Source organism: Orcinus orca, chromosome 5, assembly GCF_937001465.1.
Source record: "Orcinus orca chromosome 5, mOrcOrc1.1, whole genome shotgun sequence".
Lineage (NCBI taxonomy): Eukaryota > Metazoa > Chordata > Mammalia > Artiodactyla > Delphinidae > Orcinus > Orcinus orca.
In genome coordinates, this window is record NC_064563.1 from 72,452,211 (window position 1) to 72,577,936 (window position 125,726).

Here is a 125,726-nt window from a genome sequence, read left to right on the forward strand (position 1 = left end):
TACTGATTTTATGCAAGAAGTACCTTAAGCAGAGAGAACATAAGTAATTTGGCCAAGAGTGGTAAAGCTGGGGTTTAAATCCAGGCAGACATTCAAAATCTCTAGGCTTAAACTTCTATGCTGTATTCATCCATAGACACTCTTTTTAGTCAGATTAGTTACTAGTGAATTGATAAATATTATTAAGCATCTATAGTTAACAGACGTTTAACCCAACAGCTAATTTACCTATTTTCCTATGTTTTGAGACATGTCTTACTAACTAAGCTTAAATTAAAAGAAATCTCATTTCTCATGTGGCTTTCATAAATGCAGCTGCTAAAGTTAATAGGAGAAATAAATTTGATCAATCACTTTGAGTTTCCTATGTGATGTATTTTTTTTTTTTTGAGTTTACTTAGGGCATGCTTTCTTTTTTGTGTGTTTGTGATGTATTTTTTTTTAAAGGAGAATATTCCTCCTTTATCTGAAGACTGTCACTCAAAAAAATACATGTCAGTAACAGATTTAGCTTTCAAAATTCCATTTTTTGTTTGTATCCTGCCACACTCTTAAAATGTGAATTGAAAACTGTGTGGGATGAATCCAAACACTACATTGGTATCCTCTTTAAACACATGCAAAATTGCTCTAGTGGTACTTGTTTTATCTAATATCATGTTTGGAGGGAACATACACATGGTTTTATAAACACACATTTTAGTCAAATTGCATGTTCTAACATCAGCATAATATTTGTGTGGTTTTGCAACAGCAAAGTCCAAATAAGCTCCTTAGCCTTCTAACCTCTGGAAAGCAAACTACAGCATGATGCACATCAGACATTATAAGTTATATTTCTCTGTTGTCCATTAAAACGCTGGCATATATCAGACAGTTCGGTGAAATTCAGACCAATGCAAGCAGAATGAAACTTGAACTTGTGTTTAATGTCACCTAGGTTTGAATCACTTCCCTTAGTTTCCCTACAATTTCCCTGAGGCTTTCCATTTGTATGTCTTTTAAAAATATATACATTGCTCATTTCATTTCATGATTTAAAAATACTGCTGTAAATAGAGAGTTGCTAAATATACCACACATACACCACCAATTTTCAAAGCAGGGAGACAACATTCCGAGTACGAGAAAAGCCCAAAGAAAAGGATAAGCATGTCACAGCATGTTTGGGAAACATGAGGCAATAAGCTTAGCGGGTGCAGTGGGTGATTGTTAAAAATGAGTAGAAAGAAAAAAAGCAGAACTTGTATGGAGTCAAATGATAAAATCCTGGAAATTAAATTGAGGTGTTTAATTAATTAGTTAATTAATTTTAATAATACTTCGAGTACTTAATTCAGAAGGCACATTGTTATGTGCTGATGATTCAGATTTGAACATGATATTATACCTGCTCTCAAGGAGCTCAGAATTTCACATGGAAAAAAAATGCATGAAAACAAGGCAATACAGTATGATAAGAGCTATAAAAGGGGCATGTTTAAAATGCAATGAGGATTTAAGGTTAAGGCTTATTCAATCTTCCTAGGAAAATGAGAGTAGAAAGGCTTCGCAAAATAGGTTTCAGTTGGTCAAAGCGTTAAGACCAAGTAATGGTTTACTGTGCATTTCTCATGGAGGGATCAGCAACTACAAAAATCCAGAGGCAGGTATTTTAATTCAGATGGCACACTGTCAGGTAAATTTTGTTGCTCCCTTCTCTTTAAATATCACAACGACTAATAAAATATACTTCTAAAAATAAAATTTTAAACAGAAACAAGTTTGTGTTTGACCAAAACAAAAATTTGCAGGGACAATTGTGGACTTCAGCCAATGTTTTCTACACCCTGGTACCAGAATCAGAGTGAGGTAATTAATTTCTCTGACTACAGGGTATGTATGTATGTCAAGTGATGCAAGCCATGTTTATTCTATTAAATGAGAAGCCAGGATTGGCTGTTCCAATCAACAAGAGAAAGGCTAAAACACTGTGACCACTTGTAGTGATTACTTAAGTAGAAATTGTATATCTGAGTTGCTGAGAGAAAGAATACAAAGCCATACACAAAGGACCTGTGTCAAGCCATCTGGGGTTCAGTGAATGAATAAGTCTTTTCATAGTTTTGTCACAGGAGAGTAGCACTCAGTTGTAAATATAGGACCTGGTTCTGGATTGGGGGATGAGGATACAGGAGTGCATCTGCAAAATAGCTATATTGGATCCAAGGACTACAGATATCAAGAGCATTATAACAAACAACAAACAAAAACCTCCCACTCAAACTAAGCCTGAAAACAAAAGGTCTAAAGCACAGAAGGAAAACTAAAATTGAGAGAGCAACTCTTAAAAGTCCTTTTTTTTTTACATTAGTATTTATTTCATGGATGCAGTTTAGACACTCACTAATGAACAAAATTAGAATGCAGACAAATATACAAATACCATAATAAGCATTATCAAATAAAATAATTGGCACTAGTATTATAAGCATATTAATGGGCCTGGTGAGAAAAGTCATGAAAGAACACTGCAGCCCATGGCATTTTTCTTTTTATCAAAAGAAAACACTCAGTAGCACCATAATGGTAATACTTAAAAGAAACCTAAGATGGAACATTTTAACTGTTAACTGTTATCACTGAGGTTAGCCTGTTTTATTTAAGTGAATTATACTGGAAGTTAACAGTACAGGCAATATTTTGGCCAACTTCTGTTTATGGCAGCTGAACATCTTCCATAAAGAAAAGCAATGGAAAATAAAGCCAGCCATATGTGGACCCCTCCTTAGTACTTGGTACAAACTCTGCACTAACCAGAATGACCTTTTTGACTAAAACCGTATAATGCTGAATAAAGGGTGTTTGAAATGCCCATGTACTCACACATATGCACATACACACGCATCTTTTAAAACTCATTTTAAAGTGACGTGAAAATAGAGGTATGTTGAGCAGAATAAACAAATAAAACAGAAACCCTGGGATGTGTAGGGTTGTATACCCATCTACTCTGAGAATGTCTGCCAAACCACGGAGAAAACACTTTGATGACTACACGTGATATGGGAGCATAAGGTGAAGTTCAGCAAACTCTCAAGTTGACATCTCTCAGATAAAACTGGGACCCCCAAAGGGCTCTACGGAAAGTAAGGGTGAATCAAACACATGACACAGACAATGAGAATTTGAATTTCTTACCTCTGACACTAGATGGAAAGGGAGAAAAACGTGATATCCCCCTAGAAATCTTTTTTTAAAACATTTTTAACGAGGATAACATGCATATATTAAAGTTCACAAGTCTAAACTATACAGATGTTTGAATTTTACATTTAATCACAGCAGAGATGAGAATACAGAACATTTCCATCACTGCAGAAAATAACCTCATGCCCCTTCCCAGTCAATACAGCCCCTATCCCTGGGGTAACTATTCTTTTGGCTTCTAGTATTATAGATTCGTTTTGCTTGTCCTTGAACTTCATATAAATGAAATCATACAGTGTGTCCTGTGCGTGTCTGGCTCCCTTCACTCACTGTGATGGGGAAAATAATGAACCTCTAAAGGTGTCATCAATCACTTCAGCTAAAGCCAAGGACACATTTCTTATCATCTTTTCCAGTTGAAGTTAGGTGCCTGCAACAGTTTGGAAGAGCCATGTCAGGGTATCTTCCTTCGTGAGGAAGATGCCAGTGGTGGATCTTAAAGAAAAAGATCATTAATGTATCTCTTTCTGCGGGATTCTATTGTTCCTTCCACAGGTACCTGGGTTATTATTTCACCTCCATTGCCACAAAGTTGGTGTATCCCATTGCTATATCTGTAACATTTTTTTCAGCAATCCCCAGCTTATGCCATACCTGTGGTCTAGAAAGTTCAAGTGCAAGAGGGACAAAGGCATTTTCATAAAACTTACAGAGGTTCAGTATGTCACGCACTTTGGCTCTTGTGTGCTACTTAGGGGTGTTAAGTGAGCAGCATATGCAACCAAGTAGTAAATTATTCCCATGTCCATCCAACTAAAGGATACAGGTGGCTGAACCACAATTAAGTTTGAACATTTTTGTCTGGGTGGCCACTTGAAGGGTGAACCAAACAGTCCAGCCTGGGTTGCCGTTAGGGGAAAGAAAGAAGCATGTTCAAGAATAAAGAGGGTGCAATCCAGAATTTTCAAAATAGGAGTGACCAGTTTTCAATATAGGAGATCCTTTTCTTTTTTTTTTTTTTTTTTTTTTTTTTTTTGCGGTACACGGGCCTCTCACTGTTGTGGCCTCTCCTGTTGCGGAGCACAGGCTCCGGACGCGCAGGTTCAGCGGCCATGGCTCACGGACCCAGCCGCTCAGCGGCATGTGGGATCTTCCCAGACCGGGGCACGAACCCGTGTCCCCTGCATCGGCAGGCGGACTCTCAACCATTGTGCCACCAGGGAAGCCCTAGGACATCCTTTTCTGAGAAACAGCCATATTTAGTGACCACATTGCCTTACTAAACTGTGTAGCTCATGAGGAGCTGAGAAAGATGAGTCAGAAATATTTTTAAGCCCATATCTGAGGAGGCTGTTCCAGTGCTCGACAATTCCAAATACCTGTGAATGGATCATAGGGATCGTGGAAGATATTTCAGTTCCCTTGACTGTACGTCCATCGAGTCCCCTCCTCCTGCAGTGTGGCCTCTCTTACCATGGATCAAATGAGTCAACTTTGAACAGAACTAACACATCAGACATTCAGTGGTAACCTCTGCATTAGAAATATTGGGTCCTATAATGTGTGCTCAGTCCACGTGATGGACGTGTTTCTGTATCCAAAGCAATGGCAGTCTAGGCAGTGAAATCTTCTTCAACAGCTAGATCCATCCAGTCTCTAAGATTGGGCCCATACCATGGGCATCTATATAAGTGACCCAGATAGTTCAATCAGCAGCTGCAATTTGTTTCAACAGTTCATGGATCCAAATAAGAGTATCCTAAATCTGCTAATCTGTGGTTTTCCAAGGGGAAGGTCAAAAAGCTAGACCAAGGGCAACAGAATCAAATATAACAAAGTTCCTTCAGCAGAGTATGGCCAGAGCTATGAGAATGGACTTGAATTCTGCCCACAGAGAGGAACAACCACAATCAATTTTGCTTCTACATTACTAGTACTACGGTTGAACAGTTGCAGCAGCCCAGAACACACTGGTGAATAGCAGTTTAGCTCAACCGCCAGCGTACCAGGACTAGGTGTTTAGGAGACCTCTGTGAATCAAGGGCTCCATTGAGCTAGCGACTTTGCTTGAGGCAGTGGAGTGTAAAATAAACTTTCTCCCAAGTGCACAAGGTAAAACTGAGATGCCTCTGGGATGAAGTTAGCTGCATTCTTGGATATACCATTTCCATTTGATGAGCAAGATATTTTGAGGCCTTCCTACTATATTATTTACTGTATTCAAGTTGACATATCTTATCAGACTATCAGGCTGAAGAGTAACAGGAACCCATGAGTCAGGTGTTTCTGTGGAAAGTTAATAGCTGCCTTTCAAAGTGGATATAACTGCTAGACATGGAAGAGAGGCAATCAGTCCAGAATCTCAAGGGGAACCTCCAAATGGAGGCTGCTTCATTTGCTTGAGTCTCCAACTGGCAAAATCATCTGTCACAGAAACTTGTAGCTCAAAGTTGTCATTGGGATTGTGGGGCCCCAAAGATACTATCACTTCTCTACATGTGACTCTGTCCAATTGAGAGAATCCACTTGGCCACAGATGGAATTGAGAAATAAAAGCATATAAATATCAATTCCTATTATATATTCAGGTGTATAAGAAATAACAAAAATTCATCGAGTTTGTCCAAAGATACCCTTCTACAAGGTCACCTTAGTTTCCCTTCCACATTGTGAACTCTGCTCAAACTTGCATAAGGTGAATCTAGGCACCCCCTCCTGCCATGGGACTGGGTAAGATGCTGATTTGTGGTACCTGTGTCAAATAGAGCCATAAAAGTATGAGTTTCTCCTTTTCCTTATGTTTTTTAGTGCATTGAAATCGGTACATAAAATGGGGGTGAATAAAAAGAAACGAAATTGAGTTATTTGTAGTGAGGTGGAAGGACCTAGAGTCTGTCATACAGAGTGAAGTAAGTCAGAAAGAGGAAAATAAACACCGTATGCTAACACATATATACGGAATCTAAAAAAAAAAAAAAAAAAAAATGGTTCTGAAGAACCTAGGGGCAGGACAGGAATAAAGACGCAGGCATAGAGAATGGACTTGAGGACACGGCGAGGGGGAAAGGTAAGCTGGGACAAAGTGAGAGAGTGGCGTGGACATATATACACTACCAAACGTAAAATAGATAGCTAGAGGGAAGCAGCTGCATGGCACAGTGAGATCAGCTCAGTGCTTTGCGACCACATAGAGGGGTGGGATAAGGAGGGTGGGAGGGAGATGAAAGAGGGAGGGGATATGGGGATATACATATGCATATGGCTGATTCACTTTTTTATACAGCAGAAACTAACACAACACTGTAAATAATTATATTCCAATAAAGATGTTAAAAAAAAACTGTATACAAAATATTGTTATTTGTATATTCCACAAGCATTTATTCAATACCTTCCGTGTACTTCAAATTATAGAAGGCAATGCCAAATGATTGGAAAAATACATTCTTTGGAGTAATGAGACATTAGAATACAAGGTAGAAAGCAACACATTGTAAAATGAGAGAGAAAGAAAAAGAAGAGAGATTGTATGTGCTTGGGAAGATCCCAGAAAGCATCACGTTAAAACAAGATGTTTCCATTTGTCTTCAGCAAATGTCAACCACAATGGAAAAACATTAAGACAGCTAAGTATAAAATACTTCATCATGACTCTGTTTGCATGGTGTCAATTCTGTATGTTTATATAGACTGTTTTCTTGGTCTCATGAAAAAGATTTTAATAAATCTATAAACACAAAAGCATTGAAAACCATATTTGCCACAAGATACCAAAGTTCTTAAATATTAGTGATTTGGAATATTACTGTGTATATTCCCATCCTGGATTAGTTCTCTTTTTGAGATTTGGGGAATTATTTTCAGACTCTCTGTCTTCAGAAACTATTGATGCTGTATGACTTCAGCAGCACAAATTAGGTCCATTCCCCAAATTGGGGAATTATTTTCAGACTCTCTGTCTTCAGAAACTATTGATGCTGTATGACTTCAGCAGCACAAATAAGGAGTAGGAAGGTAAGCGCTTACTTCAGGAGCTCTGTTTTGACTTTCACAAATGGGAAGGGCTAGAGGTGGCTTTATGAGCCAATTACAGTTCATTTCAGGACTCCTCTTGCCTTTAGTGTATCTCTGAAGAGATATTCTCCAGAAGATGTGCTTTCCTTCTTTAAATAAGTGTATGCATTCCTGTGATGAAGGGAGAAGCAACAAAGAAATCCTGCTCAATTAATACATGCTGGAACATTGCCATTAATGAAGGATAAATAAACCTCTATAGTCGTTCATTTGAAACGTCAAGAAAAGCAATGGAGTTTTTAAAAATAACAAACATTTATTTAGTTCCTATAAGGTGCCACAGTTTTAGGCATAGGGGACCTTGTAGTGAAAAGGCAAATGGCCCATGCTCTCCATGCAAGACATTTTGCAGGTGTATGAGATGTGGGTTACAGGGAGAACGGAGGCAAGAGATTGGAGAGGAGAGGAGGTAAAATACATGCACTTAACAAGTAAAGAAATTTCAAAATGTAATTTCAAATAGTGGCAAGTGCTATGAAGACGATAACTGAGGGAGATCTGATAAAGAGGGAGTTGGCAGAGACCTTAGGTTAGGTGGGCATGAAGGGAGCCATATATAAGAAGGTGATATTGGAACTGATACCTGAGTTATCACTTTACAAAACAACAAGTCAGGTAACAATTCAAGCACAAAAGCAGTAAGGGCAAAGGTCCTATGGTGGAACACAACTTGGAAGATTCCAGAAAAAAAAAAGACTAGTATAACAGAAGCATGGTGACTGAGGTGTAGGATGCTCCAAAGTGAAATTGTAGGGTTTGGCAAGATCAGGTAAGATGATGTAAGCATATAGAAGCAGTTTGGATTTTATTTTCTTAAAGCTCTGATTTGAAGCCATGGTAAGGATTTCTGTATACTTTTGCATACACTAGTGAAAGGAAATTTTGATGTTTATATTTATTCAAAAAGCAATTACTGAGGAGCTCCTATGTGCTACAGTGTGGAATTGGAGTAGAAAGTAGACAGGAGGATAGACAGTACTTACTCTCTAAGAATTTATAGAGTGATCGAAGAAAAAGTGCTAAAAGTCCCAATATATTATATTACATTTATAAAGTATTTTGGATAGTCTAAAAAATGATATAACTTCCAGATGGTAAGATCTTTTCATATAATATGGCATATATATTGATCCTTGAAATATAGGTACGAATTGAGTGTATGGAAATGGGGGCATGGGTAGGTTCTGGAAAATGCATTAAGATAGAAGGAAAAATACAAGACCTTTTATGGAATGCAGGGCATTTAACCAAGTGTTTCTGATACTGGCCATATATGTCAGGCAATGAAGGGACATTAATTAATTCTCTCATTTATTCAGTGAATATTTATTGAGCAAGTACGATGTAGGAGGTGTCATACTAGTTGCTAGAGAACAGTAGTGAATGAGATAAAGTCCTTGTTCTTATGGAGCACTCCAGTAGGGGGAGACAGACAATAAACAAATAAGTTAATATAGAGTACAAGAAGACAGTAAATGCTATGGAGAAAAATAAAGCAGAGAGTAAGGGAAAGCAGTTTGTAGGTACTTAAGCTTTTACAAAATTGATCGAGAAAGGCTTCTCTAATAAGTGACATTATAGCAGAGACCTGAAGGACATGGGAGAGTGACTCATACAAACATCTGGGGAAGAGTATCAAAGCAGAAGAAGCAATAGGTGGAAATGCCCTGAAGTGGGAACATGCTTGGAATGTTCAAGAAAAAGTATAGAGACAGGTGTAACTGCAATATTGGGGATGAGCTGGAGAGTGATAGGAAATGAGTTTGCAGAAGTGCTTTGGGAACAAGGGGATTTAGACATGAAGCACCTAGGTGATAGCAAGTTGGGAAGCCACTGGAGCACAGTGAACAAAATGGTGGAATGTTCTGACTTTCGTTGTCAAGAGATGCTATGACTAGTGTGGTGAGAAGGCCCAAAGAGGATGGAACAGAAGCAGAAGGCTATGGATATTATCCAGGTGAGAGGTGTTTGTGACACAGATCTGGATTTTTATGGAGGAAGTGATGAGAATGGTCAAATCCTGGAAATACTTTGAATGGATAAAATTTGACAATGGGTCAAATATTGATAAAAGAGGAGTCAGATTGACACCAAGTTTTTTAGCACAAGTAACTGGAAGAATAGAGTTGACATTCACTCAGATGAGAAAAACCCCAGAAGAACAGGGATTTGTTAGGCAATCTACATGTCAGCTGTAGACATAGTTTGAGATGTCTATTTGTAACTAAGCAGAGATTTTGATAGGCAGTTGAATGTATGGGTCTAGAGTTCAGGGCAAAAGACTGGGCTAGAAATAAAAATTTGGGAGTCATCAGGAGATACATGGTCTTTAACACCTTGTGACTGGATTATATAAACCATGGAATAAATCTAACTGAGAAAAGAAGGCTTGGCATTGAGTCCTGAGGTACTACAGATTTAGAGGTCAGGGAGAGGAGGAAGAATCAGCAAAGAAAGGAGTGCTAATGAAGAAAGAAGTAATAGGGGAGTCAAAAGGAATCAGTGCTGCAATAACTTAATGAAGCAAAAAGAGAGGAATCAACAGTGACAAATATGTTTAAGTAATTTGAAAACTGAAAAGTGACCATTGGATTTGGTATTGGGGAAGTAATTAGTGACCTTGACAAGAGCTGTTAGAGTAGACTGGTAATAATTAAAACCTCACCAAAGTAGGATTAAGAGAGAAAAGATAAAGAAGAAATAGTGAAAGTTAACTCCTCTGAGAAGTTTTGTTGTAAAATGTGCCAAAGAAATTGAACAGTAGCTAGAGGAAGAGATACAGTCAAGAAAAGTTTTGCCTCCTGCACTGCTGGTGGGAATGTAAACTGATACAGCCACTATGGAGAACAGTATGGAGGAAAATAGAACCACCATATGACCCAGCAATCCCACTACTGGGCATATACCCTGAGAAAACCATAATTCAAAAAGAGTCATGTACCACAATTTACAATAGCCAGGATATGGAAGCAACCTAAATGTCCATCGACAGATGAATGGATAAAGAAGATGTGGCACATATATACAATGGAATATTACTCAGCCATAAAAAGAAACGAAATTGAGTTATTTGTAGTGGGGTGGATGGACCTAGAATCTGTCATACAGAGTGAAGTAAGTCAGAAACAGAAAAACAAATACCATATGCTAACACATATATATGGAATCTAAAAAAAAAAAAATGGTTCTGAAGAACCTAAGGGCAGGACGGGAATAAAGATGCAGACGTAGAGAATGGACTTGAGGACATGGGGTGGGAGGGGAAAGCTGTGGCAAAGTGAAAGTTGCATCGACTATATACACTACCAAATGTAAAATAGTTGGCTGGTGAGAAGCAGCAGCATGGCACCAGGAGATCAGCTCGGTGCTTTGCGATGACCTAGAGGGGTGGGATAGGGAGGGTGGGAGGGAGGCTCAAAAGGGAGGGAATAGGGGGACATGTGTATGCATATGGCTGATGTGCCTTGTTGTGCAACAGAAACTAACAAAGTATTGTGAAGCAATTATACTCCAATAAAGACCGATTAAAAAAAAAAGATTGCCTGAGATGAGACATAGGTTAGTCTAAATTGAATGCTGCTGGAATGGTCCAGTTGAGAGAGAGAGAAAAACTAATGAGAGAAAACAGAAAAGGAGAACTACATCAGTAATGTATTTGAGTGGTCAAGGAAGTTGCTTTCTAGCGCACCAGTGGTTTACCCATACTAATAGGAGGGAAAGCAGAGTATATTGGTACTAATATTTACAGGTGAGTAGATGGGGTAGCAGAAGTTTGTAGACAATTTTTTTTATAATTGCTTTCTTCTGCTTGGTGAAATAGAAGGCAATTTTATGAGCTGAGAGTGAGGCCAGGAAAGAGGTGGTTAGAGAAGAGTGGTTAGAGAAGAGAGAAGATTTAGAGGAGTCCTCTAAGGAAGTAGGAAGAAAAAAGTACATTTCCCTAAATGGACTATAGGTCAGGATAAAATGTCTGTCTGAGATTAGCAGGCTGCATTTAAAAGTGGTATAATTAAGCAGAGCATGTAGGTTTTACTCATTACGATTGCAGGGTGAGTGATGATTTTGATCAACTTTAATTTTGTAAAATTAGTATGATGTGAGGGGCAGTATGATGCATGGATGGATTCTAAGCTATATGAAGACAAAAGGGGTATAAGTACAGTGAAAAGGTGATAAGATCTAAAAGGCATAGTCCCTGGAGTATTGGAGTTTAGATACAAGGTAGACTGATTTAGAGCTGGTGGGTTTGAAGATGTTACAGTTACTCGCATTTGATAAAGTCTAGTTGTTTTCATTAAAGTGAATAGTCAAAGACGGACAAAAAATAGATTATTTACAAAGCAGTAAAGAAATCAGGATAAAATGATTAATTGCCAGTATAAGGAATAAGGACCACAGACTTAATCTTAGAGTATGTAAGATGCTCTGAAATTCTTAAGAAGAAAAGTGACATGATCATTACTTTGAAACAGGTAATCAGAAAGGAGCATGGAAGGGGAATATATGTAGGCAGAGACTGAAAGCAGGAGAAAAAAATTAGCAGTCTCATGGAACCATGAATAGCAAAAAGACGAAGGAGAAAACTGAGGAGAAGTCGGGTTGTGTTTTGCTCTTAATGTAAAGAAACATATGGACTGGATGCATTGTCTCAAGAATTTGGCATTCAAACCAGGTAGATAGGCATGTAAATAAATAATTTTGACCAGATGTGATAAATGCTATGCCATAGGTATGCAAAAAATGTTATGTAGATGCCAAAAAGAAATTGAACCATTCTGATGATCCTGCTATGAGCAAAATTGAGGGATAAAGGAAAAACTTAATTGAAAACATAAATTGTTAGCTGAAAGCTGAGTGGTAATTTTCCAGGTAGAGTAGGTAGAACTGGGTGTGCTAAGTAGAGAGAAGAGGAAGCTTAATATCTAAGGAGTGTAAAGAATATGACGTGTCAAGTATGTAGTGCTGTTTGGGATTAGTTTGAGTATGGATGCTAGAGGAGACATCATGGGAAATAAGACTAGACTTAGAAGTTGAAGCCAGTTGTGAGTGACTTTGGATTTGCTCTTTTTTCCTGCAGGTAATGAGGATTCACTAAAAGTTTTAATTGTGTACTTTCAGAGGTTGTGTGTGTGTGTGTGTGTGTACAGTGAACATGTGCACATGTGTCTGTTTAAGACAGTGCATGACGTTCCTTTTATTGCATAAGTCTGAACTTATTTGGTCACACTTTGATCTCCCATGAAATGAGTGACAACCTAAACTTGGATTGTAGTTACAATTAAAGAGTGTAAAATTAGCCTTCCTTTCTAGTAATCCAATTGGAAACATTGGTCTCATCACTATTACACTTTAACAAATGAAACTGATAAACAGTTATGTGATAGGAGCAAAACCAGAGCCTGGTCAATATCATCAGGGGTTTAGATTCTCTTTGAATCCGCGTCTGTAAAGTGGCAGATGGGAGATGGACATATTTGATAACTCTAAGGTTTGTTCCACATCTAAAAGTGTGATTACTCCATGCTAAGAAGAAAAAAGGCAAACTATACCCTAAAATTTCACTATGAATATCCACATATCAGAGAAAATAAAAATCAAAGTAGCCATCTTCTTTTCCCAAATAAAGAATAAAATGTAAAATACAGTTGTCCAAAATAGAAATTGGTTAATATACTATTAGGCCAACATTGAATAAGTACACAATCATATTGAATGCTAGTACATCTATATTGATTTTCAAGGATAGTGTGGAATGTTGCTGTCTAGTCTGGTTAGCGTAATTTTGTTGATGTTCAGTTCTTACTGAATTTATTTCATTTGAATTCAGAGAAATAAACCAAAACTGTAAAACAAAGCCAGCAAGTTTTTCCTGTGTTTATATGTTTATGTAAATTTTGTGACAAAATTTTGTGACAAACCCACAGCTTTCAGTGGGTGCATGAGGTTTAAGTGGTTTCATCTCAAACTGGAACCAGATGTGAGGACTGGTGAAGTGACCAAATGTCATATTGCAAAACCAAAACAAAACCACCGTTCACTGTCTTCATCTCTGCTAAGCACCAAAATGATGTGTTTCAAGGACCAGCAAAGTTCTGAATGAAATTTGTCTTCATTGGGAATTAGGACTTAATCCAAAACCAGCAAAGAATAAAATCATCAAGGGATTGGGGTGAAATATTTGAACCATAGATTTCAGAGGAGACTGCTAATTGTTGACCAAACCCATGGAGCCTTTTAATTAATCATATGGAGGTATTTTCTCTGTTCTATTGTACAAAAACCATATTCATACCCATTTTAATATTCTGCTTCTTTATATCCCCAAGTGAGACTACTTTCCTCTTTTTTTTCCTCTTCAGTCTCATTACTAATCACTAATGGTCCAGCTCAAATTCATTTATGAAATAACACTTGCCATGAAGACTCCATTCTTTCACTAGAAATCATTGAATTCCCTTACTTTATAAATGGGAATCTATGTCTCAGAGATATTTATTACATTATTATATGTAAATATTTGATTATATAAAGATACATTACATATATAAAGGTTTGGTAAAGTCATACTGTTTATTGGAGATTTATAATTCCTCTAAATTTCTACAGCTTTAATTATCTATAACACAAAATATATTTGCCATAACTAGAGAAGGGTACCTCCCAGTTCATGAACATTCAATTTGTGAACAATATAATCCCACGTTTAACATTGGGGGAGCTACCTATTAAAAATTCTAAGATGTGAGAAATATCCCCTGAATGCTACAATCTGTTGTCTACACTGATGCTTTCTTCATAGTTTCAGAAATATGGGGAGAGCAGCACTCTTTTTAATGTCTTTAAGGGGTTTCAAAGTCTGAAACTAGCACTTTAGTTTTACAGGTCCTCTACTATTGCACCATAAGGTATTTTTATTCCTGTAGTATTCAAACGCCCTGAGTTTTCTAATTCCTTCTCATCAATTATTCAACTAGAGAAGAGTAGCAAGATAAATTTTACTGTTCACTTGACATGAGCAAAGTTTTCAAAATAGGTAATGTCAAGTCACTTGGAATCAAGTAGTGACCTAGGAGAGAAAATAACACAGTAGCCTAAAATTGTCATATATATATATATATATATATATATATATATATATATATATATATATATAATACATTATATATATATATATGTAACCTCACATATCATATAAACTAAAACTCAGAAAAGTAAAAAAAAAAAAAAATTGTATAAGATCACCCCACTATCTCATAAAGCTCCTCTCTACAGTGGTGATTAATTCCTTTTAAGGTTGTAATTGGTAATCTTCTGAAAAGACAGACAAAATATTTGTTTCCTCCTCTGAAAAATGTAAAGGGCTTACAACACATGGCATGAAATTAGGACACCTAAACAGCACCCAAATATCTGTAGATAAGTAAAGCCTTTTTACATCCTGGATCTATGGTGTGATATATTCAGGATGTTGTTGAGGTCTCAAACACTCTCTAACCCAAACTTATAAAGAGCTCCCAAGTGAGTGTTTGATTTCCTGACTTCCCCTAGGGGTAATGGCCTCCAATACATAATCCTTCAATAAACTGGCTAATTTAAGTAAACACCAAAGTTGGCAATGGTCAAGGATATAGGGATTTAAGGTAATAATAGTACCGGCATATGAGGCCTTAAGGAGCAGGGATTAATATTCCAGTAAATTGGCTTCTCATCTCTTCTGCAATTCCATTCTCTGAATTTTTAATTTGAGTAGATACCATTATCATCACTTACATTGACTATTATTCAAAAAACATGGAATCGGACCTGCATTCTATACTTTTGTCAGTTTATAGTTCAAATAGTAAACATATATTGATCACCTAATATATGTCAGGTACCACGCTAGGCTCTGAGAATATAAAAGTGAAAAGAGTGATTTTCTTTGAGGGGTTTGCATGAGAGCAATTTCAGAAAACAGAGAAGACTGAAGCAGCAAATTACAACGTTCATTTATTAACTTATAAGTAAGAGAAGCAGCAAAAAAGAAAAAAGTAACACCTTACTTCTACAAGGCAAACATTTGGTTGCAGAGATCAAATGCCTCCTGAATAAAGACTTTGTTAGTTTATTTATATAAAATTGTTATAAATATGAATATATAAAATATATTCATAAATTAGTTTATTTATATAAAATTCCAAATCCCAAGTCTAGCAGGTGAAAACACAAATGAAAATACATAAATTTTCATCCTTTCGTATCTCTAAAGAAAATAGGGGTGCAATTTGTTCTTTACAATATTGATTCTTTATGAAATTACAAATGGGCAAATGAAGCACTGCTCCTTTATTATAATATACTTAAAAATCTAGCAAAATAGATGCTTAAAATATATAAACTTTGCTTATTTATAATTATATATCTATATATACTTAAATATCTAACATATACTTAAACATACAAATATAAATGAGTAATGTTTATAGCAAAAAAAAGGCTGTAAAACTGAAAATCCGGTACTACAGAGGGAACAAGAAAGTATATTTAAAGATATATTCTGACCCAGAGGAACTAATATGTCCTATGTTATGTAAACTCTTCTAAAGTATTCATTGTAGATAGAAAACTGCTCAATCATTATAAGATACTAGATACCAAAACCACCAACATGCGCATGCACACGTGCGTGCACACACACGCACACAAACACTCTAAACAAAGTCCCATTTTTATACTTACATTCAAAATCTCCTAAATAATGTATTTTTAAAAATCTGACAAGTAGTGAACTAAATGTGCAATGTATTTTGTAAAAATAAAAAATTTCCCAAGAGTACATCTTCTTCCCCTCATTTGATGTTTCTGTATTTTGTTAGAATTTGTTAAATATAGATTAGAATTTGCCTGACATATGTTATATTTCTTTTTTTTTTTTTTTTTAGGAATAACAAATGTTTATTCAGAAATGGGTAACACAGTCTCCTCCATCCCTTAATGCCTCTTCCTCTCCTTTTGAACAAAAGAGACACAGATGGGGAATGCAGGGGGGCATATGTTATATTTCAACTTCATTTTCAACTGTTTTAAAAGTTGTAAGTGTCTCTTCAGAATAGTGTTTAACTGATCATTTTTGTTAGTTTTTTATTAACTCATTAGCTTGACTTTACCCAATTCAAAAGTGTCTATCTTTGGAAGGGGATAATTAATCTTTTTATATTCATTGTAATCCTTATCTGTTGATCCTATTTCTCTCACCTGTTTTTTCTGTAAGTATATGGAAATATGGAAAAGGGATTGTGTTTTTTTGTTTCTTCCTTTCATATATTTTGTTGAAATTTACAGAAATTTTTCTTCAACATGTGTACCTCTCGTGATATATTTACATCATTGTGATATATTTATATATCTAGCCTGGGGCCTCCTTATTTTAGTGTGAAAGCAAATAGTTTTTGTGAGGTGTTAAGTGCTGAGCCCCTCCCTGATGGCAGAAAATAAGCTGAAACATCTCTTTTGTCTGTAAGGACTTAAATGAGAGGGTGAACCTGCAGGAGTTTGGGGAAAGAACATGGATAAATAGTACCAGATCCCAAATTTGGATATCCGAGTCCCATCCAAAGAGCAACTCAGAGATTAGCCAGTGACATGCAAGCATCAGGACAAAGGGCTGAAGGAAATAACAGGACAGCATACAATTGCCCAGGTCCATGCAGCTATTGGGCAATAACTCCAGCCCAAGAATGTCTCATCAAATGCAAGATAAAATTATAGTTACAACTCTGATTATTCAACTTAGTGTTTGACCTTGGATGCCTCCCTTTATCCTTTTAAACATCATAAATTAAAGTGATAATGTTTTATAATTAACTAGAACCTCTTCAAAACTCAAATTCTTGGGCTTCCCTGGTGGCGTAGTGGTTGAGAGTCCGCCTGCTGATGCAGGGGACGTGGGTTCATGCCCCGGTCCGGGAAGATCCCACATGCCGCGGAGCGGCTGGGCCCGTGAGCCATGGCCACTGAGCCTGCGCATCTGGAGCCTGTGCTCCGCAATGGGAGAAGCCGCAACAGTGAGAGGCCCAACTCAAATTCTTGACAAAACTTCTTTTCTCAGACTATGCTGCTTTTGTTTATCACTTAGGACAACATGAATTGGAAATTCCTTTAGAAAAGAGGCCAGTTTTAGGCTATTCTAGGTTTGTTTCACCTGGTTATCATTTTATCCCATATTTGAGAAGCCAGAAAAGTACCTGGTACAGTACTCACTCTTTCCTGTTCCCCTCAGGTGACTTTGAAATGATTGCACCAGACACAACTTATGGGTCCCCCATAAACTTTCAAACAATAAAGCTGTAATTTTAGGAATAGCAGTGAAGTTACCCTATTCTTTTTCTTCAATTAGCTAGAATGTTTGGGGCTGGAAATCTTTTTGGAACAATCCCTCACGCCTAGTTAGTCTTGCTTGTCAGTTTATATGATAGGTCTCTGGGTGCCAGAAGACCATGTCAACCCTGGAATGTGATTTTATGAGGAAGCGCATTTAACTGACAGTGAAAAAAAGGGGTTAATAACAATCATGTGCATGCAATGGTCCATTGAGCTGACTGACTTGCGAGCATGGCATACTTTTGAATGTCAACTCAACTTGTAAAAAATCTTGTACTCAAACACTTAGGTCTGTATAATAATTTATAGATACAGGTTAGAATACCATGGAGTGCTTTGGAAATTTATTTAGGTAGACTTTATTCCAGGAAAATCTCATCATGTAAGTTTGATAACTAAAACAGTGTGGTAAATGTTCCAGGCAATTGCCTGCTAACTTGAAATTTTGTACACTCAGTATAAAAATTATGGCCACTGAATTTTCAAGAAAAAAAATGAAAAAGTTTTAAAAAATTTTCTTCTTGTAATTCCACAGTATATTTATACTCTTAGCTCATGGAATTAATAAGAAGAATGGATTCAGATACCATCTGACCCACTCTCTTTTTTTTATATTAGAAAATGGAGGCTTAGAGGGGAGAAGTGGCTAATTTGGTTTTACAGACAATTACTGCAGATCTACGAATAGAACACAGCTTTCCTACACCCAGTGTTCTTTCAAGGCACTCCAGATTATACTAAGCTAATTGTACATAAATGTGGTTATGTCCAAGAATGCAAAGTTTCAACCTCTAGTTCTGATATATTAACTACTAAAACGAGACAAATTCTTTTTTCACTCAAATAGGGTAAATTAAGTAAAGTTTTGAAAGAAAATAACAATTTCCAACATATATAATCATTAATAGTCTCACTGATTAAGAAAAAAACAACGAATTTATCTTTGAATTCTAATAAAAATCAGATTTTTAAAATAATGAATTTTAAGTATGAAAGGAAAATAACCAAAAAAAAAGAGGAAACAGGTAGCCTTCTAGGGATATTTATTCAAATGTAAACAAGCACCCTTTTAACATGCCATATCTATGGAGTTGGAACTAGAAATGATAGAGAAAAAAACTTGGAAGAAAACGGCTTCCTCACTGTGTCTTCCAGTTTACTGGGTTATACTCTGTTGCATTATGGTTTACAATGCCATGCTGAGCAATGTATAGGGCCAATAATTTCTTTGACATTTTATAGTTAAATAAATTTTAGGTTTATTCAATCATTCAATCATAAATCATCCAGCTTGATTTGGATTCAAACTTATTCAAAGTCAAATCAGTTCCTTCTATAGCAAGGGCGTGTGGTGGGGAGGAAGCAACAGCGATAAATACCACAGAGGATGTTATTTTATACGAATTAGAGTATAAACCTATATTTTATTTGCTCTTATTCAATGAAATGAAAAAATTGCCAACCTGAAATGGTAAATACTTATAAATTTAATCTTTTTTCTACCTTTTTTTTTTTTGGACTTTTGTTTTTAAAGATAATGAGACTGAAAAAGTTGTTTTTAACATAAAACAGAAAGTTTTATGGAAATATTCAGAGGAAATTGTGACTGTTTAAGAAAATGTTGCTTCAGGGTAGTGACACCACAGGGAAGGGATTTCTTCAAACAATCCCTTAAAGATGGTTGAGGTTTCTGACCCTTGGCTCTGTGGACTTAGATTGAGGTGTAAATTTTGTAGACCAAATTTTTTGCAATAGATAATATTAAAGGGAAAAATAAAAAAAGAAAATATATCCAGAGTGTTTCAAATTCCTTTATTTTCATTCATTTTGAACTTTTCTACTAACTGAAGGTCATTCATATTCAGAATTATATAGCTTCATCTGATTTATCAAACTTTCTCTTTTATAGAGGGAACTATATCTAAATGTTAAGATATTTGTATATTATTTGCATATTAATTTATGGAGGTCAGAAAACAATTTTAAGGTAATACTGCTTTTTCCTTTGTTCTCTGAATCTTTCCTCCAGCCTGTGCCACTCATGTAAAACCTGAAACATTACTGTTGCTGAAATAAGTGTTTTGGGTTTTTTTTTTGAATGAATGAATGAATGAACTCATATATATTCAAGTTTAATCTTGGAGAAAATGTTTGATGAAAGTATCACTAATAGTATTTTTATTATTATCGCCTCTAAGTAATATGTAAAAATTCTTTACCAGGGTCAGAGTGGATAACAACAACCAGTGTTCATTGCAAATTTATTCTGCATCAAATTCTTTGTTAAAATCCTTTCATAGGAAAAAAAAAAGGAAAAACATCCTTTCATAGATTATTTTATTTAATCATCAAAACGACCTTAGTAAGTGGGTATTATTAAATATATCCATAATGAAACTGAGAAAGCTTAAGTAACTTGACATATATTACAGAGTTATCAAGGAGCATAGCTAGTTAGCAGCAAATATGGAATTTAAACTTAAATAGTACAATTCCAGTGCCCTAGGCTAGACATTATCAGATTATTTTTTAGGTTGGAGGAATCGATCTATTTAGGAATGGTGAAGACGGACATGGCAGCCTGAAGTAAATGCCCTTTATGTAAAATTTTGAGTTCTCTTACATAGGCTTAAAAGATATATAAAGCATATACCAAGCTGAATTCCAATGATGATTTAAAGAGAATTAAAAAGCAATAAGCAATGTCTAGTTAAAACAATTCTTTTGTTCAGCTTGACTTTATCAATTTATAATTTGTGAACTTACGATCCACAGTGTTCTGTCTGACGTTTTGCTTTCCTTTCTTGCCCTTGTAGTCTCTTCTCCAAACATCAACAGAATGATCTTTTAAAAAAATAAATCAAATCATCCCATTTCCAGATTTAAATCCTCTAGTGGCTTCAGTCACGTTTAGAATAAATCCCACTCTTTACTAGGCTCTGCAAGGCCCTATACGAGCTAGCCCTTGCCTATCTGTAATAATCTATATTCATTTCCTCCTTAGTCACCTTACTTTCCAAACACTAGAATCATTGCTCTTCCTAAAATATGCCCAATTCTTGCTCTCCATGAAAAGCTCTTCAACCTCAGATTATTAAATGGTTCAATTCATCATTTCATTCAGATCTCCACAAATGATATCTCCTTAGAGAGGTCTTCCCTCAGGAATTTTTAAAAAACCACCCCCAACCTCATCACTCAATTCCCTTCATGGTTTTCACTACCTGCTTATATGACATGATAGTTTACTTTTTTACCTATAAGTTCCATGGGGGCAAAGACTTAAGAGCAGCAACTGTTCACTGCTGTGTGTTCATTAGCTGTATGTTAGAAAATAAATTTTATAATCTTGAAGTATTACAAAATCATTTTTTAGGTCTAGTCAGACACACTTGTTCATTTTAAATCAGATTGAATAAGGCGTTGGAGTATAAAGATGTTTAGGAGACAGCAAATAAGTTTATGAAAGCACATTTTAGTTTACTCATTAGGTCAAAATCATCTTCTAATTTTTATATATTCTAGCCTATATTTTTGCTTTTGCTAGTGTTTAAAGGAGGAGGAATGATAGATAGATTTTATTTCTCAATACTTACATATTTCAAAGTGAATCATAAAATAGCTGAACCTCTTTGATTATTTCAAATAGCTACAAATGGAATAATAAGGATAGATGTCTCAGCAATGAAGACAGGGCTCTCTGGCCTGTTTCCGTCATTTGCAAAATTGAGGAACTGGACCTAATGTTCTCTAAGACCCATTTGGTTTATTGTCTTACAAATTGAATATAGTAATTTGAAAAAATAAATCCTCATCTGTAACTCTAAAATATCAAAAATAATAATATAATTTTACAAATTTAATTTTCATAAATTATAACTATAAATGGCAATAACTTGCAAAAATCCTTTTTGATTAGTAAATACTACCACCCAAATCCTCCATTTAACTAACTGTGTGACATTAAGGGAGTAGCTTCACCTTCCTATGACTCTATTTCATCAATTGCAAAATGGAATTAATTATACTATACACCTTATAAGGTAGTTATTAAAATGAAATGGGCTAATGTGTGATACAACATTAATGTAATATGTAGCATATTATAAGTGCTAAATAACATAAACATAATTAATTAACTTAAGGGTTTAAGCTTAAGTTAAAGTGAAACATTCTACCTAATCTTAAGAATACTGATCAACCTCTACACTCCTTTTTGAATAGGAGTGGGGATGCGGGAGATATTTCAAAAAATAAACTTATACATAGAACTGATTTAATTAACACAAATTCTGAATCCTTTCAGTTCAGACAAAAGCAATAAAACAAGTAAACAACATGAAGTAAAGAACACTCGTGGAGTATGAAATTTTGTAAAGTCAATTTCTTAATTATTATAATAAAAGAGAATATGAATTATTTGCAAAGAAACTTCAAAGAATAAGTACAAGAAATAGAAAAAAAAGACAGCAGAATATAAAAGGTAAACTAGAAGAAATCAGGAAGAATATTGAAAATAACAATGAAAAAAATATTAAAATTTGAAAATACACTAAGATTTTCAAGACATGGAATAGATAGCATTAGAACAGTAGCAATGAGGTAGAAGACAGATGAGTGAACATGCAAAACCAAATGGAAAAAAATAGTGACAAAAATGCTGAAAGACAACAGCTATAGAAAGCAAACAAAATAGACCCAATCTAGACATAAATGGTATTTCCAAAGAAGAGAAAAATACATAAATGGAATGGAAAATACATATGTTAAGAGAGATGCTACTCAAGTGCAGGATAATATGGCAAAGTAACAAGGAACCCTGACTCCATCTACCATGCTAAAGCTTAGACACCAGAGAAGGGGGTAAGAAAATTTATAAATCCCAAATGATAAAATAAAACAGAGCATTATAAAAGGATAATAAACGCAATATAATATAACAAAGATTTCTAAATTTAAAAAATTTTTATCAATTAATAAATATAATACATCTTAATCTAATAATATAAATATAAACTTACATAAATAATTTGATAATTAATAATGAAAACGTAAAACATTCCTTATAATTTTATTATTTTATACAAGATGGTAAAGGAATATCATCAAGAACATGATAAATAGGTTTCAATGGAAACTTGCAAAATTTGAAAACCTACATGGACAAGATAGAAAGCTATAAAAAAATTGGACAGTTGACATATCAAATAATCATTTTGAAAAACCAAAATGGCAATCAGAGAACAACTCCTCCACATTCTGAAAAAAATCCCCCAACTAACACAGCTGTATGATCAATTCTCACAAATTTGCTTTAACCACATTGTTATTAAAGAGAAAAGGGGGGGTGGGAGGAGCTGTGTGATCTGTCTTGTAAGGCCATATGAACCTAAGCCCAAAAGTGGAATAAGAATAGCACAAAAATCATAGGTCTAGTTCACCTATGAAAATAGTTGCAAAAATCCTAAATACAATGTCTGATAATCAGACACAAAATGCTTTAAAATAGTATATTTAGTTCAGTAAATTTACCTTTGAAATTCAGATTATCACATTAATGAAGAAAAGGAGAAAATCAAAGAATTTTTCAATAGATACAGAAAAAGCATTTGATAAATATTAACAAGTATTTATGTTTAGAAAAAGAACTTAAAGTTAAGAATAGTCCAAAACTTTCTTAATTTGATCAAAAACTCAGGAAATCTCATGATTCTGGAAAATCTTTAGTTAGCCATATATCTTTTTTTTTTTTTTTAATTAATTAATTTATTTTGGGCTGTGTTGGGTCTTCATTTCTGTGCGAGGGCTTTCTCTAGTTGTGGCAAGTGGGGGCCACTCTTCATCGCAGTGCGCGGGCCTCTCACTATCGCGGCCTCTCTTGTTGCGGAGCACAGGCTCCTGACGCGCAGGCTCAGTAGTTGTGGCTCACGGGCTTAGTTGCTCCGCGGCATGTGGGATCCTCCCAGACCAGGGCTCGAACCCGTGTCCCCTGCATTAGCAGGATGATTCTCAACCACTGCGCCACCAGAGAAGCCCGCCATATATCTTTAAGATCAGAAATAGGATGAAAAAGCCTGTAGCTCAGGTCTATGATTGGGGGAAAAAAAAAAAAATCAATAGGTGAGAGAATGATAAGAAGGGAAGAGACAAAACTCTCGTTATCTACAGGTGATGGAATTAACTACTTTGAAAACTCAACAGAATGAAAAATATTTTAGAATTAGAGAGTTCCGTTGCCTTCTAAATAAAAAAATGAACTTAAAAAAAGTGTAAGAGCATTTTTTAAATTAAAAACATTATTTTATATTGGTAACATCCAACTGGAGTATATATTAGATACCATTCATAATAGGAAAAAAAATAGGAATTAACTTAACAAAGAATTTACCTTGCACAGCAATTTATGGAGAAAAAAATTAATTATATTAAAGGCCATAAAGGGCATAAACACAGTCTAAACATTAATTTCATGTTTATGGATGGAATTTTTAACACTATAAAGATATCAATGCTCCAGATTAACCTATAAATTCAACACAAATTTGAATCAACATCCAACAGGGCTTTTTTGAGGAACTCAGAAAAATTATTCAAAAATTTACCTTGAAGAGTAAAGGTCCACAGAGGGTTATTTCAATTTGGAAAGAGAAGAACAAAAATTTATCCTACCAGGTATTAAGATATATTACAAAACACAGTAATAAAGTACATCGTGCAACTAATTCAGGAATAAATAACCAGACCGAAAAAACAAAACAACAGTGGACTTAGGAAAATATCCATGCACACATGGATTGAAGGTGAGTAGAATGTAGAGGTTAAAAGTATGAATACTGGAGCCCCACTGCTTGAATCCAAAACATGTTTCTGGAACTTAATAGTTCTGTGACCTTAACCTAACTATTCACCACTCTGTGCCTCCGTTTCCTCTTCTGTAAAATAGGAAGTAAAAATAGTGTCTTCTTTATTATTTTATTATTATTATTACTATTATTATTATTATTTTGGTGAGAACATTTAAGTTCTACTCTCAGCAAATTTAAATTATACAATACAGTGTTGTCAACTACAGTTACCATATTTTACACTAGATCCTCTGACCTTATTCATCTTATACCTGAAAGTTTGTGCCCTTTTACCAACATGTCCCTGTTTCTCCCACCTCCGCCTCAGTCCCCAGCAATCACTTTTCCACTCTCTGTTTTCTCTGAATTTAACTTTTTAAAAAATTGTAGATTCCACAGAAAAGTGATACCATGCAGTATTTGTCTTTCTGTGTCTGGCTTATTTCACTTGGCATAATTTCCTCAAGGTAAATATGTAAAGTGATGGATATGGTTAAATAAGTAGATGAGAGGAATCCTTTCACGATGTGTATATATTGCAAATCACCACGATGTATCTTTTAAATATTTTATAATTTTTATATCAATTATACCTCAATAAAGCTGAAATTTTTAAATATATATATAATATAAACAAAAAATAATGTCTTCTTTATAGGGTTTTTATAAGGATTAGTTGAGTAATGCACTTAGAACACTAGTGGGCATAGAGTGAGCTCAGTAAAGATTAGTTATTATTAATACATATCAGAAAGGAAAATGAGCACCCCTTTAGCAGATGGTGTTGTGGATACTGGCTCATTATCTGGTAAAAAAGACACTAAGAACCCCAGGTGAATTTTTTAAATTAAGTATGAAAGATAAAATTATAAAGTTAATGAAGAGAATTTCTTTTTTAATTTTAAAAATATAAGTTATAAGATATGCACTTGATAAACTTGACTACCTTAAATTTCAGAATTTGTGTTCATGACTGATGCCATAGACAGAGTTAATAGAAGGGAAAAAGACCAGGAGGAGATATTTGCAGCCTTTAATACTAGTAACAATCTCTAGACTATAAAAGGAGCACATAAAATTTATTAATATCAAAATCCACCAAAATAAACAATGACCCAAAATAACTGTAAATGGAAGAAGTTATACTACAAAATAAAGCTCTGTAAGCACCGAATTCTTTTACATATAAATAATATTAAACAGCTTTGAAAATTATGGCTATTGAAGAGGATGTAAAGTTATAAATCTTTACCCTGTAAAAATATCACTCAATAAAAATTTAGATGCTGGAAGTAAACAGAGGAGGAAGGAAGACATATGTACACAAATGTCTCATCCTTTTAAAGCAGGGAAACAATAGGTAATGTTCAAAGTTAATAAACTAGGGAACAGTTTTAAGAAACAATTATAATCAGAATATAGCTGCCCAAATTACCAGCAAAATATGAAAACAAAAGCACATAAAGCAAAGCTAACATAGACTAAAAGTAAATGAGATCAAAAGAAACACTGAAAACAAAATCAAATATAACCTTAGAAATCAGAAATATGGAACATGTGCTCAATTTCCAAAGCCTATCATCTACAATATTTAATATGCTCCATGTTTGCTACCTTACTGTCAGCATCTTGAGAGCCGGTTTAATGACTGATTCATCTTCTTGCCCAGTTCCATGCACACTAGTAGGCACTAAAAAATAAATTCTTGATTTATAATGAATGTATATAGAGTTCACCCTTGAACAATGCTGGGATTAGAGGTGCCCTACCTCTGCACAGTCAAAAATCCACATATAATTTATAGCGGAAGGAACCTTCCTTAGCGGTTCCTTCTTATCCATGGTTTCACATCTGCAATTCAACCAACCACAGATGCAGATGAACGATGTAGTCCTGTAGCAATTACCCCAGAAAAAAATCCATGTAAAAGTGGACCCAAACAGTTCAAACCCTTGTTGTTGAAGGGTCAATTGTATTTAGAAGCCTAGTTAAAGGGCTGCAAAATACTTTAAACATAGTATTCAAGGTTGATTAAATCCTACTTCTGATGACAATATTTTAAGGAGGTTTGAAGAACAATTAAGAATAATGTATTAACCCTTGTCTGAGTGGTTCAGTCTACTGTCTTAGCAGGAAAAAAAAATGGCACACTTAAATTGAGTAATTGGAGGAGGGTTTCAAAATGTATTCTTGGAAAAGCTATGGGTTTGATGTAGGGAAGCAATAAGAAATGTCACAGAGACTTCCTTGGTGGTACAGTGGTTAAGAATCTGCCTGCCAATGCAGGGGACACGGGATTCAGCCCTGGTCTGGGAAGATCCCACATGCCACAGAGCAACTAAGCCTGTGCGCCACAACTACTGAGCCTACGCTCTAGAGTAGTGAGCCACAACTACTGAGCCTGCGTGCCACAGCTACTGAAGCCCACACACCTAGAGCCCGTGCACCGCAACGAAGAGTAGCCCCCGCTCACTGCAATGAAAGAAAAGCCCGTGCACAGCAATGAAGACCCAATGCAGCCAAAAAATAAAATAAATACATTTATTAAAAAAAAAAAGAAATATCACAGTATCCTAGGACTAATAACAGTGGAGTTCTGACATCATCCTGAGTCCTGGGGGAAAGTGAGTTTTGAGAGCAGGAAAGCTACCTTTCTGGAGCTGTGACCCGCCATATAGGGAGCCGGCCCATTACAAGCCCTGAGGAAGACTGACCAGGGCAATAAAACCCCGAATATACTTCTTTCCCACTCACCGAATCTCCTAGAGTGCCTCCTACCCCTCAAAATCAAATGAACTCTAGAGAACAAGGATCCAGCTGATACAGCTTAGAGTTCAGCCTCCCTGAGCAAAGTGCAAATAGAGAAAGGTGAGTAGAGGTTCTGGAGGGGCAAACAGAAGCTATACAGCACAGACTCTACTTCCCAAAACTGTAAGAACAAGGTCTATGTCAACTGTTTTCCATGGTAGGCAGGTAAATATTTTTTTATTCATAAATACCATGTGTTGGATTTGAGCTTCTATTTGACCCATATTTACAATCTCTATCTTCTGTGTATCTAATATATTCTCAAATAAAATGGGAAAACTGCATTCTATTCACTCAGAGAGAGTTCTCAGCCACAGGTCTTATTTTGTTTTCCCTGGGTTAGAAAATTGGGTCTATGATCTAGTTTCTGGTCAATAAAAAATAAGTCATGAGTGACTGAGATAGTTCTCTATTCAGCAAAAATGTTCTGACTGTGCAATTCTCAGTACAGCAAAGATATATTTCTTTCTCTGCAAAGCAGATCCAAAGAAGCACCTAAAGAGTATCTTCTCTGTTGGTTACATGGGTAACCAATATTTTGGTGCCAAATCTTACATGACCCTTTTTACCACATTATTAATGAGGACAGATGTTTTGAATTGAGAATCACACAAAAGCCAAAATATGCTCCTGACCTTAAAAGACAGGATCAAACTTCCACTGTACTGTAATGTTTTTTTCATCCAGAGGCATTTATTTTAGGATGCATACTTTTTGTTAGAAGATTTCTGTCAAATGAATTGAAATACTTTCTTAGTCCCTCTTAGCTGGTTAAATCTGAGCACTGCAGAAACTTTTCAACTGGGCTCAAGACAGGCAGAGAGTATAACATAGAAGATATTCTTACCAAAGAATTGAATTTTAGGTCTCATGTTAAAAAGAGGCAGCCTGGGGCTTCCCTGGTGGCGCAGTGGTTGAGAGTCCGCCTGCCGATGCAGGGGACACGGGTTCGTGCCCCGGTCCGGGAAGATCCCACATGCCGTGGGGCGGCTGGGCCCGTGAGCCATGGCCGCTGAGCCTGCGCGTCCGGAGCCTGTGCTCCGCAACGGAAGAGGCCACAACAGTGAGAGGCCCGTGTACCGCAAAAAAAAAAAAAACCACTTCCAACAAACAAAAGCCCAGGACCTGACGGCTTCACAGGTGAAATCTATCAAACATTTAGAGAAGAGCTAATACCTATCCTTCTCAAACTCTTCCAAAATATAGCAGAGGGAGGAACACTCCCAACCTCATTCAACAAGGCCACCATCACCCTGATACCAAAACGAGACAAAGATGTCACAAAGAAAGAAAACTACAGGCCAATATCACTGATGAACATACATGGAAAAATCCTCAGCAAAATACTAGCAAACAGAATCCAGCAGCACATTAAAAGGATCATACACCATGATCAAGTGGGGTTTATTTCAGAAATGCAAGGATTCTTCAATATATGCAAATCAATCAATGTGATACACCATATGAACAAATTGAAGGAGAAAAACCATATGATCATCTCAATCGATGCAGAGAAAGCTTTTGACAAAATTCAACACCCATTTATGATAAAAACCCTCCAGAAACTAGGCATAGAGGGAATTTCCTCAACATAATAAAGGCCATATATGACAAACCCACAGCCAACATCATCCTCAATGGTGAAAAACTGAAACCATTTCCACTAAGATCAGGAACAAGACAAAGTTGCCCACTCTCACGACTATTATTCAACATAGTTTTGGAAGTATTAGCCACAGCAATCAGAGAAGAAAAAGAAATAAAAGGAACCCAAACTGGAAAAGAAGAAGTAAAGCTGTCACTGTTTGCAGATGACATGATACTATACATAGAGAATCCTAAAGATGCTACCAGAAAACTACTAGAGCTAATCAATGAACTTGGTAAAGTAGCAGAATACAAAATTAATGCACAGAAATCTCTTGCATTCCTATACACTAATGATGAAAAATCTGAAAGTGAAATTAAGAAAACACTCGCATTTACCGTTGCAGCAAAAAGAATAAAATATCTAGGAATAAACCTACCTAGGGAGGGGCTTCCCTGGTGGTGCAGTGGTTGAGAGTCCGCCTGCTAATGCAGGGGACATGGGTTTGTGCCCTGGTCCGGGAAGATCCCACATGCCGCGGAGCGGCTGGGCCTGTGAGCCATGGCCACTGAGCCTGCGCATCCGGAGCCTGTACTCCGCAACAGAAGAGGCCACAACAGTGAGAGGCCCGCATACCGTGAAAAAAAAACCTACCTAGGGAGACAAAAGACCTGTATGCAGAAAATTATAAGACACTGATGAAAGAAATTAAAGATAATACAAATAGATGGAGAGATATACCATGTTCTTGGATTGGAAGAATCAACATTGTGAAAATGACTCTACTACCCAAAGCAATCTACAGATTCAATGCAATCTCTGTCAAACTACCACTGGCATTTTTCACAGAATTAGAACAAAAAATTTCACAATTTACATGGAAACACAAATGACCCCGAATAGCCAAAGCAATCTCAAGAATGAAAAATGGAGCTGGAGGAATCAGGCTCCCTGACTTCAGACTATACTACAAAGCTACAGTAATCAAGAAAGTATGGTACTGGCACAAAAAACAGAAATATAGATCTATGGAACAGGATAGAAAGCCCAGAGATAAACCCATGCACATATGGTCACCTTATCTTTGATAAAGTGGGCAAGAATATAGAGTGGAGAAAAGACAGCCTCTTCAATAAGTGGTGCTTGGAAAACTGGACAGATACAAGTAAAAGTATGAAATCAGAGCACTCCCTAACACCATACACGAAAATAAACTCAAAATGGATTAAAGACCTAAATGTAAGGCCAGACACTATCCAACTTTTAGAGGAAAACATAGGCAGAGCACTCTATGACATAAATCACAGAAAGATCCTTTTTGACCCACCTCCTAGAGAAATGGAAATAAAAACAAAAATAAACAAATGGGATCTAATGAAACTTCAAAGCTTTTGCACAGCAAAGGAAACCATAAACAAGACCAAAAGACAACCCTCAGAATGGGAAAAAATATTTGCAAATGAAGCAACTGACAAAGGATTAATCTCAAAAATTTACAAGCAGCTCATGAAGCTCAATATCAAAAAACCAAACAACCCAATCCAAAAATGAGCAGAAGACCTAAATAGACATTTCTCCAAAGAAGATATACAGATTGCCAACAAACACATGAAAGAATGCTCATCATCATTAATCATTAGAGAAATGCAAATCAGAACTACAATGAGATATCATCTCACACTGGTCATAATGGCCATCATCAAAAAATTTAGAAACAATAAATGCTGGAGAGGGTGTGGAGAAAAGGGAACCCTCTTGCACTGTTGGTGGGAATGTAAATTGATACAGCCACTATGGAGAACAGTATGGAGGTTCCTTAAAAACCTAAAAATAGAACTACCATACGACCCAGTCATCCCACTCCTGGGCATATACCCTGAGAAAACCATAAAACACAGACCTACTAGAGAATGGACTTGAGGATATGGGGAGGGGGGAGGGTAAGCTATGACAAAGTGAGAGAGTGGCATGGACATATATACACTACCAAACGTAAAATAGATAGCTAGTGGGAAGCGGCCGCATAGCACAGGGAGATCAGCTCGGTGCTTTGTGACCACCTAGAGGGGTGGGATAGGGAGGGTGGGAGGGAGGGAGATGCAAGAGGGAAGAGATATGGGAACATATGTATATGTATAACTGATTCACTTTGTTATAAAGCAGAAACTACCACACCATTGTAAAGCAATTATATTCCAATAAAGATGTTAAAAAAAAAAAAAGATCACACCGTGGTAGTATGATAAAATAATTACATGAAGAAATTAGAAATTGTGAGCTCATTTAGAGGCTGTGTTAGTTTTTATGGCTGGCATAACAAACTACCACAGACTTAGTGGCTTAAAACAACACAAATTTATCATCTTTCACTACTGTGGGTCAGAAGTCAGACATAGGTCACACTGGGCTAAAATCAAGGTGTTTGGTAGGGGTGCCTTCCTTTATAGAGGCTCTAGGGGAAAATCCATTTCCTTGCCTTTTCCAATCTCTAGAGGCCACCTGCATTCCTTGGCTCGTGGCCTCCTTCAAAGGCAGCAATAGCAAGCTGATACATCTAAAGTTACATCTCTCTTACTAGCTACAGCTGGGAAAAACTCTTCACTTTTAAGAACTCATATAATTAATGTGAACCCTCTCAAATAATCCAGATTAATTTCTTCTCTAGGTTTGTACACTTAATTATAGTTGCAATTCCCTTTTGTCATGTAACTAACATATTTACAGGTTTTCATCATCTTTAAGATTAGAAAATGGGCATCGTTGAGTGGTCATTATTCTGCCTAACATTGCTTAACACTGGTGGTTTTTAAGAAAACGTCTTAGTAATATTTAATTTAGTGACCTTTTAGTAATTTTGTAATATGTAGTAATTTAGTAACTTTAAATTTAAACAGCTATTTAAAGTAATATTTAAACAAGTCTTTTGCAAATTTTATGTCTAAAAAGATACTGTGGGCTTCAAATTGTGGAAAGTCCTCATTATCCAAAGACACTTAAAATAAATCTTCTTAAAAGGGGAAACATATCCTAATAAATAAAAAAAAATCAATTTTAACTAAAATTAATTTGAATTAATTTCATTTCAAACTTAATTTAAGCTATAATACATGGTAATTCTTAGAATAAAAAACTGAAACAAGAATGAGTCTTTTTAAAAGTAATTTTTCAGCAAAACAGTATGATAGTAGAGTAGAACACTATTTATATTGATCATTTAAAGCAAAACAATAAATAAAGGCCTTTTGGCAATTAGGAGCCCATTTCTGATTAAGGAAACTTAGTTAATTTAGACCAACCCTTCTACTAAGGATAACTAAAGAAACTGGGATAGATGATAGATAAACAGAGACAGATAGATAAATGGATAGAAAAAAAGGTAGACAGACAGACAGATGATATATAAAGAGAAAGATAGATAGATGAATAATCCATTAGAGTGTCCTTGCAGAGCTACTAAGACAGTAAAGAATTGCCTATTCAGTGTAACTATGTAAGAAGGAAGGAAATGAGGCTCTGGAAAAATGAGTCTAGCATTTTAGACACTTTGCCCCTGGAAATATCTATTGATTCTTTTAAAGACTACGAAGAAGAAAACAATTTGAATCACATTTTGACAACCTTACAGGGCTGGGTGGATAAAAATTGGAGTTGAGGACCTGCTAAGGTGGCAGGTCTCTGTTAAACTTCTGCATATTTTTGGTTGAAATTTGAAAGAGCTATATCCTGGAAGAGAATGTGCACTCAATATAAACTGGCACTTTCAGGGACTGTAGTCCGACTTCAAATCAACTCAAAAATTTTCAAATATACATGGTCAAAATAATCAGGAACACATGGCCACAGAATGCATGAATTGCATCCAGCACAAACAAAATGTAACAGAAGCCTATTCAATGGAACTCCAGATATTGGAGTTGCTAGACCATTTTAATTATTCTTAATATATTCAAATAAATACAAGACGAAAATCTATAGAGTAGAAATTCTGCAATTAAAAGATTTTAAAACAAAATTAATAATTTAACAATAGAATTTAATAATTTAGACACAGTTAATAATATAATTTAATAATTTAGACATAGCAGCAGCCATATGTGAAGAGATAATAGATGAGAATTATCCGGTGATAAAATTTAAGAAGGTATGTGTGATCCAAGCAATTCTGACCTAACTATATTTTACTGATATTCCTGAAAATTGGAAACAATAACAGTGTGTAAAAGAAACTAAAAGCACACACACAAAAATTTTCAAAGGAGCAACAATTGGACTGAGAGCTGAATCCTCAACAAAAGTAATAAAATAAAATAAAATAAAATAAAAAACAGTGAAGTATACTTTTACAGTACTAAAATAAATAAAAATCTAGATTGCTATACCCAGAAAAATAAAATAAAACAAACATTTTCAAAAATTAATGTGAAATAAAATTACCTTCATATAAATAAAAATTATGAGAATTTTTCTTAACAGACAAAATGAATTACAAGGAGTAATTTTCAAGCAGAAAGAAAATAATTTCAGATGGAAGATCAAAGATACAGGAAGGAATGAAGAGCAATAAAAGTGGTCAATATCAGGCTGAATCTAGTAAACACTGACTATATCAAATAATAATAACGTCTTAGGGTACATAGAGAGAGAGAGAGAAAGAGAATTAAAATATGTAACAATTGCATTCAGATGAAATGTAGTGGTAAAAGGAGTTAAAGTGTTTTAAGTCCCTTGGATTTTTTTTAAGGTAAAAGTGACAATTAATTTAGACTAAGTCAAGGACACTGTATTCCTAAAGCATTCACAAAAAGAATAACTACAAATAACTTTCACCTAACAGAGAAAAAAAATGGAACCAGATAAATATGTAATCTCCCCAAAAGAAGCAGAAGGTGGAAACAAGAAAAGAGAGAGGAGAGATAAATAGAAAGCAAATAGGAAGCTGACAGATTTTAATACAACTATATCAATAGTTATATTACTTATAAGTAGATAAGTGCTCTAATTAAAGGAAAGATATAAAAATCAAAAAATAGTAATATACTAACTGCAAAAAACATTTCTAAAATATGAGTACTGCAAGGTTGAAGTTAAAAATTTGGAAAAAGATATAGACTACAAACACTAACCAAAAGAAATCTTCTAAGTTCTATCTGTATCAAAGTAGACTTTAGTACAAAAAAAGAAAATTTAGAAATAAAACCAGACACATCAAATGGTAAAAGGTTACCCACTAGGATCATAGAGAATAAAGACATAAAATATACATTTTGCACAGTGTCATTGTCTCAAAATATGTGAGAAAAAAATAACAAATGTACAAAAAGAAACAGACAAATAAGTGACAGGGATATTTTAAGGCAGCTTATTCACTAGCTGATAGAACAAACAGGAAAAAGAAAAACAGTGAATATAGAGAAAATTTGAACAATGTGATTAGCAAACTTGACCCTATTGAAATATATGGAACATTGCACCCAACACCTGCAGAATACACCTTCTTTCAAAAACACTTGGAATATCCACAGAAAATGACGAAACAAAATAATTTGAGAACACACTATTGGCATTTTCTTCTAAAGTTGAAATAACATGCCCTACCTTATGACAGAGGAATTCCACTAGTATATTAAAAAAAAATCATACATAGAGGCATCAAAAGACACATACAAAATTATTCATAGCAGCAGTATTCATAATGGTCAAGAACTCGGAAATACCCAATAGCAGAAGAATGGCTATTTAACTGACAGCACATTTATACACTGTAATAGTATATGGTAATGAAAATAAACTACAGACAAAGGCAACAACGTATTCAAGTATCACTAACCTAATATTTATCAAAAGAATTCAGTCAAGGATAATATATACTGTATGTTTCCACTGGTACGAAACTCAAAAACTAAAGGGTTTAGTAAAAGGTAAACTAAAGGTAATATTAGAAATCAGTATTATCATTATGTTTATTCAGAGGGAAAAAATAGTGAATGAAGGGAGAGTGGGTGCTGGCAATATTCCATTTCTTGAACTGGGTGATGATTACACAGATGTTCTATTTGTCATAGTTAATTGAACTCTGCAAATATGTTTTCTCTGTGTTTTTTTCATATATGTGTTATACATTACAATTATGTATGGGAATGTATAACTATATATGTATATATAAAGAAAAAATATATGCATATATGTATATACATATAATGGGGTAAGAGATGACATTACTTTCTCTAATTGAAGTCAACATACTATCAAGTCTCTGACAACTGATAATGGACAGCACTTGACCTTGACAAATAAAGGTGTCTCAAGCTCTTCTTTATAAAAATAGTCTATTTTGGGTAGTTAGACTAGATATAGCACCAGCTGTCCTCTCTTCTTTGGCCCAGATCCCTCCCCTCACACTGTAGTCAGCATCTCCTCTAAATTAATATTGAACACATATTTAAAGGCTATAATATTTAACCAGTGCTAAAATAGTAGGCTTCATAATACACCTACATGACTTGGTTGAGGCTATATATAAACTATCTGAATGTAACTATTCTAGTCCCAAAACCAATATTACTTCCTTTAAGTGCAGGTTTCATATCTAACGTTCCTTTTATTTTTGATTCTCTTGCCTAAAATAATTTACTCTACAGACTAGGCATTCATCAAATTTTTGTATTAACCATTGTCATATGATTTTTAAGGTAAAGTATTAATATCTACATGTTGAATAAGAGGAAAATAAAATTTCAAGAGATAAACTAGCCATGAGCACACAGGTAGAAAATGGCAGAGTTCATTTTCAAAGTCTGACTCCACAGCTTAGGTTCTGTCTTCCAAGTTCTGTACCCTCCCTAAACAGAAAGTTAGACTCAGAACTTTTTTTCTTAGTCCTCTCATTAAGACTTAAGAACATGTTCACAAGAGAAAGGACAAGAAAAATTTCCTCTTCCAAAGAGATTTGAACTAATTTTTTTACACATCTCAACCCACTCTGCTACTCAGAGTTCTTTACTATAAAACTCTTTGGTTTGCCATGCAAAGAAATTCCAGATGAGTCCCTACCGTTGATCCTCCAGACATCCCAAACATGTCTAAATTCTCTAGTTTATGCTAAAATATAAACTGCGTCCCTAATACATAAAAATGACATTTGTTTTTCTACCCCCAAAATAGAAATTTAACTTTGCATCATGTGAATTATTCTAGTATCGTTATTAAAAACTCATCTTTTCATCTATGTCTGTTCTCCCTCTAGCTGGTGAATTTCTCAAGAGAAGAATGTTTGTTCTGATTTTTCTAATCATTTTCAAAGCACTTAAAACAGTGCCTAGTACAAATAAACATTCAGTTAATGTTTTTTGCTCAAGTTTTCATAGAAATGAAGAGAATTAAGTCAAGTCAAAAGAGCTACAGGAAAATCCACTGTTGTGTCTTTATTATTAAGGTTAATTTTTTTGGCTTAGTTTATGCTAAATAATCAAGGTCATTTTCTTTCATTCTCACCTGCTTTTCATGTGTCAACATATTTAAAAAGGATGCTAAAAATCACCCCTAGTAATATGTGTAGAAATATTTCCTTAAGCAATTATATTTGCAAGGTTTTTCCACTTTTACCCTAAGAATTGGTAGTTGATGGAACAAGGAGGGCCAGTAATAACAGTTGCTAATGGTAACATATCCTGAGGACAAACAGGAGGGAGATCCCGGGAAGCAGCTTGGAGAAAACCATAGCGTTAAGGGAGGATATCAAAGTAAAAATAGAATACAAAGTAAAAATAGATGGTTAGAAATCACCATCTTTCGTTGAATGGATATCCTGGCAGTCAAAGTCCATAAACAGAAGCAACTTGAGCCAAGACTTCCTTTGAAACCACTTCTATTTCATGGAAACTAATTTTTAACATGCTCAGTGGTTTAGGAACATGAAGAGTCAGTTTACAAATCATTATGCACTTCATGAAAAGAAAAAGAAATTGTCAAGAATCCAGATTTTAAAAACCATATAATGGAGTTAAACATTATTAAGTCATGTGACAAATTAGAGGGACACCAGAGTAATTTCAACACAGTCAAATCATCAGCCTTCAATCTTCATAGTGATTACGCTCTCAGCTTACATACATCTCTGCATTACTGTGGTGTCTTAATAACATCTGTTAAAAATCCTGACATGTTGGTAATGTGAGGAGAGAACATCCTTCAGTGTACCTATGCCAATAAGCAAATGTCTGTTCTAGTTACTGAGGTTTTTAGTCTTTCTGACTATATATAGCTCATACTTCTCTGATCTCCTTACTTCAGAATAGAGTGTATTGAATAGCTCAATGAAAATCAGCAAGTTGTGATTATTAACTAATTCATATGTTGGTTTGAAAACCCAGGTCTATGATAAAATGCTCTAATAATAGGAGTGAGGCAAGTGTGCAATAAATCTGGACTTGGTAGGATAATTGCATTAAATTTATCTTAAGTATAAGGCAACCATCTTGTTATTTGTTAAGATATTTTTTTATTTTCCATTTCTGATATTAAGAAATTATACAATTATTGTATATTCTGGACCAAATATAATACCCTCTTCTTCTAGAACATGCACTTTAATCCACAAACACCTCTGTATGTGTTTCTCATCACTGAGCACTTGTACACATCCTTCAAATCTTAACTCAACTCATGTATCTCCTACTTTATGAAACCATCGTCCACTCCCCCAGGCAGAGGAAGTTAGGCTACTTCCTTTACGTTACCACTGAATTTACAGCAGCCGTAGCACTTGTTATAACAGTGTGCTTATTTTTCTCTTCTTTTGGAATGAGTTTCTCAAGTGTAGAAGTGGTTTGTTTAGCCTAGCTCTGGAACACAGTTGAGAAAAATAATAATTTGTTAAATGAGCCAATCTATCTCCCATAGTACCTCACACCAGTACCATGTATGCATTTCATTATGCTTCAGACACAGAGGAATATTTACCATTTTAAAACCTTTCACACTTTTTGTTACAATAGTTTGGTTCAAAGAGTTGTTTTAGTCTGCATGGCCCATCTCTTGACTGAGACAGAAGACATTCGTTGATAGACAGTACAGGACACCTGTTCTCTGTCGTCTTTAAGGAACTCTAGAGAACTGCCTCGGTTGCCAGAGCTTCTTCCATCAAGCGTCTTCATTTCCATCACTGCCCAGTCCTATGGTAACTTGCAATTACTTCTGAGAAAGACCAACCATTCATTTCCCTGCATGTTAGCATGTTGATACTTTCCAATATGCATATTATCTGAGAGTGAGACCACAATTTGCTCAAAGTTCAAGACAATCTCTACACTGTATTGGGTATGTGATTTGGAGCCAGCAACTTAACTTCACTTTGTCTCAAGTCGTCAGCTGAAAAATTATGATACTGAAAGTAACCACCTCAAAATACTACTTATTTTATAAAATTCGATTGAATGTGAAACTGCGATGATAGTCACCATTTATTGAATACATATTAAGCATTTACATTTGCTTTACATACATTATTAAATTTAATCATCCCTGCAGAATCACAGAATAAGTATTGGTATCCACTTTCTACAGAAATGTGTGTGTGTGTGTGTGTGTGTGTGTGTGTGTGTAGGAGACTATATCTAGTATAGTAATCTGGTCACAGTTAATTGAAATATGACAGGTTGGAGTAGGGAGATAAGACCCCTCAACTAATATGGATTTTTATCAAGTGTAATAATAAGGTTGTTAAGACAATAAACCAGCAATCAGCTTTCAATTGGGAGCTGTTTTTTTTTTTAACAAAATAATGTAAAATCTAAGAATATGTTAGCAAATAATCTGGTTTTTCATGCCAGTTCTTTGGATACTTTTCTTTCCAAGCACCATCCCCCTACTTTCTTCACATATCTTACTCCACCTGGTAAAGGAAAATAATAATTTCTATCCCCTTGTCAGATAAAGTATGCGTGAAAGGTGATTCCAGGTAGGACATGTTCCCTATGACTAAAATAGAGTTCAGAATGGGAAACTTTTACCTTGATAACTTGAAAATAGGGGAAAGATTCCAGAATTCATGCACCAAAGATTAAAATACAATGGCAAGTAAAAAATCAAATAGTCAATCCAAGTAGTAAGGTAACCAGTGGGAATCAGTAACAAAACCAACTTGTGATTTGAGAAACCAGAAAAACTAAGGATAAAAAGTTGTGGAGTAGACAAAACGGAAGTTATCTGGAAATGTTCCTGAAATGGAGCAAGCATGGCTCCAGTAGCCAAACACAAGGCAGGTAAGGGTTTTGTAGGTCAGGAGTGTTTGATTGAGCCTGAGAAGAACAGAAGGCATACTCATCCTTCATATCAGGAGATATGAACAGTGTATGCCAAAAATAAAGCCACCTTTTCAATTTCAGTTTCCATGTATTAGCTTGTCTACTTGGTCTGTCTACAGGCTCCTTAGAAGCAAACCTCTTCTTGAAGCAGATGCAAGCCTGTCTTTTAAAAGAAACATTTGGAGAATCAAAGTTTTTTCTCTGCCCCAATAAGGGTGGTAGAGAAAACAAGGTTTCTGAGAAAGTAAAAGCTAATTTTTTAAGGTTGTCTAAATAAGATGAAGTAATAATAAATGAATTATACTAATTATCATGTTTATACTCCCTTTTAATGCTTTTGAATTTATGCATAAAATGCTATATTTTGAACCTAGAATCAGTATTTTTAAATCAACTAAGAAAATACTAAATTAAATAAATCAATTTTTGCTTACTGAGTTAATTCAATCAATCAATCAATAAAGCTTTCATTGTAAGACATTAAATGTAGAAAAACATTTCCAACAGACACTTATTTCAGAGTAGTTCGATATACTAATAGCCCTTGCATTCCAAATCTCCAGTTCTACAGAGAGCTTCCTATCTGAGATCTTGAATTCTTTGGACCAAGGTAAACAGATACTGGGCCAGATTCTATATCTCTACGTCTAATTTTTCCTTCCTTAATCTAGCCTGCCTTGTTTCTAAAAAGAGACGTTTATACACATATGTCATCAGTATATCCTCTTCCATACACTTTCTCCTAATTTTCCCAAATACTTTCTTCATCCTAGCAGAAGTTTTCTGGAAGAAAAGAAAAGAAAGAATGAAAAGATACATGTGTAATTCTAGGTAACTTGCTCTAGTTTAAAGGGTGAGTAGACATTACTTATATTTGGGAGGTTTATGATATGTAGTTAGAATATGGGCTGTGAACACATCAGGTTTGAATCTCAGCCCCTACCACTTACTAGCTGGTGAACTCTACTAAGGCATTTAAGCATTCCATGCCAAAGTTACTTCTTTTCAAACTTATGACTAATAGTAATACCCGCCTCTTAAATCTACTTTGAAGATTAAACCTGATACGGAATGTAACACTATTAGCAGAGTACTGGCTCTGAGGAAGAACTGAATAGATGTTAATTGTTATTACTATTATTACCAGATGTCATATTTTGGTAATATGGAAATGAGCTATTCTTTGTTTCAATTTCTTTTGCCTTAGTCTAAATATCACTCTTCTGTACACAGGAACAGGGGGGTCATGAAGCTGTTTAGATTAGATAATCATAACCAAATAGATAATTAAATACATAGATAATTTTTCCTCAATAAGACAAGGTTCAATAAATCATGATTATTTAATAGTGTTATGCTCAAAGATCCATGAATAAAATAATGAAGGGAAATATGTTATTGGGAGTTTCATTGCTTAGTGAACTCAGAATCTTTGAAAACTTCAACATTTATTATCTTGACTGATTTTTACTTCCTTCTGTTTGTTTTATGTAAATAATGAAATTAATATTCTTCCAATAATTTAACCTATTTTTGTTGTTATTTCATGCTAGACTTTAAGTATGAGTAAAAAACAAAGATGAGATGATAGTTCCCCGGTGCTGCTCAGAGAGGACTGGACAAAACTGGGAAGTATTATGGGACAGACTGGGAAGAGGATGGTTTTTCTCCCAGATTTGACTTTCATTGCCAACTCTCTGCACAGTTAAACTCCAACTTTACATTCAGCTTCATTACCATGTCCACATTTATAATTAGATTTAAGGCTAAAGCCTACATTGTAATGAAATGTAGATAGTTCTGCTTCACTTTGGCAGGTCAGTGAATTCTAATACCTTGGCAGGCAAGTGAGTGAGAGTTTATTTCAGATAATGAGCAAGGTTCACAAGTGCTGAAACAGAAGTTCAATGTGAAGAGTAAGAAACAGTATGTTTTTTAATATTCTAAGAAATATAAAGGAACAAGGCTAAGCACATGTGATTTCTATTCAAGTAAATAGTTAGTGGTGATAATTGTAGGTAAGATAATTTTAGGGCTGGACTTTATAGCTTCATTTTTTTTTACATCCATGGAAGCTGAAAGATGATGTGAATCTTGACTATTAAAAAAAAAGTTACTTTTGTTCCTTTATGATTGTAATCGTGTGGACCTTAAATGCTTCTTCTAGTCTTGGCCTGTGGATGGTAAGATACATCCTTATTCAAAAAACATGTGTGCACACACCGAATGTTAGGGTGAGATCTGTCAGCCACTCTTCAGGCAGCCTGGCAACTAAAATAATATGACAGAAGGTAAATCTCTCAAATCGTGTTTAAAATATGCTTCTATAAAACTTTTGTTATACCATTTGGATAGCACCAATCACATGGAAATGTCATTATTTTTCAAATTAACCCTCTCCTCGGCAAGACCTTAAATTACATGAGGATGTGGGCTATCCTGTACAAACTCTTTACCCTATACCTTGACTTTCTCAGGACCTGGCACACAAAAGACTCGAAGGAGTGTTCCTCTGTGGAAATGAACACTCAATCATGTAGTCAATGTAGGCATATTTGCAAATAAGCAGTTACCTGAGTTGGTAAGTCAAGGACATTTGACAATTGGAAAATTCCTTCCAGATGAGGATCTGGAAGACCAGAAAATGTAGGACCTGTCCAGGACCTGCACAGGACAAGGAAGAGCCAGTCTCCCCAATCCCAATTACATCAGTCTGTGGAGGACCAAATGGAGGCAGGGGGAGGTCATTGTTCCAGTAAGTATCTTACTTCTAATCTGCAAAGGGAAAACCTGTGGGATATTTCTAAATTAAATCATGCTGGCAGCCAAAAGTCCAGTTTTGCAGAAGACCACGGGATATGAAGATTCTGCACGAAGAAAAAGGTAACTTGCTTGCCTCTGCTAAATATCTACTCACTTCCAGTGCACAAAGTCATAAAAACATTAAAAATGCTAGTGTGTGTGTTTGTGTGTTTGAGAGAGAGAGAGAGAAAATGAATGAAAGAGAAAAAGATTTGGATAAGAAAATATTTCCCTCAAATTATATTAATTAACTGTATGAAAATAAATTAATAGCATTTAGATTAGACATAAACATTAACTTTACAAAAATAAAAAGGAAAATATTACCTTTACTAATTCCTGATTATTTTTTTATGACTGAAACCTATTGCTATTCCAGCTAAAATTGACACTTGTCACTTTCTTGGCACTATGCACTTTCTATATCAATAAAAAGTAATGGCTAGGAATCTGGCCTCTGAACCATTCTGAACCTGTTGACTAACCTCAGTATACCTCAGTTTCCTTATTTTCAAAATGAATATAGTAAAAGGATTAACCTCATAAGATTATTGTGATGATTTTAAATAAACTGGTACATGTAAAGCACCTTAGAGCAGTATATGGTTCGTGGTGAGTGCTCAGTAAATGTTAGATATGTATTTAACATGTATTTAAATAAATAAAATATGTATCCTAAAATGTATTTCCAGTTCCTAAACATTGAGTTATAAACCCTTCCATATACCTCCTAACTTGAAACTTGAAAGGAAAGGAAATTCGGAGTTTAAAGAACTTCCAAATCATTTGTACGTCATTCCTTCCTTTGTCCTCAGTTTGAGTTCATTATTAAAAAGACAGAGAGAACTACCATGAAACATTTGTTTTAGCTTGAGAAAACAATGAAATCAAACGCAAAAAATTATTACTGTAGAGCCATCTGCTTGTGGTTTGAACAAAGCACTGTTATTTAATATATGGAGGTAGTCATCAGAGAGATGAGTGAAATCTGACAACAAATATTCTTGCCTAGGGCTTACATTTATACCTACACCTGTCTACCCCCATTTGGAATGAAAATATAAGTTTGTGAGCAAATATAGTTTAATAAGAGAACTAATTCTGAACCAAAAGAGATGAACGATTGTATCACATATTACATGTATGTTTTATTTGACCAGTGTATCTGCTTAGGTAACAAGATGTGAATTGATTATAGGGCAAAGATGAGCATTATCAAATGAAAACTTAGTTTGACTTGCCCAATATGTCTGTCAACCTCACTAGGGTACATGTTTTATATTTTAAAACTTTCATATGGTAATAACTTTGATCAATAGATGACAGGTTATATAAGCAAGCCACCTCTTTATCTATTTGAAAGTAAGTCTTATATACTTTTCAATTTGTTGTTGATAGAATCAAAAGGCTTAGGAGAACATAACTAGTTCTCTAATCTGAGATTAGAAGTGATAATCATTTCTTCAACACCTGTAATAGATCTGCTTTTTCTTAAGTACATTTTGATGTGGAGGATCTTCTTTGAGGGAAATAATTCTATCGTCAAAACATCTAAATAAAATGTTATTGACAGTCTTTTCGCTCCTATTGAATTCAAATCTCTCTTCCTGTACTTTGCGACCCAAGATAAGGATGAGGACTCTGTATAATTTTTTTGTCCTTCAAATTAAACATATCCATTCTTCTAAATGGTTTTTAGAGTAACTGTTTGCCAGGTGCCACCCTGACCTGGGTCCCCATTTTGGGACACTCTAGTTTACCTGTATCTCTCTCAAAGTATGATACACTCTGACAAGCATAGAGTAGAGTAGGATGATTACCTTCATCGTTTGGATATCATCATATTGATGTCAAAAGGTTTTAGGCATCCCTATTGTAGTTAATTTGCACTGGGTGTTTTACTTAGAGTAAAGCTTTGCTGTATCAGATGCCTAAGAGAGTTTAATAATCCTGTTAGTGGCTGTATGGTCAGGCCACCCAAAATGGCTCTTCTCTTGCTTTCTGTACATCCCCTGCTCAACCAGTCAGTGCCTGCTTCACCTACACCCTACTTACATGACTAGCCTTCCTACATACTTGCCCCAGGCCCCAGCTAGTGACTGTTCTTATCAAAGGGGTGGTGAGGAACATACCCTTCTGCTAGTTTCCCGGTAATGAGCCCACCTGACATCAATTCCCCCATAGCTGGTAATAATCTCCCTGCCCCCAGAGCAAAGCTTGCCGCCATGTCCTGACCTGCATCCGCAGCACCGGTGGGGTGTTGCTCCAGGACCTTGCTTCAGACATGTAAGCTCGCCCATCCATTAAACCATTGATATCTCTGTCTCTGACACCAGGCTCTTACTTCAGCCTTGAAGCTGGGCAAGCACAGGGCCTGTAGACCTGCAGGGTGCAGCCCAACAGTGGCATTTCCTACTTACTTAAGAGGTTCCAACTTACTTATCTTAGTTACCACAGTATATTAAACAAAATTTATTTATTTTGTGATGCCTGAGGCTTCTTCCCAGTGTGAACTCACAGAGATGAATTTAAGGGATGTATAATTCAGAGACATGACTTCTCCACAATGATGGAAGTTGATGGCCTAAATAGATGCATTCCAGGAATGGCAGGGATACCCAGGACTGTCACACTGACATCTCAACATCATTGGTGTAACACAGTGGAAAACAGTGTTGAGGAAGATTTCAAGAAGAGGTTTTGGAGGAGTCACTCATGAACACAAATCCCAGCTCTCGCATTTATACATGCATGACTTTGAACATATTCCAAACCTCGTTTCCCCATGATTTAATTTTGGATAATTCCTACCTTGTAAGATGTGTCTAGAATAGACGGAGAGACAATATAGTGTAGTTGTTAAAAGCATAAGCTTTAAGGTCAGAAAAATTTGATTTAAATCTTGGCTTTACCACTAACTAGTTTATTTGCTTTAGCTATGTTTTGGTTTCTTTGGTAAAAAGAGAATAGTAATTTCTCCTTCACCGTGTAGAAGTGAAAATTTAACAATAACACAGTCACATGGTAAGTTCTCAATGAGTTATGCTGATTATTACAATGACTGTTTAAAAAACTGTAATACAGTACCTGACTCATAGAAGGTCATCAAAAATGGTTATTCTTATTATACAGTGTCCACCCCTATAATTTCCTATAACTTTAACTTAAAATAATAGTTCCTGACTCAACATGAGAGACAAACACACTTGATATGATAATTGGTGAAAAACTTTCTAGAATATCAGGTAAGCCATTAGGAAAAGAAACCCTAAAAACAAAGATGCAAACAAGAGCTAATCAAGGGTTGAATTCCTCACAGTATAGTATGGAGTCCATCCTGGAGTTACTTGCATTTCAACTTTGCCTTGCCTATTAGAATATATGTTCCTAGAGAGCAGAGTCACAACGTCACAGACACAGCAGAATTCCTTGCACATCCAATGGGACAGGTAAATACAATTCTTTAATATTCAGAGTTTTCATCTATATAATGGTGTTAATAGTAGTTGCCCTATTATCTAAGAGTATTGTATCACCAAGAAAACAATTACTACAGCAGTAATATAACTTATAAACAGATTTGTAAATTTTGATGTGCTATTTGCTGATAGGTTATTATCATTATATCAGTACATCATTGTACTAATATAATGATAATCAAGTGATTTTCTCCTGGAGTATGTGTGTGTGTGATAAAATGACAGTTTGGTCTTCTAGTGTAGCTTCTGGTGTTTCCTACATTTCCATGTCCTTAAACTGATCAAGTCAGTAATTTGAACTGTTACAATTTAGCAGATAGAATCCTGTAGCTAAGGTAACCAGTAGGGGTGATCTTAATAACGGAAGGGTGTAAAGGGTGGAGGTATCAAATGGCAAAGGCATTCCATCAGGGTCAGCCAATGTTGCGTGGTAAAAACAGTTCTTGAAATAAGGCCAACGAGTCCAATCGAGGCTCTAGGCCCATAAAATAAAGGTGAAAGCCAATGCACTTTGGCTCAAAGGTGATCTGTAAACCTTCAGTTTGTTTTAAAATCTCCCACAACTGCAACTACATAAATACAGTGTGCCCTAGACATGGGATACATCCAAAATCAATGCAGGGACTTCCCTGGTGGTCCAGTGGTTAAGACTCCTCACTCTCACTGCAGGGGGCCCAGGTTCGATCCCTGGTCAGGGAACTAGATCCCGCATGCCACAACTAAAGATCTCGCATGCCGCAGCTGAAGATCCCTCACACCACAATGAAGATCCCACATGCTACAACTGAGACCAGTGCAGCCAGATAAATAAATAAATATTTTTTTTAAAAAAATCAATGCAGACCAGAGTAACATGAGGAGTTCTATAGAGTCTAGAGGTGGAAATAAGTCTTCTGACCTGGGAGATTAGAATATGGAAATGTAGCCTTTTGGAGTTCACTTCAGGATAAATACAAGGGAAATATGAGGAGGCTTGTGAATGCAGTTCTTACACCTCTGAATTTCATCATTAAAGGGATGATTTATACAGATGAAAAATGCAGTGGAAAAGGTAGGACAGGGCTTCCCTAGGGGCGCCGTGGTTGAGAGTCCACCTGCCAATGCAGGGGACACGGGTTCGTGCCCCGGTCCGGGAGGATCCCGCGTGCCGTGGAGTGGATGGGCCCGTGAGCCATGGCTGCTGGGCCTGTGCGTCCGGAGCCTGTGCTCCACAGTGGGAGGGGCCACAGCAGTGAGAGGCCTGTGTACCGCAAAAAAAAGGTAGGACATAGCTAAGAGACAGGCTTTGCAAATTATTTCTATAATATGAGTGCTTTATAAGCTGTTTTCATATCTAAAAAATTAGGATGATAATAAATAGAATATTGTCCAAAAAATGTAAAGGAATTATTGAAATATTGTTATACAGCAAAACAAGCATAACAATATAAGGAAGAAGACTTATGTTACCTTTTAGTATATAGGAAGCCACAAGACAACGTCACTTTCACAAAATCATGCAAAACTTTTAACTGTTTTTGAGACCATCAGGGATTTGAGGTCAGTAGATAACCAGGGTTAATAAATTTCAAATACTTGCAGTTCCTCTGAGGGGAGAGAGGGCATACAAATAGTTTCACCCTTGGTAGAACATTTGAAGAAAAGGAAGCCAACATAAGAGTGGTGAAGAACAAAAGAACCGTTGAAATTTTAACAAATTTTTAAAGTAAATGTGTCAGTGGCATGAGAGTTTAGAGTTCCCAGAGGCCCAAGATGTAAGTGAAATCCTCATTCATTTGCTAGGCCTATAATATATTAAAATTAAACACACACACACACACACACACACACACACACACACAAACACACACACACACACACACACACACACACTACCAGAGATTAGAATAAGAATAGGAAACAGTAAATGAATTTAAAGCTAGGTCAATAGAAACTATTTCAACTGAATTATAGGGAGAAAAGATATAAAAAAATCAGACCTTCCAAGAGGTATAGGACAATATCAAATGATCTAACATACATGTAATTAGAATAACAGAAGAAAAAAGAAAGAATGAAACAAAAAATATCTGAAGAGATAATGGCCATTTTTTCCCCAAAATTAATGAAAGAAAACAACCAGGAAACTCAGAAGCCCTCAGGATAAGTATAAAGAAAAATACAACTAAGCACATCATAAAGCACATCACAGGTGAAGAGGCTTCCAGTCAGACTACACAATACTAAAGAAGAAAAGCTATCACCTCAGAATTCTACCGTGAGCTATAATAAAATTTTAAAATGAAGATAAGTTAAACACTGTCTTGGGCAAAAATACTATGAGAAATGTTAAGGAAAGTTCTTCAAGCAAAAGGAAAGTAGTACTACTTGGAAATGTGAATCTAAACACACACACATACCCACACACAAACACACAAAAAGCAGCATCAGCAATGGTAAATATAAGTTTAAAAATTTTTTTAAATCACTAAAAATTATTAACTGTGTAAAACAAATATAGAAAAAAGAATTGGGTTTATAAAACAGAAAATTAAAATGTGTACGATAATACCATAAAGGATGAGAGGGATAACATGGAAGTGTACTATTGAAAGATTGTTACACAATATGTGAAGTGGAAAAATATGATTTGAAGGAAGGCTGTTGCAATATAATGATGCATACTATAAATCTATAGCAACAACTTAAAAATAAAACACAGGTATAAACTATAATCCAAAATAAAGTAGAACGAGAGGAAATAGATGAGACAAAAAATCCCAGTTTTTAAGACGGTAGTTTTAAAAATAAGTATATCATGTAAAAAAAATAAAGTATATCAATAATTGTAGTAAATGCAAATGATCAAAACACACCAATTGCAATTTAGAGATTGTCAGATTGGGAAAAAAATTAGCAGAAACCAATTCTATTGCGTTTATAGGAACACATTTTAAATGTAATGGTATAGATTGACTGAAAGGAATATGATGTGGGGAAAGATATACCATGCCAAAAATAATCAAAAGAAAGCTATATGAACATATTAATATCACACAAGGTAAACTTCAAAACAAAGAATTTTATTAGGGTTAAAAAGATAAATTACATAATGATAAAGAGATATGCACCTAATAAAGAGCTTAAGCATTCATAAAGCAAAAGCTGATAGAACTGAAAACAGAAATAGAGAAATTTCTCAATGTACTTGAAGACGTCAGCAAGTCTTCCTCAGTAATTGAAAGAACAAGTAGACAAAAATCATTAAAAATATAGATTTAAACATCATCAGCCAACTTAACTTAGCTGAGAATTATAGAACACTCCACTCAATAATAATAGAACGCACGTTCTTTTTAAGCCCACATGAAACGTCACCAAAGTAGACAGCTATATTGTCAGCCATAAAATAAATCTTGACAAATTTAAAAGAATTGAAATAAAACAAAGTGTGGTCCCTGAGTACAAAACAATTAAATTAGAAATCAATAACAGAAAAATATATGGAAATCACCAAATGTTTGGAAATTAAATGACAAATATCTAAATAACCAATAGTCACAATTTTAAAGAAAATCAGAAAAAGTTCCAAATCAAATAAAACCTGAAAACAGAGCATATCAAAATGTATACAATTTAGCTAGAGCAGTGCTTAGAGGAAAATTTATAGCACTAAATGCCTATATTAGAAGAAAAGAAATATCTATAATCTAAGCATCCATGTTAAGAAAATTGAAAAAGATGAACAAAGTAAACCCCCATCAGAAGAAAAGGAAGGAAACAAAACATAGCCAAAATTAGTGAAATAAAAGGATGAAAATTGAGAAAATCAATGAAAACAAATGCTGATTCTTTAAAAAGACAAACAAAATTGATAAAATTCTAGAATGACTGATCAAGAAAAAAAGACTGAAGAAAAAGAATGCCAGAATTAAGAATAAAATAGAGGATATCATCACAGATTGTACAAATAACAAAAGCAAAATAAAGAATAATATAAATCATTTTAATTTAATAATTTAATGAAATGGACATATGATTTGAAAAATGCAAACTATAAGAGTACACTCAGGAGAAAAAGATAAAATGATTAGCCCTACACCTATTAAAGAATTTGAAATTTTAGTTAAAAACCTTCCCACAAAGGCAACTAATGTCACAGATGACTTCATTGGCAAATTCTACCAAACATTTCAGGAGAAAATAACACAAATTCCATACAAACTCCTCCAGGAAATAGATGAAAGTTGTTATGGGCTGAATATTAGTTCCCCGCCCCCCACCAAATTTATATGTTGATATCCTAACCCCCAATGGGATAGTATTAGGAGGTGGGGGTATTTGAGAGGTGATTAGGTCATGATGGTGGAACCCTCATGAATGGAATTAGTGCTTTTATAAAAGACACCCCAGAGACCTCTCTCATACTTTCTGTCATGTGAGGACACATTGAGAAGTTCATCATCTATGATCCAGGAAGTAGGCCCCCAGTAGACTCCAAATGGTCAGACATCTTATTCTTGGATTTCCCAGCTTCCAGAACATGAGAAATAGATGCTTGTTTTTTAAGCCTTCCAGTCTATGGTATTTTTGTTTTAACAACCTAAAGGGACTAAGACAAGGGTATAATTCTTCCCAATCATTTTATGAGACCACCATAACTCTCATACCAACACCTAAAAAAATATATTTTAAGGAAGTGAAAAGCCTACCTCCTATCTCCCTCATGAATAAACATCCTTAAAAAGTTTTAGCACTCTAAATCCAGCAATGTAGAAAAAGAATAATACGTTGTGATCAAATAGAGTTTATCTCAGAAAAGCAAAGTTACAATTCACCTTCAGAAAACTAATAACAGAAGGGAACTTCTGCAGCTTGATAAAGGGCAGCTATAAAAACCCTACATTATCATATTTAACGGTGAAAAATGAAAGCCTTCTTCACCCCAAGATCAGGAACAAGGCGTGGATGTTCACCCTCCACTTCTATTCAGTATTGCACTGGCAGAGCTGGCTGAGGCAATAAAAAATTACATACAGGTTGAAACAGAAGATACAAAACAGGTTTTCTTCCCAAACAAGAGAATTTTATATACATAGAAAATCCTGTTTAATCTGTAAAAACCTACTAGAACTGATAAATAAGTTTACCAAGATCACAGAATAAAAGATCAATATACAATAATCAATTGTATTTTTGTAAACTAGGAATGTCCACTTGGAAATTGAAATTTTAGAAACTACATTTATAATAGCATCAAAAAACATCAAATAATTAGTGATACATTTAACAAAATACATACAAGATTTGTACAGTTTTGAAATTTAAAAACATTGTAAAGAGAAATCAAAGATCTAAATGAAAGAGAAACATACTATGTTCACACATCAGAATACTTTTTTTTTTTTGCCGTATGCGGGCCTCTCACTGCTGTGGCCTCTCCCGTTGCGGAGCACAGGCTCTGGACGCGCAGGCTCAGCGGCCATGGCTCACGGGCCTAGCCGCTCCGCGGCATGTGGGATCTTCCCGGACCGGGGCACGAAGCCGTGTCCCCTGCATCGGCAGGCGGACTCTCAACCACTGCACCACCAGGGAAGCCCCAGAATACTTTTAATATGTCATTTTTCCTCCAATTGATCTATAGATTCAATGAAATCCCAATAAAATCCCAGATAGTTCTTTTTTGTACATTGATAAGCTGATCTTAAAATCTATACGGAAATGTAAAGGACCTAGAATAGCCAAAAGAATTTTGTAAACTTCTAGAAGGAAACACAAGAAAAAAATCGCTACAAACCTGAGTGAGGGAAAGATTTCTTAGGGTACATAAAGCATGCTCCATTTTTAAAAGATGGCTAATTGTACTTCATCAAAATTATAAATGCCTGCTCTGTGAAACGAAACCATGAGAATGAAATGACAAGCTACAGAATGGGGAAAAAATTGCAAAACATAAATCATAAAAATTCTTGTATCTAGAATACATAGCGAACACTCACAACTGAATATTAAGCAAAAGTTTTAAACAGACGCTACACCAAAGAAGATATACAAAAGTTTATATATATACAAGATATATATAAACTTTTGCTTAAAAATATTAAGCAAAAGTTTTAAACAGACGCTACACCAAAGAAGATATACAAGGAAGTAAGTACGTGAAAAGATTCTCAACATCATTAGTTTTTATGAAAATACAAATTAAACACAATAAGATACCAGTATACATTTATTTGAATGGCTAAAGTTTTGAAAATGGCAATGACTGTCCAATGCTAGCAAGGATGCTGAGTGATTGGATCTCTCAGACATTTCTGGTGGAAATGCAAAATGGTAGAGCCACTATGACAATCAGTTTGACTATACCCTATCAAGTTAAACATACACTTGCCACGTGATCTAGGAATCCCATTTCTATGTATTTGCCCAGGTGAAATGAAAACATATATCCACTCAAAGACCGCTATATTAATGTTTATGGCAGCTTTATTCATAATCACCAAAAGCTGGAAGCAACTCAAATTTTCACCAACTGGTAAATGAATAAGCAAATTGTGGCACATCCATCCAATAGAACACTCTCATTATTAAAAAGAAACCAAGTGCTGATACATTTAACAATATGGATAAACCTCAGTCAGAAGCATTATTCTAAGTGAAAGAAGCGAGACACCAAAGACTATACACTGTATAATTTCTCACAGCCTTCTGGAAAAGGCAAAATTATAGGGACAGAAACCAGACTGGCGGTTATCAGGACCTGGGGGTGGGGTAGAAGATTGACTGTAAAGGGCAGGAGGGAAATTTGGGAGGGGGGGTTATAGACATGGTCTTTATCTTGATTGTAGTGGAGGCTACATACTGTCTACATTTGTCAAAACTCATCAGACTGTGCACTTTAAAAGGGTGCGTTTTGTGTATGTAAATTATCCCTCAATAAACCTGACTTGAAAAAAAGCATTAGGAAGTATGGCATAATAGTGTGGGTAATGGTGGCATTTGCAGTCTTGTTGATCTTTACAAAGGAATCCATTTGTATGTCTCTTAGCGCAAGTTTGAGGTTAAACAATGTGCTGGGTCCTTTATCTCTCAGGGTTTGACCAGAGGTAAACACAACAGGAGATTGTATCCAGGAAGCAAAGTGAAATGTCAGTGTTTGTTTCCTAGGTTCCCTCCCCTGTAGATCACTCTTGACTACCTGTGTCCCTTGATGAAATGTTCCACTTCTGCCAGGCAACTCCCTCTGTTCTGGGTCCCTGTAATCTCACTTTTAATCCTTCAGGTTTAGGAATACCTGGCTATTAATGGGGGTTCAGTATACTGCATGATACTTTCTGGTTCCTCCACACCTGCCCACATTAAATTATTCTCAAATTTCTCAATTTGAGTGTGCCACCTCTTTCTTGCCAGAATCCTGACTGATAAAGAAAGCGAGATTCAGCTCCTGTTCTCATCATCAATTTTAAGCTGTGAGCACTTGGGCTATCCCTTTCACATATTTGAGCTTTAGTTTTCTCATCTGTTATATATGAATAATAATACCTCATTAGCAAGGTTATTATGAGAATTAAATAATGATATGTTTTCAGTAATTCTTTTTTCTCTTTTTCATGTTAATCTCTTCATCTATTATTGGGTGTTTATTCTCTTTCTATTTCTTCATATGCTTCTATTTTAGTCTCTCTTTTAAGTAACAGAATTTCTTTATCATGTATAAATGCATAAGTCATTTACATAGGGCTTTATAATGTGCAGAAGCCCATATGAATGGCTTAAATGTACCATGGTTTTGTTCCTGGAATAAACTGTTGCTAAAGAACAGTTAAGTCAAACTTTTGAATTAGGTCAACAAAATCCACAAATAGGGTGGAATCTTTGGACTGTCTAAGCAGGGACAGATCTGGAATAAATCAGCCACAGATATCACTTGTCAGCATGCTAAGGGAGGCATTTCAAATAAGGGTAGAAGGTACGTCAAGAATATTGGCTTCTAGTAGCATTATGATGAATCCGTTAAATCTATATTGAGAGTTTCCAGCATGTGGATTCAAGTTAACATAATTGTTTTATGGCAGTAATGTCTAAACAAGGACACGATTAGGCTGTATTTTTATCTTGACTTGTGAACTATCACTGCCAACTACTCAAATTTCAAGCTTGTTGAGACATATGTTATCCCTGGAAGCCCTTCACAAAAATGAAGCATTTTACTGTCCCACCAATTCAGTGTGCTCCGGTCAGTTCTCCATCTAGATCTAAATTAACCATGTGCTAGTTCCTATACAAGCGAGTAGCATTTTAAATGCCTTTTAAAGCAAAACCAAAAAGAACAAATTTATTTCTATTTGTGCAAAAACGTAATCTGATTTGGATTCTCTTTTCCAGCTTTTTAAATAGTGAGACAGAGTGAAGTCGTGGGAAGAAAACTGGATATGGAATTACGATCTGTGTTAGAAAACTGGCTCTGCTGCTACTTCCTAGCTGTGTGATCTCATTAACTCACGAGACTCAATCTCTTTATCTGTTAAATGGGGATCTACTGGTGAATTAAATGAGCTAATAATCATCTGACAACATATTACCTTTAGGACTTAATAACTTATTTTTTATAATTCGTGTATGTAAAGTTACAAATGTGATTAGTAGGAAATGGGAATGAAGGAAAATTTCAGACACAAGCAGGGATGTTTTGGTTAAAAGGAAATTAAAATACTGGAGAACAAGAGCAAGATAAAAATGATTACAAGGACTGCATTTATAGCCCACATGTCCAGTTCAGTATTTATAGGTTTGTTAGTGACAGCCTTCCCAGTATAGCAATGTTAATTACAAAGTAGCTGTCAGTTTCACTGACAGGGCTGCCGCACCTGACTGAGGCTGAAACTACTCACCATTTCCATACATGATCATTTATTTAAGGGTCCAAAATATACATCAATAAATCAGTTTGCATTTCTGCTTTTGTTTCCCTAAATCTTAGTTTGAAATATCCTAGTGACTTTCTTTTTAATAAATCTTAGTGCATTTTATCTCCCAAATGTGAGTTGTAATTATCAGAGCTGGACTAAAACCTCAGGAAGAAGTGATGGGTCTAAGGCTGAACACAATACTAAATGTATACTTAAATTTTCCGGAGCCCATGCTCCTGTTGCTACTTAAATTCCATGGTCAAAGCAGTAGATAGAATAAATATGGAGAGGAAGAACAGGAGAAGGAAACAGAGAAAGAGAGATAGAGACTGGGAAAGACAGAGGAAAAAGGATGAGAGAGAGAGAGAGAGATTGAGGAGAAGCTTGGGAAAATGTTCAGTGGAAAATCTGTAGAAATGATGTAAGAGAAAGCAAAGGCAGGGATTGGAGTAAGGGGTGTATAACTGAGACTATAAAAACTCAGAGCAAAAACTCACCATCAGAGCTGAGTTTGGGAGAAACTGCACAGACAGGACTCTGAAGTGAGAATCTCCTGATTTTTCACAAGGTAAGTTAAATATAAAAGCTGATGAAGAGTTAGGCTTTTTCCTTTTAACTTTTTAAAAAAATTTCGCATACTTTTTAAATGTTTTGATTTTATCTTGATTTAGCTAAAGTCAGAAATGTTTTTGGAAATACTTTCCTCTCTAAAAATGAGTAAAAACTCTAAGATATTTTTGTAATGCAAACTTAGGGTGGAGATAATTGTTTGCTCAGGCATTTTATATTTATTATATTACTTTTGCTTTTATATTCTATTTTAAAACAGAGAGAAAGGGAACTCAAGATAATCATCCTATAAGTGTGTTAGATGTATTAATTTTGCTTTCATCAAATATATCCAGTGTTAGGAAATTCTTAAATGTACAAAGTAGCCTAATTTTAAAAACCTAGCTAGAAAAGAAAGTTTTTCTCTTATCTGTATTTCTATTACAATTGGAACTTAGGAAACATCCCTAAACTAATAAAATTCTGTATTCTATATTCTTCAAACCCATATTATCATCTGATTTTATGCTTACAAAACTCAAATAGGCAAGTATAATATTAATAACATAGCTTAGAGTAGACTTAGATCAATGTCTATTCTTCAGTATTTGAAGTGCTCTTGCTATTAAGTTATTGAAATAAGAGTTAATCTGAAACATACATCTGAGTTCTGTTTAAGAAGAAATTTAAAATTTTGTTTCAGGTTTTGACCTGTGGAAATAGTGTACACTCAATAAATTCAGTTCTAGCAAAACAAAATATAGCTCCTTTGAATTACAATTATAGATATTATAGGTTTAGGAATGAGATTATTATTTATTTCTGAGTTATCTTTCTAGAAATTAGATAATTTAAACAATGATTTATGATGATTTTAGTGCTCATGTAAGCTATAGAATTGATAGCACTATATTTACTGGTCTCCCACAAGCATCAGCACATTTTGTGTCTTCTCTTTACTTTGGTACTACTCTTCATCACTCTTAATAGAACTTTTCTAAGAAGAGCTTCCTGCAGATATGTATTCGTCTCCTCTTTATAAGTGAATTGTACTGTGGCTTCATTCAATAAGTTATTTAAGGTATTTAAGGTTATTTGCTTTCGCCCTTTATTTCTCAGGGTTTTAAACTGATTCCGATACAACAAATCATGGGCAGTAAAGAAGCAGATATGTTTAGTAGACTAGGTATGGGGACCTCAGGGTTATAATTTTAACTTCTTATTCAAATACTTTCAATGATTTGAACATTAATTAATAAAATTAGATTGGTTGAGCTTGTCTCAAATGAACAGAACTCAAAGTAAGCAGTCTCAAAATATTACCCCAACTGTGTCACTATGTAGTTGTGCAACTTCATGCAAGCTTAAGCACACAGTAGGGCTCGACAACATTTGTTATTATTGAAAGAGATGAAAGAACTAAAAGTGCCAGTGATACTGAATGTGAGAATGACCTGGGGAAGCTCCCATATCAGTCACTTTTCCCTATATTAGAGAATGAGGACTCAGTATCACAGAATCTTGGGGCTAATCCTTAGACATCATCTAACTTAACCTCCTTGCCAATATTTCATCCACTGTGATCTCTACACATCAGACAATGTTTGCTTAGGTTCAATGGTGTTATCAGAGGAACACATGCTTTGGCGTCAGGGAACCAGCTTTTTAATCCCAGTCCTGTCTTCAACAGCTTTTACTCAGCTTCCTAGGGGCATTTTTCTCTCCTCAGTAAAACTAGAGTCCGTGTGGGTACAAATGATGAGTCACAAGTTCCCTCCTAACCCTAGGCATGGCTCTACACAGGCCAACTCCCATGTGCCTAAAGATCTCTCTGACTAGAGATATTTTTAGCTGAGTCCTCCTTCTTTCTGCAAATAATTTTCAGGGTACCTCTCTGGAGCAGTGGTTAGCATCACCAGCCAGTAATTGCTGGTGCCTTGGCTGGTTTGAACTGGCTGTTGCTCAGCCTTGCCTCTTCTCTCTTATCAATGCCTCATCAGCTCTGGTCTCAGAACAAAGCACCCACTCCCTCCAGAAACAACCCCTCTGCCATGCCTCCTCCTCTTAATCCATTTTACATCTCTCCTTCATTTCCTCTCCCTCGGACAAGTTAATTACCTCTGAGTCTGGCTCTTTCCATCTATTGAGGATGGTAAATTCCACAGTTTCTAATGAGAGCCTCTTTCCTTTCTAAAACCCTATGCTCCTATGACACATAAGACTCTAAACATGTGAAAAATGCACCTTTAAAATATCACCTGGGCCACCACTGAGAACTTGGCTGCTGACCCACCAAGTAATAGCTGTGGCTTTCCATGGACCTCTCCATGGACCTTTCCATGGACCTCTCCATGGCTTCCCTGTGGTCCCACTTTGGTGGTTGCATTTCCTTGCAAACTCTGACTTGTCCATCAATGCTGGGGCACTAAGAGGTTTAGGAAGTGACATCTCCTCCTTTACCTCCTTGACAGTCCATCCCTCCCTGACTGCTCCCATGCTTGTGTAAGGTCTAGTTCCTGTAACAAGCTCCTTAATTCCTGTAACACTCAGGCTGGCTCTGCTTCCATGACACAGCCTGACTATGCTACACTGTCAATATTACAAAAACTATGGGAAAATCATGACTGTAACAACATAATTAATGATTTTTAAAAAAATATTTAATAGAGATATCTTATGAACTATAAAACAAAATATAAATCATATAAAATCATATTAAAATTCAATTAAAATTTAGTTTTGTTAATATAATTAGAGTTTGAAGAATAATTATGTTTTAAGTATAACAGATTTCTTCCCTCTGTTTTCTTCTCATTATAATATTCTTTGTAGTTGTATGCTAATATTTTCATAAAATATTGTGGCTGAAATTAATAATAATGCATAATATACTGTAACATTAAATGTTAAAAGCGATTGCCATTTATAATTCTCTTTAGTAAAATTTCCTTCCCCCAATCAATATTACTTTCTTTATTACATTTTATTTTCTATCACCCTGCTATAATTCTATTTTATTAAATAGTATATGTAAGTACAAAGTGGGGTAAAGGGTGAAGGAAGTGGTAGTATTCCACATTACCCTGATGCTAATATACGCCATGTTTAACTGCAGTTATCCAACTTTACCCTTTGAAAGCCTTTTTATACCACATAAAAATGACCTCCGTATCAAATGGCTAAACAAAATGTTTATGTGCAACTCTACCAGCTTTTCCCTATCTCTAGTTTTGAAGATTCTTATTTTTCCCATTATTCATTATTAGAATTAAAGAACAAATTCCCTTACCAGAATTGCACGCAATCATACACCAAGTTCTCTTGTCTTTCTAGATAACATAGTTTTATATGAAGAAACTTATAATAATTCAGGGATCTGAGCACAAATTCGTGTTTGATAAGGAGAAATCTGGAACATTACTGGTACAATGATTAGGGAATAATGAAGCATGTCTCTTTCATTAGAATGAGAATCTGTGATGTGAAACATTAATGGACATACTGGGATTTTGGCATGAACTTCATCATATATTACTGTAGGTGTAAAACTTGGGCAAATCTCTTCCCATCTCTAAGCCTTAGTTTCCATATCAATAAAACTGGGAAGTTAATATCTGTCCCACATTTCTGTTTACCTACTACATAGGGCTGCTTCATTCATTCATTCATTCAACACATAATGTTGACTCTCTCCCAGGCGTTATGTTGGGTGCTGAGATACAATAGTGAACATGTCATAGTTCCTACCGTCAAGGAGTTTACAGTAACATTTAAATAGTTTGTTAAACATACATACCTGGGCTTTTTAATAGTGGGATCTTACTAGTGTTATTGTAGGTTTCTGCCTTCTTAACTTTGTGTAAGAAAGATACTAGTAGTATGATTGAAAATTCCAAATAGAAAAAAAAAATTGAGACATTTAACAACAAAATTTTATGATTTTGGAAGGCAGTAGTGTCTGAAAAAGAACAAAAATGTTGCCAGACAGAATAAAATCAGTTAACATATGTATACCAGTAAATAATCATTCTTCCTGATTTTTAGCATTCAGGGAAATTCATTTCAAAGAATTTTTTTTTTTTTTTTTTGGCTGTGTTGGATCTTCGTTGCTGCACGCAGTCTTTCTCTAGTAGCGGTGAGCGGGGGCTACTCTTTGTTGCGGTGCGTGGGCTTCTCATCGTGGTGGCTTCTCTCATTTGGAGCACAGGCTCTAGGTGCACGGGCTTCAGTAGTTGTGGCACTCGGGCTCAGTAGTTGTGGCTCGCGGGCTTAGTTGCTCTGCGGCATGTGGGATCTTCCCGGACTAGGGCTCGAACCCGTGTCTCCTGCATTGGCAGGCAGATTCTTAACCACTGCACCACCAGGGAAGCCCCCCAGGGAAAGTCTTTTTAAAATGCAGGTGTCTGTCACATTAAGAACACCTCATCCATAAACATTTGACTTTATAAGCAATCTGTTTTGGAGATGGGAAAATGTTTATACTTCTACGAATAAGTTATACTTGAAGGAGCATGAAACTGAGAGTCTGAAAGCATTATATTGTTGTTCTGGCTCTTCTTCTAACTGGCTATGTGGCTTCGGAAAATTAACTACTGCCAACGGAAGAGCAATGAGAAATGAGAAAGAATACATTCCTGACATTTTCATTTCTTAAAAAAAAAGGAAATGTTAAATTTCTCAGTCTCAATTTGCACCTTCCTTTCAAAATCACACTCAAAATATAAAGCAAATACCCATCACACAATGCACTGAAAATAGCAAATTTCATAAAGAGCATTTTAAACAAATGGCTAAACACCATGAGTATTTCTCAGATGTATTTCTGTGAGAATGATATAGATGATATGTATGCTAGTGACAGAAACTACCAGTTGTAATTCAGTTGCTCTTGGGTGAAAATCCTCAGTGATTTTAAATCTAGTATTTGACTTTATGAGGATCCAAAACTAATCCCCACTTCTGAAGTTCTAAGTGCCAAAGCCACACTTAGTTCTCTTGTTTGTGGAGCCAATTGCACCATAGGCAGTGGAATTGCAGCACCAATAAAGAAGAGGCTCCAGCGTCCAAGTCTCTGCTTTCTAGCAGGAAAGTGTCTCAAGCATCTGGTTGCTTCTCTCATCAATGAAAACTAGACACAAACTTAATACCCTGTTCAAATGTCACTCAGTGAAATATCAAGGTTATCTGTATCATGTCAAACTGTTATGTATCCTCTTGATCGTTTAACATAAGCTTTGCTGATCGTCTCTATCAATGGCCCCAGATTCCCTAGGTGGTTGTTGAGTATAAGCTTTACTTTCCTTGGAAGGACTTGTCGTCAAACACTTGCCTTCAGCTCAGAAATAATCATTTTTATACCGTGTAGTTAATCTTTCCATATTATCTTATAGTTTTCAAAATGTTTCCATGCAAAATTTAGAGTCTCCATTGAAAAGTTCACCTATGACAAAATAAGAATAAAAATGATGCAGTGTTTTTTCACAGATAAATGTATATCTTTATATGTTTTAATAAATAATATTAAATATGAAAGTAAATGTTTTTATTGCTCTTGTTTGACAAAAAAGGCAAATCCATAATGACTTGTGCTATTTGTAAATTAATTAACTAATTTTAAATTAAACAAAATTAATTAATTAAAATGTGAGTTCATAAAATGAGTTTTATTAGACAATTTTGACAGTTTAAGCATCTTGCTCAAGGTTACCAAGCACAGCAAGGATACTTATCCCTATCCTTCAAGTCTAATTCTGAGTTTTTCCTCACCATCATAGAAATACTTTTCTGATGATCAATGTCTATTTATTGACTGAAAATTTTTATTTTTAAAATACTCATTAGTTTATCTAAAGATTTTTAGAAAAACATTGTGTGAAAAATATATGTACATATGTGAAAAAACTATGTGTATATGTGAAACTGGTGGTGTGTCTGATATCTGAAAATTTATATTTTCAAAAATTCCTATTTTGTAACCAAAATAGGAGCTTTTGATAATAGTGATTTTGTATCCACTAAGACTTGTGAGTACTCTGAAAATATTCAAATGATTATTTTCCTTTGATAGACTGTTAACTACAAATGCAGAGGAATAAGGAATCAATCAAATCTTTAAATTTTTTAACATTATGTGATTTTTAAAATTTATAACTGATAATGCATTAAATATTGTACAATGCTTTCTTTCTCTGACCCCAAAAGAGCAGATATAACTGCTGCATGCTAGGGAATCTGGATCCTCCCTCAGCTCTAACAATGTTTGTTTTGAAAGTATGGGGGAATTGAGTATACTATCTTAAGCATGATGAAAAAAAAATCCAAGTAAACATTTGAAAGTAAATAGATATAGCATATTTCATCCATTCTGGGCACATTTAACATCTCTGAAGTTGGAATGTCTTACACTTGATAGCATGGCGTAATTTAATCGGTAGCATTTTTTCTTTCTTAAAATACATTTATAAAATGGGATTGCTTACCATAAATGAAATCTTAAAATCAAAGATTTGAAGGCCCTGTCTTTTCAGCTAGAAATACTTAAAATTCAAGAGAAGCATATTTATGTGAAAACCTAGATGCAACATCTTATGCATAGACTCAGCTGATTTGAGGGACAGCAGAAAGGTTTTCCCAGCCAAACCTACACCAACTATTATCATTACCTACATACAGAGTCTGTGCTTCCACCAGAAAAGAGCTGGATTCAGAAACGGACTTTACAAAAGCTAGAAGCAACTTTAGAGGTCAGGGAGACTAACCTCAGTTTACTCAGTCTAGAGAGGAAAGGGTTTGTCCAAAATCATACAGTGAATTAGCAGCTGAGCCAAGTCAGGGCCTGAGTCTCAGAACCTCTAGATCAGGTCTCTTTGTATCACAGCGAGCCACACAGACTGTGTTAACCACTGTCCCTTTTAGGCCCGTCTTTAAAATAAAAAATGATAGTTATTCTGCTATCTACTATCCTGGAAGCTTTCCTCTATTATCAAAAAGACCTGGGTGACCATGACTTTATGGGGCAGGGTAAAGGGTACATTGAAGAAGAACTTACTCCGTTTTACAGATTTACTGCGGGACCAAGCTGATCCACCACTTGCCTAGAAGACCACCCCCGTTTTCAGAGAAAGAAGATTTGGGGAGTGTTGTGTGCAGGTACACACGGTCATTTCCCAATGTCAGAACTAGAGACCCTTCAAAACACGTCCTGTTAAATCTCACTTAAATGTCTGCAATGCCAAAGCAGAAGAAGAGGATTAAAAATAATAATAATTACTTTTTTAAAGTCCTTTATCTTTAATTAAGGCTTTATTTTTAATTTCTGTTGAAAATAGGGTGGATAGAGTCTATATGGAATAGTTCTAATCAAGAAATTATCCCAGAAGTTATCAAGAATCAACCCCAAAACTCAGTCCTTTTGTGAATTTCTAATGGTTAGATCTACTATCCCTAAGTCAGACGTTGTTGAAGAGAAATTTCCTTCGTCACCTGAGTGATTTGTTTTTCTTCAACACCAGCCCTCAAAGGCAGATAGTTTGGATCAGTGGCAACCAATCTTTTTCCCACAGAGCCCACTTGAGAGATCATTTTTCACAGTAACAATGACTCATTGCAGCACTGATTCTCAATAATGCAAACATCTTTCTTCATTTTAACAGACTGCTCATTTAATCCTAGTTTAAATATAATTAAACCAGTTACTTTACTGCTGGACTTTCAGAGCTTAATCTTCTTATAAGGCAGATCCCATGCCCACTGTCTCTTTTGAAGCTCCTCACATTAGAGAAATGTTATTCAAAAATTACTCAATGAAAAGTATAGTTGTACTAAAAAAAATTGCAAACACCTCCACTATCATGTATTCACACAATGAACATCCTTTGAGTGTTCTTTCTGTGATCTGGAGTGTACATGGGGCTGGGTAGATTTTTAGTCATGGGCTATATTTATCCACTATCAACAAAATAGGAAAACGGAGCTGAACCTGGTCTTTTCCTTCCCTCCCTATAATTTCCTCTGTTTCTAATTTTGTAGCAATCAAGTTTCAACTAGTTAATCAAATGTCTTTTGTGTGGCAGGTGCCAGGGTGTTTGTTTTCATTAGTGTACCAAATGCCATATTTAGGAACTTGGCCTTTTCGTTAACTGGCTGCAAGCATGGCTTTAAACCATTAAATGGGTGTATTTAAACTCAGCATTTATTTTTATATCTCCCTATCCAAATAATCAGGATGTGGTTATCTGTAAGATGATACATGATGACTTTTTTCCTATATACACCCAAGCACAAAAATATATGCCTCAGACATAATCATCAATATTACAAACACTCATCATCCTGTGCCTTTTATAAGATTGCAGAGATGAAGAGAAAACTGGTTAGTAAAATGTGCATAAAAATAGTTGAAGGAAATCCACATGGGGAAGCTCATAAAATTGAGCAATTTCACACTTTGTAACCTGTTTTTAGCATGATAAAAAAAAGTGGAAGAAAAACATCACAACCATAGTTTATCTTTGATTGAATGAAAGAGCTATTTTAAAAAAAAGATATGCCAGAAATATGAGCTCATTGTAAAAATACACTTATGTTTTTGATATGTCTTCCCTTTTGCTGAGGGAAGTCAGAGACAGCAGCAAAATCAGAAGGAAGAATGATTCAATGGCTGATTTTCTAAAGAAATAAGTAATGCAGTGTTTGGTTGGTATTTTTACCAGATAACTTTTACATTCATGCTTGTTATTTTTCTCCTGTCTCAATTTAGAGAAATAATCATGATTAGCTGATTTTAGATACTTATCAAAAAACTCAAATATTAAATATAAGTTTGTCAGAAAGAGAACACAGAATTTACTGCTCCCTTCCAGAAATTGTGGAATACAGATAAACAGCTAGTGAACAACATTGTATGACTAGATTGCAAAGTAGAGTAATTGATGACATAATGAAGAACTAGTTTAGGCTGCATTACATGAAAATTAAGATTATATTTGATAAATAAATGTTATAGACAATACTAAAATATTTTATCTCCATTTTAAGTATTAATACACATTTAATACAGATGTTACTCTGTCTAGGTCTTATTTGTCTGTATTCTAGCAGATACATTTATTACTAAAATCCACACTGAGGTTTCACAGTAACAACATTTTAAGGAAATGTCATAAAGAAAATCTTGGATCACACCAAAGAGAATGTAGTTATTAAAGAAATATTTAGTAATATCTCATAAATGTTCTTTCACTTACAAATTATAAATGCTATATGGGATAAAGAGGTTATACATGAATTAATCCAATCCTCTCAAAAAGTTCTTCTGAGGTCAGAATTACTCCTCATTTCACAAATATGGAAAATAAAGCTCAAGTAGGTTAAATGACACACACTCAAGGTCACACTATTTCTAAAGTAAATATGAGTCAAATCCAGTTCTTCAGATCGATCCTAGGATCCCTTTCTTTTTGCTCCCTGTAGGTTTCCAAATGATTTTTTTAAGGCAACAGAAGTTTACTGAAACTTCTCATTCATGAAGGATGGCCTGGGGGACTTCCAATGTCACGTGCTAAGTGGTGAAGTCGAGCCCGTTCTGTTGGTAGCTCACAGCCCGTGAGCTTCTCCCAGCAGGGCAAGGCCTTCTGCTTTAACCAGTGGCAAAACTGGCATCCCGCAGGCCTGATCTCGGTTGTAGATAAGCTTTAATTGGATTTATAGTTTTTTTTAATGTAAAAATTCATAAATGATATACCTTTGTGCTTACTACACAGAATTAACAAATGTAATCTTTTAACATGTTTGCTTTACTATGTATATAGAGAGAGATAAAAACTGAGTCCCTTATGTTTTCTCCATAATCTCATGTACTCCCCACCCTCCCCAGAAGTAATCATAGTCATGAATCAAGTTCCATTGGTTTATATTTTAATTATATGTACAGATTTCAAAATATATGAAATTGCTTTACGTATTTCCAATTTAGGTAAATGGTAGCTTGGCATATGTATTGTTCTAGAACTTCTAATCTCCCCTCAAATCTGTTTTTTTAAATCCTTGCATATAATTATACATAACATTCAGGTCATTTGTTTTGAACAGTAGATAACACCCATATTTAATTTATTTGCGTAAAGTCCATAGTATGAATTTACCTCATTTGATCAATCCATTTCCTCTTGAGTAGGGTACTTGAGTTGATTTGTTTTTTTACTACTATATAAAATGAAGCTATGAACTTTCAGATACATGTCTCCTTATAAACCTTGGCCCAGTTTTACTTAATTGTGAGTCTGTTTTTAAAATTTTATTTATCAGAGTTATTTAAATGTTCCAAATGCTAATCTTTCTTTTTTATATCTGTTGAAAATATATTCCATTTTTAATTTGGTTTTTATTGTAATTTGTTTATTGTATTTATCATGTAGAATTTTTCAATTTTGATATAGTGTAATTCGTTAATTTTTTCCATGAGATCTACCTTTTGAATCTTGCTCTAGAAATCCTTACATATCACAGGACATAAAGATAGCCTCCTATTGGAACTGTGGTGTTTCTGAAATTTTGAATTGAATTACTTTTAGACACAGCACATTCTCTCTTGCTCACCACAAATCCCACCAGGCCTTAGTCTCTCATACCTACTCAATTTAATACATTTCCCCTTAGGTACATGAGGTTGTAGTCTGTGGATTAGAGAGTCAAAGAATAAAGTTACACAAACTAGATTTTTCAGACTTGGCTTAGAATTAAATTATGATTATAGCTCTACAACCCCAGTCTAGGTTTCCATGGAGATGAAGCCTTGATAGAATTCATTCTGGGAGATCTACAGCTTCTATTAAGTATTATATAAGTTTTGCAGAGGTGCACTCCAACACATAGAAGCTGAATAATTTGGTTTATTACCTGCCTATAACAAACTTTATAGACATTTTTGTTTTCTATCTTGCCAGACTAATCAATGTTAACCATGATGTGTATGACCCTTAGATGCTGGACTGGAGATTGGCAAGTGCACATTTTATACTGGCTGCGACGTTGGTGGTCTGGAGCTCAGGAAAAGTGCTCTCAGTGGATGTCACAGCAGAGGTAATGGAAACTAGCTTAAGGGACCATACTTCTTTTATGAACATAAGCCATTTTTACTAATGTCAGAAGCAGGTGTTGCTGACAAGTAGGGAGAAGGTTTGATAACACAAAAATCAAGTAAATAGGCATTTCTTTCTATACCTTGTCCTCACCATGGATTCAGAGAAAACCAGGTATCTAAATGTTAAAAAAAAAAAAAAAAAAAGCTGTAAGTAACAACAAAGATTTGTATTCCATAGACCAAAAACTATAGGAGAAAATTCATTATAATTTCAGCCATATTTATAATTGAATCAATTACATGAAGATATAGTGCTTTTATGTGAAATTTGAAGTCATTTACATGTCACGATTTGAGTAGTTGGGCCAATATTTTATCACTCTACAGATGTTTTCTTGCTGCCAAGACTAAACTACAAAGGAAAAGAAATGTGAGGACATCGCCACACAGAGAAAAGTTAATTTGGCTCATTTGATCTTAATAGAAACATACATTCTTTGTGTTTCTTAAATAACATAAAGTGAGAATCTGAAATGTGTTTTACTGAAGGACAAGTTTTATACAAGTTTTGTGAATTTTTCCTGATGATTAAGAATATCTTTAGAAAGAAACAAAAATCTACTTTGTATATACGTCAGTTGGAAGAATGAACACATAGTTTTTGGAAGAAGCTCTGAGAGATAATAAAAGATCTCCTAAATTTGCCCTTTGGAGGTTTGCTTCCTGATCTTAGGAGTTTCTTTCTCATGATTATAACATCCTTCCCCTCTTTAGTTTCTATGCTGCCAGGCTTATGTAGGGAAGTAACAGAAGTTGAGGTTTTCTTTAAAGTTGTGGACTTTGAACTATGAGTTACAAAGAGCTATAGAGATTTTTAATGTTTTTATATGATGAAAGTAGTGTTTGGGGATAATTAACTTCATGGCAGTATTCACAACAGAATAGGAAAGAGAGAGAGAGAGGAAGAGGAGATAAATAAATTATATGGTGATTGAGAGTGTGCACTAAGCAGTGAAGAGGACCTGATATAAATCTCTCCTCATGGGAATCAGAAAGCGCAGGGCAAGAGGGGTTTTCCAGAAAGAACTGGCCAGACTTAGAGCAGATTTCACTGGTTTAAGAAAGAAGGAGCTCAATGACTTTAGGTCTTAGAGCTTTGAGGTGGACTCTAAGTATTGCAAAAGAGAATTGTGTGAGTCAATGATGAAAAGGCTTGGAAAGTACTACTGTTTCATTTTATTGAGAAAAAAATGAAGGGAATAGAAAGAGAATAAGAGAAGTAACTCAAAAATAAAGACAGGAAGTGAAGAAAAGGAGTCTTTCCCAGACCAAGAGTCTGGCAAGAATGTGACTAAAGGAGGAAAGGGAAGAGACCCCTGTAGTTATTAACCCTTCTTCCCACAGGGGAATAGTCTCAGGCTCTTGGGAAAGAAGTAGCATCCCCTTTACAACAAAATGACTCCAGATTGCTAGCAGGAGCATTTTCTGAAATGCTGTGACTGCGCCTGAGAAAGGAAGACAGACTTCACAAACCGGAAGCTTACACTTCTATGGTTTGGATGACATGCCAAGTGGCAATATGTATAAACAAACAAATAAACAAGAAATCTGACATGGGACAATAAAGTCCTTGGGATAGCTCTGACTCATCGTAGACACTCATTAATATGTGTTAGTAAATCACATGGGTGGAGATGGTAAGCTCCTTCAGGGCACAGACTGGATTTTACTCATTTTTGTATCTCTTGGGTCTAACGCAGGACCTGCACAGTGGATGTTTAGTGGTTTGAATCAGTAAGGAATGAATGAGTGGTGAAAAGAAAATAACATGAGGTTTAGATTTTTTCAGAAATCATTCAATAAATATTCAGCAGAAATTTACTGAGTACTAACTATGAGCAAAATACTGAGATAGGCATTGAATAGAGCAGATAAACGACTAATTAGACATAGTCTTTGCCCTCAAGTTATTCACAATCTAATAGGCAATACAAATATATTGTAGCTAATCTAATACAAGGGAAAATGTAATGATGGCAGTGATGAAAGAAGTATAGATAAAGTGCTTTTGGAGTAATAAGGAAGGATGCAGTTGTTACTGGGAAAGAATCTGAAAGAATAATCAGTCATACTAAATTTTAGAGGCAGGCCTCCTTTAGAGGAGTTTACCCTTTTTTTTTCTTTGTGTGTATGTGTGTGTGTGTGTGTGTGTGTTTAGTTTCCCTTTCATTCCTTTTGGATAAACCTCATCTCTATGTGTTTTTGTCCCCAAAAGTCTTTCTGGATCATAACTCATGAGAAATCAAGGTTCATGACAGGCATGTCAGCTAAAAATAGCAGAAGCCAAATGCAGATGATTGTATGTATTTTCTTCTCGTTAATGAATGGAATCACCTTTCCTGCCCTATAGGCCTTTGATTCTAGAGTCTTAGATGTTCAGTCACCACCCACAGTCAAGGAAGAGAAATCAGCCACTGATCTGGCAGCAAAACTCTTACTTCTTGATGAACTTGTGTCTCTGGAGAATGATGTGATTGAAACAAAGAAGAAAAGAAGCTTCTCTGGTTTTGGTTCTCCCCTGGACAGACTCTCAGCTGGCTCTGTAGATCATAAAGGTAAACAGAGGTAAGTGAACTCTTAGAGAAGGAACATTGTCATTTTCTAATTCTTCCACTCTGGGTTCAGAAACAGGAGTCCACATTAAAAAAAATACAATGAAAACCTTGTAGGTAAACAGATTTAAAAGTGTCTTAGCTAATTTCTGAGTTTAATGGCATCATTTTAGAAATAACGTTTAGGGAGCAAAATAACTGCTATGGTATGCACAGATATTTTTGTCAAAATGTTTTCTGAAGAAGATTCTGTTGCATGTAAATATAAAGTAGTTCTTACAAGACATAACAGCATTTGGGAAGCAAGGGGAAATGTGTGTCCTATGAGATAAATGTTCTGGTCAGTTGCATTTTCTAGTTAAGAAAGGTAACCACAATACCATTTTATTTTTACCCTTGTTACACAGCATTCCAAATGATGTGAATAAGTCCCCTTTCCTATACCAAGAAGGCAGTGAAGAGCTCTCAGGACCTGGAGTCAGGACACATATGTTTAAATCAAATTTCTAAGCATTTCTAGCCATGTGACTTGTATAAGAATCTTATTCTCTGTGATCCTCAGCTTATTTATCTGGAAAATGGGGATAATTACTTACCTCTATAAAAATCAAATGAGTACTTTGTAAACTGTTAACTATTATAACAGAATTAGAATAATTAAATCTCTCTTTAATCATTGAGTGTCAGTACTTTAAAGCAGTCATTCCAAACTTAATTCATTTTCTACCCCCTCAGTATCTGTTCCTCATGCTGTACATTTCACAGCAGCAGTGACACAAAAGATCACCCAATTCCCCAAAGTCTGGAATTTGGGGACTTTACTAGGATCCCTTTTGCTCACCAGGATTCCATTTGCTTACATTAAACCTTCCATTATTCACTAAATTCTCTAAATCCTACTTCTTTTATATGTTTAATATCTCCAGAATATCCTTTTACATTAAGGCTTTCCTAATTCTGGCCTAAATCATCTTTTTGACATGTTTTCTTTCTCCAGTCTTTCCCCATCTCCAGTCTTTCCCCATCTCCACTTCCACCACCATCCTCACCCCTTTATTGGTGAATGCATCCTTTACTCTGCTACCAGGGGGATCATCTAACACAAAAATCTTTTCCTGAGGGCTTCCCTGGTGGTGCAGTGGTTGAGAGTCCGCCTGCTGATGCAGGGGACACGGGTTCCGGGAAGATCCCACATGCCGCGGAGCGCTGGGCCCGTGAGCCATGGCTGCTGAGCCTGCGCGTCCGGAGCCTGTGCTCCGCAACGGAAGAAGCCACAGCAGTGAGAGGCCCGCGTACTGCAAAAAAATCTTTCCATGAAAAGTTCCCATTGCTTACAAGATAAAAGCAAACTCCTTAAGGAAATTCTATGAAAATTTTCATAATCTGGCACCTCGTTTCTTCCTGCACTCATTTCCACATCCTTTAGTCCAGTTTCACTTGGTTACTTGGAGTTCTAGGACACATTACATTTGTTCCTGGTCTGTGACTTTGCTTTTGCTCGATGATTCTTATCAATACAGGATGCAATTTGCTAGACTTCTGAAAGATTCTCAGAGTTACACTAGTAAATAAAATCATCACTTTGGGACTATAATTTATCCAACATGTACTTGAAAAAAGTACCACACATGTGTTTTGAAATTCAGATCGTATTCTAATTAAACAAATGTAAGTTAGTTCCACTTACGTTCTAGGCGCTGTGTTGGGCTACGGTGGAAAAAAGAAGGAAAATACAGTCTTTGTCCCTCAAAGAGATCACATACCAGTAAGAAACATAGAAATATTTATAACAAATTATAACACAAAGCAAGAAGAGAGGCAATTTTTAAAGAAGGTTATAGAAAGCCAAAGGTTAAGTGGAGAAAATATTGTGCCTTCTAATGAATAGTATTTCTTTGATTCCTGGATCTTGCATCACAGTCTACAAAATAATTTGAAAGTCAACATGTAAACATTTATGTAAATATTTATATATGAATTTATGATAGCATACATAGCATATACACCAAATATTTATTACATAAATCTTATAAATATATATAATCTACATTGAGATTCCATCATAACAATTTCTTTAGGAAGTGTCATAAAGAGATACTATTATATTAGGAGATATAATCTATCTAACATAGCTTGGCTTGTAAGAAAAGGAAATTGGCAAGCACTTATTCATTTGAACAGATTTTCACATATAAAGGCTAAAAATAAACTATTATAAGTGTGTAAAAAATTAGGGAATATTGTTCTCATGAGTACTTCTCGAGGAAGTTACTGGATGAAATTCTTCAAACAATCAAAATGACTGGAGAGGTAACATCATAAGAATTGGTGTGAACATAACTTTAGACTTAAAGTGTGATGATGGTTACAAAAAAAAAAAAGAGTGCCATGCGTTATAGTTATGCAGTCTGACAATATAGAAACAACAAAGTATCAAGCAATTCAGGGACAGTAGGGGGAGCATATGAAATTTAGAATGAGTTTTTGATTGCTTCACGGCTATTAACTGAGCATAAAAGGATATTACAACAAATAGTTGCTTGCAGACCTGGAGAAGAAGGAAAACGTGGAATTTTCTCTTTATAGAAATTGTACAGCTAAAGCAATGAAGAAACAATAGAATTAGTAGATGTAGAAATTCTCCTTTATAGAATTATTCCAGCTAATAAATGAAGAAGGAGTGGTAGTATTAGAATGTCTCTATTTTGCAAAACCTAATGAAATGATGGCTCTAGGCAGTGATTGTCAGTTTCTGCTAGCATCACAAAAGGAAAAACAGTGAGTCATTATATGCTCCCTGGTGGAAGAACTCAACACTACCTATGTAACAGAATTGGAAAAAAAAAAAAATTTCTTGCCTCTAGTTCTACCTGCCAATTTCCAGGAAATATAGAAGACAAAGAAATGACTTCAGAAACATTATAGGGAAGCAAACAGCAATTCAGACTGTAGAAAACAGCAGAATAAATAACCTAGTTTCTTCAATAAATAATTTACAAAGATTTGAAGAAAAACAAGAGATGGAGGAGGGATCCAAAAGATCAAAGTAGATTTAAGGGACTTATTAACTAGTCACAATTTTGGGGGGTTCTAATTCAAGCAATTGTCTGTTTAAAAATTAACATGTGTAAGAGACAATTGTGAATGTGCACTGTGGCTACTTAATGATTTTAAGTAATTATTGTCTCTTTTTTATTTATTTTTATTTTTTTTTGGCTATGTTGGGTGTTTGTTGCTGCGCGCGACTTTCTCTAGTTGCGGCAAGCGGGGGCTGCTCTCGTTGCGGTACTCGGGCTTCTCATTGCGGTGGCTTCTCTTGTTGCGGAGCTTGGGCCCTAGGCACGTGGGCTTCAGTGGTTGCAGCACGTGGGCTCAGTAGTTGTGGCTTTCAGGCTCTAGTGCGCAGGCTCAGTAGTTGTGGTGCACGGGCTTAGTTGCTCCGCGGCATGTGGGATCTTCCCCCACCAGGGCTCGAACCCGTGTCCCCTGCATTGGCAGGCGGATTCTTAACCACTGCGCCACCAGGGAAGCCCTACTGTCTCTTTTAAATATGAAAATGGTACTGTGGTTACATTAAAAATTAAATTTATTGTTATTTAAATATTTAGTTGTAAGTATTTGTCTGGGATTTGCTTCAAAATAATACAGGAGTGGGAATGGAATAAATGAAACAAGACCTACCATAATCAGTAATTGTTGACTTAGAATGATGCATACATGGGAGTCTATTATACTATTCTATTTTCACCTGTGTTTGAAATGTTTCATAACAAATTAAAGAAATGAAATGAAACAATAAGATAAACAAGAGATTAGACCTGGCAGAAGAGTAAATACATTCACCAAATGATAACGCTAAGAAAATGACTCAGAATATATCACAAAGGTATGCAGAACACAATGAGAAATTATAACATACAATTTAATCTAATTAGAGTTTAATGGTGATAAGTAGAAGAGAATCACTATTTAAAGAAATTATGGGTATTTTTTCAATAATTTTCCAAAAATGGTGAAAAAATATGATTTGCTGAATTCTGTAATAGCAGCAAATTTTGACCCAAATAACTACTACTATTTTTGAAAGGTTAATTGGATTAAGAAAAATTATTCTGTTATCAGGAAGTCAGGTAAGAGATGGCTTAAAAACGTGAACATTCAGGGCATGTTCTTGGGATGACTAAATAGCATGGTGTAGGTTCAGTATCAACCTACAACCTAAGAAGCAGGGTTAAAAATAAAATTGGGAAGGAGAGCTAGGACCAAACAGGGATGCTGTATTCAGCAATCATTCATATTGTTACCCTCTGGACTGTGCAGTACAAAACCTCTATAATCTTAGTGTCTCTGGAACCAGATTGTGATGGTCCCATTGAGTGTTGTATAAAGAAAAGATATTAGTAATTAATGATCTTCAGAGGTCAAAACTGGTCAATTTTCTTTTGCCTTTTTCTCTACCTTTCCCTTCACCTCCAGCTACTTCCAGAAGGTTGGAAGTGTTAAGGACAGCTAATGCCTTTGCACAGAAGTTTACGCATGAGCTTGAAAAATTGAGGATTTCCCCTAATCAAGACTCTATATTTTGTTTCATGACTACAGTTAGAATACAGAGACTCTGCTCCTTTGTACTCTATGGCTTAACAACAAAGGTGACCTCCTATATCAGGATTGTTTTATTTAGCATTTATTTAGAATGACATATACAAATTAATAGTTTTCTTTTTTACATATAATTTATGTCTTTTATACTTTTATTTTTGATAGTGGATGTTTTACCCCTTCGAATTAGATTCCAAGGACACTTCTTGTGAGATTTTCCTTCAGGATTCATTTTTTATTCAGGAATTCCTGTTCTTGGTCTTAAAGCAAACATTAAATTTGTCTATTAGAGATTTGGAAAACAATGGGAGATAAGTAATAGATATTGCATAATATATTTCTATACACATTCTTGAGTTTTAATTGAAAAATAATTTTAGATTTCTTTCGAAGTATAATGCTAACTCAAAAAACATTAAATGTTAAATTTTTCTATCATCTGTCGCAAAGATATTTGAGAATCATTTAAATGTATATGATAAAGTCACAGGACTAAAATGAATGTTTTCCTACATTTAGTAGCAAGAATATACAGTTTAGAGTTTTGCAACTATTTTATTAAAAGATTTCTAAAAATTATAGTAAATTTGCTTGGGAGAGCTGTACATAATGTTATTTGCTGTTCTTTGATTACATTGTATGAGATAAGAGCTTTGGTCCTTTAGTCCAGATAGCTTTACTACTTCTTTACTTGCTTTTGAATTATTCACAAGGCCAGGATTATCTTGTTACCTTACCATGCATGAACGTATACAAACACTTGTGATGTTCATGTATATGCCATCAATTTTTCTCCTTCTCAGGGCGTGCATTTTCTATTTTCTCATACTCACCGAGAGAAGGTTATAGGTCTGAGATCCATTTTCCATACTGTAGCCCAAAGATTTCACCCATAACTAAATCTAGGAATTCATAAGATCTTTCTGTGTCGTGGGCCACTGTGGACCCCTTCTCAGAATATTGTTTTTAAATGGACAAATGTCATGAGTTCAAAGGTTACTAATATATAGAAACAGAATTATCATAATACTTTAAATGAATTTGTAATATGACAACATATATGCTTCTTTATTAATGCATAAAATAAGATCTAAAAGACATGTCTAAATAACAATAAATTCAAGTAGTGCTGAACATAAAAACAATTTCAAAGTATCTGTAATGACAAAAATGTGATCCAAATGTATCTGTGATTTCTACTGTGACAAGGGTTTACTTACTACTAACACCCTTGTGATTTGTTCTCTACATTCATAAGTGAAACAAATGCTATATTTCAATTAGAGGATAATGAGACTAAAGGTGTAACATTTCCCATCCATGTTTATGGATCCTTGAATTACATGACTCCGGATTTTAAAACTCTGTCTCACGCATATGAAATGCATTATTTTATTTTCTATGACTATAAAATATTCAGAAAAGAAAAATTTTAAACTCTGCTTTTGAAAAGGTCCATAAGAGATGGAAATGTGAAGAATGAATGAACAGCTAGGGAGAAAGAAAAAAGAAAACAAACAAACATAAAAAATACCAGGGCAAAGTCCATGTCAGATCATCATAAAATGAAGCAAAGAACCATCTGTTGTTTCCTATTTTATACCATATTTAACATTTTTTTCACCTGAATATGACACTAGCTTCATTTTCAATTGGATGTGCAAGTTACTTTAATTCTCAGGGCAGGGTTATCTCAACTATGCTTTGAAGTTCAAAATATTCCTTCATTCGGTTCACTTGTTTAAAGCCTGAAGTTAATGGTCATTCAGCTTATGAAAAATAAAAGGAAGCAGCTATGACCATATCCCTAGCAAAATCGTATCTACTATTTGAATGACACTTTAATATTAGAAGGTATTGGAATTTTTCTAAAGGGTGGTTTCTCTCACTTCTTCACACAACCCTAAAAATGCCTTGTAAAATATTAACAAAAATAATAATACTTTATATCTGAATTTAATTAGGATAATCATTTTCACAACTATTATTGTTTTAATTCTCCCATTAATATTTTGAGGTCAGCAAAGCAAGTAATATCATTGTGTCAGTCGGGGTTCCTGCAGGAAACAGGCAGGAAACAGGAAACATTTGAAATAGGAAAATTTGAGAAGGATTTAGACACAGGAAGACTATTTACAAAAGGCTGGGTAGAAGCAAATCATAATGGATGGCACAACAGCCCAGGACCCTGGTCTGAAGAGTCAGATGCCTTGGGAGAAGCCGTGACCTTCAGTTAGGAGGAAGTGATCTTGCAAGGAGGCAGCGAGGGGAAAATTATCCTGACTTCACTTCCTCTCTCCTTCCACTCTCTCCTGCCAAGGCTGCCCATTAGGCCTGTCCCAAACCAAAGCCAGGGAGCACAGGCACTTTTCCGGGATCCAGAGAGGTTAGTTTCCTGGACTGAAAGTAGGGTGAGAAAAGTCAGAGAGTGTATCTGGAGAACAGATGGAAGACGCCCAGCACAGTTATATACATTCGATAGATTCAGGTCAATAAACACTTTGCTCTCTAACATTGTTATTATAACCACTTAATTGAAAGAGAAAACTCCATAGAACATAATTAGAAAAGCAACTTTATCCCTCACCCACATGCATTCAAACCCATTCAGTAGGAGTTGTTTCCTATCTCTTGCGTAAAAACACAGGCAGGTACTATGACTCTACAGGTCACACTGAAATAATAAAAATTCGTCTCATCGCTTTTATTAGAAAAACAATCATATTTCAGTAATTAAAATAATAAAAATAATATGTTTTAGGCCAAACTATGAATATTAATAATGTTTCTCCTTTTCAAGCTGGAAAGCTGCACTGGGAAGAGGTGTGTGGTCAGTTTGTCCTCACCCCTTCCTCTACCACACTGGGCTGCTTTATGTCTCCTCCAGTACTGGGGATGTGGGTGCAGAGAAGTAAAGAAAAGTCTTACTTGACTGATGCTATCATGACTTGACTTTTGTGCTCTCTGGCCTCAGTAAATGCTCAAAGATGATTCCTCACCATGGGCCGTTTTATGGGGTCACTGCATAACCCCCGTAGGGAACATTGACGTAAATATCTTGCCTCCAGCAGCGCTTCTCTTTCAGCAGGTCAGTTTTACTCCTCACCTTTATCCTACCCGCTCAGTTTCTTCATTTGACACCACCAGCAGCATCCTGGTGCCTCACCCATAACCCCTGACCAAAAGCCCTTCGGGGAAGTTTCCTTTTATCATTAGCCTAGGCCAACTCTACCCACACGCCCGCTCTACATCTGTTCCACAGAAAACCCACATCCTTGACTCTGGTCACTGAAAGTAAAGCTGTCGCTTATATAACCATTTCTTCACTCTGGCAGCAAGCCAATTCTTACAGCATCCTGCCCTTTAGATTTCATAGTCTGTTCTGTGAGGTCTACCCTGCTTCAATGGGTATATGTCAAGATTTTCTTGAAGTCCTTTCTCTATATGAAAGAAGAGGGAAATGTTACTGTTCTCCAAAAACTTGCTCCAGAGAAATTCTCCTTCTTTACCTATTCAGTATCAATCTTTTTATTGGATGAAGGTTGAGAAAATTAGTTTGTAACAACCTCCTTTACAAATAGTGCATAACTCTAGCACCTTACTTTGGAATGCAAGAGAAAATACCACTGTTTTTTTTTTTTTTTTTTTCCTCTTCAACTTTTCTAGGCCACAGCCAAAACTGAGATAGAAAGAATCCCATTTTAACATTCTGATACACTGGGTTTTTTTTTTTATTCCTAACACCCTAAGAAGATATTAGTCCCATTTTATTAGTATATTTTCACAGATATGATTTCCTTGGCATAATGTAGCTAGAACATCAAGTTGTTGAACTCCAAGTTCAATGACTTTCCACTGAAATAAGCTGCTTATGATAAAGAAATTAAAGTTATATGTGAATAAGGCACTTGTCCAAGGCCAGGAAAAGTGAGATTCACTTAGAATGCATGCATTAAATAAATCATTTTGAAAAACTGTACCAACGGTATATGTGTGTCTATCCAAAGCCAGACATAAGGTTCAGACTAAAGTTGAGAATAGCAATTCCAACTTCAATTTGTCAGATATGATTGCACTTCTTGATGACCATGCCAGAGATTAAAGGTGAAAATCCTAACATTTCACCTTTCTACTTCATTGTGAAGCAAGGTTGCAGGCTGAGGCCAACCTAGGTATCTCATGATTTTTGCTACTTTTTTCCAGCACTTAATTGTTAATACCCAAAGGAGGTAGTTCAAAATGGGCTCCATTTCATAGTGAAGAACACAGAGAAAGGATTCAGAATGTGGTGCTCTATTTCCATGTTTCCTTCCTCATATTTAAAAGCCTGTCTGTACTATAGGAAATGCCCTTGAGCATTGACCTTGGGTCATTTTTCCCAATAATTGTTCTTTACTGCTTGCCTCTTATACCCCAGCTCAACTCCATGGTAAAGTTCCTTTACCTTTTCTCTCTACTCTAACTCATATATGAAGGTTTAAAACTTTCTCCTAAAAGGGATAATACTTGATTCCATATATGGGCTTTGAAATGTACATTACCTACTCCCCCAAAAAGAAAATTCTAGAAGACATTTTTGTGTAAATTCATTTGCTGGATAGAAGTTTTGAGTGTCATCAGACCCTCAAAGAGGCTCATGAGCCAAGCAAATGAAAATCCTTTCTGCTCAATCCTACGGCTCTACAGTAGTTTCCAAATCAAGCATGCCTGGGTTACTTTACAGTGAAACCTTTAAATCTCATGTTTTGATTCCAGTGTTCCTGGTTTGTTTCTGAATGCTTGTTCATATGGCCCTTTCCTTGGGATAATACTTCAGAAGCTGATATTATGCCTAGTCAGCACCATCATCATAAGTTTAATAGAATCTATTTAACATTGAATTACCACTTTTGAGACAGAACTCCAAAAGTCATAAGTCAACTGTGTGCTAATGAAGTAGCAGTTTCTTTCATCATTCTAAACATATCCCATTTACTTAGTCATATTTCTCAGCCTCGTGTTTCCACGTAGAGAAACTCCAGTTAAGGAAAGACTGGCCCCAAGCCCCACCACTTTATGCACTCCCTCTCAAAGGAGAAGTAATCACGTACTTGATAGGTCAGTTTGCGAGGAGTAGTTGAGCATGTTCAGCTCATCCCTTTTCTTTCTGTTTTCATTTGATAATTATGACTGTGTAAATCTGTCTAATCCTCAGAGGAGATGTAAGAAAGTCATTTAAATGCAAATTAAAGTCTTATTCTACATTCAGCTTGATCAAAATGACATTTTGATTTCTCCACATTGATCTTTCGTATCTTATTTCTGTATTGTTTCTGAAGGTGGACTCAGGAAAAAAAGTATTATGTACTGGCCCCTAAAAACTACGTCATCACTCAGACTTAATGTGGTCCTTCATCAGAACATTCTGGAATTTGAATTTGAAAGCCTAATTGTCTCTTTTAAATTTAAACATGACTGTGGACTTCAATGATTTCTCTTTTCATTATTTACAGGGCCTTGCTGAGTCTCCTTCATTTTACTCTGTCTCATACATTAGTTTTTCCAAGCTCATATATTTATATCTAACTTCCTATAGTCAGTTATTAATTCTGTAATTTTAAATTGTGGTAACCAACATTGCAGGACTCAGGGGTCACCATTTGTTTTATTGTTTTCATATGCCCCATAAGTTCTTCCTGGAACCTCCAAACTTGGCTGTGATCTCTTCTCTTGTGGAATCCCAAAGCACTTTGAATCTTACCATGTTAGATCTCTATTGCTATGCAAACAAGTTACCCAAAACGTAGCAGCTTAAGACAATAATAAACATTTATGTTCTCACTCAGTTTCTGTGCATCAAAAATCTAGGAAAATTTACCTGGGTGATTCTGGTTCAGGGTCTCTCCCAAGGTTACAGTGAAGAAGTTGGCCAGGGCTGCAGTCATCTGAAGGCTACATGGGGCCTGGGGATATCCATTTCCAAAACGGCCCACTCGTAAGGCTGATGACAGGAAGTCTCAGTCCCTCACTAGCTGTTGGCAGAAGGCCTTAGTTCATTGCCATGTAAACCTCTCTATAGGGCTGTGAGATGAACTTAGGAAATGGCAACTGACTTCCCCTAGAGGGGGTGATCCAACAAAGCAAGGCAGAAGCTGCAATATTTTTCATTACTTAACTTTAGAAGTCATTTCCACAATATGCTATTGGTTACAGAGGTCAGCCCTGTTCAATGTGGAAGCAGACTGCATCATAGTAGAATTATTGGGGTTTATCTTGGAGCCTGGCTACTATACTCACCTAAGCTTTAAAGTATATTTATTTAATTCTGTGTTTTACTCATCTAAATTACTGAACTATTTAAATGAACATTCTCTGTTAGCCATTACTATACTTTCCCTTTTTGCTGTTACTCAATGTTGGTAGAGCTGCATGCCCTTCTTGAAAGGGGCCAAGCATTTTATTGTCCCTTTAAGATGTAACAGCAAATCAGACTATTGTTTTTAGGGAACACCCTCCACACTCTGATTCCAAAACAGTAAGCTGGATCAATAAAAATTGTTGTGTATCCTACAATTGGGGGAAAAAATGTTTAAGTTCACATGAAACGACTATTAAAATTAACGAAGGGGCTTCGCTGGTGACGCAGTGGTTGAGGGTCCGCCTGCCGATGCAGGTGACACGGGTTCGTGCCCCGGTCTGGGAAGATCCCACATGCCGCAGAGTGGCTAGGCCCGTGAGCCATGGCCGCTGAGCCTGCGGGTCCGGAGCCTGTGCTCCGCAACGCGAGAGGCGGGAACGGGAGAGGCCGCAGCAGGGAGAGGCCCGCGTACCTCAAAAAAAAAAAAAAAAAAAAAAAAAAATTAACGAAGTATCTGTTCACAAAATAAGCCTTAAAATTTTTAAAGGCTTGGTTATCATACAGAACATATTCTCAGACCATGACATAATTAAATAAGTAACAAAAGGATAACTAAAAAAGAAGCTACAGTTCTCAACTCATTTCATGAGAATAGCATTATCTGGACACCAAAACCATGTGTGGAGAGAACAAGAAAAGAAAATTACAGGACAACTTCATTAATAATTATAGATACGAATTCCTAACAAAAAAATCAACAAAACGATTCCAAAAATATATCGAAAAGATAATACACCAATATCATGTTGGGTTTATCACAAAAATACAGTACAATGTTGATTTGCTTTAGAAAGTCAAATAATAGAACTAATAAATTGAAGAAAAGAAACCATATCATCTCAAAAGATGCAGAAATAGCATTCAATAAAATTAAACATCTATTCATGATCTAAATCACCAGTGGACTAATAACAGAAGGGACCTTTTTTAACCAAATAAGGGACTCCTATTAAAAAATCCTACAACATATATTCTTAAATGATAAGCAACAACAAATCCAATAAATTATTGAAGGTCTTTATGGGGAACATTATAAAAATATACGAAAATGCATTAAAGATAAACTAAATAACTGATCTTGGATAGTCAGATTTAATATTATGAAGATTTCAATTTTCTCCAACTTGATTTGTACCTTAGATTCAATACAATTCCAGGTAAAACTGCAAAAGGATTTCCCATGAAATTTGACAAGGTGAATTTAAAATTTATGAATACTTAGGTGTGAATACAGAAAAAAAAGGACAAATATGACCCCTATGTCACTCCATAAATAACAAATAATTTTAAAAGGTTTAAAAATATAAATGTGAAAAGCAAAACTGCAAGAGGTTTTAGGACAACATAGGATAATATTTTTGTAACATTAGAGGTGATTTAATGAACAAAATGTAAAACTATTGATAAATTTCAAAACAAAATTAAAGATTTTCATAAAAGACACAATAAAGAAGATTAACTACAAATGGGAAAGGATATTTGCTCATAACTGACAAGGTCTAATATTCAGAGTATAAGAAATTCTCCTACAAATCAATATTGAAAAGAAAAACAAACCAATAGAAAAACAGGCAGCAGACTTAGGTACTTCCAAAAGAAGAAATCCAAGTGGCCAATAAGCAAAGGGAAAGGTGAGCAACTTCATTAGTATTCACGGAAAGCAAACTAAGAACACAATGAGATACAACAACAAAGACACTAGATTGGCAAAATTAAAAAGTCCACAATTGGAGGGTTGGCATAGATTTGAAACAATAGGAACTGTCATACACTGCTCTTGGGTGTATAAATTGGTTCAACAACTTTGGAAAACAGTCTGGAACTATGTAATAAAATTAAGTATAGGCATAACTAGCAATTCTACTTCTAAAAATATACTGTAGAGAAATCCTTAAATGTGCATTACAAACATGTGTAAGAAAATTTCTAGCTGAACAGTACATAACAATAACAAAAAAAAAAATACCTCAAATTCCCATCCATGGTAAAATGTATTAATAAGCTGTTGTATATTCATTATTCATTATTCATACAATGAAATACCATACAACACTGAACATAAAAGAACTACATCTACACATGACAACATGGACAAATCTCAAAACACAATATTTGCTGAAAGAAGTCAAGAAGTATTCGCACATTTCTTTCAAATAAAATTCTAGAGCCATCTAAACTAACCAAGAGACTTTTGAACAAAACATATAGATTATAAAGAAAATGAAGGGAGATATTAGATCAAAATTCATCCTACAGATTACCTCTGGGACGAGGTCATGGGAGGGATTCAACTTGGGAGGAAGAAAACTGAGGACTTCTAAAGTACTGGTAATATTTTATTTCTTAACTTTGTGCTACCAATAGGGATGTTTATTTTTTTAAACTGAACATAGGTGAATTTATAGACTCTTTGGTATGTACGAAGTGATTCTAAATAAAAAGTTTAAATATAAGTTTTATAACAGTTGTTTTAGAATGGTGAACATCTTTAGAAATTGAATTATCAAAGAATATAATTTTTTTTTTTTTTTTTGCGGTACTAGGGCCACTCACTGTTGTGGCCTCTCCCATTGCGGAGCACAGGCTCCGGACGCGCAGGCTCAGCGGCCGTGGCTCACGGGCCCAGCCGCTCCGTGGCATGTGGGATCTTCCCGGACCGGGGCATGAACCCGTGTCCCCTGCATCGGCAGGCGGACTCTCAACCACTGCGCCACCAGGGAAGCCCAAAGAATATAAATTTTAAAGAAAATCCTGTTTGGCTCAGGAAGTCTGTATTTTAGTCTGAAGTTTAAAATTATATTTAAAATAATCCATCCTTCTTATATTATTTTAATAGTTATTCTGTATCCTTAAACTACTTTCAGAATATTTTAGAATGGAAAAGGTGGATTGTTTTAAATGGATATATAATATAAGCCATGTCATACTGTTATTTTGTCACAAGAGGGACTAGATAGTCAAAAAGTACGGTTTTCCCTTTTGGTCTTAAAAATATTTTTCTATGTTAACATTTATGTTTTATACACTGTGTATTACTGTCAGTGTATGTGTTGTAGATTGTAGTATGGTTATATATATTTCATATCAGCAAAAATGTAAGAGAAATACTAGTTTACCATTTCACTTCTGAATAGATAGAAACTGTGTAGAAATTATTTAACTTATTAAGGTATTGTTGTTTTTCGGTAAGTAGAAGTAATAAATAGAATCCAAGTCAACATCCCCTGGTTGCTAATACTTTTTGGATCAAATCTGGGTGAAAGAAGGGAAGGAAAGAGTAGGGAAGAAGGAAGGAGAAAAAGAGTTTATTTTTGCTTTTTGCCATACCACAACTCCCTCTAGTTTACTTGACCAGGAAAAGTAGATTAACCATAGTAAAGAAAGAAAAAAATGTTATTTTCATTTATTTTACCTTGACTTTTGAAAATATACATTGGTAGTATGGACCAATAAATGTTCTGTTCTAATTTATAATGATGCATGAAACCATCATACTTCTCTTTAAGAAAGTAAAAGGATTATTTTTTGTGACACTATCCATTCTGCAGAAGCTTTGGGAGGTCAGTTCACATGTGAGGCACTACTATTTCCCCAGGTGCCATTTTCTTCCTCTTTTTATCAGTCCTTTGAACACCTGGAAGGGGCTGGTTTCTCACTTCTTCTGCTTGTCTGGGACTTTCCCTGAGCATTTTCCTCCATCCCGGGATGGCTTCTACCTTACCCCTTCCCTGGAGTTATAACGGGGAGTGGTCCATGAAGGAATTTAAGGGCTCAAGGAATAAAAATCACAACAGTTTAATGTTTTTATGTATTAACCATTTATACTCAGACATCAGCCCTAAATCATACAGACAAATGTATTCAGTTTTTTTTTTTAATTTCTATGGTAATAAATTACCACAAACTCCTGGACTTAAACCAACACAAATTATATTATCTTACAATTGTATAGGTCAGAAGTCCAGGATGTCCTCACCAGTCACCAAATACCATTCTAGACCAGCGGTCCCCAACATTTTTGGCACCAGGGACCAGTTTCATAGAAGACAATTGTCCCACAGTGGAGATGGTTCAGGCAGTAATGCAAGCGATGGAGAGCGGCAGACGAGGCTTTGCTAGCTGGCCCTCCACTCACCTCCTGCCATGTGGCCCAGTTCCTAGCAGGTCCCGGATGGACGGATACCGGTCCATGGCCTGGGGGTTGGGGGCCCCTGTTCCAGACAACTTTGATATGATTGATGGCTAGCTAGTGGGTGGCTCCTAAAATTCCTTCTGTAAGCTGCTATGGGATTTCCCTTTCACCTAGTCTATCAGCAGGATACAGAGGAAGTCAAGAGATTAGCAGGCTGTGCTCCTTGGAGGCTCTAGGGAAGAATTCATTTCCTGCTCATTTTAGATGTTGGCAAAATTCGGTTCCTTTTGATTGTAGGATGTAGGTCCTCGTTTTCTTTTAAGAATGTCTAGAGGCCACAGCATTGCTTGATTTGTGACTTTCTCCTCCATCTTCCTGACTAGCAATGGTGGGTTAGGTCCTTCTCTGATTGCAGCTCTCTGACCCACTTTTCTTCAGTCATCTTCCACTTTTAGGACTCCTCTGACTACACTGAGCCCACCCAGATAATCTAGGATAATCTTCTCATCTCAAGGTTTTTATTAATCCCATCTGCACAGTCCCTTTTGCTATGTAAGGTAAATGATTTACAGATTCTATAGATTATGACAAGGACATCCTTTATGGTGGCAGAGGAGGAGTGACCATTATTTTGACCACAAGGAAAATAACTGCTTAAGTGAGGAGTCTGTAAATCTACTTATGTGAATAAAAGTTATTTTAAAATATCATGAAGACATTTTTCTTTTTTTTCCCAACAGTCATTATTTATAATTACATCAGAAGACTTAAAGCACAACTGATATGCAAAGTTTCCTATGACTCTTGACCATTCACTCTATGCTAATTTTATAGCCCAATATGTTTCCCAATTGAATGTCAAGTTGAAAAATATGTAGTCAGTTTATTATCATGAAATCCAGAAGTGAAAACAATAGGCACCACTTAGGAGGGTGTGATTTTCAGAAACTTGAAGAACGGAGGCAGAGGTATGGATAGGTGAAGAATAAGCACTAAGTATTTTTTTTGTTTGTTTTTGGTTTTGCTTTTTTGCAGTATGCGGGCCTCTCACTGTTGTGGCCTTTCCCGTTGCGGAGCTCAGGCTCCGGACGCGCAGGCTCAGCGGCCATGGCTCACGGGCCCAGCCGCTCCTCGGCATGTGGGATCTTCCCGGACCAGGGCACAAACCCGTGTTCGCTGCATTGGCAGGCGGACTCCCAACCACTGCGCCACCAGGGAAGCCCACTAAGTTTTTTTTTTTTTTTTTCCAGATTTTCCCGTATTGGTCATACTGTTGTCTAAAAGACAGTCCTGTAAGATCATACATACAGTGCTATCTATATTGACTAGCAAAACGAAGGGCCAACCCGAGAAGGAAGATAGATGTGAATCAGCAGAAAAGAAGGCTGAATTAGATTAAAAAAAAAAAAAGAATAATAATAACATGTGTCTATTCCTACCAATATCATTGGAGGGTAAGCTCCCCATGAGGTTCACTTCCTTTTAATATCCTTGTATACACAGTACTAAGCACAGTACCTGGCATATTGAACACATTAAATAAATATTAACTATCTTCAAATTAATTGTTTTAATTAGAATTAAACAATATTTATAAATTTTTTTATGTGTAAGATACAGTAATAAAAGTCCCTCATGTTTCCATTGTTCTCTATACTTTTCAGAGCTTTTTAAATGAATTATTTACCTAATAATGACATGAGGAACATTGATAAGACCTGGTAGTTAAGGCAAAAACTTGGCATCAAGAAAAATGAGAGAACTTTGTCCTCTACTATTTGCATAATATTAAATACTTGTCATGTAACTGGCTCGTTTGTGGGTTCGAAAAGTTGCTAGGCGTTTGCAGATGCCTGTTCCCTTGGTTTGGGTAAAAACTCAGGGCTTGTGAACAGTAAAAATATTTTTAGAAAAAAGTTACCTAGATAAATAGGCATCACTCCCATCTGCTGTAGCCCGTGTGACACTATTTAAGCAGGCAGTGACATGCTGAAGAGCAGGAAATAGGTTTTAACCTGGAGGTCCCGGTGCTTAGCGCAGCTTCTCAGATAAAATACTAAGTGAATATAGGAGAAAATGAGAACCCTGCAGCGTTATGGTAGCAGAGACATTTGAGCACCTTCTGTGACCTAGCCCTGAGCCACACTCTGCAAGGATTCATTTAATCCTCACCCAGCATAAGAGGTTGTGGGATCTTAGTTCCCAGACAAGGGATCGAACCCGGGCCCTCGGCAGTGAGAGTGCAGAGTCCTAACCACGGACTGCCAGGGAATTCCTTCAAACGACAGTACAATCTTAAGCAAAAGTAATGTCGTTTCTCTAGTGCTTCAATCAGCCTGGGAAGAGTCTGCTCATCACTGATATCCAAAATTTCGCAGGATGGCAAAGGTGGAAAACTCTGCAAAACCACTTCTGAAACCAGTGGTTCTGTACTGAGTTATTAAAAATAATAAAAATTTACACAGGAGAGAGAGTTATTCAAACAAGTTTAACACTGTGATAAGAGCCCCAGTCCAGTTAACATTGTACCTTGTTGGGTTGTCATAATACTTCCTTAAAAATGTGTTATAAAGAAGGACAAATGAGAAACAGTTATAGTATATAATAAAAGAAATGTCACTTATAAAAAAAAAATCCTTGTCAATCTGACTGTACTTAATTATAGGTTTTTGAAAGCAAAGACTACTTCTGACTTATTGATCCCAAGACAGCCACAAAAGGAATCATACAGAGTAGGTACATAGTAAATGATAATAGGAAAAAAAACATAGACTTTTTTGTAGTTTTTATTTATTTTTGGTGTTTAAATTATTTAGTATAATACTGACAATATAATGCAAGTAATTAGAAAGAACAAAAGAAGCTATTGGAAATGTTCTGAAGCAAACCTTTTTTAACTCTTTAAGCTGTTGAATATTGACAAAGTTGTCCTGTGAGGTAATTAGTTCATCACTGAGATTTTCAAGTGATGAGATTTATCATTGCTGGTCAAAAATTGAAGCAGAAATTCTTACATTTGGTGCGAGAATTAACTTTAAGACTCTTTCCTATTCCAAAACTATTTGACTACTGGTAATGTTCTATTTCTTGATCTGGGTACGTATTGTGCTTATAATCTGTATATGTCTCATATTGTTCACTTATAAAATACTTATCCTCTTTTCTGTGTGTATCTTATGCCAATAAAAAGCCTAACAAACCTGTAAGTCAACTCCCTTCAGCTGTGAGATAAGTCACTTATTTACATAGCCTTCTTAGCGTCTCCCTATTTCTATCTTCATTAAGAAGACTGAAAACGTCTTTTAATTCCAAGGCCAGTGTATATTATGCATTCACAGCTCTTGGACCTCTTCTGTTAGGATTTTGACTTGATAGCACCAAGTGATGGCAATAACAAATCAAATTAAAATGTTGCTTTTTAAAGAGATAATTTATAGAACATACAAACTGTAAGGCCTCCTGTAGGATTTTTTTAACTTTATTTTAATAATGAAGTATTTTTTTCCCAAACAATATTTGAGTACATATAACAAACATAGACCATCTCATACAAAGCTTCTCTAGGTAAAATCTGAGTGAAGACCTGAGACGCACACTTACCCCACATTCAGTCTTGGCATCAGCATCCTTTCCTCTCCCTCCTTCACCAGGAGAACCATTCTAAGGGAGAGGTTGGGGAAAACTGCTGACCTAGTGCAATCTTCCTCAATTAACAGAGGAATACACTCAAATCTGAAGACGGGAAAGGGATTTACCCAAACTAAACACTCAGCAGATTGTTTCATCTGGGCTATTTGATTTTGGATAAGTTATTTAATTTCTCTAAGCCTAAGTATCCTCAGATGTAAAATGGAGGTAGTCAAACCTACTTCAACAGATGAATAGATAAGAGATGGTGTCTAATGCATAGTGGGTGCTGATGAATGAGAACTATCACAGTTATTCCAACTCCAGAAGAAAGCCCCCAGATTTGCATGAAATAAAAGAGCAAAACTAATGATTGATAACTTGGACTTTAGCTTAAAAATGTTCTTTTTCGCTTGTTTCAGGAAAGTAGTAGATCATCCAAAAAGGCGATTTGGTATCCCCATGGATCGGATTGGTAGAAACCGGCTTTCAAATTCCAGAGGCTAATTGATTCCAATCGTGAGTACAATTTGAAGAAATATAATACCTGCAGGCTTTGATTAACATTTCACAATGGGCTAACTGATCCATCTTGGTTTGTAAATCCCCCTTTTGATTCCTTAGCTTATAAATTTACTTTTTCAAACATTTCTGTACTTGATTAGTATATAGATGCTAAATAATTTAAATGACATTAAAAAAAAATTCCTAGACCTACTTCACCCTAAAATAAAAGATTTAGTTATTCTCACAGACTTCTATGTAATTATTGAATATTAATATGCAAATATTAAAATTCTAATCAACAATAAGTCACTTTCATAAATATAGATAAATGTGTAGCAATCCCTCTACTATGAAGAAGACACATTCTAGTGACACACACAATTTTGTTGCTAATAACTACATTACCAGAATTATCATCATGAACACAGGAGAGAGAATGGTGTCCCAGAAAGGGTATTAGCCAAGGAATCAGGACATATAATCCAAATCCTGGTTCTGTCATTCATTATCTCATTTCTATCAAGATACCTTATTTCTCTACAGGTTGTACATTTAGATAATAACATAAGGGTATTGTAGACATTAAATTAGATTCTTGTACTAGTCCCAGAATGTATCGGACACACAATACGTGCAAGTGATAACAGCTTATATTACAGTTCTGAAAATTAACTCTGTGCAGAGTCCTATACTAGTGCTATACATGCATTGTTTAATTTACTCATCATGTTCCATAAAGTAAGTACTGTTACTATCCCAACATCTTGAGAAGCAGTACAGTATAAGGGGTAAAAGTGCCAGGTAGAGAGGTCAGGCTTTTTGGGTCAAATCCCAGGTCATCTATCTGTTAGCTGTGGCAACTTGCTTAAAGTCTAAAAACCTCTTTCATAAAATGAGGACAAAAATAATTTCTACCACATTGCATTGTCCTGAGGATAAATGAATTGATATACATTAAGCACTTAGAATTGTGCCTGACATGTGTTAAGCACTCAATAATTATTATACAAATAAGTGGAAAGCTTAGATATATTAATTAACCCACAATGCTACATAGCTAGTAATTGATACAAGTATAATTCAATTCCAGAAAGCTTAAATTGTAAGCTTATATTTTAAACAATATATTTAATCACACATATTATATGTTTTAAACAGTGAATATTTGTTGCATATAAAATCTAGGCAATGTATTTTCTCCCAGTAGGGCTTACAGAGGGTGCATTCTTCCTCGCAAATAGATAAGACAACCCAGAACTGCTTTGACAATTTCAGGCTACAGAGAGAGGACTCTGCTTTCTGCTTTTCTCAAGAAAAACCTTTTTCAGACCTTTCAGACCTTTTCTCAAGAATCCTCAGACCAGTGATGCCCCAAAAGCATCACATTAGCCTTGATCCTCTTTTAATTTGTCATGTCATTTTTTTCTCCTCATCAAATACTCTCAACCACAATGAAAAGTCAATGTTTTACCTCTACTTTCTCATTCTCAGAATGACTTAATTAAAATAAATATTTTTCTCTGTGGAGTCGTTGATCAATGCAGTTAAGAAGTTACTGAATGTCCATAAATACGGGAGGACTTACTGAATACAGCCAACATCACTGCCTTTTTCAGCAGCACCATCTTCAAAACTCAGACTGAACTGTATTTATATCTAGAGATATACCAAGTATGGTCACTCTTGGGGCTGTTAACAATCACCACATTATATTTGAGTAGGAACTAACTGCTATCAAAAATCAAGTAACTCCTTGAAATTAGGGCCACAATCCTGTAGTTTCTTGAAGTATTGAGAACGTTATGACACTGAGGTTAAAATAATTAAGTTCAATTGGTTTCCACATGTATCCTATCACCTTTGCAACCCTTCATTATCACCCATTTTAGTATTTCTGAATTCAACCAAAACAGGTTATGATAAAAAAAATCATACAAGAAGCTCATTTTTTCTATAAATTTTTATATGAAGTTTTAGACCATGAAAACTCCAGAGAGCTACTAAACTACAAAAAGCCTGTTGAATTAACATAATGTTTTCTGCATCACTGTTGAGTGAAATCCAAATTAGTATATTATGTCCTTCACTTAACAGACTTTACAGAGTATCATGACAATCACTGTCCTTATTATTATAACCTCAAGAGAGTAATATCACAAAAAAATATGTTTAGCAAAGAACTTACCATCACATATTTTCTCTTCCTTTTTTCAATCATTATGTGTTCACCTCCTCAACCATCGTTTCTATTCCTTACTTCCTGCTACTATCACCAAGATTTCTCAGACATTTTTTGACTCCCTCATGTGAAATTTCATGTTTTATATTTATGAATAATAAAGGCCATCAAAATATATTTCTGATTTCCATTCAACTTTTCAAAATTATTTTTGCTATGTTATTTCTTATTGTCACAATATTCCCTTGAATTAAACAGATGTAATATGTGAATCATTTAATAGATAACTTGAGTCATTAAATAGTGTTCACATAATCATGCAGCTAAATCTTTTGAACATATTCTGAACATTTAGGTTAAAAGAACATAAAGTCTCATTTAACCTAAATCTTTTTTTTTTTTTTTTTAACGAATGAGAACACGGGCTTTGAGAGGAAATTGATTTGCCCAAAATTTTACAGACTTTTGGACAAAGAAAGATCCAGGACCCAGTCTCTGGACTTCTAAGCCAACATTCTCTTCATGACCCATAAGGCCTGTGTGCTAAATTGTTATTGCCCACTTCACTGATTAACCATTTCTTAAGGAAACAGAAACAGTATCTCAGACTTTATGAAAATCTTTGTTTCACTTCTGTGGGAGTTGACATACACTCATTTGGAGCAATTTTATTTGTGGGTTTTCACCTTCTGGGTTTCAATATAAGTCTTCACACTAAAAATGAAACTGATAGTAATCATGGAAGTTTTTCTTGGTTTGAAATCAAGTCTAGATACAGCTGCTGTGTGTTACTTAGTTTCCAGAACAAATGCTAATCTCTTCCCTGATAGGCAAGGAAGATAATCTGATTTTTACACAATGTCCTCCTCAAATCATTAATGTTTTGGACCCAAGTTTTGAGTTTTTAATAGGCTTCAGTTCTAAGCAACTTGAATTAAGAGTGGTAAAGTTTCATAACTTCTCTAGATGTAATTAGCAAGTTCTAGGTTGCTGCCGTTGAAATCAGAGTGCCCACTTGATGAAATGTGATAGAAATATGACCATTAATTGTGCTACCCCGGCTGCCACGTGCCTTAAGACTTTTAATAATTTGAGGCAAATGTTGCTGTATTATACTGACAATTTTTATTTTAGAACAATATTGACACTATCATTCAGATAAATTAACGTAACTCGCAAATAACAGAAATATTGTGTTTAAATACCAGTATATGGTTGGACCCTTTAAAAAGAGCAAGATGTACGATAATTATCAACATGTTAATATAACAATAGAAGTAGTAATCAGATTTTCTTTATCTTTCACTTGTCATGGCAAGTGAAAGTCTTTTGAACCAAGACTGAAAACTCAAAATAAATAGAGGTACTGGAAGAATGGAAGTGTGGTTTCAGCATAAGCGCCTAGCTGTTACATTAAAAATATCCTTTTTCAATAAATTTTGATCTGAAATTATCATTTTGCATTATTGTCTCTGCAATAAAAATATGGTGCATAAGTAAAACCTATAATGAAACCTCATGTAATTAGAGTTTTAGCTCTTCTCCACTGAAGTTGATGAGTTTCCCCTTACCTACAGAGTTCAGATTAGTTTAACATTTTCAACTTCATTTTTGCAGACACAACTTCCTTGGGTGAAATGTCACAGAAATACGGAAGATGCTGCAGTGAAGTTCTTCACACTCCACAATGATTAAACTTCTAAGGAACCTTCTGTAATCCTTTCCAGAGCATTAACTTCAGTTCATCACATCACAGTATTGTTGTAACTTCAATTAAATTGTGCAGATAATTTCAATGTATGGATATATTTTAAATATATATTTTAGTTACTCATGAACGGTTACTTGGCCCCAAACCTTACTTTTCTAAGAAACAGAATACAGTGAAACGCTTTCTATGTGCATTTACCATTTACATATATTATTGAAGAATAGTAACTGAAGACTGATTTCTTTCAGTAAAATTTAGGTACAATCCAGTTGTTCACCATTGTTCATCCAGTAAAATTTAGGTACAATCCAGTTGTTCATCAAGGAAAGACAATGCTATATAGTTTCTCTTGAAGTTTTACTTCTCTCGTATCCTTTGTCTGTGAGGCTCTTGGGTAATGATTATGAAACTAGACTTCTCTTATATTCAAATGTCAATCCGGTTCAACCAAATAAAACACAGTCCCAGTTCCAGAAACAAGAGAAAAATGTCTCTGAGCAGAAAAAAACAGCAGTAATTAAGCCCATAAACTTTATTCTCCCAATGAACTGAGAAACACTGCAGGTCAGAGTACATTGACTTAGAACTAGGAAACGAAGGATATTACTCATTTGCCAAGTTTGGCTATCTCATGTCCCCTAACAACTTTCCATTTCTCTAAATTACAACTTATAGTTAATTAAGAGTAGCACTGGCTGATTATGAGAACAACTACACACAGAAGTAACAGATGAAAGTATGGGGAAGTCAAAGAATCACCAAGTAGGAAACCACCAAAGCACTTGGGGCCAATTAAGTTCACCTAATTGTAGCACAGTATATTTTAGCACATTACAATAAACAGTCTTTTTGTTGTTAATCACTCATCTAAGAATCCATTTAATTTGTTTCATATACTGTGTTTAATAAAGCATTGAAGAATATATGAGAATGATTTCTTTAAAAAGATTCAAATTATTTTTAATTGGCCTATGAAAGCATAAGTTTTGGTATTCTGGAAAGCTCAACTCTCAGCAAAACTGTGTTGTTCTTGTAATTTAGATGCATAAGCCCATTGTGCATTGGATATGCTTTCAAAACATAAAGATAACTTATTCCTTGGACCAGAGATTTAGCATAAGTCAGCAGAAATTTAAAAACCCTCTGAAAACACTTCTTTAAACCCTAGTAATCACTGTCAAACAGACCTGATATGTGGGAAGAAAAAAAGTTCGGTCAGCAAAGCAAAGGTTTATTTTAGCCTAAGAAGGAAGACTGTGATGAGAAGGTATAGTCATATTAGAAGAAGGGGAGAGAAATGGGTTATTGTTGATCTTACCTAAAAATGAATTAATGTACGATCCAAAGAACAAAATAAACTCAGACATAGAGATGAACATATGCACTTAGAATACAAAGTGGTTTTGCATATAACTTCTTGAGGGGGGAAATGTTCTAACTGCTGAAAAACTTTAAGCTTAGGAAAAAACTGAAAATGAATGATTCTTTTAATTGTAATAGAGGAGCCTTAGCAAAGAGAACTGAATTTTGAGAAATCTCACTGATTCTTCAATTTCTGTTCATAAACTTACATTAGAAAGTTAGTGGTACATGGACAGATATACTGCAGGACTCATTATTTGAAAGAATTATTTAAGTTATAATTGCTCTTGCCCACCTTTCCCAACTTTCTGATGAATTATAGAAATATGTCTAATTCCTTAGAAGCTCTTTCTTTCCTTTTTCTCCCCTTTGGATATTTGTCAGCTGCTAATCCAACTGGGTACTGTTGGTTCACACTTTGACAAAAGGTATTAAAACCTACTTTAACCTAAAAATTTCTCATGATAAAGATTTAAAGTTGGATTAAACAAATTGATTTCCTATCTTCTATAATTTTTAAATTCAAAATTATGCCTATGGCCTCCATTTTAACTAAAGTAAGAAGTCACAGTGTATCAATTTATACTCTATTCTAATGTGTAATGCATTTGTCTCATAGCATATACACAAGACTTACATGAAGAAAAAAAGAATACACAAGACTTACATGAAGAAAAAAAGAAAAGTGTTTTCTCCACTTATAACTATTTTATTTCATATTTTAACTTTTACCACTATTTTATACAGAGTAGAAAATAAGTCAGCGGTATTCTAGTTTAAAATAAGGCATCCTTTTAACATAGCAGGAAATTTAAGACATAATTTCTGTTAAGAACATGACGAGTCATCTCATCTATTTGTATAACGCATTGTATATTACTAAATCCAGCTATATTTCATTGAAAGTCACCAGCTTAAAGGGACTTTTCATTTAGTTTCAAAGAAATAGATTACTTTTTATTTTTCTTTGTTCCTGTAAAAAGCTTCATACAGCAAACTGTGAATATGGATTTCTGAGTTCTGGTGTTAATTATATAACCAGTTTTTCATGGGGGATATTAATTCCTGGTTACACACACAAAAAAAATATCTAGCAAATTCTACCTTTAATCTACAGATATCTTTAGGGAATTAAACTTCTTAAAGCAAATTATAAAAAGAAAACAAATTATAAACAGATGACTTTCTCTAAAAGGAAGAAGTATCAAAACCTTTTTTGAATGACATTACCCCTAAAGTTTACAAATGCATAAATATTGTTCAACTGCTCCAAAGTTAATAAACGTGAGATGATGAAAACAGGAGTTTTGTTTTCTTTATGATAATATCATGTTTATGTTCACAACAGGTGTAAATACGTGGGAACATTCAGGCATTATTGAGCAACTAATATTTATGTACATTTAAGTGGCTCCTAACAAGTGTATTTAAAGCACTACAGGCATGTTACTCAACTTGGTCAGTTTCATGTATTTTTTAATTTTTTTTTTAGCTTAAGCAATATTGTTCATTCTAGCTCATGAGCACCACACAATTAACATCATGTAGATAAACTGCATTTCCCTGTTCTGTGACGTAAGGGAATGCCGGTAGGCTCATCTGGCCAGCTAGTGATTGATATTCTTTAATTATAAAGTTACTTCGACTATGCTTCTGTGCCACAACAGGTGGCAAACAAGAATGAAATTGGATTCCCAGCCTTGAATTGATTAAATAAGTTTGCTCAGACGAGATGTAAACAAGAGCAGTTTGATGTGAAAACGTGGGGGGAAAAATGAAGGAAAATCCAATGAGTTTTTGTTTTGTTTTACTTGACGTTTTGGGTACACTGAGTCTAGTCTCTCACAGACGTGCTGAGAACCTCAAATAATTTCTGATATTGTGGAGGAGGCAGAGATGAGAATTAAAGGATCCAAAAGCAAATTGTTCTGTACAAAAATTTTCTTAATATCTATCTCTGAAACTTCTAATACATCTTTCTCCTAGAGTTCGATAAACAATAGATTTCTGCTTCTTAGTAATGTATTCATTTGGTTGTAGTAGTCTCAGTGACAATTGTCCTAATGAACAGAAAAGAGATAGTAGCCAGCATAATCACAAAAAAAGAGAAGAGACAATGATGCACATTTTCTATACATTGAGACAATATAATTTAATTTTCCAAGACATTTTCTAAAATATTTTAAATAAATTTAATAAAATATAATTTCTCATATAAATTGGGACAATATAATTTAATTTTCCAAGACACTGTCTAAAATATTTTAATTGATAGCTCAACAGCCTAGTCATCTCTGGACAAAACTATATGTAGACAATGAATTTATGAAAAGCATACAATAGATAACAGCACTCCCAACTTCAGGTCTACAAAGCCATTCTGATCGTCCCATGCCATTCAAAAGTGCAACTGATTTGTCATCATTATTCACAACATAAGTTTTAAGCATGTAATATGCTGGATAAATTCTGCCACCGTTTCTTTATGCTTGAAATAGCTACAATCTTTAAGCAGTAAAGTGAGTAGATATATAATTTTGTCTAATGTTCTTATCTTTTTTGGCATCCAGAGGAAAAAGTTTAGACACAGTATTTCCAAAAGCAAGCTAAAAAATAAACAAAACAAAATCTTTATTAGGAAGATTTTTGATAAAATGGTACATTTGAATAAAATAGTTTATATACACCTGAGTATGAGAGAAAGTTTTCTAAAACGAATGTTCAAATAGTAGTTATTAGCCTCATGTGGATCTTTAAATTAATTAAAATTAAATCAAATGTGAAAATTCAGCTTCTTTATCACACTAGCCAACTTGCAAGTGCTCAGTAATGCCTAGTGGCCTGTAACTACCGTAATGGGCAGTGCAAATTAGAGAATGGTCACATCATCAAAGAAAGTTCTATTGGACAGCACTGTTCCACATTATAATGCATATAACACAGTTCAGAGACTACAGTAAGACACACCCTTCTATTTAAGAGTTGGGGTAAGTTAAGTCCCAAAGGGGAAGTCACATAAGTAAAATCAGTGATAAATATGCTTCTATTTACTGGAGAAAAAAGAAGGAAGAAAATTTAAAGTTTACTTTGCAGACCACCAAATGATATTTAAATAATTTGATCATCATATTGAGTCTTCACATTCTGATCATAAAGGGATGTTTCAGAAAAATCAAACCAATTTGAACAGCATTTTAATCTTCAAACGAATGAATGAGTCATTTTAAATCTTCTGTGGGTTGTTCCCAATCAATTGTCCAACTTACGTTAGCTTCATCTAATTAATTACAAATTTCTCTAATTTCCTTCAATCTAAATAGTTTATGAAATGAAGACCTTGGGGAGATGGGTCTTCAATTCACTATTGATTAATAGGATGCACAATAAAAATGAGTTGAAAAACTCAGTAAAGACACTCTTTGCCATAAATGATGAAAGTCTATCGGGCTTCCCTGGTGGCACAGTGGTTGAGAGTCCACCTGCCGATGCAGGGGACACGGGTTCATGCCCCGGTCCAGAAAGATCCCACATGCTGCGGAGCGGCTAGGCCCGTGAGCCATGGTCGCTGGGCCTGCGCGTCCGGAGCCTGTGCTCCGCAACGGGAGAGGCCACAACAGTGAGAGGCACGCGTATCACACACACACAAAAAAATCTATCTTCCTGCCTAGGTTTCTCTCCCTACCTCCACTCATTCTGTAAACTGTGAACCTAGCGCTCATCAGTGCAAACACATAGAGTGTTATGATAGCACTCAGAGTCTACTTTTCATTCCCAAAAGAGCCAGCGTTTTCTTTAAACAAAACCACATTCAAATCCTATGCAAGCAGAAGTTTATTTTCAGACAGTAAACTGAAGAACTTGGCCTGCTAATCCAATCTTCTTTTTATAGTATTTTGGAAAGTCCCTTTCTGCCCTCTGGATATCTTTGAATATCTCAGTCTGGAAGGAAAAAGAAATCTACACATATCCTAGATTTATACCACAAGAGCGGCTCAATTAAGTATGCACTGGAACATAGTTTGGAAATGTTCTGGACCAGTTGAAGGGAACTTTCATGAATGGTATCCCCAGTAGAGCCAACTCCTCAATGCTTATTTATCATTTATCATTTATGTGAAGGAAAACCCTAGCCAGCATTCTGGTGTCTCTTGATGTCTATCTGGTTAAGTCTTGTAATCCCCATTTTTAGCATGATGCTAGGTGTTGGACAGTTATATTTTTAACGAATGGAAGAATTTAGCAGCGGTCGGTCAACTATATATTAAATAATTAAACAAATTACAATAATTCACAGTAAGTGTAAGATACTCTTGCTTTAAGCTGAATCTCTGAGTCCATTTTACCATCATACATTGCTATTTATGGTGGACTGTTTCTAGTTATGCCAATAAACACCACACTTCAGATATGATGTGGGTTGTTTTTGTCACCTAACCTGGGCGTCTAATTCATATGTTTATCACCATAAATATTTACTTTGTTCCTACTACATACACATATGTTTTAATATTTCCTTGCTTAAAAACAAACAAACATAAAGCTTCCTTGACCCCCTCAAGCTACTCTAATAACCCAATTTTTACTACCCTTTAGAAAAAATTTCTCAAAAATGTTGTCTGTTGTTAGTCATTCCTGTTGTTTGGTCATATTCTCTTTAACCATAAGTCCACCAGATAATTCTTGTCAAAACCATTAAAACCCTTCCCATTGCTATTCAGATGGAAAATCTCAGTTCTCATTTTACTGGACCTATTATAGCATTAGAACAGCTGAACTATGTCTTCCTGGAAACAGTTTTTTATCTGACTTCCGAGGCATCTTTTTCTTTGTTGCCTTTTTCCTCGGTAGCTGCTCCTTCTCAGCCTCCTTTGCTAATTCTCTCTCATCTGCCCAGTCTCTAACCTTGGTGTGGCCTGGGACTTGGCCTTGGATGTCTTCTGTTTTATATCTGTCTAGAGTGATTCCCTAGACAGTCTCATCACAATACCAAGCAATATTGATATGCAGATAACTGTCAAATTTAGATCTCCAATCTGAGTTACTTCCCTAAACTCAAATTTATATACTCAGTGGTTTACTTAAATCATTACTGGGAAGATTTTGTTATACATGTCATAACAAGCTCAAAATATCTATGGTAGAGGTAAGATTCTCCAACTGTTCCTTGCATTTCTCCACATTCTCCAGGGGCTTCCCCAACCTCGCTAAGTTAGCTTGAGATCATGTGCCTAATTTTGGTAGGTAAGGGTGCATTTACCTCCATGTTTTTCCTATCCTGCTACAATGACACACGGTGCAGGGACGAAGTGAAGGAAAATAACCAAGGTACCTAAGGCTTCATGTAAATACAAAATAAATCTTAAACCAAGTTACACCACTGAGATTGTAAGGTTATTTTCTTGATGTGCTTTGTCTAATTTGTCCCAAAGTACACTTTGAAAACTTGAAGGAGGGTGGTACTCTAAGAAGAACCTAAGTTACGGCACAGTCTCAGCAGCTGATTAATGGCAGACAAGGAAATTGATATCATAGGCTGGAAACACGAAGAACCATTTTACAAAGTAACATAGTATGTGGTAAAACTGACGTCTGCAACAGTTCAGGTTCAGATTGTGTTCTTCTTGAATTTCTAGAAGAAAAACTAGGAAAACAGAATATTGGCAGTATTTTTAGGTTGCTGTTGGATACACTTAGACAGGTATTGCAAGAAATAGTGAGCTTAAGAAGAAAATGGTGTCTTTGCAAATAAATAAAAAGAGATAGTTCAGAAATACAAGATCTTGAAATATTGCAAGAGCTGTTTCTGGATCCCAAAACTATAAAATGGGATTTAAAATGACTCTAAATGAGTGACGCCAGGTAAATATCAATTGGAATAAGGGGCTCAGGGCACAAATCAGATTATATGTATAGCCTTCAAAGTATGTTCCAGATGTCTTCAAGGCAACTCAGTTGGGGATGAGAATGCAAAGGAGTTAAAATTGTTTTAAAAAGATTGTGTGTAGGAAATAGCTGAGAAGCTTTCTAAATTGTTACAAGAACACCATTGGCAAAGAAACCATAAACCCTAGAATAAAAAATGTCTTTGTCACTTTAAGACCAAATAAACCTTGGGCCTCCAACTTTGTGAGAGTAGGAGGAGACCTGAGAAAACTGTGCAATCCTCAAGAAGGGAATATTCCCCAAGGAGCCCATACGATGTGTCCAGGGATGAAAATGAAAAAGCCAAAAAAGCCAAAACCTCAGAAAGGGTGAAGCCAGGGGAAATAACACAGTGGAAAAAGCACTCCACCTACACACTAGCAGGTCCTAATCAAGAAACCTAATCAAGAAACTTTTATAATATTTGCCCAGTGAGATTTCAGAATTGCTGGAGGCCAGCATTCTTGATGTTGTGTGCCTCTTGTTCCTCTCCTTTGTGAATAAAATTATTGATTGTGATAATCCAGTCCCTGTTCCTCTGCCAATTATTGAATTTTGTCCTTTTAGCTGATAGGTCTGTGAATGAAGAGGAGCCACATTGTATTTGACAAAGATTAGTATCTCCTGGAGGGCTTATTCTTTGTTCTGGGTGCAGCAGTGAAAGGAGTTTGGAGTTGTCTCTAATGGGAGACGGTTGAATATAGCCTTTGTGGTTAAGAAAAGATCAAAGGATTGACTGTGGTTGAGGCAATACTCTCCAAGTACTGTACATGCTTTCTAACATTTATTAGTCTGTCTTGCCAATATTTTGGTGGCAGCCCAAGTGATTAATTCTAGGCAATGGACTTCAGTAGAAGTGCTGCATGTCACAAAACTGAGCTCTGAACTGAGGCAGTTGAGAGCGGGGATGCATCCTCTATCCTTTCCTGTGTCTTGGTAATCTTGGAGGTAGTCAAGCTACAGCAATAATCTAGATGATATAGCCACAAAATAGAAGAAGGTTGTACTATGTACATTGAACTTTATGATTGGATTTTATTATATTAGGTCTCTGAGATTTAGATTATAATTGGTAACACATCACAGCCTAAGCTATACTAACTATGGAAAGGTCCAGCAAATCTCTATTTCAACTCTTTTCTACCACCAAACTTACCTCGCTTATTAGGATGGGAAGAAGATAGACCACCTATAGCATAAGACATCTCAGCATCCTTTGCCTCCATGAGCTGCTCTTTCACTTTTTCCAGCTGTTAAAAATCAAATATGAAAAGTATTAATCTTTAATAACAGCAATGTTTTTTTTTTCTATTGAAGAAGAAGAAAGATAGACAAAGAAAGGGAGAAGGAAAGATGGAAGAAAGGAAGGAGGACAAAGGAACATAAAAGGAAATAAAAGTAACAAATGAAAATAAACAAAAAGAATTAAATAGAAAAATAAAACGAAACTTGCATTTAGAAACTGGCTGGGAAAGGTCCATGACTTAACAGGTGATCAGGAACAAATAGGCTTATGGTGAAGGAAGTCAAGTCTGAGTGTTCATTAATGGGGAGCCTGTAAACACAACCTGTGTAGCTGGTCTTGATATTAAGTCACCTATAATAACCAGTCCTTTTCAAGGAGTTCCAAAGAGTTATGTGAATGTTTGGATTTCCTGAAATATTTGTCCCTTCTAGCAGTAAGTGAGAAGTATTTTGATGCCCTAGGGTTTCCACCCAGAGTGTAAGCCATGTTAATTTTTTGCAAACTTGCTGATTGCCTAAACCCTAAAGACCTAACTCTATCAAAATAGAACTCAGCCTGAGCTACTGCACGCGTCTGTGTCCTAGATACTAAGAATTGATGGGGCATAATTCTCTCTCACAAACAGCCATACAGTTTGTATAATAGTGGATTTGCATGCAGTTGTGTTTGAGAGAGTTAAGAAATCATCTAATCCAATGATTTTCCAATTTTCTTCATAGCAAGGAGTCAGGAGATAAGGTTGCTAAGGGGCTTTCTGTACCGAAGCCAAATGCAGGTCAAGAAAGCAGCACTTCGGGCCCCTCCCTCACCAAACTAGTTGTTTCAAACAGAGCAGCTGCACTTTTTTTTATTTTTGCGGTACGCGGGCCTCTCACTGTTGTAGCCTCTCCCGTTGCGGAGCACAGGCTCCCGACGCGCAGGCTCAGCAGCCATGGCTCACGGGCCCAGCCGCTCCACGGCATGTGGGATCTTCCCGGACCGGGGCACACACCCGTGTCCCCTGCATCAGCAGGCGAACTCTCAACCACTGCGCCACCAGGGAAGTCCTCCACTTTTGTATATTTCATTTACTGAGACCACATACAATTTTGTTTGGAAAAAAAATTTTCCACTTTAAAAAATAATAACTTTTGAAAACCACCAATCTAGTTATAGCCTCCTATTTTACAGATGAGGAGATTTAGGTCCAGAGAATTTTAATTCTTCCATGGTCTCATAGGTAATTGGATAGCTGGGTCTAGAATCCAGATTTCTAGACATTTTATCCCATGATCACTTCAGTTATGGCTCTGTTCTGTTCTCTTTATTTTTTAGTAGAATTTGATTATTTTTTCCCTAGCGAATTACTTCACTCTTCCTCTAGCAGGAATAAAGGTTTTATAATAGAGTATTAATAATTGTAACAACTATTATGTCAAAAGAAAGTGTCTTTTGGTTATTATTAAAATTGAAATTTTAAGTATTTCACATTCTCACCTGGTTAAGTTCTTCCAATTTGTTAGCCAGCTCTATATCTGCAAGACACATTTATCATATGAAAAATGTACATTGCAAGTAATATTTAATTCATTTCAGGTCATACATTCAAGGAAGACAAAGGTCTTTTTTGTATGATTTGAGATCACCTACCTGTCCCTAATATAAAGGTCCAAGCATTTTTTCAATGCCTGTAATATTGAAATATAATCAGTAATGTAATGAGCAAATACCTAATTTCTATCAATAAGCACAGAGTTTTTTTAAATAAACCATAGTTGTAACAAGGACTAGTATTTAGAAATAAGCTAGTTTACTGACATGGGGAAATTCTCATGAAATGATATTAAGTAAAAAAAGCAGGACAAAAATCTTATCTATATAATTCCATCAAGAAGGAAATTTCCAGAAATGTTAACATCAACTCCCTCTGGGTGTTACACTTTGAGTATAGCTTTTTTTTTTTTTAATAATTGTGTTCATTTTCTTCAATGAAAATATCTTATTAATTTTAAAATCCTGTATTTTTAAAGTATTTATTAAGGTATTGTTTTAACTGGTACACTGTCCCATGAATAGACAATTTTTTTTATAAGAACAGATGTTTTCTGAGAGGGTACCACATTATCATATTGTCACACTGTCTCTCAGGTTAGACTTGCTAAGTTTCTGACAATATTTGTCATTTCTTGGAGACCAGTCTGATGCATAATTGTAAATCATATTCTCCTGTTCTTCAAAGAAAAAAAATCTCAGTTGGTATAGCCTAAATTACCCAATGGTTTCTACTCCAACCATTTCCCAAATTGAAAGAATTTGATTGCGAAAAAAGTGCTAACTTAACTGCCACAAAACCACAGTTAACTTGTGAAATTTCTAGTGGAAACCTGTTTTGAAACATTTAGTGATACTCTTGAAGCATTTAGTAAAAAATAATATTAACTGTACCAGTGGGAATTGCTTAGGTGAAAGGAAAATACGACTAAAGATAACTATTGAGTAACTAGATAGTTACTGATCTCATTAGGACTCTCAAACTGAACAAAATAAGATTTTAATATTTTTTAATAATGCCATTGCTCTTAGCGTGAATACGAGATAAGAAAGACATTTAAGCCTTCAATGCAGCATTAAAATTAGTAATTATTATATTTAATATAAATTAACATGTAGAAAGAACAGGTCAGAAGATGGAATAAATAAAGTTTGACTTTATTCTTAACTCACCAGTGTTGGAAGGTCTTTGGAGATCAAAATTTTTATTCAGTAGAGCCAGCAATAGTTCTTCGCGATCTGTATCTCCTTTATCTGGAAACAATTCATTTCCTGTAATAATTACCTCAATGTAGTGAAACCTCGATTTTCAGTCTGTGTCACTGAACATGTTTCTGATTAAATATGTTTTACAGGTAACTATAATCACTATCAATCACTATATGCACTATCAATGTGTATACTCACCAATAAAATGTGTATAGAGAGAGGTGTGTAATCCAAAAAGATGGGCTGTTTTCACAATCGTTGAATGTATGTGAACACTCAAAGAGAGATTGTGAGAGAGAGAGGGAGGCAGAGATAGAGAATATACCTGGAAGGTTACAGACTAAATTTTACCTGTAATTATTTCTGGGTTAGTAGAATTGCAGGTAAATTTTACCTTCTGTTTTTTCATCTGCGTTTTTTTTTAATTTTCTACTATTGTGTTTAACATAAGAAATACGAATTAAAAGTTGTTTTTAAAAGAAAAAATAACATTTGATTTTGAGATTTTATTTGATACACATTAAAATATGAGCCTTTTTGTGTTCTGGGAATTGCCTTTGAATCATCCAAGGCAACCCTGTGGAAGAGGTAAGACAGTGTCTACTTTTTCCATATTGATATCTTTCCATCTTTGCCCATTTACCTCCCAGCCTACTCATTGGTCAGATGCCCAGCTATCTCAGCACTCTAAAAACAGAAAAATCACCCAAATTTTCATAAATACTTTAATTCTGGAGTAGAAGTCAGGACAGTAGACTTTATTCAAGCTATAAAAAAATGAAGAGTCAACAAGATTTTAATGCAAACAAAATAATAATTAGTGTGTTATAAACAAAATGAACTTTGTGAGGTGGCCTAAAAAATCAAACCTTTATGGTACAATTTCTATAGGATCATTCTTCCTCTATCTCCTCATAATAATTGATATTGTGTGGACAAAAGGTAGATTAGTGAGTTTAAAATTTAGGAGTGGGAATATTGTGGTTTCAGTTAGAGAAATGGCTCATAATTTAGCTAGATTCTTCCTTTAAATTGTTTCTCTTTCCCTGTGTCTACAAAATGTCAGCTAATGAACTCAAGAAACTAAGTGGCTAATTAAAGGAATGAAAGCTTTGCTGAGAAAGAAAATAAATGACTTGGGGTAGGTGGCAGCGTCAAAATTTTCTGCATTGACCAAAAACACTTATTGTTGCTCAATTTCCTCAGTTTCAAAGTTCCTCAATTTCCATTACTTCACAGACATAGAAAGTATTTGTGAAATTCTAGGTTATTTTTTTCTTTGAGTAGTTAAAATAATAGACTAGCAATGGAATTTTTGCTTAACATCAATTAAACAAGGACCCTTGGAGATAATTTAGTTTAAGAGAAAGACATGACCATGCAATAGTGTAGTAATTTTTTATTATAGCTGTTCACTAAAATGTTAAATTACAATCTTTAAAATGCTTTAATTGAAAAAAATAAGGAGCATTGTGTAGCCAGGTGATAATGATTATTTGTTTCAGAAAGAGAACTGTGATAAAGAAACAGATTCATTGCCTTCAGTTTAGGGAATTTATAAGACTAGGAGGAAGGTAACTAGAAAAGTGATGATCTGAAGCTTTTATTTGCTTAATTTACAGCCCACTTCTCTGCATATTTAAGTGGAACATTTTTTTAAAAGACAGTTAATGTATTTACCATTCTTTATCAGTTTGGTTTCTAGTAATTACACCTGAATGACTGTCCTCAAAAATTCTTGTCACTAACTTTTAAGAAAACCACCTTTTGTAGGAATCTCTGAGGAAAAAGTTTTTTCAAGAAATTAAATTTTTTTTATTTCTAAAGTTAAGTAAGATATTGCCTAAGAAAAATAGCAAATAAGCCTTATTTCTTGTTTTTATTTTTAGTATTAAAACACATACAGCTTTAAAAGAAAAAAAAAATGAATGTACTTTTCATCTTTCTTTGAACTAAAAGTTAGTGTTGATAAAGGAGATGTTTGAATTAAAAAATACCCAAGTGCAGATACCCCTTTAGCACAAATGATGGCAAAGTTGCTCAGACATGAGAGAGTGATTACTTTTGCAAATACACAGGAAAAAACTGATTGATTACCACTTGAGATACTGAAGCTTAAAAGACAGTTGTCTCCTGCTTGTCATTTGAATGTGAAGATTTGTAAGGGATATAGACAAGAAACTTTACCAGAAAGAAACCTGGAAACCCCTCAAATGATAATATACCAAAAAAATTAAATTGCCGTAGCCTTTCTGGTCACAATATTCACTCCTCCACCTTTTGTTGTAGACAGTTTGTCCAGTTTCAAGCTTACCCACTGAGGCAGGCTTTCATATGGCCCCAAGCAAATAAAAGCTGACAGATTGTGCCATTGGTCTTGCATGACGTCTAACACAGAGGATGGCGACCCCTTGGTGTTCTGTCAGCAGACAAATGCTTATTTGAAAACAATGTGTTAAAAGACTAAAGTAAGTCAAACACTTAGTTGCTTTGAAAAATGTGTACATGGAGAGAAGCTCACTCTAATCATCGACAATTTAGATTAGAAAATAATCTTCCAAATAACTAATCTTCTCCATTTATATATAATGAAACTGAGGTCAAAGGGGGTCCCAGAAAGAAACCTTTCCTGTATGTTGCCAGTGAAATATACATATCAATATGTGCTATTCTGGGATCAGAGTTGTTATCTAATTATAACCTAGCAAAATATTTGAGTTGGATTTTACTGTATTTCATATACACATGATATCAGAAGTTACAGTTAACACTAACTAACATCCTAATTTTGCAAAGTCCTTTATGAATGGCCAGATATTTCCCTCCTCACACATATACACTGTGTTAAGAACACTGAAAATCCCATTATTTCACAGGAAAAACAATGAAGTCCTACCAAGTACAATGATTTTGACTGGCCAAAGACAAAATGTGAGCGTCATGGATAAAATCCAGAATCTTTCATTCCCAGGCTTGTATTTAGGTCTCAGGCTTGTATTTGTTTTTCAAAGGGAAAATCCCTATAAACAAATAATAAGGGTTTCTGCATGCAATTTTATTTCCACTGTCAAAAGAACTGCTCTAATTTTCATTGACTTTTAAAACACATTTGAAGCAAAATGGTCTAGTAAAGTTGAATTAGATCTGAAAGGGGAAACTTAATCCCTTTTCTCAACCCAGTGTCATGTAAACAAAATTTATTACATTCTGTCTTGGTTCCCCCAAGTAAGACAAAAGTAAAAGGCTATCTCCCTCTTCCTGACAAGGAGATCAGTTAGATGATAGATCACCTCAGAGTTTCAAACTGGAAGAGATATTAAAGAGCAATATTTTTAAGTTACTATCTTTAAAATGTAAAGAAATATATAAAAGTTTCAATGAGGTTAAGTTGTTTGCCTAATAAATCAGCATTTAATCTAGCTCCACTGATTCCCAGATTAAAAGCTATTTCCACTACAGAATGCACTGAAAATTTTAAAGAAAGATCAAGTTACCATATTACAAGAGCAGAAAATTATTTTCTCTAACTTTATCGTGGCATATGTTTGTAGACATCATAAATTAAACTATTTCATTTAATATAAGTACCCTAAGTATGTTAGAAATCTGATACAGTCCATGTGTAATGTGGCTGTTAGCATCGTCCTCCTGAAAGAACTGTGTAAATTTCCCCATGCATTACTCTCCCCAAATCTCTTCACACACAGGTTTCTTTCTTGATGTGTTCTACTAGGAACCACTCTCCTTTCAAAAGTAACTTATTAATAATCTCATTGGATGAAAATTTCATTTTTCTTTCCTCAAGATGTATTTTTGAAATATGCATAGCACTATCACTATTTACACATTCCCATCTTTGGTCATGGAATAGAAATAAGAAACAGATGCCCCTGGATTAGAAAAAAAGAATGTAGTTGAAATTAATTTAGTACAGTGTCAGTTGAAATTAATTTACTTGAGAAGAACAGCATCACAGATTACATGTAATTTAAAACAGCAACTACTGAAGGGCTGTTTGGTTAAATCATATTGATGTTTAAAACATTACTGCTATAGTGGTAGAAAAATCAAAGCAATGCAAACAGGAAGATAAGGATTATTTACCCACCTGTAGGATTTTAGATTCGTATGTACATACCTTGGATAAAATATGGCAGCCCATGCACAGATTCTAAAAAGAACATTACAGATAAAGTTAAGAGTCCGAAACAAAGAGTGGTTGAGAGGATCTTGTTCATGTTAAAAATCTTCTGTGCTAGCAGAAAAACTGACTATCCAGGTCAAGACGAATATTTTAATGGCTCTGGAATGCTTCAGAGACCACGTTTAAAAGGTGGCAAATGTGCTTCTACTACAAATGATCTGGACAAAGAGAAAAAAAGCTTATAAAATGTAGTGCACCCTGTCAACATGATTCACTTACTTGGAGAAGTGACAGGTTTGCTACTCAGTCAATGACAAGAAGAACCGAATCAATATATCTCATACTTGCCCATTTCACTAAAAGCATGCATTCCTATGCATGCACACGCACTCAAACACATGCATAGCATAAAGCAAAGACTGGGACTAGAGACCTGTGGGTTAGCTTTTCATAAAAATGAAATGGGAACAATGCCCTTCATTTGGCTAATTTAGAGCCAAATGTGGTCTTCCGGATAGTAATGTTATTTGCAAGCACCACTTCATTTTTAACCAACCAAATAGATTTGAGCTGGGAAGAGCTCAAATTTGAAATGAATCATAATGGGTACATTAATATCTCACTCTGTTGGAGAAGGATGGTTTCATTTTGCTGCAAGCAGCACTTTTAAAAATTAAGGCTGAATCTAATTAATTCAAAGTTGGCAAATGTCCCATCGATTACTCTCTCTAATACTTGCTTTAATTGTGTTAGTTTTCTTTTTAAGTCAAAGTCTTTCAGTATATCTGTAGTTCCAATTTTATGGCTTCGAAGATGCAACAATGACCAATGGCCTTGGCATTTACTCCTTCTCCCAAGAGACTTAAGGTGTATTTGCTCTAAAACTGACTTGGTTCCACGTATGTGAACTGCAGCACATGATGATGTTAAGCAGATGCAGTAACCAAACTTTTCACCCACTGTTTTAATAAATTTTCTGAATAAAGTCTAAACTACTTAGTTTGATAGGCGGGACTGTTTTTTCTTCACAGACTCATTTTCCACTACATGTTTTTGTGCACAGCTATATTAGACTTCTAATTCCTGAACATATCCTGCACTTTCTACACTCCAGAGCTTTGCTGATATATTTCTGTATGCATGGACTCTTCATCCCACCACCATTTTACCTTCTCAGTCCTCAAGCCTCTGATCAAATGTCACCAGCTCTGTTTAGTCTTCTGGATCTCTCTCTCTTTTTTTCCCTTATGGCCATAACATTTTTAAAATTTTTTTATTGAAATATAGTTGATTTACAATGTTGTGTTAGTTTCAGGTGTACAGCAAAGTGATTCAGTTATACATATATATTATTTTTTAGATTCTTTTCCATTATAGGTTATTACCAGAGTATAGTTCCCCCTGCTACATATTTTTTTTTAACCTCCTTTGGACTGCTGCAACACTTTGTTGATAAATCTATCACAACTCAAAAATCCATTCTTTTTATTACAGTTATGCATTTGTGTGTCTGCCTCCACTATTAAATTGTCAATACTTTGAGAGCAGTTATTGTTATAGTCATTTCTATTCCTATTTGCAAGTATCAGAGTGATTTAAAGGAAAAATCAGTGAAAACATAGTTGCTGTGTGAATAAATAATAACTGAAATGTGTGGTAATTTAAAGGCAAAATGGGATAATGCTCTTCAACGTTATAGCTAGCTACAAAGCTAAATAAGTGAAAAAAATACTTGCAGCCCTTTAAATGTCTGTTTTTTCTTGAGCTTAAAAAGTTAAGAATAAACATCGTCTTTGAAATCTGATTTTAAAAGTTTATCATGTTTCTGTCATTCAAATATACCTTGATGTTATCTATCATAGTTTATTCAGTAAGTTATTTAGATTAGCTTTTTGAACTATTTTCTAAAGATTATATCAATACGGAAAATGGTATATCAGTATCACTTGATGAACAAAGAATATACAAATGTGATGAAAAATAGTTACAAGTTAAATAGTAAAGAAAAAAGAAAAATCACATATTAAATATATAGATAATAAATCTGATAAATCTTATATAAAATATATTGATAAATTTAATAATCCAAAATGAAGAAAGACCTGAGAATAAATTATTCAATGAAATGAGAAAGTTAAATATGAGCGCGCCAATATTAAAGACATGTTTAGCTCATGATTCCTTAATTTAAAAATATATATATTTTTAAATGTAAATAAGATTGTTCTGATTATTTAAAATTTTGTTATATAGAACAAGGAATCCCATTTCTTATGGGGTTTGCCTTCTTAAAAGAGGCAAAATAATTGGCTTGCCTTCTCTGATAGGGTTGGGTACTGATGACTTGTTTCTAAACAAACTTTTATGTATGACTTTTGTTCCACGTTTGTTTCAGGAAATCTGATACAATCATCTGAATCTTTTCTTCTGTTATATCTTAGTTGATGTTGGCAAGGTGATGAAAAATAAGTTCCTTTTTCATGATCATCCATTCACTGTGGGAAAAAGCTTACAAAGCCCTTTCATTAAATCGTTCATCCCTCTCTCCCTAATAATTAAATTATTCTACTAAATTCTTCTCATGAGTGTAGAGCCAAATTAATTGTTCAAAGAAAAACAAATTTTCGCTATTGATTGTATTGAACAGGTAAATGAAGTCAGCATGTTTGTTCCTGGAGCCACTAGTATGCACAGTAACACAGCAAGGTTATTGCTGCCATTCACTGAGCAATCATCCCATGTCAGGCCCTGTCCTAAGCACTTCACATACAGTATCTTATTTAATTCCCACCACAGTCCTTCAATAATTATGTAATTGTCATATTTCACTTTTTCCAGCAAAGGGAGAAAGTTGTGGAGCCAAAAGTAAAACCTAGACCTACCCACTGCAAAGCCACACTCTTAACCCAAGTTGTCTCTTGCCCACAAGTGGGGAAAAACAGAGATGAAAAGTCGTTGTGCCAATAACAGAGACCCCAATTTTAAGAAACTTGTGACACTTTCACTTTGCATTTTCAAGAGCAATTTTTCATCACTTAAACTGTATCTCAATTATAGCGTATACATAACACTTCTATTTTGTCAGCAAAGACATTGTCAAGTTATAATTTACAGAAAGCTTTAAGATTTACGTACACTTTATCTATTTCACATAATGAGCGACGGGAAGAGTCAGGGTCCATATGGTGACTCAAACACATTTGAATAATTACTTTCTGACTGTATTAAAGTCTTGGGCTCTCTTTCCAGTAAGTAGAAAAATTGAACAATTTCATTTTGACCTCTCTGACCCTGTTAGTTCTTGGTAAAAATTCCTGACATATAGTTAAATGAGTGAATGAAAACAGCAGGCAGAAGGAAGAAGGCAAAAACAGAGACTCTGACATTCTGACAAGTGAGTGCATGGATTTTTTTTAAGAGTTCAGAATGGGCTTTATTTGTCAAAATTAAATAGAAATGTCTATTCAAATACCTTGACAGTATTTTAAATTGAGTTATTTGTCTTTTTATTGTTAAATTGTAAGACTTCTTTATATTTTGGATACTAGTTCCTTATCAGATATATGCTTTGTAAACATATTTTGTATTCTGTCCATTGGCTTTTCACTTTGTTGATAGTGTCCTTTGAAGCACAAAAGTTTTTATTTGGATAAAGTCCAACTTATCTATATTTTCTTTTATCATTTTGTGTTTTGAATATGGCATCTAAGAAACCATTGCATGATCAAAAGTCATGGAGACTTATGACTATGGGTTCTTTTAGAGTTTTATAGTTCTAGCTCTAAAATGTAGGCATTTGATCCATTTTGCATTAAGTTTTGCATATGATGTGAGGAAAATGTCCAGATTTATTCTTTTGCATGTGGATATCTAGTTGTCCCAGCACCGTTTGTTGAAATTTCCCCATTGAATGGTCTCATCATTTTGTCTAAACCAATTGACAATAAATATGTGGTTTTATTTCTGAATTCTTAATCCTATTTCATTATTCAATTTGTCTATCCTTATATTTATACTACATTGTCTTGACTAATGTAGCTTTGTAGTAAGATTTGAAATCAGAACGTGTGAGCCTTCCAACTTTTTTCTTTTTTTTCTGGATCACTTGTATTTCTATATAAATTTTTGGATTAACTTGCCTATTTCTGTGAAAAAAGGCAACTGGGATTCTGATAGGAATTGCCTTGAATTTGCAGATCAGTTTAGGAAATATTGCTGTCAAGTCTTTCAATCCATAAACAAAGGATATCTTTCGAACTACTTAGGTCTTTAATTACTTTCAAAGTTGTTTTGTAGTTTTCAGTGAACAAGTCTTACACTAATTTTATTCAATTTATTTCTACGTAGTTTATCTTTTTGTTGCTATAGTAAATGGAATTATTTTCTTAACTTAATATTTGCATTGTTCATTGCCAGAGTATAAAATACAATTGAGTTTGTATAATGATCTTGTTTCTTGCAAACTTGCTGACCTCATTTATTAGCTCTAACATTTTTGTTTGTTTGTCTGCTTTGCAGATTCCTGCAGATTTTCTATTTAGAAGACTGTGTCACCCACAAATACAATTTTACTCTTTCCTTCCTAATCTAGGTGCCTTTATTCATTTCTCCTAACAATTGTTGTGGCTATAAACTTCAGTACAATGTTGAATAGAAATGGTGAGAGTAGATCTATTTATCTTGCTCCTGATCTTAGGTGGAAAAGTTTTCAATCTTTCACCTTTAAGTATGATCTTAGTTCTGGACTTTTTGTAGATGCCCTTTACTAGGTTGAAGAAAGTCCCTCAACTCTTAGTTTGTTGAGTGTTTTTATTGTAACAGAGTGTTGGATTTTGTCAAATGTTTTTTCTCATCTATTGAGATGATCATGTGGTTTTATTCTTTTTTTTTTTTTTTTTTTTTTTTTTGCGGTACGCGGGCCTCTCACTGTTGTGGCCTCTCCCGTTGCGGAGCACAAGCTCCAGACGCGCAGGCTCAGCGGCCATGGCTCACGGGCCTAGCCACTCCGCGGCATGTGGGATCTTCCCGGACCGGGCCACGAACCCGTGTCCCCTGCATCGGCAGGCAGACTCTCAACCACTGCACCACCAGGGAAGCCCTGGTTTTATTCTATTACTGTGGTGGATTACATTGATTGATTTTTGTGTGTCAAATGAAAATTGTATTCCTGGGGTAAATTTCATTTGTTCATAGTGTTTGATTCCTTTGAATAAGTTACTAGATTCAGTTTGCTAGTATTTTATTGAGGTTTTTTACATCTATATTTATAAGGCATATTGTTCTGTAATTTTCTTGCTGTGTCATTGTCCATCTTTAGTATCAAGATAACACTGGCATCATAGAACTAATTGGGAAGTGTTCTTTTATCTTTTAATTTTTTAAGACTTTCTGGATGGAGGAGTCAAGATGGCAGAATAGGAGGAGGCAAATTTGCCTCTCCTCACAAGTACATCAAGAATACATCTACAGATGGAACAGTTCTCACAGAGGACCTGCTGAACACTAGTGGAAGATCTTAGACACCTAAAAGTGCAAGAAAAATTCCCACACAACTGGGTGGGCTGAAAGAAAGAAAAAAAAAAGAAAAGAGGAAATGGGAAGGGACCAGCACCTCTGGTGGGGAAGTGAAGGTGAGGAGAGGTCCCCACACTCTGAAAAGCCCATTCACAGCAGGGAATTCAGCTGGGACAGCAAAGGACCTTCAGGGGATCAGAGAGGAATGCAGCAATCGGTCTGTGGAAGGCAGGACAAAGTAAGAACTGCACATATGGTCCATGCCACAGCCCTGCACACCTCCCAGCCTGAGTCATGTGTCTCCTGGTGCGGAGGGGTACTGGGTGCTGGAAAGTAGTACTTGGAGTACTCCCCCAGGGAGGGGACAACTGTTGGCTGTGAAGAGACGGTCTGAAGGGACAGGAGTAAGGAGTTCTACAGCCAGGAAAGTTTTTGGAAGAAGCCCGGGCCACTATCAAAGCAAGGTGCCATTGTTGAGTGGCGCATAAGGGGTGGGGCCGCTATTGCAACCCCCTCCTCCACCCACTAGCCCCATGGGCATGGGGAGGGGCACCCCTCAAGCCAAGGCCTCCTCTGACTGCACAGGCTCCAGCGGGCTTGCACATGCTGCCCATGCCAAGGCCTCCTCCAGAATCAGACCTGGGCACCCCAGTCTGAGACGGGAAGCCGCCAGTGCTGGCAGGGGCTGAGTGCTAAAGTGTGGGGTTACGAGAGCAGATCCAAGTAGAGGACCATTGTTGGCTGTGCAGAGACAACCTGAGGGGATGGGAGTGAGGGGCTCTGCAGCTGGGAATGTTCCTAGAGGAAGCATGGTCTGCCTTGGAAATGAGGTGCTATTGTTGAGTGGTGTTCAAGGGGCGGCACCGCCACTGCGACCCCCTTCCTGACCTACCAGCCCCTGCCTTCACGGGCACTGAGAGGCACTCCCAACAGAATGAGTGCTCCCCAGTATGTTGCAACTTCCTGTCAGTCTCTGTTGCAGGCATTTCACGCACACCCCAGTTGTGCCCACCTTATCCCTACCCAGCCTGAGTGAGTACGTGCCCCAATGAGCTGCTGCTTTTGACACCTCTTGCCTGGGTGGGGAACAGAGGCCTGAGGGTGATGCACATGCAGAGGTGCAGCCAAAGCCAAAGCTGCACCCCAGGGGTTGTGAAACTAAGGAAGAGGAACCGAAATCTCTCTGTGCAGCTGTACAAGCCATGGATTAAATCCCCATGATCTGCTTGGTAAACCCTATGTCTGTGGAATACTTGAATAGATAACAAGTGCTCCCACAACTGACACTGGACTAGCTTTAGCAGCTGACTTTGGGGACAAGTACACATGGGAGTTGGGCGAGGTTAGAGTCTGTTCTGCGCCCACAGTGCTCATAACAGTTCCAGAGACCTAGAGGTATTTAAGGGCCATGAGTGGATGCGAGGGTTGGCTGTGGCTCATTGTGGGTGCAAGGATATTGACAGCAGAGGCCTCAGGAAAATATTATTATTACTATCATTATTTTGTTTTGTTTTGTTTCATTTTGTTCTGTTGTTGGTTTTGGGTTTTTTTATTTATTTATCTTCTCTTTTTTAAAATTTTTATTAGATTTTTATTTTTCTATTTTTATTTTATTTTTTTGTTGCTTTGTGTTTTATTTTTGGTCTTTGTTTTGTTTTTTGTTCATTTTTCTGTGTTTGTTTTATGTTTTCTTTATTTTAGTTTGCTTCCTGTTTTTGTTTTGTTTTTGGTTTTTGTTAATTTTGTTTTTATTGCTTGTTTTGGTTATGGGGTTCCTCTGTTTGTTTGGCTGTTCTCTTGTTTTTTGTTTTCTTTGGGTTTTTTGTTGTTTTTGTTGTTGTTTGATTTTGCTGTTACCATAGGTCTTGGGTTTTGTTTACCTGTTTGTTTTCTTTCTTTTTTTTTTTCTTTTCTTTTTGGCCACACCATGCAGCTTTCCAGGTCTCAGTTCCCTAGCCAGAGGTTGGGCCTGAACCTCCAGGTTAAGAGCACCGAGTCCAAGACGCTGGACCTCCAGAGAATTCTCAACCCCAGGGAATATTAATTGGTGTGAGCTCTACCAGAGGTCTCCATCTCAACACCAAGACCCGGCTCCACCCAACTGCCTACAGGCTCCAGTGCTGGACACCTCGTGCCAAACAACCAGCAAGACAGGAACACAGCCCCACCCATCAGCAGACAGGCTGCCGAAAGTTGTACTAAGCTCACAGACACCCCAAAACACACCACCTGATGTGACCCTGCCCTTCAGAGGGACAAGACTCAGCTCCACATGCCAGAGCTCAGGTACCAGTCCCTCCCACCAGCAAGCCTACACCAGCTGCTGGACCAACCCCACCCACAAGGGGGCAGACACCAGAAGCAAGAGGAACTGCAACCCTGCAGCCTGCAGAAAGGAGACCACAAAAACAGTAAATTAGGCAAAATAAGATGACAGAGAAATACGTTGCAGACAAAGGAGCAAGGTAAAAATCCACAAGACCAAATAAATGAAGAGGAAATAAGCCATCTACCTGATAAAGAATTCAGAGTAATGATAGTAAAGATGATCCAAGATCTCTGAAAGAGAAAGGAGGCATGGATTGAGAAGACACAAGAAACGTTTAACAAGAACCTAGAAGAACTAAAGAAAAACAGTGATGAACAACACAATAACTGAAATGAAAAATACACTAGAAGGAATCAATAGCAGAATAATTGAGGCAGAAGACTGGATTAGTGACCTGAAAGGTAGAATGGTGGAAATAACTGCCATGGAGCAGAATAAAGAAAAAAGAATGAAAAGAAATGAGGACAGTCTCAGAGACCTCTGGGACAACTAAACACACCAACATTCGAATTATAGGGGTCCCAGAAGAAGAATAAGAGAAAGAGAAGATGTCTGAGAAATTTTTGAAGAGATTATACTTGAAAACTTCCCTAACATGGGAAAGGAGATAATCACCCAAGTCCAGGAAGCACAGAGAGTCCCATACAGGATAAACCAAGGAGAAACACACCAAGACACATATTAATCAAACTAACAAAAATTAAATACAAAGGGAAAATATTAAGAGCAGCAAGGGAAGAGCAACAAAGGAATCCCTATAAGGTTATCAGCTAATTTTTCAGAAGAAACTCTGCAGGTCAGAAGGGAGGGGCAAGATATATTTAAGTGATAAAAGGGAAAAAACATACGACCAAGATGACTACCCAGCAAGGATCTCATTCAGATTGGACAGAGAAATCAAAAGCTTTGCAGACAAGGAAAAGCTAAGAGAATTCAGCACCAACAAACCAGCTTTACAGCAAATGCTAAAGGAACTTCTCTAAGTGCGAAACACAAGAGAAGAAAAAGACCTACAAAAACAAACCCAAAACAATTAAGAAAATGGTAATAGGAACATACATATTGATAATTACCTTAAACGTAAATGTATTAAATGCTCCAACCAAAACAGACTGGCTGAATGGATACAAAAACAAGACCTGTATATATGCTGTCTACAAGAGACCCACTTCAGACCTAAGGCCACATACAGACTGAAAGTGAGGGGGTGGAAAAAGCTATTGCATGCAAATGGAAATCAAAAGAAAGCTGGGGTAGCAATACTCATATCGGACAAAATAGACTTTAAAATAAAGGCCATTACAAGAGACAAGAAAGGACACGACATAATGATCAAGGGATCAATCCAAGAAGAAGATATAACAATAGTAAATATTTATGCGCCCAACATAGGAGCACCTCAATACATAAGGGAAATGCTAGCAGCCATAAGGGAGAAATTGACAGTAACACAATAATAGCGGAGGACATTAACACCCCACTTACACTAAAGGACAAGTCATCCATACAAAAAATTAATAAGGAAACACAAGCCTTAAATGACATATTAGACCAGATAGGCTTAATTGATATTTATAGGACATACCATCCGAAAGCAGCAGAATACACTTTCTTCTCAAATGCACACAGAACATTCTCCAGGATAGATCACATCTTGCGTCACAAATCAAGCCTTAGTAAATTTAAGAAAATTGAAATTGCATCAAGGAAAAATTGATAATCAATTACAGGAGAATTGAAATCAATTACAGGAAAAAAACCCTGCAAAACATACAAACACAGTGGGGCTAAATAATATGCTACCAAATAACCAATGGATCACTGAAGAAATCAAAGAGGAAATCAAAAAATACCTAGAAACAAATGATAAAGAAAACATGACAACCCAAAACCTAAGGGATGCAGCAAAAACAGTTCTAAGGGGAAAGTTTATAGCAATACAATCCCACCTGAAGAAACAAACAAACAAACAAATCACACAAAAAAACCTAACCTTACACCTAAAGCAAGTAGAGAAAGAAGAGCAACCAAAACCCAACATTAATAGAAGGAAAGAAATCATAAAGATCAGAGCAGAAATGAATGAAATAGAATTGAAGAAAACAATAGCAAAGATCAATGAAACTAAAAGCTGGTTCTTTGAGAAGATAAACAAAATTGATAAACTTTTTGCCAGACTCATCAAGAAAAAAGGGAGAGGACTCAAATCAATAAAATTAGAAATGAAAAAGGAGAAGTTACAACTGACACCACAGAAATACAAGGCATCCTAAGAGACTACTACAAGAAACTCTATGCCAATAAAATGGACAACATGGAAGAAATGGACAAATTCTTAGAAAGGTACAACTTTCCAAGACTGAACCAGGAAGAAATAGAAAATATGAACAAACCAATCACAAGTAATGAAATTGAACCTGTGATTAAAAATCTTCCAGCAAACAAAGTCCAGGACCAGATGGCTTCACAGGGGAATTCTGTCAAAAATTTAGAGAAGAGCTAGCACTTATCCTTCTCAAACTCTTCCAAAAAATTGCAGAGGGAGGGACACTCCCAAGCTCATTCTACAAGGCCACCATCACCCTGATACCAAAACTAGACAAAGGTATCGCACACAAAAAAGAAAATTACAGGCTGATATCACTGGTGAACATAGATGCAAAAATCCTCAACAAAATGCTAGCAAACAGAATCCAACAACACATTAAAAGGATCATACACTATGATCAAGTGGGATTTATCCCATGGATGCAAGGATTCTTCAATATATGCAAATCAATCAATGTGATACACTATATTAACAAACTGAAGAATAAAAACCATATGATCATCTCAACATATGCAGAAAAAGCTTTCAACAAAATTCAACACCCATTTATGATAAAAACTCTCCAGAAAGTGGGAATAGAGTCAACCTACTTCAACATAATAAAGGCCATATACGACAAACACACAGCAAACGTTATTCTCAATGGTGAAAACCTGAAACGGTTTCCTCTAAGATCAGGAACAAGACAAGGATGTCCACTGTCACCACTTTTATTCAACATAATTTTGGAAGTCCTAGCAATGGCAATCAGAGAAGAAAAAAAAATAAAAGGGATCCAAATTGGAAAAGAAGAAGTAAAACTGTCACCGTTTGCAGATGACATGATACTATACATAGAAAACCCTAAAGATGCCACCAGAAAACTACTAGAGCTAACTGAATTTGGTAAAGTTGCAGGGTACAAAATTAATTCACAGAAATTGCTTGCATTCTTATACACTAACAATGAAAGATCAAAAAGAAATTAAGGAAATAATCCCATTTGCCATTGCAACAAATAGAATAAATTACCTAGGGTTAAACCTAGGTAGAGGCAAAAGAGGCAAAAGACCTGTACTCAGAAATCTATAAGATACTGATGAAGGAAATGAAAGAGGCAAAAGACCTGTACTCAGGAGGCAAAAGACCTGTACTCAGAAATCTATAAGATACTGATGAAGGAAATGAAAGATGACACAAACAGATGGAGAGCTCTACCATGTTCTTGGATTGGAAGAATCAATATTGTGAAAATGACTATATGATCCAAAGCAAATTCAATGTAATCCCTATCAAATTACCAACAGCAGATTCAATGCAATCCCTATCAAATTACCAATAGCATTCTTCACAGAACTAGAACAAAAAAATGTCACAATTTGTATGGAAACACAAGAGACCCCAAATAGCCAAAGCAATCTTGAGAAAGAAAAATGGAGATGGAGGATTCAGGCTCCCTGACTTCAGACTATACTATAAAGCTACAGTAATCAAGACAGTATAGCACTGACACAAAAACAGGAATATAGATCAATGGAACAGGTTAGAAAGCCCAGAGATAAACACATGCACCTATGGTCACCTAATCTATGACAAATGAGGCAAGAATATAAAATGGAGAAAAGACAGTGTCTTTAATAAGTGATGCTTGGAAAACTAGACAGCAACATGTAAAGGAATGAAATTAGAACTTTCCCTAACACCATATACAAAAATAAGCTCAAAATGGATTAAAGACCTAAATGTAAGGCCAGATACTATAAAACTCTTAGAGGAAAACATAGGCAGAACACTCTTTGACATAAATTGCAGCAAAATCTTTTTCGAGCCACCTCCTAGAGTAATGAAAATAAAAACAAAAATAAACAAATGGGACCTAATGAAACTTAAAAGCTTTTGCACAGTAAAGGAAACTATAAACAAGACAAAAAGACAGTCCTCAGAATGAGAGAAAATATTTGCAAACAAAGCAACTGAGAAAGGATTAATCTCCAAAATATACAAACAGCCCATGCAGCTCAATATGAAAAAAAACAACAACCTAACCAAAAAATGGGCAGAAGACCTAAATAGACATTTCTCCAAAGAAGACATACAGATGGCCAACAAACACATGAAAAGATGCTCAACATCACTAATCATTGGAGAATTGCAAATCAAAACTACAATGAGGTATCACCTCACACCAGTCAGAATGGCCATCATCAAAAGATCTACAAACAATAAATGCTGGAGAGGGTGTGTAGAAAAGGGAACCCTCATACACAGTTGGTGGGAATATAAATTGATACAGCCACTATGGAGAACAGTATGGAGGTTCCTTAAAAAACTAAAAATAGAGCTACCATATGACCCAGCCATCCCACTCCTGGGCATATACCCTGAGAAAACCATAATTCAAAAATATACATGCACCCCAATGTTCATAGCAGTACTATTTACAATAGCTAGGACATGGAAGCAACCTAAATGTCCATCAACAGAGGAATGGATAAAGAAGATGTGGTACATGTATACAGTGGAATATTACTCGGCCATAAAAGGAATGAAACTGTGCAATTTGCAGAGGCGTGAATGGACCTAGAGACTGTCATACAGAGAGAAGTAAGTCAGAAAGAGAAAAACAAATATCATATAATATTGCTTATATGTGAACTCTAGAAAAATGATACAGATGAACTTATTTGCAAAGCAGAAGTAGAGACACAGATGTAGAGAATGGACTATGGATACCAGTGGGGGAAGGGGGTGGAATGAATTAGGAGATTGGTATTGACATATCTACACTACTATATATAAAATAGATAACAAATGAGAACCTACTATACAGCACAGGCAACTCTGCTCAATGCTCTGTGGTGACCTAAATGGGAGGGAAATCCAAAATAGAGGGGATATATGTATATGTATAGCTGATTCACTTTGCTGTACAGCAGAATCTAACACAACATTGTAAAGCAACTGTGCTCCAATAAAAATTAATTTAAAAAAATAGTTTCTGAAGGATTGGTGTTTATTCTTCCTTAAATATTTGGTAGAATTTGACAGTGAAGTCATCTGGTCCTGGACATTTTTGTGTGGGCATTTTTTCTGAAATACTCGTTCCATCTTCTTATTTCTTATAGGTCTATTCTACTTTTTGATTTGGTTTTGGCAGTCTGTGTTTTTCAAGGAATTTGTCCATTTCATCTAGGTTATCTAAATGTTGGCATAAAAGTCTTCATAGTATTCCTTTATATGTCTTTTTTATTTCTGTAAGATTAGCAGTAGTTTGGAATTTGATTATATAAGTTTTAAATCTAGAAACAAAACACTGAGATATTTGTCACTTATTTATCAAGAAGAGCCATGAGATACAAAGACCTCTCTGGCAGAGTCCAGGGGAGAGTAATAGTAATAATAACATATACAACTAATACTGAACACCAACAAGAATTGACATCCAGAAGAGACTTTACTCCAGTGGATGAGCATGGCATCAGGAACTTCTAGGCACCAACACAATATAATGTGGGAGTTTAGTCTGTTTTCAAGTAGCATTTCTGATAGTGATTGAGAGCATGGTAAGTGTCTGAGTACAAGTTACGTAGGGGCTTAGATTCTGGTCCAGACTGGGAACTTAGAATATATGCTTCTTCACTTGTAGCACTTAATGCAAGACAGAACAGCATTCAGAACTGTAACTGAGGTGAAATCACTGAGCAAAAAATCATATGAAATATAGCCTATGGGAACAGAAAGAGATGAGAAACTGGGTTCAAAATCCAGGCTCTACTAGAGGATGAAAAATTAAATTAGCAGTGTCTCTGTAACAAAAAGGATTCTCTAAGCTTATAAGCAGCAGGAAGCCAGACTCTTAGAATTGAGATCAGAGGAAGAAACTGTTAAAAAATAAAATAAAAGGTTTGGGCCTCAGTTTAAAGAGTAGACTCCTTGGCCAACAGGGGCCCTTTGTTATAACAAATGTCTCTAAATTCACCTTCTTTTTTCAGTTACCATGGAGATGGTAGTTGTAAAGACAGTCTATCCTTCTATCACGGATCAGGATCTCCATGTGCCACTAACATTTAATCAAACCTTTTTTCTCTCCCATCTTAAAACAAACAGCAAATAAACTTTATTAGACTACTCACATAATCTTCCACCTACTGTTCCTAGCTTCTCCACCCCACCATGGCCAAACTTCCTGAAGTAATTTCCTGCCTCCACTTCTTTCTCATATATTTACTTTAGCCTATTTCAATCTTGCCTTCACCTTCCTCTTCCCAACTCCACTGAAATAGTCCTTCCCAATAATCTTATTGCTGCTAAATGCAGTGAACACTTTAGCTTTTCCTTTTCCTGGATATCTTTTCAGAATCTCCTTTGTTGACCACACCCTTCTTACTGAAAAACTCCCTTGTGTTCTCCTACTTTTCTTGTCATCCTTCTTCAGTTTCTTTTACCATTTCCTCCTCCTATGACCTTTAAAGATGAACTTTCTCAGGGTTTGATTCTAGAATCTCTTTTCTTATCATGCTTCAAACTCTTCTAGGAAATGTATGACTTTAATTCTTATCTACATACCAGTGACTCTCACCTCACCTTTCTTTTGACTACCATACCTGGACTTCTTACAATTTTCTCAACCACATCTAGAAGTGAATCATTCATTTTTCACTCTAATGTTTCACTTCTCTTCCAATGTTTACTACCTGAGTAAGTAGCAGGGCCATTTACCAAGTTATTCATTCAAGAAACCCCTTCCTCTCTCTTCCTTTCCATCTTTTCCAACCAACTGCAAAGTTCTGTCTAAACATCATAGGTCTTTTTTCAAATCTTTCCATTTCTATCTTTCATATCACCTCCCTAGACTAAGAAGCTATTATCTCACACCTACGTTACTGAAGTACCCTTATTACCAAGTCTCCTCACATCCACTTTTGTCCCCTTCAATCCATTTTCCAGGAAGCTTTTAGAGTAATCTTTTGGAACTGCAAATACCTGTCTGTAATACTCCTACTTAAAACCCTTCAGTCTTATGTTCATTACACTTAGGATAAAGATCAAACGTCATAATACGGTCTATGAGGTCCTGCACTGTCTGCCTCTACCTACATCTTCCATCTTGTCCAGACCCATCTTTCTCTTACCACAGTTCAGCCACAATGACCTTCTTTCAGTTCTTCAAAAATGTCACTACTTTCTGCCACAAGGACTTTGTACCTGCAGGGAGGCGCACTCTCTTCTCTCCACTTACACACACACACACACACACACACACACACACACACACACACATTTCCTTTTAAGCTTCAGTTAAAATTGTCACTTCCTCAGCAAAATCTCCGATTTTCCAGAGTAGGTGTGCCCTCCCATCACAGCCTCTCACTGTGCTGTACTTTTCTGAATAGTGCATATCTTAACTCTCAATCGATTACTCATGTATGTTTTTGTGCATTGTCGGTCTCCATTGCACTATAAGATTCAATATGCTTGTAAGATTTATGTTTGCCTTGTTCATAACTATATCCCCAGCAACCAGAAGAAATCCTGGCCCACAATTGTCTCCCCAAAAGTATCTAATGATTAAGCAAATGAATAGATAAGAAGAATGAGTCCATTTGTAGTCCTATTTGTGCTTGGGTACTTTCCATTAGTTTGACTAATTCAAACTCCACCTGCTAGAGGGAAGAAGGCTCCTTACTATTCTAGACATAGAATAGGGCTATCTCAAGAAAGGTGGAAGGATGGGTATCTCTAAAACTAGTCAGGGCTGAGACTTCCAAATTGAGAATCTCCGTGCCCAGAGGAAAAGAGGACAAGAGAAGACAAAGGCTGGCATATAGTATTTTTTGTTTTTCTCCTAAATAAGGAAATAGCTGGCACTGAGCATGTGAGGTGAAGGGAAACCGAACATGACTTTGAACTAATAGGCAAACTAATAATATATGAACACCTTAATGTGTATATAGACCAGGCAATAAACTATAATGGTGTTTGCTATGCTTGAGAAAGAATGTCATTATCTGTGAGGAAGAACACTGTTGGAAACCAAGTGATGTCAGAAAAGGAAACTGGCAGGCATGCTGCAGTTCACTTAGAATCTGAATCAAGGCTTCATCCAGCGGAGCTCAGGAACAAAAAGCATTTTTCTATGAGAATCTCTTCAAATGAAGAGCTTCCCTATAAGTTCTTTGCCTTTTCTCCTTGTGTGTGACTTTGGGATTTGGACTGCAGATTAACCTAAAGGTTGTGTCTGTTATGAGTGTCTGACTCATAGAGTAATTCATCTATGTGTGGCCATCTTCCTGACTTTACACTTATTAGGAACTAATCTCAGGAGTCCTATTTGCTGTTATCTGAACCTGATTTCAGCTTTTTCCTTTCTCTTACTCTGAGAGCTGGTTTAGAACTTGCCTCACTTTGCAATGGAGATAGAATACTTTTAAGAGATCATTCTTTTGTTCACACAGTTCCCATTGTCTAGCAGATCCTTATCCTTCATTTAAGCTACCTGGAAAACTTATTTTTAAAAAATCAGAAGTCCAAGATTGTATTTTCCAATTAAGAATTCCAAGAACTCCTTAAGGCAGAATAAATTGCTTCTTCTTCCATATACTTAGAGTATAATATAATTCTATGTGTTACTGTACTTGTGGCATCATACTGGTTACTCCTTAAGTCGGTGTCTGGATTGCCTTCTAAATCTGAGTTGCTTGAGGACAAGGATAGTAATTCCTTATTTTTCATTGTAATATGTATCTTCCAGCCTGTGGTAAGAATTAAGAGAGAAAATATGAGAGGTAAAAAATTTAGCATGATGCATTCCACATATTTTCCCTGGGAAGGAAGAATTTAAGACAAGAATCTGGACAGAAGTATCTAGGAACATATTCTCTTTTTTAAAAAAATCTCACAGTTAATTCACAAGTACCTATTTATCCCCAACCAGGTAACCGTCAGTGAGCCAAGAGATATGAGGGATGAAAGAATTAAGAAGCTGTGCTCCATAATGGTTATAAATGGTGGTTACAATGAATAATTATACCACCATTCATTATCTTTATTTAAACATCTCTATTTACTAAGAAATTAATTTTAAGAAAACATTATTCATCATAAAATGTACTTAAAGAAATATTTGCATTGTTATCCAGCCAGATTAAATGTGCTTTGGTCACCTACCTTAGAAAAAACAAAGTAATACATTTTGCTCTACCATATAATATTGGGACTTCCAAGCTCTGGGCTCCAGTCTCCCCAGTGTAAGATGCTGAGATTAGTTATGTCTGAGATCCTTTCCGCTTAAACGTTCTGTTGCAATATTCTGCCGAACACTTTCTTTTTTTTCTTTAACATCCTTATTGGAGTATAATTGCTTTACAATGGTGTGTTAGTTTCTGCTTTATAACAAATTGAATCAGCTATACATATACATATATCCCCATATCTCCTCCCTCTTGTGTCTCCCTCCCACCCTCAATATCCCACCCCTCTAAGTGGTCACAAGGCACCGATCTGATCTCCCTGTGCTATGCGGCTGCTTCCTACTAGCTATCTATTTTACATTTCGTAGTGTATATATGTCCATGCCACTCTCTCACTTCGTCCCAGCTTACTCTTCCCCCTCCGCATGTCCTCAAGTCCATTCTCAACATCTGCATCTTTATTCCTGTCCTGTCCCTAAGTTCTTCAGAACCAATTTTTTTTTTTTAGATTCTATATATGTGTTAGCATACGATATTTGTTTTTCTCTTTCTGACTTACTTCACTCTGTATGACAGACTCTAGGCCCATCCACCTCACTACAAATAACTCAGTTTCGTTTCTTATTATGGCTGAGTAATATTCCATAGTATACATGTGCCACACCTTCTTTATCCATTCATCTGTCGACGGACACTTAGGTTGCTTCCATGTCCTGGCTATTGTAAATAGAGCTGCGATGAACATTGTGGTACATGACTCCTTTTGAATTATGGTTGGCTCAGGGTATATGCCCAGTAGTGGGATCGTTGGGTCATATGGTAGTTCTATTTGTAGTTTTTTAAGGAACCTCCATACTGCTCTCCATAGTGGCTGTATCAATTTACATTCTCACCAACAGTGCAAGAGGGTTCCCTTTTCTCCACACCCTCTCCAGCATTTATTGTTTGCAGATTTTTGGATGGTGGCCATTCTGATTGGTGTGAGGTGATTCCTCATTGTAGTTTTTTTGTTTTGTTTTGTTTTTTGTTTTTTTGGTATGTGGGCCTCTCACTGTTGTGGCCTCTCCCGTTGCAGAGCACAGGCTCCGGACGCGCAGGCTCAGCAGCCATGGCTCACGGACCCAGCCGCTCCACAGCATGTGGGATCTTCCTGGACCGGGGCACGAACCCATGTCCCCTGCATCGGCAGGTGGACTCTCAACAACTGCGCCACCAGGGAAGCCCCCTTATTGGAGTTTTGCTTTGC

General features: G+C 35.6%; 2 protein-coding genes and 1 non-coding gene across 3 annotated transcripts; 2 read left to right on the forward strand and 1 right to left on the reverse strand.

The window, feature by feature from the left end:
• The first annotated feature begins 46,071 nt into the window (after positions 1-46,071).
• On the forward strand, positions 46,072-46,144 carry TRNAE-CUC (transfer RNA glutamic acid (anticodon CUC)). The gene has a single exon. It is a non-coding gene; the product is annotated as a tRNA-Glu (tRNA).
• Positions 46,145-54,763: 8,619 nt separating this feature from the next.
• OSTN (osteocrin) lies at positions 54,764-91,811 on the forward strand. The gene is made up of 5 exons (XM_033403715.2): positions 54,764-54,901; positions 65,863-65,961; positions 68,373-68,587; positions 87,752-87,848; positions 91,633-91,811. Exons 2-4 carry the CDS (start codon positions 65,863-65,865, stop codon positions 87,834-87,836), a joined length of 399 nt encoding a protein of 132 aa, XP_033259606.1. The 5' UTR covers positions 54,764-54,901; the 3' UTR covers positions 87,837-87,848; positions 91,633-91,811.
• Positions 91,812-91,952: 141 nt separating this feature from the next.
• On the reverse strand, positions 91,953-107,233 carry UTS2B (urotensin 2B). Its single transcript, XM_004278756.3, has 5 exons — positions 107,134-107,233; positions 102,960-103,058; positions 101,733-101,770; positions 100,167-100,260; positions 91,953-95,694 (listed from the first exon to the last, which is right to left on the reverse strand). Exons 1-5 carry the CDS (start codon positions 107,231-107,233, stop codon positions 95,669-95,671), a joined length of 357 nt encoding a protein of 118 aa, XP_004278804.1. The 3' UTR covers positions 91,953-95,668.
• Between the last annotated feature and the right edge of the window lie 18,493 nt (positions 107,234-125,726).

Excerpts from the sequence above, each read along its gene's own strand:
- UTS2B (XM_004278756.3), bottom strand. The coding sequence starts at position 107,233 with ATGAACAAGATCCTCTCAACCACTCTTTGTTTCGGACTCTTAACTTTA. Across the intron at positions 103,059-107,133 it reads GCTGCCATATTTTATCCAAG|GAAATGAATTGTTTCCAGAT; the intron begins GTATGTACATAC and ends TAATTATTACAG. Across the intron at positions 95,695-100,166 it reads TTCCCATCCTAATAAGCGAG|CTTGCTTTTGGAAATACTGT; the intron begins GTAAGTTTGGTG and ends TTTATTTTTTAG.
- OSTN (XM_033403715.2), top strand. The coding sequence starts at position 65,863 with ATGCTGGACTGGAGATTGGCAAGTGCACATTTTATACTGGCTGCGACG. Across the intron at positions 65,962-68,372 it reads CAGTGGATGTCACAGCAGAG|GCCTTTGATTCTAGAGTCTT; the intron begins GTAATGGAAACT and ends CCTGCCCTATAG. Across the intron at positions 68,588-87,751 it reads GATCATAAAGGTAAACAGAG|GAAAGTAGTAGATCATCCAA; the intron begins GTAAGTGAACTC and ends CGCTTGTTTCAG.